This window comes from Notolepis coatsorum (assembly GCF_963971535.1).
Source record: "Notolepis coatsorum genome assembly, chromosome: 18".
NCBI classification, from domain to species: domain Eukaryota; kingdom Metazoa; phylum Chordata; class Actinopteri; order Aulopiformes; family Paralepididae; genus Notolepis; species Notolepis coatsorum.
In genome coordinates, this window is record NC_140182.1 from 27,765,584 (window position 1) to 27,909,762 (window position 144,179).

Below are 144,179 nucleotides of genomic sequence, written 5' to 3' on the forward strand. Positions count from 1 at the left end.
TATCGCACTTTACTGTTACATTTGCACTCTGGTTGGATGCCAAACCTCTTTTCGTTGTACTGTACAGTACTTGTGCTGTATAATGACAATACATTTGAATCAAATCCTAATTTCTGGAAAGAGGAATACATTGCCAGAGGAACTGTATTTCTGATAGATGACGTGAAAGGAACAGTAACTTGCATTACTGGCTCAGAGTAATCCCAATATAATCCATTATCAATGTTTAAACAGTAACACACACACTTGGAGTAATTCAAAGTGTTAACAATCCAATCTGTTAGAGATGTTTATTTATTAAACAGTGATGTGTAAAATATTACGTTTTTAAAAGTAACCCTCCTGACCCTGGACAAATAGCAGTCTCCACAGTAACTGCTCAGCCAGGGCAGGACCTGAAAGGGGGCGTCAAGCGGTTAAACGGTCCCGGGTCGGGAATGCTCACCGGCGTCTCTTATCCCTGAGGAGACAGGAGAAATAGCGGAGAAAGCCTACTCACTGACTGCATCACAGGCTGGTACAGACACCGCTCTGCCTCGGACTGGAAAGCACCGCAGAGCAGAAGGTCATAAAAACCGCCCCCAACGCATCACCAGTACGCCACTCTATGCAATTGAGACTTCTGAGGAAGGCATGAGGTATCATACACTGAACACTGATCTCTCCATACACACACACACACACACACACGCACGCACGCACGCACGCACGCACGCACGCACGCACGCACGCACGCACGCACGCACGCACGCACGCACGCACGCACGCACACACGCACACACACACACACACACACACACACACACACACACACACACACACACACACACACACACACACACACACACACACACACACACACACACATCCTGCACTCGCTCACACACAAACACACTACAGGTCACTTTAGGAAAAAGCAAAGGTCACTTAAAAAAAAAAACATAAATGTATGTTTTTGTTTAGTATAGTTAGTATAGTATAGTTACATATATCATAACTGTATATTATATAGTAGTGTATATAAGACTCATTACCTCTAATTCGTAAGCTTAGCATTGTATAGTGTTTTATCTTAGTAGGCCTACCTTTTATCTGTCTATGTCTATCTATTATCTATTCTATTTTATTCTATTATTATTTGTACCAAAGCACCTCAAAGGCACTAAAAACAAAATTACAAACATCTCAAAACTAACTGGTCAGACTACTGCTTGACCTTACTCCTAGAACCCACCTCACCCACTTTGACAACCTAGGATGGCTTAGAGTAGACGACAGAGTACAGCAACTTGCAATGGGCCTGGTCTACAAGATACACTACACGGCCAAGGTACCCATGTCAAAATACTTCCCAAAGGTCAGTGAATACCACGATCACAACACCAGAGGGAGCTCCACAAATCATGTTAAACCCAGATTCGGCTCAAACAAGGGACTAAACACGTTTCGCAATTATGCCACATCAATGTGGAACGCCCTACCCAAAGCTGTAAAGGAATGTGAATCACTACCCACTTTCAAAAACACTCTCAAAGAACACCTACGGGAGACTGCAATTCGAAACTGGCTCATGTAAATGTCCTAACCCAACCCCCTCCAATACAGTAAATTACCAAATATGGTTGTCAATATTCCAATGTACAGTTTTGCTTGTACAGTTGTACAGTGTCCCCCCCCCCCCCTCCTGCCCAACCACCCCCCCCCCCCCCCCCCCCCCCCCCCCCCCCCCCCCCCACCTCCCCAATGTACAGTATTTACGTCAAATTAATATACTCTTTTCTGGACTCTTTTTGTATCACAAACAGTACTGTATCTGTAAATCTGTTATGTCATAAATGTATATATGTAGCAGTACTGTCTATCTGTATGTCATGTATGTCATATCCCAGATAGCAAAAGGTGTTAATTCAATGTTGATTTATGGTCACAATGCTTGCTTTTTGGTTAAGGTCGACGATTGATGTTGAATCACCCATTAACCGCTAAAGCAATTGACTATTGTTGAAAACATATCATTGAATCAATATTGTTTTGTGGTTGCATTTTAATGATTGAAATGCCAATATCTAATAAATGTTGAATCAACGGATGCTGTTCAACGTATATGCTGTTTGTCGTCATTGTCTCATCACCCAGACTGCACTGCGCTTGTGCCCCGCCTCCCAGAATGCACCTGTGCGGCAGCAGCTTCCTGGCAGCTACGTACCTCATGTCTCTCTCTGCATCGTTAAGACTGGTGAGTATACTGCATGGCAATAATGTCGATTATGTTGTATGTTGTATGTATGCTTTCGATTGCAAACGCCAGCGGAGTAGTGGTGTGTTTGTTTTTTCATGGTAGAGAATGTTATATTAACCGCTATGCGTGCCTCCTAGCTGAAGCTAATAGCTAGGCTAGTAGGCTAGCTGGTCCCTACTGCTTCCAGCCCTTGTGCTAAGCTAGGCTAGCTGCTTCCTACTGCTTCCAGTCATTGTGCTAAGCTAGCTGCTCCCTACTGATGTTTTATATATTTACGTGCCGAGTATGTGTCCGGCGTGAATTCTGCGGCCACGTTCATAGTAGTGTGTGGTATACAGTGGACGTCGTTTCAATATATTGTAGCGGAAAAGAGTATTTTAGTATCATATTGAGCACATTGTCATGGAATACACCGCTTAGGAACAACAGGCTGGCTAGGCTAACTAGCTTGCACGGCGACGTTTTATATATTTACGTGCAGAGTATGTGTGCGGGGTGAATTCTGAGGCCACGTTCATAGTAGTGTGTGGTATACAGTGGACGTCGTTTCAATATATTGTGGCGGAAGAGAGTATTTTAGTGTCATATTTATTACATTGCCATGAGATATTCCGCTTGTCGGCTAACTTCTAACGTGCGCGGACTGATGACGACATCAACTCGACTCGAGACATTCGCAGCAGCATAATAAGACAACAGGCTGGCTAGGCTAACTAGCTTGCACGGCGACGTTTTATATATTTACGTGCAGAGTATGTGTGCGGGGTGAATTCTGAGGCCACGTTCATAGTAGTGTGTGGTATACAGTGGACGTCGTTTCAATATATTGTGGCGGAAGAGAGTATTTTAGTGTCATATTTATTACATTGCCATGAGATATTCCGCTTGTCGGCTAACTTCTAACGTGCGCGGACTGATGACGACATCAACTCGACTCGAGACATTCGCAGCAGCATAATAAGTTAATTAAACTTGACATACATTATATCTACGATAATTATCGATCATTTTTGGTCATATCGCCCAGCCCTAATGCAGGGCCTGTCTCTCTCCCTCCCTTCCTTATGTGTTCGTGCTTAAAACAGTGAATGATCTTGTCAGAGCATTTTCAGAGCACTGTTAAATGGTCATTTTAAAACTAATATAAGAAATGAATGTATATAGTGGTATATTTATGAGGGGAACAAATATTTGCAACAACCTTTATACAGGTAGGTTATTGATAACTAATTCTGTTATACAGTGACATTCATACAGTATCCTTTGATTTCACATAATTTAATTATTATTTCACAATAAAATACTGTAATCAAAATCAAAAGGTTAATTTGCATATTCTTGGTATCTAGGGACATCTATGGACCTCAGGGAATGTATTCACAGTGTCAGAAATATTGTGTCAGGCTTGCTTAAATTGTGATGAAACAAAGGAGAATATGAATTATGATTTTTCTTTGCATCTTTGACAGTGAATAACACCATGCTAATAATGACCAAACATTAAAAACTGCCACTGATCTCGTTCAGTCCCCTCTTGAGATCATGTGTAAAAAAAATCGAAGGAAATTAATAAAGGGAAGATGATTAAACCGAAGGTTCTGTAGATACAGTACTGAATTCTCCAATCCGTACCAATGCAATTTGAAATATTATTATAGAATATGATGCTTATAAATTACCTTATTATAGCTAATTTATAAGCATCATATTCTATAATAATATTTCAAATATTTCATATTTCATATTTCAAATCTTTCAAAATCTTTCAAATGCCTGAGTTCAATTTGGATTTAGTATCACCAGGCATGCATAATAACAGATAATAATCTACTGTAATCTACTGTACTTTTAAATTTTCCCCACAGTGCAACCGTTTTGAAACTAATTTCAGATCTAATTGTTCCTACATGTTAACAATAGTATAGGGAAGAGAAACTATACTGCGTTTTAAAATTTGTCAAACGTTACCTTTTGTGGCTTATTATCCCGAATAATAACAGTTATTGAAATAATTCATACAGAACTCTGAACCTTGAATCCCATTATAATCTTCCAGGAAGTGTAGTTCAGAAAAATTCCCACGGTTCAAAAGTTCCAAAATGGTCGCCCTCTTGGAATATACTTCAGCCAATCGAAAAGTTAAATCTATCTAATGGCACTTTTAACCTATTGCTAAACTAACGTATTGATGATAATATACATGCTTTTGTGACATGTTAGTGATGTTAATACTTGAATACGTTTGATATTAAAAACGCACATTTTATGCAACACTCGGGTGAAACAGGTTAACCTGCTGGTTGTGTGTCCCATTCACAGCTCAGTAAAAGAGAAGTGCTCCATCCATCTCGACTCCCGTGTCCGTTATTCACACAGGACAGAAACACAGTGGTCACATTTGCTTCACTGATTCTAATTTTCTTTTCTTTTCTTTAATAGGTTGAAGGTTCATCATCCTTACACAGCTTGCACAGGGAGAGATCTTATGTCCCATATGTGATGAACAGAAGTAAGCTCAACACTGCAGTGATGAGTGAAATTATTGGTTCTGTGTTTCAGGTTCATGGTAGAGGGGTCTACAGTCAAATTGTGAACTTATCATTTAACAGCATCATACATTTTTTTTGCTGTTTAGTGTTAGTCTCCTTGTATTTAAAGAAGGCTAGACGCCGCAGAGAGGGAAGACGACACACTGGAGTGGCAGGAGAGTCCAGGCTGATGAGAAGTCCTGTCAACCAATACGGGTATGTGTACGGGTGGCAAAACAGCGCCAGTGTCCTCTTCATTCACACTCCATTGGGAGCAATTCGGGGTTACAGGGGCACTGCCATGCTAGACTAACTTAGGTTATTTGGATTGAATGTTTAAATTATGTATCCGATTTGTAAAATATAATTTAATAATAATTTCCCCCAATAGTATTGAGTTAACCTATGATTCCTTCCTAAACCTAGGTGTGTGAGGTGGGGCCCAGCAGACATACCGGACGGGGAGACAGGAAGCCTTGGGGGCTTTGAAAAGGGATCTGCGGAACATCTACTCAGGCATGCAATCTACTTTACTTTTGGTCAATTGACACATGAATAAACAGCCCACATTAAGCAAAAAGGCCACCTTAATATTCAGAATGAGTAATGATGAGATAGCATGAAATTAAAGGTTTGCCACTCAATTTCCCAGAGGTGGCGACATCAAATTTAATTGTTGTTACTTGGGTACTCATTACATGTATTTGTATGTCTGTACACAGAGGAAGGGATGGGTGGGGCAGAGAGCAGAACTTCTGATGGAGAGGACCTACGTCATCCTGCAGCGGTACTTGAACAAAATGCCTGCACCAACGATGGTGGAGCTCAAAGAGGAATGGCCTTTTCTCTTCGCTCAGACGGGGCTTTTCTCCCACTTTGGCCTCCTGACAGACACCGATGCCCTTCAAAAGATCCAAGATGCCCTGGGTCAGAGAGGACGGACCATCCTGCAGTTCTGCCAGAAACTGGACAACCCAGATCAGGGAAGTTCTGGCCAGATATGATCCAGAGGCTTTGGAGAAGACTCCTTATGGTGTACTTCAAGGAGCCTACGGAGAAACTGCTGATGTAAGTTTTATTTATTTAAATATTAAAATATTTGAAATGCTAAACGAGTGATTTACAAACCCTACAAACACTGTGATAGACCCTCTAAACCAGTGGTGCCCAACCAGTCGATCGCGATCGACGGGTAGATCGCGGGCTGATTTCAAGTAGATCTTGATTAATAAAATTAGATTATAATTTCTTTTTTATTTCTTTTTTTTTGCAAAATCAACTCTGCCTCTCCTTGTTAACTACAACAAGCAATGCTGTTTGTTATTTAAGATGAGGTCGGACTCGGCACTGACAGATTTGTATTCATTATGCTGCTTTTATAAAGCCTTAAATGACGGCTTACAATATACAATTTTGGCTGGTAGCTCTCGGCTAGGTGGTAAATTAAAAAGTAGATCTTGGTTCAAAAATGGTTGGGCACCCCTGCTCTAAACACTGACAGACCCTCTAAACACTGTGATAGACCCGACAAACACTGTGATAGACCCGACAAACACTGTGATAGACCCGACAAACACTGTGATGGACCCTCTAAACACTGTGATAGACCCGACAAACACTGTGATAGATCTATCACAGTGTTTAGAGGGTCTATCACAGTGTTTGGAGGGTCTATCACAGTGTTTAGAGGGTCTATCACACCCTCTAAACACTGATAGACCCTCTAAACACTGTGACAGACACTCTAAACACTGTGATAGACCCGACAAACACTGTGATAGACCCTCTAAACACTGTGATAGACCCGACAAACACTGTGATGGACCCTCTAAACACTGTGATAGACCCTCTAAACACTGTGATAGATCTATCACAGTGTTTAGAGGGTCTATCACAGTGTTTGGAGGGTCTATCACAGTGTTTAGAGGGTCTATCACACCCTCTAAACACTGACAGACCCTCTAAACACTGTGATAGACCCTCTAAACACTGTGACAGACCCTCTAAACACTGTGATAGACCCGACAAACACTGTGATAGACCCTCTAAACACTGTGATAGACCCGACAAACACTGTGATAGACCCTCTAAACACTGTGATAGACCCGACAAACACTGTGATAGACCCTCTAAACACTGATAGACCCTTTAAACACTGTGACAGATCTATCACAGTGTTTAGAGGGTCTATCACAGTGTTTAGAGGGTCTATCACACCCTCTAAACACTGATAGACCCTCTAAACACTGTATCAGACCCTCTAAACACTGTATCAGACCCTCTAAACACTGTGACAGACCCTCTAAACACTGTGATAGACCCTCTAAACACTGATAGACCCTCTAAACACTGTGACAGACTCTCTAAACACTGTGATAGACCCGACAAACACTGTGATAGACCCGACAAACACTGTGACTATCACAGTGTTTAGAGGGTCTGTCACAGTGTTTAGACGGTCTGATACAGTGTTTAGAGGGTCTGTCACAGTGTTTAGAGGGTCTATCAGTGTTTAGAGGGTGTGATAGACCCTCTAAACACTGTGATAGACCCTCTAAACACTGTGATAGACCCTCTAAACACTGTGATAGACCCTCTAAACACTGTGACAGACCCTCTAAACACTGATAGACCCTCTAAAGACTGTGATAGACCCGACAAACACTGCGATAGACCCTCTAAACACTGTGATAGACCCTCTAAACACTGATAGACCCTCAAAACACTGTGATAGACCCGACAAACACTGTGATAGATCTATCACAGTGTTTAGAGGGCCCTCTAAACACTGATAGACCCTCTAAAGACTGTGATAGACCCTCTAAACACTGATAGACCCTCTAAACACTGACAGACCCTCTAAACACTGTGATAGACCCGACAAACACTGTAAACACTGATAGATCTATCAGTGTTTAGAGGGTCTATCACAGTGTTTAGAGGGTCTATCAGTGTTTAGAGGGTCTATCACAGTGTTTAGAGGGTATATCACACCCTCTAAACACTGGGACAGACCCTCTAAACACTGACAGACCCTCTAAACACTGTGATAGACCCGACAAACACTGTGATAGACCCGACAAACACTGTGATAGACCCTCTAAACACTGTGATAGATCTATCACAGTGTTTGTCGGGTCTATCACAGTGTTTTGAGGGTCTATCACAGTGTTTAGAGGGTCTATCACAGTGTTTAGAGGGTCTATCACAGTGTTTGTCGGGTCTATCACAGTCTTTAGAGGGTCTATCAGTGTTTAGAGGGTCTGTCACAGTGTTTAGAGGGTCTAGCAGTGTTTAGAGGGTCTATCACAGTGTTTAGAGGGTCTAGCAGTGTTTAGAGGGTCTATCACAGTGTTTGTCGGGTCTATCACAGTCTTTAGAGGGTCTATCAGTGTTTAGAGGGTCTGTCACAGTGTTTAGAGGGTCTAGCAGTGTTTAGAGGGTGTGATAGACCCTCTAAACACTGTGATAGATCTAGAAGTGCATGGATACACATTGTATTGCCTAGATGGTGTCAGGCTAGGCGATTGCTTAATTCTCTTTCCTGTCCAGTCTAACTGGATGCTGACTGTAGCTTGTTACTGTAGACCTACAGAGTGAGTAATTGAGTGATTAAAAAAAATCGCACTTGTGTGAAGTGAGGGCCGGGTGCTCTTATCATCGTACATCATCTCACCCACCTCTCTTCCTCCCTTTTTTATTTTTGTGTCTATCAGCTGCTGCTCGACAGTTTGACCCCAAGCTGACCGACCAGGACTACAGCGAAACTGTCAATAAGTGGCTTCGTTATGCGCCAGACCGGGAGGGAGGCATCTCAAGGAACCGAAGTGACCCAAACTTAAGTCAAGCGAACCAGAGTCAAACTTAGGGTACCCCAGCACAGCACAGCACACACACACTGTTTCCCTGGTTCATACAGTACAAGGAATTACCCTGGCATCTACTTGAATGACTTATGCTGCTTCAGCCTGTTCTTGGAACCGAAGTGACCCAAACTTAATTGTCAAGCGAACCAGAGTCAAACTTAGGGTACCCCAGCACAGCACAGCTACCCCAGCACAGCACAGCACACACTGTTTCCCTGGTTCATACAGTACAAGGAATTACCCTGATGGACACTGTTCTTCCATGGACGGCATCTACTTGAATATGCTGCTTCAGCCTGTTCTTGGAACCGAAGTGACCCAAACTTAATTGTCAAGCGAACCAGAGTCAAACTTGGGCTACCCCAGCACACTGTTTCCCTGGTTCATACAGTACAAGGAATTACCCTGGACACTGTTCTTCCATGGACGGCATCTACTTGAATGACTTATGCTTCAGCCTGTTCTTGCAGTGTTTATTTTTTGTATTTTAAATTTTAACCTTTATTTACCCAGGGTAGGTTCGCTGAGCACAGATGCTCTTTTTCAGCTACGCCCTGCTTCACATTCACAGAGTTCCATTCACACCTGGGAGCTGCCCAGGCCTAACCAAATTAATAGTTGGTTTCAGGTTGCCGACCGACCCTGCCGATTTAGGTGCGACCCAATATATTTTATGAGTTTTTAGAAAAAATTATATAAAAAAAAAAAAAAAACGTTTTTTTTTTTTTTTTTTAATAAAGTTTCATAGAAATCTTAGTCAAACATTTAGTATTATGGATATTAAACATGCTGGCAGAGTACATGCATCCATGTTGTTGTGAACATTTTAATTAAATAAAGAAATTCCCTATCCATAGTCGCCGTGGGAAAGAATAAAATAAAAAAATAAAATAAAATAAATTCCCTACCTACCCATGGCCAAACTGACAACCAACCTGAAACCAACTATTAATTTTGTTAGGCCCCAGTACAACCACAGTCTGACACTGTTGGCCACTGAGCAACTCCACTGGAGCAGTTGGGGGTTTAGTGCCTTGCTCAAGGGCACTTCAGCGGTTGGTGTTAAGGGTATGGGAGAGAGTTATATGGGAGAGAGTTATAGAAACATTAGGGGTGTAACGGTACACAAAATCCACGGTTCGGTACATACCTCGGTTTTGAAGACACGGTTCGGTATTATTTTCGGTAAAAAATTGCTTTTCATTTATCTATTTATTTAACTGTATTAAACAATATAAAACGAATTGGCCATAATTGACTGAGCAAACTAATGCTTACTGCTGTAACCTACTAATAACACTTAAGTAAATCTGAAGATTATTATATAGCAGATGCCTTGGAGGATAAGTCGTGGACAACTGTAGATCATCTAAGCTCCACTGTGTTTAAATTCAAATCCTATGCCATTGTTTATATTTAACCCTTGTGTCTGAAAACTAAAATATTATACTCTTATTAGGGGACTAAATTGAAAAACTCCATAAAAAGATTATGTTGAAATAATTTCCCACTTTCTTTTCCATAAATATTTTATTCAACTTCAGCCCTGATCATAACAATTTTTTATATTATTTTTGTAATGAAATACTCCCACTTTTCTGAAAAGAGTTGTTAAATATGACAAAAAAAATAATATGTGGTGGTTATGATCGGGCTGAAGTGGAATAAACAATTTATGAAGAGTAAAAAAATAAATACAAGATAATTAAAAGATTATGCCACATATTATGTTGGCTCATCACTGCAAAGTTATCAAACAAATACGAATCTGATCAGACACAAGGGTTAAGTTGTTGTTCCCTTTCTAATTTCCTCAAACATCTAGTCTAGTTAATGTTAATGTGTCTAGTTATTTGACAATTGATGCTTTTTGTTGGACATTTCAGTCAGTAGTGAGCTCATACTTTGAGCTCATAAGTTTATAGTTAAAATGATTGCAATCTTGTCTTCGTTGTGCATGAATGCGTGTGCTCACCACACACAATATGTGTGTCACTATTCTGGCAGTGGCTATATTGTTAATGAAAGCCTGTTATAAGGTCTGTTATTTGTTTTTTGTAAAGTTTTAGTCACTAAGTTCTGATACCCTAGAAAAAAAAATTTTTTCATATTAAAGCCATGTTGTCATTTTTGTTCACACATTTTTGGAAATATGGTCATATAAGAATTTTATTATTATTTATTTAACAATAGTGTGTTTAACAGCAGGAAAAAAACATGTAATGTTATGATGTATACATATCAGCAGCAATATTTTAATGTAAAATGTACATTAATCAGTATTGATTCCTTAACTTTACAAGTTACAAGTAGATGTACAAGTTACAAATGTACAAGTAGAGTACCATTTAGATTATGGTTGAATAAACATTGATGTCTAACATTGATTCAATATAAAATCAACTAAAATGTGCATGTAGATTACCATTTAGATTATGGTTGAATAAACATTGATGTCTAACATTGATTCAATATAAAATCAACTAAAATGTGCATGTATATTACCATTTAGATGATGGTTGAATCAACATTGATATAGTATCAGCTATGGTTGATACCTAACGTTGATTCAACGTTAGGGTCATAGACAACGATCTATATAATTTAGATGTCAGGCTTCAACATAGATTCAATATTTCTGCTGAACCCTATTTCAACGTTGATTCACTCATTTTTTGCTATCTGGGATATGTCCTGATGAATTGAAAATGGGGGACCCTGATGTAAACAAGACGAAAGTCTTTCTCTGGTCTGCATCCCCTTAACAATTGTGTGTATTGAGCTGTACTGTATTGTACCCATTCTGCAATCTGTTAATAAAGTTTTCAATCAATCAATCAAACCTCACTGCCTCTGGGAGGTGCTACAGGAATCTCAGTTCCAGGACCAGCAGGCTCAGCTACAGCTTCTTTCCCTCAGCCGTCATCTCGCTGAACTCTACACGACGGTGACAGCAGTCATTTTACCAGTCAGTAGTAGCCAGTGTGCTCTGTTTCACTGTGGCATACTGGTGGGACGAACCCTTTCACTACCACACTACAGACGCTTAACCCTTTCACTACCAATATACAGGAGGTTAACGCTAGGTTATGACTATAACCAAGTTCTGTTAGTTAGAGGTGACGCTTGGCATCACACTGCACTATCTCGCGTACGTGCACGCGTACTGAATAAATTCCACAAATGTACCTCTAATACCAGTATTAGTCTGACCACACCCCTCATCAGCTTACCTTCATAAGCAGGTGTGTGGTCACCTGCTCTCCTCCTTCCCAAGCTTTCACCACAAGGTGAGGTCAAGGGCTGCAGTGGCCGTCTGATGCCAAGCGTCACCTCTAACTAACAGAACTTGGTTATAGTCATAACCTAGCGTTCTGTGCCGTTAGAGGCTCTGCTTGGCATCACACTGCACAATGGGAGGCCAAGCGGAGCCGCTGGCTGACAAATACACCCCGCTGACAGCCCCCCAAAACCATCAGAACAGGGAGGGCCGAGCCCCCCCGACCCCCCCTAATGGAGGGTATCCCCCCTATTAGGGGCTTCACGGGAAGGCGACGGACCCGACCGTGCGAAGAGGCACTCAAGCAACTCAACGCACAGGGTGAGCAGACCGTGGCTTGACCCCACGACTACACACACGCACAACCCGCATGCCACCCGGGAACGAACGGAGGAACAACCTCGTTACCGCCCCCAGAATCACGGGGTCAAGGGCAAACCCAACCCCGTGGCAAGGCCGTAGCAGCGGAGCGCGAAGGAAGACCCAGACCCACCAAAAGGACTGGACTCCCTGGAATGGGGGCCCGGAGAAGTCCATGATGCCAGCATCAAGACCCCACCAGGTGGGCACGTAGTGCCCCGCCCCCCACATCGCCAGTGTATTCGGACAAAGGCCCCCCAGTTACTGCACCTGGTAATCCCAGGCGGTATCCCAACCAAGTACTAACCAGGCCAGAACCTGCTTAGCTACCGAGATCGGACGAGATCGGGCGTGTTCAGGTCGGTATGGCCGTAAGCCGAGCGGGCCCCGTCCCCCCAATAGTACACCGCCTGGCACACTGACCCTGCAGAACAGGCAGTCAGCATGGCCGTAAGCAAAAAAAAAAAAAAAAAAAAAGGTTAACCAACGGAAGCAGGCAGCGCACCGGGGAAAAACCAGGCAACAGGCTGTTAACCCTAGCCTGGAGACTGCGGACGAGACAGGCGCCAGAGGGGACAGCTGAACACAGCTGCCCCGGCGGAAGGGGCGTATGCTGGCGTTGTTGCATGACCAAGCCTCCATTTAAAAACCCCCACCCAGAGGGGTCGAGGCAGAGAAGGCTGACACGATTGGCAGACGTCATGAACGTGCAGGGGCACCCTCAACCGGTGAACCCGGGAGTTGACACTGCTCCAACACACCAGGGAATCAACCACCTCGGTGTTACCCAATGCGGTGGTTGTTCCTATAACCCCTCAAGAAAAAACTCCAAAACACACCTGCGGGTATACACCGGCTATACCGCAGTACAAGTGTTTCAGTTTTCAAAAAAGGGTTAACCCAGGCCTACGGGTCGCAAACATCACTTCGGACCGGGCCTGGCGGTACGGGAAGCACAGGGTCACCAGAGGAGGTCAAAAAACCACCCCCACAGGCCCCTCTTCGCCATGCGTGAGAGAGGAGCGAAAAATAATAGAGAACCAGCCCCTAAGCACACCGTACTTGGTATTCCCAGGCGGTCTCCCAACCAACTACTAACCAGGACCCACCTGTGTAGCGGCCGAGATCCGACGAGATCGAGCGTGTACAGAATGGCATGGCTGTAAGCCATTACGACAGTGCTGAGTAAAAACATACCCAACCAGGGTCTCCATAGCGCTTAACCCTGTGACACCCAGACCGACCTGGCATTTTTCCCCCTGAAAAAAGCCCAAGTCCCTCAGGGTACCAGAACAGCAGATCTGCATCCCCGGCGGACAACGGGTTCAACTGACCTGGACCAGCGTGACCAGAACCAGTCCCGTGCCCTAACCACGCCGACATGCCTACTCCAGGAGAAGGGCAGATATGCGTGTCGATCTTAACATGAAAAGAAGGCGCCACCCAGACGTTCGGGCGAACCGCGCCTGGTGGCCCACCCCAAGGGCGTGAGACCCCTCCACATATGTTCAGATCCATTCCGTCATCATCCCCCAGACATGAACGAGAATCCGTCGACAACCCACCCAGGTCATGGGATGTGGTCGTCGGAAGAGGAAAAACCCCCATCTCAGTTGCTTTATAAAAACGCTGTTTCAACCACAAGCAACCAAGGCGTGCCAGTCAATCGCCTGTTTACAGCGAGCTAGCACTATACGTGCGTCGGGACACACCCCCATCAATGAACAGGCTATTTAGACCTGTCATTGAATCCCCAAGGCGCCCAGGGGAACGACAAGAGGGGTGTGACACTCCCTAACTCCAACACTTCTGGAATAGAAAAGAAGGAAGCATCAACAGTATGTATCCCAGTCTACACAGCCGGGGTAAAAAATTTTCACATTTTTACATCCCACCACCCTCCCATAGGAAGGAGACGGGGATCCCCAGAGAGACTTCCCACGCGAGCTGTACAGATTGAAAAGAATATATTGCACCTTGAGCCATGTAAAAAACTGGTTTTAGGGCTCTCCGGGGAAGAGGCACTGAACCCATACACACTCAATAAACGAATTGAATCGAATACACACACAATAGAAAAGGACCCTTCTAGAGGGTCCACTCACTTTGACAATCTGAGGAGGAAGGCTCTGTACTCTGATGGAGGCTTCCTCACATGGAAGAAGGAGTCCGAACTCACAGAAGGCCTGAATAGGCGCTTGGTGAGGAGGAGCCCTGACCACCCCCCCTGAAAACAGATCCATCACATGGACCTGAACAGCACACGGAAGTCCTACCAACAGAGACGCGCACGGTGACATACTCTATGGCGGGGGAATTCCTGCGGTGCACACGCCCAATATACCAGGCCGTGGGACCAGGAACTCCCCCCCCCCCCCCCCCCCCCCGTAACGTGCCGAACCGCCACGTGACGGGAACCTTGAAGGACAGGGGGTGTACCCCTGACCGACAGAAACAATGGGGAGAGGAAAGGTTACCAGTTCACCCCTTTACGAAATCACACCCATGATACGATGTAATGACAAAAAGAGAATATGACACAGTCATAGTCAACTCTATGAAGCGTTTTACAGCTCCACACAGCGCATGAGCTAACCTGCTATCTGATTTTTACTAAGGAAAAACACAGAATAGAGAGGGCTCTAAGAGCCCCGGTCCAACATACACATGTGCTTCTGTGGCCAGTCCAACCCAGTTGTAGGTCACATGACACACACAACCCATCATCACCTACAAAAAATGGCAAAAACACTCAACAGAGGAACGCCGTTTTTTTCACAATGAGAGAATACATCATTCTCGATTAGTATCGGCCACAGGCCTTGCTAAGCACACATGACAGCAACCAAACCATTTTCTTTTTTTAGGAAAATAAGTCTCTCCAGCAGATTTAGCACAACCTCAGCAATCAAGCTAAGAGTTACATCGCATCCCTACCACACAAAAGACACAAATAGTGCACAAACATGTCTGATAGGAGGATGAAAAAGTCCCCAGGGAACCGGGGGGGAAAACACAATCCTCCTATTTTACCCTCAATACGGCCAGTTAAAACAGGAAAACCTGTTAATATGTGAACACACTGTTCATTGTCATCACAGTCTGAGAAAGAACATTCTTTTACTCACTTGTCACCAAGCATAGCTTCATAGGTTAGTTACCTTAGTTGTGAGTACACGGTACATATAAACACCATGATGTTTCTCACACAACAACCAGATCATTACATCCCGATTTGCACGGAGAAGCTAACTGCCAGTGACAAAAACAGCTCACACATAACCCGCAACGTATCCTAAATGCATTGTAGCAACACACGTTTTGGGAAAAACACCGTTATTCACAATACATTTAGCAAAGTAAAACCAGAAGACGTGTTATGAGGTCTGGTCAACCCCGTTCCTACCCGGAACGCAGATCAGCGAAGTGCAGTCACAGACACCGTAGGAACACAGCCGCTCCTGTGTTGTCCGAACTGGGCAGCGTCACCGCCCCAACCCGCACTACAGTCCCCTGTTGATGCAACCTCGCCGTCCTGGCTCAGGGCAGGGTCGACGAAACATCCCCTGTCAAGGATGACGTCGTGGTCAAGAGTGTAAAACATGTTAAAATCAAAGCACGTTCAACAGAATAGCATCAAGCTAACGGCCGCTCCAACCTTTCGGGTGCTACTGCTTCTGCTCGCGAGACGCCGAGCTAACGACGCACGCGATCAGAAGCGAGCTCACGGCGGCGCGCGAGAAGCTAAGCTACCCCGCGCCAGGCCATGGCCTATAGCAGCAAGCTAACGTTACCTAGCGACCACGGCACGGTGGTGTAGTGGTTAACACTGTCGCCTCACAGCAAGAAGGTCCAGGGTTCGAATCCCGCTTGGGGACCAGGTTTCCATGATGCCAGTTACCCAGGTGGGGTATCTCCCAGGCCTTTCTGTGTGGAGTTTGCATGTTCTCCCCGTGCTCGCAAGGGTTTCCCCCCCCGATAAGATAAACCCAATGGAAAAACATGCACAACAACAAGATCGCTAACGCTGTGGCGTCCTTGACGAAGACGGACAGGAGCACTTGGATTGGTCCCCTGGCGCGGCTCACGTGGCGCCTGTCTGCTCCCGGCTGCCCTTGGGGGGGAAGGACGACGGGATGGGTTAATCGCAGATACGCATTGTATGCATGGTTCGCATGTGTGCCAAATGATGACCTCGGAGCAGGTCCTAAATTATTATTATGACATGCTAGCCCCGCAGCTAACAGCTGACTGGCTAATAGTAGGCCCAACCTAAGCAGGCCATGCAGCGATCCAGCAGGCTAACGCAGCAGTTAACAGCTGACTGGCTAACCGCAAGCTATGAACATGTAAACAATGACATAACACTCACCCAGACAGGCCGCCGTTCTGAACCTCTCCTCACTTTTTAAGAGAAAAGAGAAAACAAGATGTCAACACCGCTTCACAACGGTGATTTTACCACACCCGACGGAATCAGCACAATACCAACTGGCCTGTGTAGCTGACTTTGAACATGAATCTGCCGCTACCGCACACTCATGCACATATCCCCTCGTGAAGGAATACTCTCATTTGGATATGAAAGATGGGGCCTTAACACGGTGACAGAGAGAATCCACTCGTCCAAAACACACAGGGATCACCAGTGTCAATGGTCGCGGCCCACTAGTTAAACTATAATGGTCTTCAGACCAAGGTCTCCTGTCGCCTAGGTGGCTGAACAAAGGACCCTAGCCTGGGGCCGGTTTCCATAAACATTGTCAAGTAGCCCCCATAGCACTAACAGACAAGTGGAGCCTGCCAGCAAACACTACTCACCCAACCTGGAACGCACCGCTTCTCACAACAGCGGCATGTCCGACAGTTCAGCTGTGGCCTGACAGGTTTCACCCCAACAAACACAGCAAGGAACTGCAGTTGAGAAGCATGCAGCGGCGTGCTCCCAATACGAAAAACCGGTGGAGGGTTTTTAGAATGATCATCATCTTCTAGACACTCCAGTACGAAGACAATATCGCCGTATTTTCTCGAAAAATAGTGAGAGAGAAAATAAAGATATGATGTCAACGTATCCTTGTTTCCCAAAGCTGTTCCTAATCCAATTTCTTCCATCATGGTGTCAAGTGTGGGGATCTACCGAGGCACTTATTCCTTGTGGTGAAAGCGAGAAGGAGGAGAGCAGGTGACCACACACCTGCTTATGAAGGTAAGCTGATGAGGGGTGTGGTCAGACTAATACTGGTATTAGAGGTACATTTGTGGAATTTATTCAGTACGCGTGCACGTACGCGAGATAGTGCAGTGTGATGCCAAGCAGAGCCTCTAACGGCACAGAACCCTTTCACTACCACACTACAGACAGTTAACCCTTTCACTACCAATATACAGGAGGTTAACCCTTTCACTACCACACTATTATGGTTAACCCTTTCACTACCACATTACAGAAGGTTAACCCTTTTCACTGCCACTACATAAGGTTAACCCTTTCACGACCACACTACAGACAGTTAACCCTTTCACTACCACACTTCAGAAGGTTAACCATTTCACTACCACACTACAGACGGTTAACCCTTTCACTACCACACTACAGACGGTTAACCCTTTCACTACCTTTCACACCGGCAAAAAACCCTGGATTATTATTTTCTTAATCAGACCACCCCTGACGCGTGATTTTTTTCCATAGCCTCTGTTTGCGAAGACGCTCTCTGATTGGTTTAGCTCCGAAGGGCTCTGGGATAGAAATGTCCGCCTTGTACATATATATTCTCTGCTTCGAAGTGGTTATGCTTTGGCCCTCTTTCGAAGTGGGTTATGCTTAGAGTTATGGTTAGGCCTAACCCTAACTCTCAGCATAACCTTCGAAAGAGGGCCAAAGCATAACCACTTCGAAGCAGAGAATATATATGTACAATGCGGAAGAGACCCTTCGGAGCTAAACCAGCTTCGCTCAACCAATCAAAGAGGGTCTTTTCTTCTTTGCTGTACGCGGGCTAGCCAATCAGAACCCCTGACGGCTACTCCTACTCCAGAGGCGTGGAGGTGGAATAGCCACATTCCACAAAAGAAGCATTGGCACAAGCAGTATTACCATCCCGGCCGCGTATTTTCTTACCCCAAACGGTTCATGCGTTTTGCGAATCTGATTGGCCACTGATGTTTCTGGTCATGTGACATGTGCGCCCAATTGTGTGACGCGCCCATTTCCGTCTCGACCAGCAGCAAACCCTAACCCTAACCCTAACCCTAACCATTCTATCGCCATGCTCTAAGACAAACTCTAACCTTAACCAACTTCGAAAGAGTGCCTAAGCTTAACCGGGGAAAGAACTTGCCGTCACACAATTGGTGCGACCAGAAACATCAGTGGCCAATCAGAGCGCAAAACGGGAACGCAGAAGCATGCACCGTTTGGGTTAAGAATACAGGCATCCCGGCCGCCTCCTCATTCGAACACCTTGCTTTTAAACTGTCTGGTCCCAAACCCCTAGTCACTGCAGTCATTTACCGGCCCCCCAAACCAAACCCAACCTTCCCGTCCGACCTGTCTGAATTCCTGACACAACTCTGTGCCATCTCTCCATCCATCCTTTTAATCTGTGATTTCAACATTCATGTTGATACTTCGGACTCCAAAACCTCCACAGAATTCCTGGACATTTTAAACTTTTTCAATCTCACCCAACATGTTGATTTTCCCACTCACAAGAAAGGTCATACACTGGATCTGGTCTGCACATCTAGGCATCTCCATCAGTAATCTCACCTGCTCCGACCTCACCATCTCTGATCATCTGGGCCCAGGAATTCAAAACTTGATTGGATCACTTTGATATCCGATCAGATCAGGAAATCAAATCCAAGCTTTAATCTGGATCAAATCTTCAAAATGGGTAGTTCAAACCGACAACACAGGATTGGGATCAGTTTGATCCCAAAAAACTGGATTATCTTGATCCCACCAGAGGGGTGGATTTCCAGTGGATTACCAGAGCAAAATGTACTATACAATTTATTTAAAAATAAATGTCAATATAAATAAAATGGCAAAGTTTGTTAACTAAAATAATACAAAATGTTACCCTTCATGGCAAATCAATTACATTTTTTATCTTTTGGTCACATTTGTGGTGGCCTATTTTGTTTTCAACCAAATGCTGATGACATACATGTTTATGCTCATAAAAGTATCACAACAAAGATTGTCAATCATAAATGTAATTTAAATTAAAGAATAAATATCTTTAAAAAAATATATATTTAAAGTCCATCATCTGTCATCACTCATCACCTTCAGCAAACTGAAACCTCAGCCCCTCAAAGCACGCCTGGATGATCAGCTGCCTTTGAATGAATGTTTTTTTGTTGTTACCCTAGTGGGAGTATTTTCTTTTTATTACAATTCCATTGTGATTTTATGTCCTTTATGTATTTAACAATATAATTAGACATTATAGATGTCTCTGCAATGTGGTCCTTGTCATCCTTTTTTTCATATCCACTAGATGGAGATCGGTATGATTAAACACTGATATCAGATAGGGATTAAAAGTGTTGAACTCCTGGGCCCTGGCTATCACCATGGACATTCTCATCCCTACTCCCCCAATCAAGCAGATGCGTTCCATAACATTCCGTAATCTCAAATCCATCCACCCCTCCTCTCTCTCCTCCCTACTGACTGACACCATCCCTGATGCCTCCCTCTTACAGCATGGCTCCCCTACAGACCTGGTCAACATCTACAACAACACTCTCTCCTCCTGTCTCAATCAGCTCGCCCCAATCAAAACCAAGTCTGTCTCATTCACTCACTCCGCCCCCTGGTACACCGATCACCTACATCACCTTAAATCCAAGGGCCACAAGCTCGAACGGCTATCCAATAAAACCGGTCTCACTGTCCATAAAGATGCCTACAAACAACATCAACAGCTCTACAAAGACGCCCTCAACTCTGCACGCTCCTCCCACTACTCCGCTATCATACAGTCTGGCAGCAACAACCCCAGGACTCTGTTTTCCACCATCAACACACTTCTTAAACCCTCTGACACAATCTCCTATTCCTTCACTGTCAGTAAATGCGTCTCCTATCTGTCACATCTCCAAACAAAAATTTACAAAATCCACACCCAACTAACAAATGCCTCCACCAACACTGTCTCCCCTCCGGATTCAACCCCCCCTCCACCGCCCAACCCCCCTTTTACATCCTTCACTGAAATCACCGCATCGGACCTATCCTCCATTCGATCTACAATGAAAACTTCAACCTGCATCCTGGACCCTATCCCCTCCATCCTAGTCAAGGCTTGTCTCCCTGCCCTTTCTCTCCTAATCACCTCCAACAGGTCCACAGAGGACGCCATAGACCATGTGCTGCACATAGCAGCATCACACCTGGACAAGAGGCAGGGGAACTATGTGAGAATGCTATTCATCGACTACAGCTCAGCATTCAATACCATAGTCCCCTCCAAACTCATAGCCAAGCTCAGGGACCTGGGCTTGAACTATGACCTCTGCCAGTGGGTCTTGGACTTCCTGACGGGCAGACCCCAGGTGGTAAGAGCAGGCAACTCCTCATCCATCACTCTCAACATAGGGGCCCCCCAGGGCTGTGTCCTAAGTCCCCTCCTCTACTCCCTGTACACACATGACTGTGTGGCACAGCGGAACAACAACACAATCATCAAATTTGCTGATGACACAGTAGTGGTGGCTGGTGGGGTCTGATCTCTGCAAACGACGAGAGGGCCTACCTGGAGGAGGTTAAGGTTCTAGCGGGATGGTGTCAAGAGAACAGCCTCTCCCTGAACGTCAGCAAAACAAAGGAGATGATTGTGGACTTTAGGAGGTCGGGGGTCAGGGACTACAGCCCCCTCAGCATCGACGGGCCACCGGTTGAGAGAGTGAACAGTTTTAAGTACCTCGGAGTCCACATATCCGAGGACTTGACATGGACCACACACATTGACAGTGTTATCAAGAAGGCACGACAACACCTCTACTTCCTTAGGCGCTTAAGGAAGTTCAACGTGAGTCAGAAGATCCTCAAGAACTTCTACTCATGCACAATAGAGAGCATCCTGACTGGCAATATCACCTCCTGGTTTGGGAATAGCACTGCACAAGACCGCAGCAGAATACAGAGAGTGGCCCGTTCAGCCGAACGCACAATTGGAGGGGGGCTTCCCACTCTCCAAGGCATTTACAACAAGCGGTGCATGGGCAAGGCTAAGAGAATAATCAAAGACTCCAGCCACCCAAACAACTGCCTCTTTGAACTGCTGCGGTCAGGCAAGCGATACCGGAGTCTCATGGCAAGCACAGAGAGACTCAGAAGGAGCTTCTATCCCCAGGCCATCAGGATGCTCAATGAACAATGAACAATAAGCAAACCAGCACATACACTCACTTAAATAAACAACACACTGTAGCACCCACTTTACCACTTTAGACACACTTAATAATAATAATAATAATAATTTAGGACCTGCTCAGAGGTCATCAATTCGTCTCTGCGATTAACCCATCCCATCGTTCTTCCCCCCAAGGGCAGCCGGGAGCAGACAGGCGTCAACGTGAGCCGCGCCAGGGGACCAATCCAAGTGCTCCTGTCCGTCTTCGTCAAGGACGCCACAGCGTTAGCGATCTTGTTGTTACAAGACTTTATACTTATACTTTACACTTTATATTTATATTATTGGTAAGGAAATTGCACATCATTCTCATTCCTTATTGCACCTCCTTATTGCACCTCACCACTACAAGGTGGCACCACAAGCTAAGCTATACCTCACCATTTTTGTACCAGCTGTACATACTGTATATATAGATACACTGAACAATTTTGTTGTTTACACTTGTTTACGTACTTGACTTCTTGACTTTCTATTTTATACTTATTATACTTATTTTATACTATCTTGTTATTATCTAGCACACTCTCAGGAGCAACACAGAAAGAAACATTTCATGCAAAGTATTCTGTATTCTGTATGACAACTAATAAAGAAACTTGAACTTGAAACTTGATCTTAAACTCCTCCCCCCGCCCTCAAAATTGCTTCTGTCACCCCCTTACTAAAAAAAACCCGGATTCAACCCTGAAACCCTTGATAATTTCCGCCCCATTTCCAACCTCCCCTTCCTCAAAAATCCTTGAGCGAGCCATTGCCTCCCAATTAAAATCCTACCTCGAGAACAATAACCTTTATGATACCTTTCAATCCGGATTCCGCACCAGACACAGCACCGAAACCGCACTTCTAAAGGTCACCAAAGACATACTCCTCTCTGCCGACTCTGGTTCCCTCTTCATCCTCATCCTCCTAGACCTCAGCGCTGCATTTGACACCATCAGTCACCCCATCCTCATCACTCGTCTCCAGTCCTCCGTTGGCATCTCCGGAATCCCCCTCACCTTGCTCCAATCATACCTCTCACACAGGCACCAATTCATCTCCATCAACAATTGCAAATCCCCCACTGCCCCCATCACTCATGGTGTCCCCCAAGGCTCAGTACTTGGTCCCCTGCTCTTCATCCTCTACATCCTTCCACTTGGTCTGATTCTCCGCCAACATGGCCTCTGCTTCCATTGTTATGCAGACGACACTCAGCTCTACCTCTCCACCAAGACTATCACTCCAGCCACTCTTTCCATGCTCACCTCCTGCCTCACAGATATCAAAACATGGATGCAAAATAACTTTCTCAAACTAAACTGCAATAAATCAGAAATCATCATTATCGGTCCAAACTCTCTCACCAGCCACACCCAGGATTTCTCCCTAAATATTGATGGTTCCATTGTCACCCCCTCCACTCACGTCCGTAACCGTGGCATCATCCTGGACTCCACCCTTTCTTTCCTCCCCCATGTGAACCACATAACAAAAACGGCTTTCTACCACCTCCGGAACATTACTCGTCTCCGCCCCTCCCTATCACTCTCCGCTGCTGAAACACTGGTTCATGCATTAATTTCATCAAGACTGAATTACTGTAACAGCATCCTCTACGGCTCACCAAACACTATCCTCAATAAACTCCAATATGTCCAAAACTCTGCTGCCCGTATGCTTACCTCCACCCGTCGCTCTGATCACATCACCCCTGTCCTCCACGACCTCCATTGGCTTCCGATCAAATACAGGATACAATTCAAAATACTTTTCATCACATTTAAAGCTACGACCAGGCTCCGGACCTGGGGCGACAGGGCCTTTGCTGCTGTTGCCCCCTCCCTCTGGAATGCCCTCCCCAGCCATATCCATGATGCAAACACCCTGACATCTTTTAAATCAGCCCTCAAAACCCACCTTTTCAATCTTGCTTTTGACCTCTAATTCTGTCAGTTTTATTTTATTTTGTCATGTATTATTTTTGTTTTGCTATAGTTTTGTTTCTTCTACCCATGTAAAGCGTATTTGAGCATGGAAAAGAGCTATATAAAATAGATGTATTATTATTATTATTATTACTACCAAACTACAGAATGTTAACCCTTTCACTACCACACTACATACGGTTAACCCTTTCACTACCACACTACAGAAGGTTAATGCCTTCACTGCCCACTACATATGGTTAACCATTTCAATACCACACTACATAAGGTTAACCCGTTCACTACCACACTGCAGAAGTTTAACCCTTTCACTACCACACTACAGACGATTAACCGTTCACTGCCACACTACAGGCGGTTAACCCTTTGACTACCACAATACAGACGGTTAACCCTTTCACTACCACACTACAGCATGTTAACCCTTTCACTACCACACTACATACGGTTAACCCTTTCACTACCACACTACAGATGGTTAACCTTTTCACTACCACACTATAGAAGGTTAACCCTTTCTCTACCACACTAGATGGTTAACCCTTTCACTTCCACAATACAGACGGCTAACCCTTTCACTACCACACTACAGAAGGTTAACCCTTTCACTACCACACTACAGCATGTTAACCCTTTCACTACCACACTACATACGGTTAACCCTTTCACTACCACACTACAGATGGTTAACCTTTTCACTACCACACTATAGAAGGTTAACCCTTTCTCTACCACACTAGATGGTTAACCCTTTCACTTCCACACTACAGATGGTTAACCCTTTCACTGCCACAATACAGACGGCTAACCCTTTCACTACCACACTACAGAAGGTTAACCCTTTCACTACCACACATCAGACAGTTAACCTCTTAACACATTGAGTGCCAGGGACGAGATTTAGCGTTAGTTCATGCCGACCGCTGAGTGCCAGCGACGATAAATCTTGCTTTTTTTTTTATTTATTAGCGATTTGAATTCATATTTCATCAATCTAGTATCACGTTAGTGCTGCAAACTCTCTCTGAGCTCCAATGGGAAAATACCGCCCCCTATCGTCTCTCGCTGTTGTACTGCACCCCATTGGATTATACTGAATGAAACACATGGGGGGGGGGTGAAATACAGCTTCCTCATTTTACTTCTCGGGCAAGCCACCCGAGGGGATCCAAGTCATTGCCGAGCCGCAAAACAGCGTGGAATACATATTTCCAGTACCCAGCACTGGATCAATAAACGTGATCGATATTTGGAATGGCGATCAGGAATTGGAATAATCTTTTTGGAGAACATCTGATCTGAGGTAAGGAATCTATTTTACCAGTCTTGGGATAATCAGAGCTATTTTCACAGCATGTGCCATATTTACATTTACATTTACATTTAGTCATTTAGCTGACGCTTTTATCCAAAGCGACTTACAAGTTCTGTACGACAAGTCATCAGGAAGAGCACAACTCTATCAGCTGAGTAACAATGTACTGATTGGTAGCGGAGCTTTAGACTTAATTATTTTGCAAGAAGAAAGCGCCTGTAACACAGATTATTAACACGATCTTCTGTTTCTCTTCTTGCCCGGGTGAGAACCACCGCTCTACAACACCACGTCACATTATACTAACGCTAACAGTCACTGTTCACAGCGCCACAGTTCTTCATTAGTACCACGCCAATCCGCATAGAAATAACTGGAAGTACACACGTGTGTGTGTGTGTGTGTGTGTGTGTGTGTGTGTGTGTGTGTGTGTGTGTGTGTGTGTGTGTGTGTGTGTGCGATCAGGAAATAAGAGATTCGATTTTTCAGCCCGCTTATTATAGCGTGCATAAGTACACATACTATCGATAATCTAGCGTTTATTTGAAAACTATTCATAAATAGGCCGAAAAATTACAACGTTTTTTGTGTATTCCAGAATATTCCAGTAAAGGGTGTTTATCACAGAATCTTTATATTTTCCTGAAACTTTAAAAAAAACTAGAGTTTTTCAAAATGGTATAAAACGGAAATGAACCGATTAAAATTTAGACAATGTTGACTGCAAACAAGTCATTGATAAGCGACGGCCAGATTAGACACATAATTTAAGACATAGTTTATGCGTTTGCAAATATGAGAGCTCTATCATTGAAGTGGACGCTGGCATACGGAGCCCTTTAGCGCCCCTGCATGGCTGGCACTGAATGTGTTAACGTTCGGTGTACCATATACGGTATGTCACCGCTACAAATTTACCACCGTTGTAGCCAAGGAGCGTCTGCTCCGAAAGCGATCCCAGACGAGCGCTGATTGCAATGAGAAGGGGGCAGAAGAAGACGAACAAGTTCTATGTTTTGACTCGCGCGTCTGAATGAATGGAAGTGTGGGCCATTTTGGATAATCACGCTGAATTATTTCACTCACACACTACAGAAGGTTAACCCTTTCACTACCACACTACAGAAGGTTAACCCTTTCACTACCACACTACAGAAGGTTAACCCTTTCACTACCACACTACAGACGGTTAACGCTTTCACTAACACACTACAGAAGGTTAACCATTTCACTACCACATTGCATGTTAACCCTTTCACTACCACACTACAGAAGGTTAACCTTTCACTACCACACCAAAGAACGTTAACCCTTTCACTACCACACTACAGCAGGTTAACCCTTTCACTACCACACTGCAGACAGTTAACCGTATGTAGTGTGGTAGTGAAAGGTTAACCTTTGGTAGTGTGGTAGTGAAAGAGTTAAAGGTCAAGTGACCCATATATTTTAACATTATATATATATATATCCATACCTAGTTTTATTAGTTACAGTATACCACTGGCTAGTAGGGTTTATTGCCATAGTGTATGATACTTGTACCACTGTATATCAGAATCAGAATCAGAAAGGTCTGAACTAGGCGGCTAGGTGGTGCAGTGGGCAAGGCGCTCACCACCAATGCCGGAGACGCTGGGTTCGAGCCCAGCTCTCCGCATTGCTATCAGCTTGGCTGGTCGTTCATACTAATACAATTGGCAGTATTAGGGGGTGGGAAGCTGAGGGGGGCGATCGGACGTTGTGGACAGCGACTCCTACAGGTCGGTTGGTGCGCCTGCGCAGCAGAATCAGGAAGCGACGGGGGCGGCGTGCCCTCCAAACGCAGACCCCCGATGCTGAGAGATCGCGCTGTGCAGGTGAAAAGATGCGACTGCTGCTTCCTCGAGTACCGGAGGGGACACGTGATGTAAGGCTTAGTCCACATTGCAGCCGGCTTGTGGGAGGCATGGCCTAACAACGTTCGAGACAGGGGAGGGTAGAATTGGACGATACGAAATTGGGATGGGAGAAAAATAGAAAATGGGAGAAAAAAGTAGATACAAAAAAATAAAAGGGTCTGAACTAGGGTGGCTGGGTGGAGCAGCAGACTAAGCGCTCGTCACCAACGCGAGAGACACTGGTATCGAATTCGGCTGTCAGCCTTGCCTCCGGCTTGGCCGGCCGTCATACTGGCTCAATTGGCAGAGTCAGTGGGAGGGAAGCCGGTGGGGTGGTATTCTGGTTGTTGTAAACAGCGACTCCTACAGGTCGGTCAGGGCGCCTGCACAGCGGGGAAGGGAGATGGTGAGGGTAGTGTGAGCCTCCCACACGTTACACCTCACCAATGAGAGTGTGCGCTGGCAGGTGAAAAGAAGTGGCTGGCTGACTCCATATGTATCGGAGGGGACATGTGATAGTATCTATCAACCCTCCCTAAACCGACCAGTGGGGGGCACATGCAAGCAACAACCAGGAAGGGGAGGGGGGGATTGGCATAATGACTAAATTGGGATGGGAGAAAAACACAGAAAAACAGGAGGAGAAAAAGTGAAAAAAAAAGGTCTGAACTAAATTAAATTGAAGCAGAATAGAATATAGTATAATTATGAGTAAAATAGGCCAGGGCTGTATGTATATAATAATACTGTACATACATTAGCTTAGCATATTTACTCCATAGCTTCGTCATTATGTGCTCCACATATTCACATGGCATACTGTACACTACGATGCACTTTACTGCTACTTTGCACTCTGGATAGATTTCGTTGTACTTATACTTGTGAAATGACAATAAAGTGAATCTAATCTAATCTAACGCAGGCCTTTTCATGAGAGGAGCATTGCAGTCAGACGGTGTTCTGGAGATGGACGTGGGTTTTAAGCTGCTCAGTTGGCCTGGAAGAATATAAATGATTCTGTCAGCCATGCAGTGTGTGTAAAAGAGCACCCATTATTTCTGATAATATAAGAGATGAAATGCACATATTCAGCGGTGGTGTGAAAGGGCCTTCAAATAACTGCCGTCAGCAGAAAACCTCACATCTCCACAATGTCAGCTATTCAGAAATGAAAATCGGTAGAGCTTTAGATTAGATTAGATTAGATTCTAATGTATTGTCATCACACAGCACAAATACAGTACAACGGAAATAAATTGGGATGGGTAGAAAGGCACATGTAACTGTAACAGTGTAACAGTAAAGTGCATTACCATTATACACTGTACACGTGATTAAATTAAATAGTGATAGTATTTAACAAGCTACTGGTAATATATGCTAAACTGATGTATGTACAGTACGATTATGTACAGTGATACAGGTTTAAATATACTATGGTAGTAAGTAGGGGTGTAAAGGTACACGTATCCGTACCGAACCGTTTCAGTACTGGACCTTCGGTTCAGTACGGCTGGGTACCGAACGAATACAACGGTACGTTAACCACTAACGAACGCACGTGCAGAACTTTTTTTGTGTGCAGAACCATTACACCCCTAGTTACTACAGTTTAAAGTAGTTTCTCTAACACTGTCGATTAGGGGTGTAAGTGTTAGGGTTGCGGTAGCTGAACCCAATAGCAGAGACACAGGGAGAGAGAGAGTGGAGCGTTTTATGATATTTATTCCAGTAGACACCAAGCGTCAATAGTACAACAAGGAATGTGCAGAATGTGCGATTAGAGCGCTCTTCGTCTCCCACGGGAACGTCCGGGCGGGCGGTGTCTCGTTAGACAGTGTTGGCCGGCAGCGGATTGTCCTGGGCACAGGGAGAACAAAGGTTAGAGAAGGATAGGCAATAACAGGCGAGAGCAGCAAGGTAGGATACGTCCTCGTACCTAGGTTGGCTAGTTAACACTCCGACGAAGGACGACAGGATCCGTGGGGTGTATATCGGGGCTGCTGATGAGCTGATCCCTCTCAGCTGCGCCGATTGACGGCAGTTGACAGTGTGTGAAGGCTGCGGATCAGAAGAAAAGCCATTGGCGAGACTACGTCAAACCTCTAGTACACGCCTACAACTGTACTAAGAACGACACTACTGGTTTCACACCGTATGAGCTGATGTTCGGGCGACAGCCAAGATTGCCTGTGGACATAGCCTTCAACTTACCTGTCAACTACCAGTCAGGCTCACATTCGCAGTACGTCCCCAGTCTGAGATCCCACCTTGAAGCAAGTTACAGAGTAGCTACAGAAAATGCAAAGAAGACGGCGGACCGTAACAAAGCAAGATTCGACAAACGAGTTGTTGAGTCTACCCTGCAGGAAGGTGACAGGGTTCTCGTCAGAAACGTCCGCATCAGAGGCAAACACAAGCTAGCAGACCGGTGGGAAGCAGATATCTACATTGTAGTGAAACAAACTGGAAATGTCCCAGTCTATGTAGTGAGACCTGAAACCAGAGATGGTCCACTACGAACACTCCACTGAGACCTACTGCTACCTTGCGGATTCCTTCCAACGATCCCTGTGGAAGATGGACCTACTGTAAAAGACAAACCTGAGCGACCAAGAACTCGACAGAGCCCGAGAGAAGAAAGCTTGAATGAATCAGAGGGAGAAGACCCAGATGATGACTATCTTGATCTCACTTATCACTATGACCATGGAGGTCTAGTGGTGGAAACACAACCCCTTCCAGTGCCCACTGTCGAGCAAGACCCCTCAGATGCAGTCATTCTTCCTGAGGGAGCTCCAGGGACAACTGATGACCCGACGACACCGAACAAGAATATCCCATCCGCAGTGAGACCTACTGAAGGCAGTTTACCTGACCCAGATACAGCGGATCGGGAAACGACTTACCTGACATGGATCAGGAAGAGAGAACTCTACTAGGAGGAGACGCAGACGAGAACAACCTACCTGAAAAGACCTTACCAGTTATGAGTTCAGAGGAGAACAATACTAACATGAATGAACCGGAAACCGAACCAGATGGACAGGAGAATGTCCAAGACAATGTGGAAAGAGAAGAGGAAAGAGATGACAGAGATGGACATGAGAATGTCCAAGACAATGTGGAAAAAGAAAAGGAAAGAGATGTCAGAGATGAACACCCAAGAAGGTCGACAAGACATAGAGAACCTCCAAAAGTTCTGATTTATCCCCAACTAGGAAACCCACTAGTAACGATAATCCAGTCATTATTCCAGAGTCTAAGCTCAGTAATCGCAGACTCTTTAGATGACTCCAACTCCCAAGAACCCCATAGGTTTGTGATAATGTAGTCCTGGGACAACATGCACAGGGATGTGCATTAGGATAGAAGGGGAGGATGTAACCCAGGTTTCAGTTTCATAACAATTTAGTCATAGGGACATAAATAGTTAATGCCATTGAATAAGAACATAAATAGTTAATGCTATTATGTAAGAACATAAGTAGTTATTGGGTCATATGTATATTCGTATGAGATTAGCAACTTTGACCCAATCCTTTGAATTGCTGCACTTCCCTTTAAATTACTTCATGACGTGAGATAGATGTCACGACAGCCACGCCTTGCTTTACGGCAGGTGAGTCTTGCACTACACCAGATGAGATTCCAGATTGACGGACGGAGATAGCCGCAGCTAAATGTTGCTGGATACCGAGATGAAATACCACCACAAAACAGTTGTCAAACAGTTATAAAAGATTCCCCCAGTTACAAAACCGAAGAAGCGTTGCAGTTAAAGTAGCCTGCGGTTTTGGTGAGTTTCATCAATATTGTGCTGTCCATTTGTCGAATGTACAAAATCGTTAGCTCAATGCTATAAGCTAATAATGTAGCTTCATCCTGAGTCATGCTAGCGGAGCTTCAAGCTCAATTTGGTTAAATGAAAACTAGAAAGAAACCATTCAGAAGTACTTATATTTGTATTGATATGCTGTACGATAAGAACATGGTCTATATACATTTTGACTGTTTTGAGAGTTTAATATGGAACGTGAGGAATGTTCCATATGCTAGCGCACTTTAGTCTAACTTAGCTTGGGACAGACGGACATTCCCACGTGCTGTGATAAGGTAGCCTACTTTAGCTTAGCATAGCTAAAAGTAGCCTGATTGATTATTCATTCTGAAAGCAATGAAAAGATGATGCAGCGATAAAAGATGGTAAATAGCTTTTATTTTCTGAATGCCTGCTTGACGCAGGCCAGGTTTTTCTAGCACGCCGTTCCACCCTGGGAGCAGTTCCAGGAGTCCCGGCCCACCACCATTCACCACGTGTGCCCATGCGGGACGAGGCAGTGTGCCGGACCGATACAAGATGGCGAGCCAACCCACTGAACCTCTGATATAGATCAAGGCTAATGCCGGCCTGATTCGAATACCCCTGTTGCTCAACTCCTGTTGCCTCAACAGTCCGGTAGGTTTGAACTGATTGAACTTGAGTCATACGAACTTCCAAGGACCATATCCTTTTCTATGACACGAACTGATTGAACGAGAATACAAGGACTTCCAAGGGCTTCGACCCCGTTCACCTTTTGTTATTTTGATATTGTATTTTGTATTTGATTTGATATATGGGTACTGATATTTCTCCTATAAGAAGGGAGAATTAAAGGCTAAATACACCCAGTAAGATACCTGAACCACTGATATTTCTCCTATAAGAAGGGAGAATTAAAGGGTAAATACACCCAGTAAGATACTTGAACCACTGATAATTCTCCATTAAGAAAGGAGAATTAAAGGGTAAATACGCCCAGTAAGATACCTGAACTACTGATGTTCTCCATTATAGAGGACGAGTTAAAGGGTCTGTGTACCCAGTAAGATACTTGAATCTTATTGATGACATATTGATTATAGTTGAATCACTGATGGTTCTCCTGTAAAGAAAGATGGTTTAAAGGGTAAATTCACCTAATAAGGTATTTGCATTCCTATAACCTGGAATATTTCTATTGGTACTTAAGAGTTTAAAGGGGCATTTCACCTAATAAGGTACTTGCATTCCCTGCACATTTAAAGGTTTAAATTAATATGTTTAAACACTTACCTATTGAAATGATAAACTGATATAGAGTTTACTGATCTGCAATTGCAGAAGAAAAGATAACGGGTTACTCATGATAAAGGGATACATCCAATATCCAACCTTGGACCTAGCTTTAGCTAGAGATAACCTCAGAGACGTCTGAACCAAGCCTAATGTGTTGATCCAATCAACCTAGGACTTGATACCGAACTAACCCTCCCGAAAGAAGGAGTGGTTTATGAAAGAACCTAAAAGGGATACTTCACACTACTACTGTTTACTTCACGTCTGTATGTCTGTATGTCTAGCTAGCGCACTTAGAAATAAAACACCGGTCATTGTTATAACTCTGTCTCTGGTCTACTATTCCTTTAATTGTGTATATTACTCCTCTCCTCATTCGAATCTAGAACTGTGCCCTTGGCGAACAGCTGTTACTGTTAGTGATACAAGTGCTACACAAGGCCTGTGTTTTAGCACTTAGCCAGGGGCTTATGTCCTTTCTCTCTACCTAAGCCAGTGTTTTTTCTTACGTGGTAAGAGTGAACTTGACGGCTTCATTGTATGATGAGGGTTGTGTGTGTTTCATGAAATACTTTTTTAAAGGGGCTATGTATTGCTATTCCTAGCACTATTTGGGCAACTTTACACAATTCCTGTTAGTCTATTGAAGACATTTGTAAGGTTTTTTTCAAAAAAATGCATTGTTTTATATTTCTAATCAAGTACTCAAAACCATCATTTTTCAGCCTCAAGAAATCAGGCTGAGAGAGAGAGAGAGAGAGAGAGAGAGAGAGAGAGAGAGAGCGACAGAGCGAGAGAGGGAGGGGGTGGGAGAGAGAGAGAGAGACAGAGAGAAAAAAAAAGACAGTCCGCCGGCAGCTTGTGGTTTTTTTTTTTTTTCTTTCAATCTCCCGTTTGCGTGTGTGAGGCGCGCTGCAGGTCCCCCCCCCCCAAGTGCTCTCTATCTCTCTCCCTCTCTCTTCCTTTCTCTCCCTCTCGGCTCTCAGCTTGTGGTTTTTTTTCTTCTTTCTTTCAATCTCCCGTTTGCGTGTGTGGCGCGCTGCAGGTCCCCCCCCCCCCCCCAAGTGCTCTCTATCTCTCTCCCTCTCTCTTCCTTTCTCTCCCTCTCGGCTCTCAGCTTGTGGTTTTTTTTTTCTTTCTTTCAATCTCCCGTTTGCGTGTGTGGCGCGCTGCAGGTCCCCCCCCCCCCCCCCCAAGTGCTCTCTATCTCTCTCCCTCTCTCTTCCTTTCTCTCCCTCTCGAGTATGAGGAAATGGTTTCGCTGTGTACAGTCAGTCTAGGTAGAATGGGGGCGGGCATTAGCTCCAACCACAGAGCCAATCGCATCACTGTGCGCTACCCAGCGGCCGTATGACGCGTATTGGCCGTTCACAAAAAATATGACCTGATTTACTAGACGAGGAAAGGGGCTGGGCTGAATCTGAGCAATCCGCCAATATGGTATTTAGACCCTAAAACACATTGATACGAACTCCTATTACTATAATACAATGCTAGAGACTGAAAAATTACATTTATAATACATAGCCCCTTTAAGTTAAAATGTAGCATTTGAGTCCGCAACTGGTGTGCTATTTTTAGCTTACAGAGTTGTACATATGTAGCATGTGAACCAAGGACTTTTTTGAGTCCCTCTCTTCAGTCTGTTATTTTTTCTTTGTTTAAGGGTAAAGGTAAAAAATAGCAGGTGGCAAGTTTTTTCGCAAATAAGCCAGAGCCGGGGGTAAAACCCCTTTTTTACACAAACGAGGTTATCGGCTGAGGTTGGCGATGATGTAAAGCTTTTACTCTACAGGTAAGTATGTGCTTTCATGTAGCGCGCTATGCAACTGGTGTCACGGCTCTGCTTTTTTATGGCGTCGTATCAGGGGTGAAGTGTTGAGGGGGGTGGACAGAATAAACCTCCCCCCGGATATAGTTATATCCTTTACGAAACTGATTGGCCGAGAGGTTGTGCCTTTCTACCTATCAGTTTCCCTGACGAGGGTGTTCTCTCTCTCGTCACAGGGGGGGGGGGGGGATTTCCCTGTCTCCCACACCAAATTAGGATAGGTGGGACACGGGATTCCCCCGGCCATTTGAAGACGTCATAGGCGTGTTTTCTTATTGGCCAAGAGACATGTCCGTCAGTTACAGGGCCTGTGCTACAGACCGCTGTCATTGTAAAGGATAGGTGATGCAATGCAGTCGAGACTATTGGTTCTTCTGCTCTGCTCCCTACCAGTAGTGTATATTGGGCCGTTTTGAGTTTTCAGAGCCTCCTCAGAGAGTTTCAGAGTCTCCTCAGAGAGTTTTAGAGCCTCCACCTCAGAGAGTTTCAGAGCCGCCTCCTCCTCAGGGAGTTTCAGAGCCTCCTCAGAGAGTTTCAGAGTCTCCTCAGAGAGTTTCAGAGCCTCCCTCTCAGTGAGAGAGCCTCCTCAGCGGAGCCTTCTCCTCAGAGAGTCTTAGTCTACTTTGTCCAATTGTTACATGAACCTTTTTCAATTGTTTTACTCACGTTGAGGTCTCTTTGGGAAAACTGTTGTCTTCCCCTCTTACATAAAGAGCAGAATTGACGCAGTTGTTATTCCCAGGCTCGTCGTATAAGAGCCTGTGTCTGTGTCTCTAGTACCGGCTTCCTGCTGCTCGTCCCAGACAGCGAGGGGAAACATTGTGGGGCTCTTTCTTGTTAGAAATTCGCCGTCACTGTTCTCGGGTTCTTTACAAGCATACACGCTGTTTCATAAATCAGCGTTTGGTCTTACGAGGCCGATCAGCGCTGGCCCAGGGTGTTTTTCAATGATTTAATCCGCTTTTTGGGACCAGCGCGCCTTGGTTTTTTTATGCGTCGGCTGGGAAGGAGATTTTTGTCGCTACCGAGCACCAGTGCACTAGGTTAGAGTCAAGGACTCGCGTACATCTCCGGGGGGAGATGACGGAGTAGATCAAACATTGGCAGGGGGGTTTCACACCTGTTAGGTGGGCCACCGGGAGCGGTGCGTTCGCGTACTGACCATCTTGGTGGCACCCTCTGTGATGTTTTGGATCGACACGCGTACCTACCCCCCTCTTAGGACTGGGGGCGGCGGTGTGACAAGGGCACAGGACTTGTCCTGGTCGCGCCGGACCGGATCAGTTTAACCCGTTGTCCGCCAGGGCGCAGACAAGTTCTGGTACCCCGAAGGACCCTGAGCTTTTCCGGGGAGAAAATGCCTGGGCGGGCCGGACGTCACAGGAGTTAATGTCATGAATGTGTGTGTCATATAGATGCCACTACGAGTTGCCCTTAACAGTGGTGTGCATTGGTCCATACTATGTTGTACCTTTTTGCACAATGTTAGGTGGGTTGGTCCTTCTCCATTTGTTTCACCCCTCCCTCCCTTCTAAACCGGAGATGGGAGGGGGCTGTCGCGGAGGCTGCTTCTGTCAACTACTCTATGCATCCCTGTGTAGGTCCTGGTCCTCCAGGCCCAGGTCGGGCCTTGCCCTCGTTGACCTGTTGGCCTGGGTTAACCCTTTTTAAACCTGAAACGCCTTGAACTGCATTGTATAGCCTGTGTATATGCGCAGTTATGTTTCCGGGGTTTCTTAATGGGTTAAGGGAGCAACCATTTTCTGTTAATAAACATAGGGGGGTGGTTGTCTCCCCGGTGTGTTGGTAGCAGAGTCGACTCTCCGGTTGAGCCCGGGTCTGACCCCGCCTGCCCGAGAGTATGCCCTGCATGTTTTGTGACGTCTGCCAATTGTGTCAAACTCTTTCTCTGAACCTCGACCCCGCGGGATTAATAAATTGGCAGGGTCAGGGTTTGTGGTGGAATCTGTTCGCTGGCGGAGTTGGCTAACTCTGACTCTGCGAGGTTCGTGGCCCCATGAGATTGTGACATGGTGCATGGCATACCGAACACCCTTTCCGCCGGGATACTGTTCTTACAGTAAGCCCCTTAGGCGCCTGTCTAGTCCGCAGTGCTCCGGGCGCAGGTCGAGTTCTGCTCTTAAGACCTGTCGACCTGGATTGAGGGATCAACCTCCTTGGAGGGTTGGATTCCCGGTGCGCCAGCTGGCCCCACGACATTGTGGGGGGGAAGCCTCCTTGGAGCGCTTCGGAGCGGCGTGCCAGGGGGAGAAGGGCCTTCACCTATTTTAGGCCCTGTCCGATACGCTGGCAATGTGGGGGGTGGTGTCACCAGTGACCGTCTGGTGGGGTCTCGATGCCGTGGCCTCGTTGACCTCGCCAGGCCCCTTTTTCAGGGGGTCCTGGCCCCCGGATATGGCCTGGGGCTGGGCCCTCTTCCACGCCCCGCTGCTACGGCCTTACCACAGGGTTGGGGCTTTTTGACCCCGACCCCGCGATGTTGGGGGCTGTGACAGTTTTTTTTGTTTCACATCCGTTCCCTGGTTGCGTGCGGGATGCGCGTCCGAGTAGTCGCGGGCCCTTCTATGCGAAGTTAAGTCCCACGGTCTGCTCACCCTGTGCGTTTGAGGTACTGTTCCCTCTTCGCACAGTTCGGGTCCAGTCTCCCTCCCGCCCCTCACTAGGGGGGGCGGGGGGGTCCGGATCTTCCCCGGTATTCTGATGGTTGTATGGGACCTCAGCGGGTACATCTGTTGGGCTTTCCGCTCTGCTCCACTCTTGTGTTCCAATAGAGCAGAGTGCAAAGCTATAACGAAATATAACGAAGGTTATCCTATAACCCTATATATTTAGTATAGCCAGCGCTCTGCTCTGACTCACTGAGGACCCCATGTGTCATCCGTTTCGGCGGTGAAAGACTGTGGAAGGAGCTGGTAGTATGGCTATGGCCCCGCTTATGTGTGAGCGGATGTGGGCGTGGCCAGGCAGGTGAGGAGCGTGCATGTGGTTGATAGTTTTCATGATAGCATATGATTAAAGGGACAGTTCCAATAGATAAAAGCGCTTGCTATACTCATATAACTAGGGTTATAGGATAACCTTCGTTTCTAATACTGGCAATACGTTACTACAGTTTAAAGTAGTTTCTCTAACACTGGCGATATGTTACTACAGTTTAAAGTAGTTTATCTTACACTGGTGGTGATACGTTACCCCCTCTACGGGCATGGATTCAAATAGATACTGTAATTATTACCTCTTTCTTGGCATAACCTTATAAGCCCTCTAAAACGTCCCTTAGCTTACCCTTCTGTTCATTGTTGTTTCTGTCTCCCGTTTGCGTGGGGTTTGGCTGCCAACCGGGAGGGCCTCAGTTTTGGAGCTGCTTAGTTGAAGGAAGTTGTATTTAATCCAGGCCGTTATCTCCTCAAGGCAGGTGGATAATAGTGGGGGAGCTGCAGAGCAGCTTGGTCTGGTCTTTAGGTACCAGCTGTGAGTCATCAGTATAGCAGTGAAATTACATTCATGGCGGCTGATGACATGGCCAGGGGGGCGGGGCATGAAGAGGGTGAATAGAATGGGGCCAAGAACTGACACTTGAGGGACATCTTTTGATTGCACACACAATACACATGCACATGCACAGGTACACGCGCGCGCACACACACACACACACACACACACACATAACATTCACTGTATGCCCTGGTATTTATGTGATGAATAAACCTTCTTGAATCTTGAACCACGCACAGAAACACAGAAACACACACACACACACACACATGCACCTGGTTATTAACCAATCAAACATGTGATCACTTTTAATCAGTTCATTGTGTATTTTGTTATTGCTTTTACTATTATGTTGGATTGTGTTGTAAATACTGTGTTTTACTTTTAATGCTTCTGTTCTAGGTGTATGGTGGTCAGTCTTATAACATATTGCCAAAAGGACTACAGTTGTGAATTAGCCAGCTGGCTAAAACTGACACATTTACAGAAATGTTGATTAATGTGTACTGTCCTTATTTAAATAAGATGAAACTGAAACTGAAACCCACCCACATACACTCATGCACACATACGTATACTGTATATATTATCAGGGGGTGTGTCTTTGATGTGTGGGGGTGTTTGGGGGACTGGCTGTTACGGGGGGGGTTCACGTGCCTTCGATCAACACTGTACTTATTGTACTTATTTGATGCCTATTCTTATGTCTGCACTTTCTACATTGCATTACTTTTATTGTCTTTTTATACCTATTCTTATGTCTGCTGTATGCTAATGTTATGCCCATGTTCATTTGATGCTATTTGCTGTGAAGCTATTCTGCTGCAATCTATGTATGGAGGTTCTATATAAATAAAGTTATTAATTATTATTATTATTATTATTATTATTATTATTATTATTATTATTATTATTATTATTATTATTATTATTATTATTATTATTATTATTATTATTATTATTATTATTATTATTATTATTATTATTATTATTATTATTATTATTATTATTATTATTATTATTATTATTATTATTATTATTATTATTATTATTATTATATAGCCACCTACACACAACTGTCAAATATTAGTGGCACATTAATAACTCTTTTGCATGATGATATTTGTCCAGCAGCGACCAAGCGGTGTGGAGGGTAGGAATAAAACACCAAAACCATTTTCCTGCCATGATATAGATTATAGACTGATCCCATCCATTAATGTTACTGTACAACAGGTAACATAACCATCCATCACTGTACAACATAGAGGTAACATAACCATCCATCATTGTAACTGAACAACATAGATCATTAGGGTAATTCAATGGACAAAATTAATTGAAATTAGTTGAATGAAAAACCTTTTTTCCCTCCAGTAGAGATATCTGACGTGCTGTCATGTGCCAAAAACAGAGAAGATCATGTCGCTATACTTAGATTTATTTTGCACATGGTCCTTGGGTGTTGGATTAAAGTATGGTGGAAATTCTCTGATGTCAATATAGAATGGAGTAGGAGTCAAATCAAATCAAATCAAATTTATTTGTAAGGCCCGACAACACACTTTAATGTCCCCATGGGCCGGACACGTCTTCTTTAAACAAGTCAAGAAGAAAACATCACAATAAGTCAAGAACAAAACAAGAACACCATAAAGTCCAAAACATGTAAAATAAATGCAAAATAAATAAATGCAACACTCCCAGACATACCCCATGCGAAGGTAAGGAAGAACTCACTAAAACCTAGCAATAGGAAAAAATGCACCACAGGCAGTGTGGAGGAGAGAAACCTTAGAAGGGCCATTCAAGGGGGGATCTCCCTTCTTAGATGTCGGTGATAGTAGTGTTGCAATAAAATAGGCGGACAGTTGGTAGGCATGAGAAGTCGGTTAAACTCAGTCCTCATCATTAATTCCCTTTGGTCAAATCAAGGGTACGCTTTTCATCAGTAGCACTGGTGACCTTCATACTCTCTGGAACATTCTGCCCCTCCAGCCTGGCGATGGACGCCCTCTCTCTACCCCCCCCCCCCCCCCCCCCCCCACTGTCTCTGTGTCCCTACTGTATGTGTCCCCTGTTCTCTTTCCTTGTGTCTGCCTCTCTCTACTCCCCCCTGTCTCTGTGTCCCCTGTTCTCTCTCCTTGTGTCTGCCTCTCTCTACTCCCTCTGTCCCTCAGGCTATGACGTGTTGACATGAAGTCACAACACTGTCCCTCAGACTATGACATGCAGTCACAACACTGTCTCTCAGGCTATGACATGAAGTCACAACACTGTCCCTCAGACTATGACATGCAGTCACAACACTGTCCCTCAGGCTATGACATGAAGTCACAACACTGTCCCTCAGACTATGACATGAAGTCACAACACTGTCTCTCAGACTATGACATGAAGTCACAACACTGTCTCTCAGACTATGACATGAAGTCACAACACTGTCTCTCAGACTATGACATGAAGTCACAACACTGTCCCTCAGACTATGACATGAAGTCACAACACTGTCTCTCAGACTATGACATGAAGTCACAACACTGTCTCTCAGGCTATGACATGAAGTCACTCACAACACTGTCTCTCAGGCTATGACATGAAGTCACAACACTGTCCCTCAGGCTATGACATGAAGCAAAAGGCCACACCTCCAGTTTCTGTCAGCTGGGTGAAACTAATTACAAACTATTTCCACAACACAATTTAGTCACACACTTCAAAATGATGTACACAGTATTATTCAGTTAAAAGATCCTACCCTCTCTGCTGCTGTCATCAGAATGATTCCAACAGAGAAAAAGCTGGTTTTTAACCCAAAAAAAAACTGTCACAAGTGCCCACTTAACTACAAAAGCCACATGCACAAAGGCCACACCTCCAGTTTCTGTCAGCTGGGTGAAACTAATTACAAACTATTTCCACAACACAATTTAGTCACACACTTCAAAATGATGTACACAGTATTATTCAGTTAAAAGATCCTACCCTCTCTGCTGCTGTCATCAGAATGATTCCAACAGAGAAAAAGCTGGTTTTTAACAAAAAAAAAAAAAAAAAATGTCACAAGTGCCCACTTAACTACAAAAGCCACATGCACAAAGGCCACACCTCCAGTTTCTGTCAGCTGGGTGAAACTAATTACAAACTATTTCCACAACACAATTTAGTCACACACTTCAAAATGATGTACACTGTATTATTCAGTTAAAAGATCCTACCCTCTCTGCTGCTGTCATCAGAATGATTCCAACAGAGAAAAAGCTGGTGTTTAACCAAAAAAAAACTGTCACAAGTGCCCACTTAACTACAAAAGCCACATGCACAAAGGCCACACCTCCAGTTTCTGTCAGCTGGGTTAAACTAATTACAAACTATTTCCACAACACAATTTAGTCACACACTTCAAAATGATGTACACAGTATTATTCAGTTAAAAGATCCTACCCTCTCTGCTGCTGTCATCAGAATGATTCCAACAGAGAAAAAGCTGGTTTTTAACCAAAAAAATAAACTGTCACAAGTGCCCACTTTACTACAAAAGCCACATGCACAAAGGCCACACCTCCTGTTTCTGTCAGCTGGGTGAAACTAATTACAAACTATTTCCACAACACAATTTAGTCACACACTTCAAAATGATGTACACAGTATTATTCAGTTAAAAGATCCTACCCTCTCTGCTGCTGTCATCAGAATGATTCCAACAGAGAAAAAGCTGGTTTTTAACCAAAAAAAAACGGTCACAAGTGCCCACTTAACTACAAAAGCCACATGCACAAAGGCCACACCTCCAGTTTCTGTCAGCTGGGTGAAACTAATTACAAACTATTTCCACAACACAATTTAGTCACACACTTCAAAATGATGTACACAGTATTATTCAGTTAAAAGATCCTACCCTCTCTGCTGCTGTCATCAGAATGACATGAAGTCACAACAATGTCTCTCAGGCTATGACATGAAGTCACAACACTGTCCCTCAGGCTATGACATGAAGTCACAACACTGTCCCTCAGGCTATGGCATGAAGTCACTACACTATAGACATGTTCGCATGAAGTCACAACACTGTCCCTCAGGCTATGGCATGTTGACACATACTGGGCAGCTAGTCCTCCCCAATGAGGACTTGGATGCACAATGTAGGGGGGGCCGGGGGAAATGCACTTTGTTCTCAACCTCATCTGCCGTACAGTGACCACAGTGACCACATGTTCTCTGGTCTCTCTGTAACCATGCTGTTCTATATCTGCCTTTCTCAGTGGCTAGACTGTGGTCTCTGAGCCTGTACCTGGTGAGGGTTAGACTGTGGTCTCTGAGCCTGTACCTGGTGGGGGTTAGACTGTGGTCTCTGAGCCTGTACCTGGTGAGGGTTAGACTGTGGTCTCTGAGCCTGTACCTGGTGAGGGTTAGACTGTGGTCTATGAGCCTGTACCTGGTGAGGGTTAGACTGTGGTCTCTGAGCCTGTACCTGGTGAGGGTTAGACTGTGGTCTCTGAGCCTGTACCTGGTGAGGGTTAGACTGTGGTCTCTGAGCCTGTACCTGGTGAGAGTTAGAGCTAGACTGTGGTCAGTACCTGGTGAGTACCTGGTGAGGGTTAGACTGTGGTCTCTGAGCCTGTACCTGGTGAGAGTTAGACTGTGGTCAGTTAGAGTTAGACTGTGGTATCTGAGCCTGTACCTGGTGAGAGTTAGAGCTAGACTGTGGTCAGTGAGCCTGTACCTGGTGAGGGTTAGAGCTAGACTGTGGTCTCTGAGCCTGTACCTGGTGAGAGTTAGAGCTAGACTGTGGTCTCTGAGCCTGTACCTGGTGAGGGTTAGAGCTAGACTGTGGTCAGTGAGCCTGTACCTGGTGAGAGTTAGAGCTAGACTGTGGTCAGTACCTGGTGAGTACCTGGTGAGGGTTAGACTGTGGTCTCTGAGCCTGTACCTGGTGAGAGTTAGACTGTGGTATCTGAGCCTGTACCTGGTGAGAGTTAGAGCTAGACTGTGGCCAATGAGCCTGTACCTGGTGAGAGTTAGAGCTAGACTGTGGTCAGTGAGCCTGTACCTGGTGAGAGTTAGGGCCCTTTCTCACTCAGGTATTCGGTTCCATTCCGTTTCGTTCTAGCCCGTTCCGAGATCTGATGCGAACTCCCCCCCCCCCCTCTCCCCCCTCTAGTTTGCGTACACACTGCAGTCTTGTTTTGTTCCGGGTTCTGTTTTGCGGTTTGCCTTTTGAGCGTTTACGTTAGCTTAGCCTAGTCTAGTATAGCCTGTAGCACTTTTTCTTTTCAGCAAAGAACGTGCAATAAACAAAACGGATACATTCACTGTGTGTTCTGCCTCTTTTCTCACGAATGGAACTCTGTTTCTCCGCTTTTGAGCGTTTTGCAGGGTTAACGTTAACGCTAAGCTAACGGCTAACGCTAGTTAGCTTAGCCTGTCCAGCAGCTAACATTATCCCATCGTTCGTGGCAATTATATTACATGTCATTGATCTACTGGTCGACCACGGCCGACTGGTTGGGCACCACTGGTCTAATAGAAATAAATGCATTCAAACAAGAAACTAATGTATAGAAAATAGCATGGCAAACAAAAATTGCCAGGCCTAATGCGAGCCAGGGAAGTGCTGTGCGTTTGTAACGTGGCTTCATGTTTTCATCCACTTGTTTTTGGTTGAGGTCTGAACTCTCAAATTGCCCATAAATATAGTTTTTGTGGGTATTCTCCAGTTGTTGCTGTGTGGTGTTATCTGCCCAAAAATTCAAGCAAGCATGACAGTAACAACGTTGTGTGTGAGAGTTAGAGTGTGGTCTCTGAGCCTGTACCTGGTGAGGGTTAGAGCTAGACTGTGGTCTCTGAGCCTGTACCTGGTGAGGCTTAGAGCTAGACTGTGGTCTCTGAGCCTGTACCTGGTGAGAGTTAGAGCTAGACTGTGGTCAGTGAGCCTGTACCTGGTGAGGGTTAGAGCTAGACTGTGGTCTCTGAGCCTGTACCTGGTGAGAGTTAGAGCTAGACTGTGGTCTCTGAGCCTGTACCTGGTGAGAGTTAGAGCTAGACTGTGGTCAGTGAGCCTGTACCTGGTGAGAGTTAGAGCTAGACTGTGGTCAGTGAGCCTGTACCTGGTGAGAGTTAGAGCTAGACTGTGGTCTCTGAGCCTGTACCTGGTGAGTGAATGAATGAATGAATGAATGAATGAATGAAAACTTTATTTAACAGATTGCAGAATGGGTACAATACAGTACGGCTCAATACATACAATTGTTAAGGGGATGCAGACCTGAGAAAGACGTTTGTCTTGTTTCCATCAGGGTCCCCCAAAGGGTTAGAGTCTGGTCTCTGAACCTGTACCTGGTGAGAGTTAGAGCTAGACTGTGGTCAGTGACAGTAAATTATAGAGTGAAATAAAGTAGGGGTGTAAAGGTACACGTATCCGTACCAAACCGTTTCAGTGTGTACCGTACCGTACCGAACGGCTGTGTACCGAACGAATACAACGGTATGTTAACCACTAACGTCCGCCCACCGGGGGCTGTTTTTTTCACAATCTAATATAAATATTAAAAAAAATGTCAAGTCGATTATTAATTTCAATATAGAATATTCGTTGACAGCCCTACAAGTACAATTAGTTACTGCACACACTACATCACCCCCGAGTGGAACTTTCCCCCACTGTACCGAAAACCCGTACTGAACCGTGACTTCAAAACCGAGGTACGTACCGAACCGTGGTTTTTGTGTACCGTTACACCGCTAGAATAAAGTGATCTAACACTTGAGAGTTACAATACATTAATTGTAGAGATATGATGGTGAATTAAACAATTATGCTGCGTAACAAAATAGACATTGCGCATAGCCCAAATGAATGTCATTACCAAAGAAACGAGAACAAACTCACCGAGTTCAATTGAGTCATATGACCACCAAGCAAGTAGAAATCCTGTAAAACACAACACAAACAGGATTCAACAGCCTTCCCCACAGATTACAGCCAAGCAGCTGGGCTTAAACACACACACATGCCTCCATGAATATTCAAATGCACAACCAGGCCACTGAATCTGAACATCAGTCATATACCATAGGACAAAATGGTAATCTTTAATATTACTTAATATTTAATATGTCTGAAACCCTAGTACGCACTTTTGTCTCATCAAACTTGATTACCGTAACATTACCTACCAAATTCTAGCATGAAAAGTATTCAACATTCAACATGCCCCCTATTTTCTATTTCATATTTATCTTGTTAAAAGTGAGTGGTAACTCTGTGGACATTGTTGACGTTGTTATGCCCTGTTGTCTCTGCATACCTGTTGTGCCTTTTTATGATAGTCCTTGTATCGTCTATTATCACTATTATTTGTATTATTATTATTACTATTATTACTCCCTTATTGTATTAATTAATTAATACTTAGGCGGGGTGGGGTAACTGTACATAGGATTATCGACAAAACCTTATTTGGTCCTAAGAAGAGGGTCTTGTGTATTACTGGGTTAGGACATTTACTGTACATTGGAGGGGGTTGGGTTTGGACATTTACAGGGGCCAGTTTCGAATTGCAGTCCCGTAGGTGCTCTTTGAGAGTGGTTTTGAAAGTGGGTAGTGATTCACATTCCTTTACAGCTGTGGGTAGGGGCGTCCCACATTGATGTGGCATAATTGCGAAACGTGTTTTGTCCCTTGTTAGAGCCGAATCTGGGTTTCACATGATTTGTGGAGCTCCCTCTGGTGTTGTGGTCGTGGTATTCACTGACCTTTGGGAAGTAATTTGACATGTACATGGGTACCTTAGTGGTGTAGTGTATCTTGTAGACCAGGCCCATTGCAAGTTGCTGTACTCTGTCGTCTACTCTAAGCCATCCTAAGTTGTCAAAGTGGGCAGGGGTGAGGTGGGTTCTAGGAGTCAGGTCAAGCAGTAGTCTGACTAGTTTGTTTTGTGATGTTTGTAATTTTGTTTTTTAGCGCCTTTGAGGTGCTTTGGTACCATGAGGTGCAAGCTTAGTCGTAGTACCCTTGAATGAGTGCTCCTGTTAGAGTCTTCAGGGTATTCTTGTTTACCAGAGAGGAGATCCGGTACAAGAATTTAGTTCGTTGGTTGACTTTTTTTATTACATTGAATGTCATTTTGTCACAGGAAAGATTTGCCTCTAGGATGGAACCTAGGTATGTAATTTCATCTTTCCTTGTGACAATATTGTCACCCACTGTAACAGAGAAGCCGTCGGCCTTGCTGAGGGTGTGTTTTACCTTTGTGTGCCCCATGAAAAAAAAGCCTATTGAGACACGTACATTTTGGGCTCTACAAATATACTTGTTGTCGATCGCTGTGCCAAGCAGCACGGAGAGTTCGTTCCCTGGGATAACCGCTGGTGAACGAGCCGCCCCGCGGCACCGAGCCCCGGCCCGTGACTCCGCTACAGAGGACCCCCGCTGCTCTCACCCAATTAGAGGCCCAGAGCTAGCGTGGCCACCCGCTGGACCCGAGACAAACATCACGTCTGCTGCACTCCGTCTCTAATCCGGCCAGTGGAAGATGGGGACGGTGGTCATTTGAAGCAGAAAGCTGTCAGAACAGGAGGTTGCGCTTCTCCATCACAGGAGTAACCAAGCGCATTATCCACCCGAATAAGGAATAAAAGTCTGTTGTGGAGGGTAAATGGATGAATGAATGAATTAATGAATGTGTGAGTGAATGGGTCTAATGTGAGGAACAAATTGTAAAGAGCTTTGGATAAAAGAGCTATATAAATGCAGCCATTTACCATTTACTCAGAATCCTCTGTGTGACATCAGAAATACTCAGGGTACTCTGTGTAACATCAGTAATACTCAGAGTACTTTGTGTAACATCAGTAATACTCAGAGTACTTTGTGTAACATCAGTAATACTCAAGACTACTCTGTGTAACATCAGTAATACTCAAGAGTAATTTGTGTAACATCAGTAATACTCAGAGTACTCTGTGAAACATCAGAAATACTCAGAGTGTGTTGTGTAACATCAGTAATACTCAGACTACTCTGTGTAACATCAGTAATACTCAGAGTACTTTGTGTAACATCAGTAATTCTCAGAATACTCTGTAACATCAGTAATACTTAGAGTACTCTTTGTAACATCAGTAATACTCAGAGTACTCTGTAACATCAGTAATACTCAGAGTACTCTGTAACATCAGTAATACTCAGAGTACTCAGACCTCATGGTGACAGACCTCATGGTGACAGACCTCATGGTGACCTCGTGGCCTCAGACCTCATGGTGACAGACCTCATGGTGACCTCATGGCCTCAGACCTCATGGTGACAGACCTCATGGCAGCAGACCTCATGGTGACAGACCTCATGGTGACAGACCTCATGGTGACCTCATGGCCTCAGACCTCATGGTGACAGACCTCATGGCAGCAGACCTCATGGTGACATCATGGTGACAGACCTCATGGTGACCTCATGGTGACAGACCTCATGGTGACAGACCTCATGGTGACAGACCTCATGGTGACCTCATGGCAGCAGACCTCATGGTGACAGACCTCATGGTGACAGACCTCACGGTGACCTCATGGCAGCAGACCTCATGGTGACAGACCTCATGGTGACAGACCTCATGGTGACAGACCTCATGGTGACCTCATGGTCTCAGACCTCATGGTGACAGACCTCATGGCAGCAGACCTCATGGTGACCTCATGGTGACAGACCTCATGGTGACCTCATGGTGACAGACCTCATGGCAGCAGACCTCATGGTGACCTCATGGCAGCAGACCTCATGGTGACCTCATGGTGACAGACCTCATGGTGACCTCATGGTGACAGACCTCATGGTGACAGACCTCATGGCAGCAGACCTCATGGTGACCTCATGGTGACAGACCTCATGGTGACCTCATGGTGACAGACCTCATGGTGACAGACCTCATGGCAGCAGACCTCATGGTGACAGACCTCATGGTGACAGACCTCATGGTGACAGACCTCATGGTGACAGACCTCATGGTGACAGACCTCACGGTGACAGATGGTGACAGACCTCATGGTGACAGACCTCACGGTGACAGACCTCACGGTGACAGACCTCACAGTGACAGATGGTGACAGACCTCATGGTGACAGACCTCATGGCAGCAGACCTCATGGTGACAGACCTCATGGTGACCTCATGGCAGCAGACCTCACAGCAGCAGACCTCATGGTGACCTCATGGCAGCAGACCTCACAGCAGCAGACCTCACGGTGACAGACCTCATGGCAGCAGACCTCACAGTGACAGACCTCACGGTGACAGACCTCACGGTGACAGACCTCATGGTGACAGACCTCGCGGCCCACGTCCTGCGCCGCTGTTGCATGATGCAACGCCAGTAATGGCTTTCAAATTCAGAGAGCGAGGGTGGAGCCGCTGCGTTCTTCTATCTGAAGGCATCATTAAGCACCTACGAGCCGCTGCTGCCACGTGCCTGATATAGACCCGTGCGTCTCTGTAACAAGGAAACCCTTTCAAACTAGAGAAAGAAAGACGAGCGGGAGAAACTCAGAGGCACTTGTTTTCCATCAGAGACTGATTAGTTGCCATGGCGGCGCATTGTGCTCCCTCTCTTTCCATTCTCGGAGCTTCAGAATTCCTCATTCGTTGAGTCGGCGGGGTCGCGGTGTTCATCAACATGGCTAATGGTTTGCAAGGGGATTATATCAGCCCGGAGATAATACTCTGTGTACAAGCAGGGAGCGTTATCTTTAGGAACATCAGAGATATCTTGTTATGATTACTTAGGAGTTTGATTGATTGATTGAAAATGTTATTAACAGATGGGCAGAATGGGTACAATACAGTACAGCTCAATACACACAATTGTTAAGGGGATGCAGACCAGAGAAAGACTTTCGTCTTGTTTACATCAGGGTCCCCCATTTTCAATTCATCATAAAATACAGTATATGACATACATGACATACAGATAGACAGTACTGCTACATCTATACATTTATGACATACCAGATTTACAAATACAGTACTGTTTGTGATACAAAAAGAGTCTAAAAAAGAGAGTATATACATTTGACGAAGAAACTGTACATTGGAGGAGGTTGGGTAGGTGGGGTGGGGGGTTGGGTAGGTTGGGTGGGGTGGGGGGGGGGTTGGGTAGGTGGGGGGGGGGGCACTGTACATTGGAGGTGGGTGGGGGGGGGGGGTGGGTAGGCGGGGTCGGGGGGGGGGGTAACTGTACATTAGAGGGGGTTGGGTTAGGACATTTAGGGCTAGATCCACAAAGAATGGATTGCACGGTGCTAGTTGCACCCTACTTACAATTCATTATGAATTGAGAATGGGGGACCCTGGTGTTAACAAGACGAAAGTCTTTCTCCGGTCTGCATCCCCTTAACAATTGTGTGTATTGAGCCATACTGTATTGTACGCATTCTGCAATCTGTTAATAAAATGTTCAGTCAATCAGAATGGAGTGATTGACAGTGTCGAAGGCCTTTTGTAGGTCCAGCATGACCATGCCGCAGTATTTGCCCGCGTCCACCTCTTGTTTGATGTGGTCGTTCAAATAGAGAAGGCATGTGTTAGTGGAGTGGGATGTTCTGAAGCCAAATTGGGATTCGTAGATTAGATTTTTTTCCGCGAGGTACTTTTCGACCTGTTCGTAAACAATTTTTCCATGACTTTCAAGATGGAGGTAAGAATAGAAACAGGACGGTAGTTGCCTGGGTCTAATTTGCTGCCCTTTTTGTGCAGGAGGGTTACTCTCGCAATTTTGAAGTCTTTGGGTACGTGTCCCTGTTTTATGGAGAGGTTTATTATGTGTGTGATGACTGGAGTGATGGCGGCTGCTGAGTGTCTGAGGAATTTGGAGGGGATATTGTCATGGTCAGTGGCCTTATTAGGCTGGAGGGCGCTCAGTTTTTTGTGCACCTCAGCTGTTGTTATATATCGTAGAGCTTACGCTCTGCTCTATTGGAACTATCCCTTTATCCAATCTAATAATGAATAATTTTCTCCACATGCACACACCCATCCGCCTGACCACACCCACATCCGCTCCTCTACATAAGCGGGGTCATGGCCACACCATCAGCTCCTTCCCTATTTTCACCACCGAAAAAGTGCCTGTATACACCACTTTAAAGTTTAGTGCCAAAATAGTTTGTTGACAATGTTTTTGCGACGCGAGCTTCAGGTGTGTCAGTTGTGAGGGGACAACTGCACAGCTTGCGAAGGTCGGCGCCAGGCTAGAATCCTTTTCGCTGCCCCTTAGCGGCGTGGAGGGGGTTCTAGTCTGATGCCCCACGATAACATAGGCTCCTCCTCAGTGAAGTTGTAGCTTTGTTTTCCTGGGATCGTGATTCAGAATCTGCTGCTCAATTCCCCGGGTCTCTGGACAAACGGATACCCTCTGCCGCCGCGCTGGTCCCGCTTTTCAAGACGAAAAACACCCGGCGCGAGGGGGGTGAGCTTGGTGTTTCATTATGAGAATATCTCCGAGCTCAGGTCGGCTGCAGCTCGCGTACAACGAGGGGCTTGCTGTCGATGTCGCTGTGTCTGGTAAACACCGTTCTGTGAGAGGGGCGTGTGTTGCCTTTTTTCCTTTTTTCTTCTGACAAGAAGAGGAAAAGACAGCGGCTGTCTGAAGTGTATTGCTATTCTCACGTTGTACAGCTTCAGTAGTAGCCGCTTAGCTTGCCACTGCGTTAGATGGCGGCTACGCTTGGCTAGAAACGTTAGCTTGATGCTATCAGTTAGCCTGGAGTTATCTGTTAGCTTATGCTACAACCATTGGCGCTAGCCGTGAGGATAGCGGGCCCTGGCACTCTGACTACGACGTCATCTCTGGCAGAAGATGTCGTCGGGCCTGCGCCATGACCGGCTGCAGGAGGGGGGGTGTCACACCGGAGCAAGGCTCCGGCCATCGCCTCTTCTGGCCTTGCCAGCGAGAGGCCTCGTCAACGTGGTAGACCAACCTGTGTTGCGGCCTTTCGTCCTGCGTACGTAGGTGCAGGTAAGATGTCCGTAGGACATTGCTCCACTCTTCCTTCCTCCCCCTCCCGAATGTTTTTGGTTAATAACGATGTCTTTGTTTAAACATATGTTACTTCACTACATTTGGAGATACGACGTGTGGTGTGAAAATTGTCTTGGTCGCTTTTGTATAGCTTAGGTTAGCATTGGCCAAGGCTTATGTCTTCTCTCTACCTAAAAACAGTGTTGTTTTTTACGTGAGTAAAAATGAACTGTTTTTTTTGTTGTATGATGAGGAGTTGTGTGTGTTCATGTAACGTCTAGACAACGTGGCTGAGTCCACAACTGGCTGGGTGTTACCCTACAACGCTGTACATAGTGGCATATGATCGAGGGCCTGAGTCCCTCTCTTAGCTTGTTATTCTTTACTTAAGGGTAATGATAAAAATAACGAGTGGGACTTCCGGTTTAGCGTAATATGTAGCAGACGCATTTGGCAACTGCTCCGCTCCCACCAACGGTAATTTCGTTTAAAAACATTATTTGGACAATATCAAAAGAGATTAGACCACATCGTATGTATTGATAAGACCTTCTACTGGCTATATCAAAAGACAACATGACTAAGAATAGAGGAAATCAGGGAAAGAAACAAGATACGGTAACTCCAGGGCCGCAGAAAGATACTCGCTCAAGAAGACACGTACCAGCCGACGCGGGTAAACTGCCGTCGGAGACAAGCTCCGACGTGGAGGACGAAGAGGAAAATACACCGGGACCATCGACTACGGTCCCCGACAGAGAGTTAATAGATGCCAACATAACAGAAGAGACAGAATCAAGCTCCGTGAAAGAGAGAGCAGCCAATCTGGATAAGAGAATACAAATAGCAAAAAATTCCAACGTCACCGTCACTGCATCTATGTCGCCAATTGAAACAAGCAGTACTACCACTCCACCCGATTTCAACACACTGACTAACCTGATGATAGAACAGTCTAACCTGATGAAAGAACAGATTACACACATCAAGGCGCTCGAAGCAAACGTCGATGCTAAATTCGATCGCATCGATGAGAAATTAGAAGAAGTCAAGAAAGCGATCGATGCACAGTCAAAGCGAATCACGTCAGTGGAGAATACGGTGACAGATATTACACGGGCAGTCAAGGCGAACGAAGGTGGCATGACAGAGATGGAAAAAGAGATAGAAAGTGTGAAAGAAGAATACCGGAGGGAAATACAAGTGGTTAAAAACGAAGCGACGGAGAGGCTACTAGAATCCCAACGCTACCACAGGCGGAATAACATCCGCATTGTGGGGCTTGATGAAGCAGTAAACTGCGAAGATGCCAACTTTCCAACAGTGCTATCAACGATTTTGGGTAACAACGATCCAAACACAGTGACAGAAGTGGACCATGTTTACAGAATCGGTTCTCGGGGGCAAAGAAACATCGGGCCAAGAGTCATCATTGTTACTCTGCGGAAGACTACAACAAGGGATGACATCATCAAATTTGCTCGCATCCAACGTGGGAATCTGATTTATGGTGATAAATCAATATTTATCTACGAAGATTTGAGCAAAGAAGCCATCATTCGACGTCTACCATACAAGGAGGTGATGCAAAAGCTGTTCAAATCTGGTCACAAGCCAAGGTTATCATACCCGGCGCTGTTATCATTCGTGGGCAGTGACGGCCACAGGTCTGGTGTATACACACCTAAAGAAGCTGAGGATTTTCTGAATCGAAATGGAGCAAATAACCCAAGGCAGGACGACAATGCCGGAAACAGATAAGCCTCTTTCTCAATGTATACCAGTGTTAGAATGACTTTATTGTGTTCATCAAGGTAGCAGACGATATGCAAGCCGTCTATAACAATGTGTACTGTGTATAATACGATTCGTAATACATTATAATTTCAGACTCTGGTCTCTGGGGAGACAAATACATATCATTGCAAAAAGATCTATCTGGAATATTCTGGGTTTATCGCTCAAATGCCCTGGGTCTCTTAGATCATTCTGGAACATAAAAATAGTCTATTGCACTAGTATACTCTACAACCTTCTAGAATATAAGGCACCATGACAACGAAGGCCTACAACTCTAACAATAAACATCCGGTGTGTATACACATAGCAGATAATCAATTGAATGAAGTTCAATCAGTCCTTAATAATACTTAAAAAATTAACCACACCTAAACGTATGAACACTACAAGGTTATTCTAACAATTTAAGTAATCACTCCATTGATGGTGACTGGCACATTGAAGCTCTAAAAGGCTCTGCTTTTCTATATTATCTAATCTGTTAATTCGGTTCTAGTGGCTTCTCCACGTTGATAATTATTCTATCTCTCATTCCTTATCTATATCTTTCCTTTAATTTTAATTTTATTTTATTTTTTCTTCTCATTACTCTATTTTTTATATATATTTTAACTTACATTGTTCTTTTCCACTGTTCTTCACATTAAGGTGTCAATATTGCTCTACAATCTTTTCCTTTTTTCCTTTTTTCCCACACGTTAGTAGAGGGTTCAAATGAATATGTCGATGAAAGTTTATTCTCTTTTTTTATTTTTTGTCATTTATCACAATACTTCATTACAGTAAGGGAAGGTGCAAGACCAAAAGCGACATTCTATTGCAATAGAATGGAAATGTTAGATCCTATGGCAATTAGCATAGGAAGATTAAGATTACAATGCTCAGTTTGGGCAATCCGGTGGACTATGGGAGAAAGTCAATCGCGGAGGATGTGTTTTTGGAACACAGGCCTGTACGACTTTCTGGGTGAGGGGAAAATAGGGGATTTTTATTTGTATATATATATGTTTTTAAGCTCAGCTCTCAACGGGACCTCATTAATTGGATGTACATCTATTGTAGCTTCGCACTCCAGAAGCATTACCAAAAACTACACAAAAACATGCATAGATTATGGCTAGTTTGAATATAATGGTATGGAACACCGGTGGGATAAACAAACAACACAAACGCAAAAGCGTGCTCATGTAGCGTGATGGATTCTGCGTTGTGTCTGGTGTGTGTCTGCTACACTCACGCTGATGAAAAAAGAACATGTGGACGTGGCTCTATTAAGCGAAACGCACATTTTAGAGGAAGACATAAATACGTTAGCGGATAACATATACCATAATATTAGTCACTCTTCTTTTGTTACGAGAACTAGAGGGGTAGCCATAGTCGTCAGACGCAAATTAAATATCGAATTGAAAGGGGTATGGTCGGATGCTGAGGGGCGCATAACTATAGCTAGGATTATACACAATAACAGGAAAATTGCGTTGGCAGCGGTATATGCCCCAAATTTGTACGAAGTGGGTTTCTTCACTTCACTAACCGGAGAAATGTTAAACCATCCCGAGTACTCATATATAATAGGTGCGGATTTTAATGCCATTTGGAACCCAAGGATGGACAAAACTTACCTTGTCTTTTCCAGCGAACAAAAAAATTCATCTAAAGCATTAAAAGATTGGTCAAAATCAACAGGGGTAATTGATTTATGGCGTTCACTTAATCCCATGACCCGTAAGTACTCCTGTCGTTCGGCGAGACACAACACACTATCCAGAATTGATTACGTCTTTGCATCCCCGAGAATATTTGATAAATATGAAGTGGAAATTACACCCAATGCGCTATCAGATCACTGCTACTTAATCCTGAAAGCAACATTTGGTACACTATCTTCCCGGGCCCCAAGATGGCGTTTTAATTCTATGCTGCTTAACAACAAGGAATTCATTACACAAATTAAAGAAGCTCTCACAGTATTCCTACGGGATAATGCAAACTCGGTGCAAGATCCCAGAATATTATGGATGTCGGTAAAGAGTATGATCAAGGATTTCACGGATAGATTTTCCTCCATATTGCGCAAAAATCAATGCACAAAACTGTCTGAAATGGAAACGCTTTACTCAACGCTTTTTAATTCTTTAAAATACAACAACTCTACTAGACTAGAAAACCAAGTTAACATTCTAAAGACAGAGATCAAAGCAATATACAGACAAAAATCGGAATTGCAAATACGCAGCACAAGACAACAGCAGTACTTCCAAGGATCTAAACCTAGTCACCTATTAGCCATGCGACTAAGAATTAATGCAAAATTTGCAGATATAACTGCCATTAGGAAACAACAAGCTCTAGTAACAGAACCCAAAATAATAAACGATACATTCAAAGAATTCTACTCCGATTTGTATAATTCAGAAACGACCTTTGATCAAGACAAATTAGACACATATCTTAATCAAATTACTCTCCCTAAACTTTCGGAGGACGACGCTAAACAGTTAGAAGCACCGATCACATTAGAAGAACTCAAGAAGGCCATATCCGGAATGAAAAACGGCAAGGCTCCGGGAATTGACGGTATCCCATCAGAAATGTACATTTCTTGCTGGGACATATTTGGACCCTTATTACTAAATATGATCTTATACTCAGTCAAAGAGGGAAGCTTCCATAAACACCAAAATATCGCACTCATTTCAGTTCTTCACAAAAAAGACAAAGACCCCACTGAGTGCGGTAGTTACCGACCTTTAAGCCTCCTCGGAACCGATGTCAAACTGTACTCTAAGATATTAGCCATCAGATTGCAAAAGCATATGACGTCTTTAGTTCATCCGGACCAAACAGGCTTCATAAAAGGTCGCCTGATCAATGATAACATAAGGCGAATACTGCACGTACTAGATGCAGACAAAGAGGACACCACACCTAAGGCGATGCTATCCCTGGATGCTATGAAAGCATTTGACAGGTTGGAATGGTCGTTTCTATGGGCAGTATTAGAAAGGATGGGGTTAGGAAAAGGATTCATTGATATGATTAAAGTACTATACAAGGACCCATCGGCCAGGATTACAACAGGCACATTCATCTCCGATATCTTTCCGGTATCACGCTCAGCCAGACAGGGTTGCCCTCTTAGTCCCGGACTATTCGATCTATCATTAGAACCTTTAGCACAATTTATAAGACAATCCCAACACATAGAACCAATAGTAATCAAGGGCACACAACATAAAATTAGTTTATATGCGGACGACGTAATATTGTTCATGCAAAACCCCAACAACACATTGCCGCATATACTCAAGTTGATAGAGAACTTTGGTGATTTATCGGGATTTAAAATAAATTGGCGTAAGTCGGCTTTTCTTCCTCTTAACATCAGTGCAAAAAAAGACACAACCCTCCCAGGTGCGATACCCATGGTCAAACATTTTAGATGCTTGGGTGTGGAAATATTTCCCACCATAAGACAAACGGTGAAGCACAATTACACAAAAATACAGAACAAAATCAAAGACGACCTGGACAGGTGGGCAAAACTTAAAAACTCAGTACAGGCAAGGGTATCAATAGTTAAGATGGATGTATTATCAAGAATCAATTTCTTCAGCTCAATGCTTCCGTTACCTCCTCCAGAGGGCTACTGGAAAAGATTACAAACCTCCACATACAAATTTATTTGGAATAACAAACCACCTCGCATAAAAAGATCCACCGCACAGAGAAATAAAGCAGACGGTGGCATGGCAGTTCCAGATTTTTTACAATATTTTAAGGCTTTCACATTAAGACCATTGAAGATATGGTTTGACCCCCAGGCTTTGGTATCTTGGAGAGAATTAGAAGAAAACATAGTAGCCCCACAGAGACTGAAAGACATAGCACACACTAAACTTTCAATCAAGCATTGTGAGCGAGAATTTGGCCCAATAATTACCCATGCAATCAGAACATGGCGGGAAACACAAAAGAAATATCCTAACCCTCAAGAATGGCATAATCACACTCCCATATTCAATAACAATGCACTCTTAATGGGAAAACGCCCTATAAGATTCCCTATATGGGAAGAGCAAGGCATACACTCACTAGGGGATATTTTTAATAACCAGGGCCTCTGTAGTTATGTCGAAATATGCACAAAGTTTAACCTCACCGAGTCCACATGGCTTTTTTACATACAGTTACGACTTTGTCTGAGGTCTCACGGTGTTCCATTACTCATACCAATTGAACACCACAGATACCACAAATTTTTCTATGAAAGAGAAACATTGGGAGGTTTTGTATCAGGTTTTTATTATCAATTACTAACGTCCTCGTATGAAACCCTTCAACTAGACACTGTCTGGAGGAGGGATATACCAGACCTGGAAAATGACTTTGATTGGCAAGGAGCCTGGGCAAATGTCCGACTTACATCAAGGAACCCGGATCATCAACAAATCAATCTGAACTATATTCACAGGACATACTTGACTCCTATAAGGCTGTGCAAAATGGGGCTTAAACAAGACTCCAAATGCTCCCAATGTACAAATGGGGACGAAGGAACATTTATGCACATGTATTGGGACTGCCCACCAGTTAAGACATTCTGGAAAGATGTGTCCCAACAATTATCAATACTCGTATCTTGGAATATACCTGTACACCCCTCGGTATTACTATTGAATGATGTTTTTGAGTTTGCAGTGAATCCACAACTAAAGAGATTGGTTTTATCGGGTATCACAGTAGCTAAAAAACTGATCGCATCACGTTGGTTTCAACCGGAAAAAATTTGCCGAAAAGTGTGGTTTCTTACATATCTCGATGTGATATATCAAGAAATATCTACAGCAAGAATTCTGGGTCTCAATGAATCCAAAATGTCAATGTGGTTAGAAGTGGTGGAGAGAATAAAAGCTAGCTTATAATGGTAGTGTCTGGTTAGGAGTGAGGGATAATGGAGGTACTATCCAAGAGGGGGTCCGGGAGGGGGGGGTTCGAGCTGGAGCATATGTGTGTAGGGTTTTAGAAAATAGGTATTAGGGGTATATTATATACTAACATTTATATAATTGTAATTTCGCTGGATATACACTGTATACGGTTAAAATGTTATTATAGACTATTTTTGTTTTATCTTGTTTCTGTACTTGCATGTATTTTAACCACCTTTACTGAAAGTTTCATTATGCATTGTGTGTTGAGTACTGACTTTTAATAATTTTTGTTTTGCAATAATAAAAAAATATATAAAAAAAATAAAATAACGAGTGGCAAGTTTTCACACATAAGGTCGTGCTGTGGCTGGCGTACATGATGTAAAGCTTTTACTCTACAGGTAGAAGTATGTGCTTCATCTGGCGCGCCATGCGCCTGGTATCACGGCTCTGTTTTTTCATTTGGCGTCGTATCAGGGGTGAGGTGGTGAGGGGGTGGGTAAAATTATTCCCCGGTTTGCCCCTGCAAAATGTGTGTTGATTCACTATATTTTTGGGGATACGGTGTAATCCCTCAGCTACTGCTGGGGTTGTGCTCTTGCTTAGAGAGAGGCAGTTTCCTATTATGTAGACTTAGCAAGGCCTGTAACCAGCACTTGATCGAGGACTTATGTCTTCTCTCATCATAAAAAACAGCGTTCCTCTTGCAGTAGTGAGAGTGAACTTTTTGCCCTTTTTTATTGTGATAGAGGGTTGTGTGTATCGTGTTTTCACGTTTAAGTAAACGTGGCATTGAGTCCACAACTGGGTTAGGTGCTGGCCTACAGAAGTTTACATGTGTAGCTCTTGTGCCAAGGCCTTTGGCCCCTCTCTTTGGTCTGTGTTTTTCTTACTTTAGGGTAAAGGTGTAAAAATTCAGGTGGCAAGTTCGCACATGAGCCTGAAGCCGTGTATAAAGCCAGTTTTTGCACAAACGAGGTTATCGTCTGTGGCTGGCGTGCAGAATGTGAAGCTGTTACCCTAACAGGTATAATGCGCTTTCATGTAGCGCGCTACGACTGGTGTCATGGCTCTGCTTTGTTGTTGCATCCAGAGCCATCTAAAAGAGAGTTGCGACACTTCCATTGAGTTTCATCGTTATCGTGGAATGCGGAAGTAAAGCGCCTCATGGCCCGTACGTAGTTCCAAGCTCAGAAAGCTTCCAGCTGAACGCCATTCATTTTCATTGTTTCCGAGGAGACCAGGACACTCGCTCGCTGGTAAGTTTACTTTACTTTACTTACTTACTGCATTTTTTTAACATTTTTAACGCATTAGCAGACCACTCATGGATTTAGTCAATAGTGGTATTTTATGTAGCCAGCTTTAGTTAATGTTTATCGTAAGTTAATAGCCTGTTAGATTCAAAATGGAGTTAGCTAATGTTACCATACGTTCGTCAAATGTATATACTCTCTTTTTTAGAAATGTTTTGTATCACAAACAATACTGTATTTGTAAATCTGGTATGTCATAAATGTATAGTATGATGAATTGAAAATGGGGGACCCTGATGAAAGTCTTTCTCTGGTCTGCCTCCCCTTAACAATTGTGTATTGAGCTGTACTGTACTGTACCCATTCTGCCCTTAATTTGTCCCTCAATATCTGAAATGATGACATGGCATTGTCAGTGTTACAGCGAGGGTTTTCTTCTTGGGGCTTACGGCCATGCCAACCTGGACACGCCCGATCTCGTCAGATCTTGGAAACTAAGCAGGTTCGGCCCTGGTTAGTTCTTGGATGCAGGTGCAGTAAGCTAGAGTGCTTCAGAGTGGCATGCCAAGGGGGGAAGGGCCTGCTCTTGATTTGGGCCTTGTCCGATACGCTGGCGATGTGGGGGGTGGTGTCACCAGTGACCGTCTGGTGGGGTCCCGATGCTGCGGCATCGTTGGCCTCACCAGGCCCCCTTTTTCGGGGGGTCCTGGCCCTCAGATTGTTCCTAGGGCTGTGTCCTCCTCCGCGCTCCACTGCCTTGCCACGGGGTTGGGTTCTTAACCTTCGACCCCGTGATGTTGGGGGCTGTGACGGGGGTGTTTTGCTTCCCGTCCATTCCCTGGTGGCATGTGGGATGCGTGCCTGAGTGGTCGCAGGTCCTTCTGTGTGAAGGTAAGTCCCACGGTCTGCTCACCCTGTGCGTTTTGAGGTGCTAAACCCTCTTCGCACAGTCGGATCCGATTCCCTTCTGTCCTCCTCTAGGGGGGTCCAGGGGGCTCGGGTCCTCCCCGGTTTTGATGGTTGTGGGGGGCCTCAGCGGGTACATTTGTCGAGCTTCCGCTCTGCTCAGCTCCTGTGTTCCAATAGAGCAGAGTGTAAGCTATACGATATATAACGTAAGGTTACTTATGAGTATAGCGAGCGATCTGCTCTGACTCACTGAGGACCCCGTGGTCTTCGCCTTCGGTGGTGAAAGACTTGGGAAGGAGCTGATGGTGTGGCCACGACTCCGCTTATGTAGAGGAGAGGATGTGGGTGTGGCCAGGCGGATGGGTGTGTGCATGTGGAGAAAATTATTCATTATTAGATTGGATAAAGGGATAGTTCCAATAGAGCAGAGCGCTCGCTATACTCATATAACTAGGGTTATAGAATAACCTTACATTACCATTTCTAGTTTGAAATCGTCTTTGCGGACCCCTAGGTTATTGTAGTAGGCTAGGATGTGTTCTACCCCAAAATGCCCTGAGTGGGTGGGTAGTTTATTTACCAGTGTTGTGGCTATGTTTGTGAAGAAAATGTTTTTTAGTAATTGGCCACATCCAGCTTGTCTGTGATGAGCGTGTTATCTGTCTTTATGTTTATGTTTGAAAATCTGGTTTTAAGTTTTTTACTGCAGCCTAGTTGATTATTGAGTAATTATTGAGTAAAGTTCACAGGGTTTATTATAGTTTTGTCATTGTTGAAATTCTTTTTTGCAGTTTTGATCATGGAGTTCACGTAATTTCTTAGTCTGTTTCTCTCCAGTTTGAGTTCTGTCACGTGGGCTTGGAGTTCACTGCTCGAGCTTTTGTATCTACGGCTCAGCGCGATTTTTTACTCTGGTGGTTCTTGGGGGCCATGTCGTTTATTGTTGAAAATTTGGTTTTGTTTCTTCAACCAGTGTACCACTGAGCTCATCTGACCAGTCCAGGCTCTCCAGTTCTAGGTTAAAGGCCTCGCTAGAGTAGGTTTTGAGGTCTCTAGATGTGATTGTTTTGTGACAGCCGGGAAGGTTGGAGATGGGCCTATAGTGGTTCAAGTCAGCTGGGTCAGCACCAAGTTTTTTGAGGATGGGAGTGATTGCAGCCAGTTTGAGAGTGGGGGGTACAGTTCCAGAGGCGAGGGAGGAATTAATTATGTCCGTGATCATGGGTGAAATTGGTGGCAGACAGGCTTTGACGAGGGTGGTGGGAAGAGGATTAAGCTGACAGGTGGTGGCTTTGGCTTTACGGATGAATTCTGAGATGGTGTATTCTGATGCTGGGGTGAAGTTGGAGAGGGAGCTGATAGGATGTTGGCCGGTGGTAGCCATCCAGGGTGGATCACATGGGGAGGTGCATGATGAGGCCAGCTGTAGGTGAATGGTGTTGATTTTGGAATAAAAGAAATTGCAGAAATGCAGTGCACTGATCAGTGGAGATATCTGGAGGGGGGGGTTGAGGGGGTGGAGTAGGTGGCTGACTGTGGAGAAGAGGACTCTATTGTTCCCTTTACCAGTGCTGATGAGGTTGGAGTAGTAGGAGGATTTGGGAGTGGAGAGCGCATTCTTGTAAATCTCTTTCACTGCAGTCAATTTAACTATTTAAGGGATTATGTGCACCCTTAAGTAAGACCCTAAACCAGTGGTTCTCAAACTATGGGTCGCGACTAGGGATGTCCGATATTATCGGCCTACCGATATTATCGGCCGATATTGGCATAAAAATGTGATATCGGAAAATATCTGTATTGGTTTTCAAAAAAATAAAAGATATATATATATATATATATATATATATATATATATATATATATATATATATATATATGTTTTTGTGTGCATTTATTTAACCTTTATTTACCCAGGCAAGCAAGTAAGAACAAATTATTATTTTATTTATTGTCAAAGTATGCATAATGTTGTGGTAATTACACGACAAGAGATATGTAATGTTAATTACCTGAAATTATTCAGTTTTTTGGGGGGGGGGGAACCCTGCATATATCGGTATCGGTTGATATCGGTTGATATCGGTATCGGAAATTAAGAGTTGGACAATATCGGTATATTGGTATCGGTAAAAATGCCAATATCGAGCATCCCTAGTCATGACCCAAATTGGGGTCGCAGGTAGGTGACAATATATAAAAAATAATATTTCAAATACATTATGGCAACATATTTTGACTAAATATGCATAGTTTTATAAATGTGTATCGATAATAAAATAATAATAAAATTTTCGAATAAATATGCATGATCAAGTTCAATAACGTGTGCTTTTATTTTGATATTCCTTAATTCCACGTTTGAAATTACACGATACATTAAGTGTGGGGTCCCCAAAAAAAATCCTAAATAAAATGGGGTCGCAGTATGAAAAAGTTTGAGAACCCCTGCCCTAAACTAAGGTGAAATCTTAAGTGCCATACTTAAGGAGAACACTTAAGGAGTTTTATGCACATGGCCCCTGATTTTCACAGGGGTATTTGAGTGGTGTTGCCCCAGTGCTGTGTGGGTGAGGTGTCAGAGACATGGCGCCAGAGTCATCCCCCTCAAGGAAACTCACACGTATATCACTCACACAAAGGGCTGGAACAATGGGCAACGGCAGGTGCAGTTGCTATGGTAACACAAACTGTATGCGTTGAATGCGTGCTAATTATCACACTCCTACGCAAAGAGTTGGAGGACGTTTTCTGCCCCAAGAGGGAGTAAACATCCCGGTGCTACTTAGACTTGTTTCATTTTCATATGGAATCAACTTTAGAAATTTGAAGTGAAAATTTGTCGGATGATTAAATATTTCACTTCATGGTGTCTGTGCTGCCATCTTTAGTAGAGTATAATAATGTATAATAATATTTGTGATACTATGTATAGGTATTGATATTATTATTATAGTTATTATATTATTACTATTATTATAGTTATTTTCTTTCAAACTACCAGTAATCTGGGCGTGAAGGTTAGTGTTATATAATAATAATAATAATAATAATAATAATAATAATAATAATAATAATAATAATAATAATAATAATAATAATAATAATAATAATAATAATAATAATAATAATAATAATAATAATAATAATAATAATAATAATAATAATAATAATAATAATAATAATAATAATAATAATAATAATAATAATAATAATAATAATAATAATAATAATAATAATAATAATAATAATAATAATAATAATAATAATAATTATTATTATTATTATTATTATTATAGTTCTTATTATTATAGTTGTTTTATTATTATCATTGTTATTGTTATTATTGTTATTATTATAGTTATTGTTATTTTCAGAAGTTGGTGATATTGTTACAGTTCTACAGCACTTGACACACCTCTAACTGGTAAATGGTAAATGGTGTATTTATATAGTGCTTTTATCCAAAGCACTTTACAATTTGTTCCTCACATCCACTCACACATTCAAACACTGATGGCGGAGGCAACCATGCAAGGTGCCAACCTGCTCATCGGGAGCAATTATGGGTTAAGTGTCTTGCTCAAGGACTGATTGTAAAGATAGGATCACACGGTATGGAACACAGAATGCTGCTCATTGGAATGTTCAGTGTTGACAACCTTATCAATGAGGCAGGCACGGGGCGAGAGTGGATATCAATACCGTCTTCGCTTCTTAATGAGATGAAAAGTGATTTGATAGCAGGCACTAAGAGCTAATTCATCTAAACTAATAATGTATTCTCTCTGAGACAAGTTTGGACTGTTTTCATGCAGCCAGTGAGAGTCTAGCCTACACGAGACAATAACATTTTGACAACTGTTCACTGAACGCACTCAAGGTCACAGCTAAAACCTTTCAGTTTAGTTTTAAGAATAATTATAAAACCAAAAACGAGTTGGTTCCAGTTCACTGCCCTGGGAAAAGACCTCACAGGTCCAGTCCAAACAACCTCTCCATGTCTTTTAAAAATGAACGTTATTCTCTGATATATTCATCTAATAAGTATTCTTATCAATGCAACCTCCTGACAGCTGAGTCATACTGATGGACTAAAAGTCCCAGACGTCTATAGGTGAATTACCCAGATGAATGATGTATTTATGACCGGTATGGCTGATGTGATGGAGGTATAATGACACCAGTATCACTCTTCCACTCAACACCACGAAAGTCTCTTGAAGTTTTATAATTACACATTTTATATTACAGTCAATATTATGATCTCACACACTTTTTCTTCTCATTACCTCTACAGTCAGTGTGCAGAAGGCTCTCGCATAATATGATTTACTGAGGGTAGTATGGTTAGTAGTTTCTGTCTGATTGTGTAGGTACTGAAGGTAGTAGCAGTAGGGTTAGTGGTTTCTGTCTGATTGTGTAGGTACTGAGGGTAGTAGGGTTAGTAGTTTCTGTCTGATTGTGTAGGTACTGAAGGTAGTAGCAGTAGGGTTAGTGGTTTCTGTCTGATTGTATAGGTACTGAGGGTAGTAGGGTTAGTGGTTTCTGTCTGATTGTGTAGGTACTGAGGGTAGTAGGGTTAGTGGTTTCTGTCTGATTGTGTAGGTACTGAGGGTAGTAGGGTTAGTAGCTTCTGTCTGATTGTGTAGGTTTTTGATTGATTGATTGAAAAGTTTATTAACAGATTGCAGAATGGGTACAGTACAGTACAGCTCAATACATACAATTGTTAAGGGGATGCAGACCAGAGAAAGACTTTCGTCTTGTTTACATCAGGGTCCCCCATTTTCAATTCATCATAACATGATGACATACATGACATACAGATAGACAGTACTGCTACATCTATACATTTATGACATATCAGATTTGCAAATACAGTACTGTTTGTGATACAAAAGTGTCCAGAAAAAGAGTGTATATACATTTGGCGTAGAAACTGTACATTGGAGGAGGTTGGGTGGGTGGGGTGGGGTTGGGTGGGGTGGGTGTTTGAGGGCTGTACATTGGACGTGGGGGGGGGGGGATGGGGTTGGGTAGGGGACACACACACATTTTACACTGTACATTGGAATACTGACAAAGCCTTACTTGGTCATTTACTGTACAACTAGGTTAGGACATTTGTAGGGGCCAGTTTCGAATTGCAGTCTCACGTAGGTGTTTTTTGAGTGTTTTTGAAAGTGGGTAGTGATTCACATTCCTTTACAGCTTTAGGTAGGGCGTTTGATGTGGCATAATTGCGAAACGTGTTTAGTCCCTTGTTGGAGTCGAATCTGGGTTTTACATGATTTGTGGAGCTCCCTCTGGTGTTGTGATCGTGGTATTCACTGACCTTTGGGAAGTATTTTGACATGTACATGGGTACCTTGGTCGCGTAGTGTATCTTGTAGACCAGGCCCATTGCAAGTTGCTGTACTCTGTCGTCTACTCTAAGCCATCCTAGGTTGTCAAAGTGGGCAGGGGTGAGGTGGGTTCTAGGAGTCAGGTCAAGCAGTAGTCTGACTAGCTTGTTTTGAGATGTTTGTAATTTGTTTTTTAGTGCCTTTGAGGTGCTTTGGTACCATGAGGTGCAAGCATAGTCGTAGTACCCTTGAATGAGTGCTCCTGCTAGAGTCTTCAGGGTATTCTTGTTTACCAGAGAGGAGATCCGGTACAAGAATCGCGTTCGTTGGTTGACTTTTTTTATTACATTGGATGCCATTTTGTCACAGGAAAGATTAGCCTCTAGGATGGAACCCAGGTAGGTAATTTCATCTTTCCTTGTGATAATATTGTCACCCACTGTAACCGAGAAGCCGTCGGTCTTGCTGAGTTTGTTATTTGAACCGAAGAGAATGGACTCTGTTTTGCCCATGTGTAATGATAGTTTGTTGTCCGCGAGCCATATGCAGATTTTGCCTAGTTCCGAGCTGAGGGCTTTTTCAACCTGTAACTTGTTCTTGTCAGAGACCAGCAGGGCTGAGTCGTCCGCAAACAGGAACAAGTTGCAGTCACAAGCTGACGACATGTCATTTGCATAAATTAGGAATAGTAGCGGTCCTAGTATTTTTATTTTTATTTTTTTATTTATCCTTTATTTATCCAGGAATGCTCCAGTATGCTTCCTTGTGGAACACCACAGCTCACTGTAAAGGGGGGGGGATAGGGTACCGTTTACCTCCACCATCTGTTCCCTCCCCTCCAGGTAGGATTGTATCCAGCTCACTGATAAACTATCAAAACCAATTGCTTTTAGCCTGTCAATCAGAATGGTGTGATTGACAGTGTCGAAGGCCTTTTGTAGGTCCAGCATGACCATGCCGCAGTATTTGCCCGCGTCCACCTCTTGTTTGATGTGGTCGTTCAATTAGAGAAGGCATGTGTCAGCCTGAAGCCAGATTGGAATTCGTAGATTAGATTTTTTTCCGCGAGGTACTTTTCGATCTGTTCGTATACTATTTTTTCCATGACTTTCGAGATGGATGTAAGGATAGAAACAGGGCGGTAGTTGCCCGGGTCTAATTTGCTGCCCTTTTTGTGCAGGGGTGTTACTCTCGCAATTTTGAAGTCCTTGGGGACGTGTCCCTGTTTTATGGAGAGGTTTATTATGTGTGTGATGACTGGGGTGATGGCTGCTGCTGAGTCTCTGAGGAATTTGGAGGGGATGTTGTCATGGCCAGTGGCCTTGTTTGGTTGGAGGGCGCTCAGTTTTTTGAGTACCTCATCTGTAGTTACCATTTCCAGTTTGAAGTCGTCTTTGTGGACGCCTAGGTTCTTGTAGTATGCTACTATGTGTTCTACCCCATACTGCCCTGAGTGGGAGGGTAGTTTGTTTACCAGTGTTGTGGCTATGTTTGTACTGAGGGTAGTAAGGTTAGTAGCTTATGCCTGGTTGTGTAGGTACTGAGGGTAGTAAGGTTAGTAGCTTCTGTCTGGTTGTGTAGGTAGGTGCTGAGGGTAGTAGTGTTAGTAGCTTCTGTCTGATTGTGTAGGTGCTGTGGATAGTAGTGTTAGTAGCTTCTGTATGTACTGTATGTATGTGTCTATGACAGTGTGTCCTTGTTCTTTGACCTCAGGATCTTCATCTCTGCACTGAGCTGCTGAGTCCAAGAAACCCCCTCCACAGTCTCTTCTCTTTTGTTGTTTTGTTTTTCTAATCATATATTTCTGCTCAGATTAAAGGGGGTGACAGTGGGATCTGAGGGGGTGACAGTGGCTCAGGAGGCAGAGCCTGTTGTCTGGTACTCTGAAGGTTCCCCGGTTTTATCCCAGATCCTTTGTTAGCTCATCAAAGTGTCCCTGAGCAAGACAACAGATTGGCCCCTTGCAAGTGTGGGAGTGAGTGATTGAAAATCACTTTGGATAAAAGCTCTATATACACTCAGTGGCCACTTCATTGGCATACACATGCACCCAACAGTGGAGAGGCAGTTAAATCATTTTGTGTCCTGTACTGTGCAGGACAGTGATGCAACAGTAGCAGGACAGTGGATCACAGTGATGTAGCAGGACAGTGATGTAGCATCACAGTGATGTAGCAGGACAGTACATCACAGTGATGTAGCAGGACAGTGATGTAGCAGGACAGTACATCACAGTGATGTAGCAGGACAGTACATCACAGTGATGTAGCAGGACAGTGATGTAGCAGGACAGTACATCACAGTGATGTAGCAGGACAGTACATCACAGTGATGTAGCAGGACAGTACATCACAGTGATGTAGCAGGACAGTGATGTAGCAGGACAGTGATGTAGCATCACAGTGATGTAGCAGGACAGTGATGTAGCAGGACAGTACATCACAGTGATGTAGCAGGACAGTGATGTAGCAGGACAGTGATGTAGCAGGACAGTACATCACAGTGATGTAGCAGGACAGTGATGTAGCAGGACAGTGATGTAGCAGGACAGTACATCACAGTGATGTAGCAGGACAGTGATGTAGCAGGACAGTACATCACAGTGATGTAGCAGGACAGTGATGTAGCAGGACAGTACATTACAGTGATGTAGCAGGACAGTACATCACAGTGATGTAGCAGGACAGTTAAAGGTGTATTCCACCCAAATGGTTAGCAGGACAGTGATGTAGCAGGACTGTACAGTACAGTACAGTGGACAGTGGTAAAATGGCTGCAGGACAGTTAAAGGTGTATTCCACCCAAATAGTGTTAAAGGTTATAACCCAAATCGAATGATTTAAAGGTGTATTCCACCCAAATTGTTTTAAAGGTTATAATACAGTAGCAGTACAGTGGATCACAGTGATGCAACAGTAGCAGGACAGTTAAAGGTGTATTCCACCCAAATGGTTAGCAGGACAGTGATGTAGCAGGACTGTACAGTACAGTGGACAGTGGTAAAATGGCTGCAGGACAGTTAAAGGTGTATTCCACCCAAATAGTGTTAAAGGTTATAACCCAAATCGAATGATTTAAAGGTGTATTCCACCCAAATTGTTTTAAAGGTTATAATACAATAGCAGTACAGTGGATCACAGTGATGCAACAGTAGCAGGACAGTTAAAGGTGTATTCCACCCAAATGGTTAGCAGGACAGTGATGTAGCAGGACTGTACAGTACAGTGGACAGTGGTAAAATGGCTGCAGGACAGTTAAAGGTGTATTCCACCCAAATAGTGTTAAAGGTTATAACCCAAATCGAATGATTTAAAGGTGTATTCCACCCAAATTGTTTTAAAGGTTATAATACAATAGCAGTACAGTGGATCACAGTGATGCAACAGTAGCAGGACAGTTAAAGGTGTATTCCACCCAAATGGTTAGCAGGACAGTGATGTAGCAGGACTGTACAGTACAGTACAGTGGACAGTGGTAAAATGGCTGCAGGACAGTTAAAGGTGTATTCCACCCAAATAGTGTTAAAGGTTATAACCCAAATCGAATGATTTAAAGGTGTATTCCACCCAAATTGTTTTAAAGGTTATAATACAATAGCAGTACAGTGGATCACAGTGATGCAACAGTAGCAGGACAGTTAAAGGTGTATTCCACCCAAATGGTTAGCAGGACCGTGATGTAGCAGGACTGTACAGTACAGTGGACAGTGGTAAAATGGCTGCAGGACAGTTAAAGGTGTATTCCACCCAAATAGTGTTAAAGGTTATAACCCAAATCGAATGATTTTAAAGGTGTATTCCACCCAAATTGTTTTAAAGGTTTTAATACAGTAGCAGTACAGTGGATCACAGTGATGCAACAGTAGCAGGACAGTTAAAAAGGTGTATTCCACCCAAATTCTATATGAATTGAAAATGGGGGACCCTGATGGAAACAAGACAAACGTCTTTCTCAGGTCTGCATCCCCTTAACAATTGTATGTATTGAGCCGTACTGTATTGTACCCATTCTGCAATCTGTTAAATAAAGTTTTCATTCATTCATTCATTCATTCATGGTTAGCAGGACAGCCCCATCACAATGTGCAGGAGGTGTGTACAGTAGCAGTACAGTAGCAGTACAGTAGGTGTACAGTAGCAGTACAGTAGGTGTACAGTAGCAGTACAGTAGGTGTACAGTAGCAGTACAGTAGGTGTACAGTAGCAGTACAGTAGCAGTACAGTATGTGTACAGTATCAGTACAGTATGTGTACAGTATCAGTAGGTGTACAGTAGCAGTGCAGTAGGTGTACAGTAGCAGTACAGTAGGTGTACAGTCGCAGGACAGTTAAAGGTGTATTCCACCCAAATGGTTAGCAGGACAGCCCCATCACAATGTGCAGGAGGTGTGTACAGTAGCAGTACAGTATGTGTACAGTATCAGTACAGTATGTGTACAGTATCAGTACAGTATGTGTACAGTCGCAGGACAGTTAAAGGTGTATTCCACCCAAATGGTTAGCAGGACAGTACATCACAGTGATGCAACAGTAGCAGGACAGTTAAAGGTGTATTCCACCCAAATGGTTTTAAAGGTTCTAATACCCAATTGTGTTATGGTGTCTTCCCCAAATCCTTTTAAAGCTTATAACCCCAAATAGTTTGAATGAATAAATGAATGAAATGGGACTATGAAGTCTTTATTTGTAACACATGTGAGATGGGCAGCACACACGCATTCCTTTGGGGGGGTTGCCATTGAAATGTCATCTGCGCTTGACCCATCCTGTCATCCTTCATCCTGTCGTGGGTCCGCTCCAATACAATACCTTGCCAATCCAAGTGCTCCTGTTCATCTTCATCAGGGACGTGACAGCATTAGCGATCAGTTCTGCATGTTTTTCCATTCTTTCGTTTTTATTTTTGTATGTGTATTCCCACAAATAGCTTTAAAGGTGTATTCATCCCAAATGTTTCTAAAACTTTATTCCACCCAAAGTTAAAATACTACTTCATGTTCAACTCCTAAAGGTATATATGCTTGAATTACATTCAAGTAATCTCATGACTTCCAGCTGGCTATAATGGAGGCGGTGAGCCCTCTAGTGTTCAAACATAAATAAGACACTATTCTAGACAAAATTAATTCTAATATTCTACACACCGGCGCCTAATTGTGCCTTAAACTAAACACAATTACAAAATATATATATATATATCGGAGAAGCTACCGACATAATCAAAACACTCATATGGCCCTTACACTGTGTCTACGTACGTGACTTCTATTTTTACTTCTATTTTTTTTACATGCTATACTATTTTATTTCACTTATCTTTTGTCTAGCAGTCTCTGGAGCGTAACAGAAAGAAGCATTTTGTATAAAAGTATTCTGTACTTCTGTATGACAACTATTAAAGAAACTTGAACTTGAAACTTGATACATGACATACAGATAGACAGTACTGCTACATCTATACATTTATGACATACCAGATTTGCAAATACAGTACTGTTTGTGATACATGGCAGGCATGTTAGACATCGTTTTGCCTCCTGAGCACAGTGATGTACAGGTGCAGCTCAATAAATTAGAATATCGTGGAAAAGTATATATTTAGCTGTATTGATGCAGTAATTTGTGCAAAAGGAGCCCCAACCGCGTGAATACTTTCGGTAAGCAACAAGCCCTTCCGCGTTGCTCTGATTGGCCGAGCGTGCGCATGCACATGAGCCGCAACAAGCCCCTCAGCCAGGCAGCAATACTAAGGTCCGCTTAATGCAATTTATACAAATGGAAGTATTGATTTCGCCGTAACGAATCATTAAAAAAATATACCGTTAACTGGAATATGTTGTTTCTTTACACATATGTTGGATTATGTAATTGGTTTGTCATGACAAACCAATAAAAAAGACAAACCAATTACATAATCCAACATATGTGTAAAGAAACAACATATTCCAGTAACTTTTTCTGATCAGTTAGGAGTTGTTTAGAAACAGTGTAAATAATAACAATCAAATAGCACACAAGCTAACACTACTACTACAAGCACAACACATAAACAAGCACATCATTTGTGATCAACTGTAATCCTCATTGTGCAGGTGTTCTCAGTGAGCATGGTGAGGTTATGTGCACACATTCAGATTGTCTTGTCCTTTCATGGTGCTGGTCCTCAAAAAAATTGCAGTTACTTTGTTGGGCAAAAAGAGCAATAGACTTAAGCTAAATTCAGGCAGCCAACCACGTCCAATGGCTGCCGATATCCTCCACCCTAAAAAGGTGCAGGATCACAGAGCCTGAAGAAGAGTGGAGCAGGAGACCAAACACACCCAGGACAGGATGACCACAGTCAGCAGATGAGGGATGGAGCAGGAGAGATGAGGAATGAGATAGGACTAAACAGACCAGTAAGTAGTGATTCCGGGCCCCCTGGGAGACATGCCAAGGAAAGAGAAAAAGTAAAGCATTGTTAGTTAGTATTGTGGCTATATGATGCTAATTATGTGAGTTAGTCAACTGGCCTACTAGAAGGCCTTTTATATGAGATCAAGTCAAGTCAAGTCAAGAGTTTTATTTGTCACGGCATACGGATATACAATGAAATGCGGGTGGTCTTGCCCGCAACGATGTGCAATTGGTACAACATATAATAGAATCCAATACAAAAAAATGTGTGCAATAAAATTGTGCAATAACAGGTAGCAGGTAACAATACATTTGTGCAATAACGGGTAACAGTTAACAGTTAACAGTAGTAGTAATAGTAGTGCAATACACTGTTACTGTTGCTAATACTAATTTAAATTGGCCTTTCCTTTTGGCAATATATTTGGTATTTGGTATGGTCAAATATTCAGTATACTCAAGTCCCATTATGGAATATGGGTTTATTTCTGTGGCCACTACTGATGACCATTTTGTATAATGCGTCATTGACAGCAACATCATGTGAAAATGTGCCCCATTGCATTGGAGCCTGGTGAGAGGATACAACATAGTGCTATGTGTCTAAGTACTAAAGCGATCAGTGAAATCTTGGCCTGTACAGCAATATCAGAACCTGAACCAATCCCAGCTACTTACATAACCTAGTTTTAGGTAGAAGCATAAATGTCATAACCTGGCAGATCTCAAAACAAACTGGTCAGACTACTGCTTGACCTTACTCCTAGAACCCACCTCACCCCTGCCCACTTTGACAACCTAGGATGGCTTAGAGTAGACGACAGAGTACAGCAACTTGCAATGGGCCTGGTCAACAAGATACACTATACGACTAAGGTACCCATGTACATGTCAAAATACTTCCCAAAGGTCAGTGAATACCACGATCACAACACCAGAGGGAGCTCCACAAATCATGTTAAACCCAGATTCGGCTCAAACAAGGGACTAAACACGGTTCGCAATTATGCCACATCGATGTGGAACGCCCTACCCAAAGCTGTAAAGCAGGGGTCAGCAACCTTAGGCACGAGTGCCACCATTGGTACACATTATCTAAACCAACATGGCACACTAGCAAATGTGTAAGAGGAACCTTTTTGGAAATGTTGAGTTACCTCCCCATGCAGTTACCTCTTTCACAGCCATTGGCAGTTGCACAGCCTGTTATTTATGGTACTGTAGGTTGACTGATATACCAGGGATATTTCATGGTCAGAGCCAATGAGAAGGGTCAGTCTGTTGTTGTTTGCCGAACATTGAGTGTTAAACGCCATTTTGAGACCAAACATGAGAACTTTAAAGGATGAGGCAGACAAGGCTGAATGTGTCCAGGTATGGCAAGCAAGCATCTCATAAAGACGGCAGCATTCTCTTATATATTTATGAGAGGAAAATGGTTATTAAAACTATTGCTATGCACGTTGCCTATATGGATGGAATAGAATTACAGATCTGTTGGAGATTTACATTGTGATGTGGTGTCATAATTAACCTTAACATTGATATGGCACACTGGTTAACAAGAACATTTTAAAATGGCACTTTGTATCAAAAAGGTTGCTGATCCCTGCTGTAAAGGAATGTGAATCACTACCCACTTTCAAAACCACTCTCAAAGAGCAACTACGGGAGACTGCAATTCGAAACTGGACCCTGTAAATGTCCTAACCCAACCCCCTCCAATGTACAGTAAATGACCAAGTATGGTTTCGTCAATATTCCAATGTACAGTTTTGCTTGTACAGTTGTACAGTGTACTTAGTATAATAGTAGTAGTAAAGTATAATTTCTGGGTACTTTTTACACCCCTGTTTATGATGAATTGAAAATGGGGGACCCTGATGTAAACAAGACAAACGTCTTTCTCTGGTCTGCATCCCCTTAACAATTGTATGTATTGAGCTGTTTTGATTGATTGATTGAAAACTTTATTAACAGATTGCAGAATGGGTACAATATAGTACAGCTCAATACACACAATTGTTAAGGGGATGCAGACCAGAGAAAGACTTTCGTCTTGTTTACATCAGGGTCCCCCATTTTCAATTCATCAGGACAGACATACATGACATACAGATAGACAGTACTGCTACATCTATGTACTGTACTGTACCCATTCTGCAATCTGTTAATAAAGCTTTCAATCAATCAAACACAACTACTGTACATAACGTTAAATAGACCGTGGACGACGTACCCCCCCCCCCCCCCCCCCCGCACACAACCTACAGCATAACTTCCCACAGTAACGTTAACCAAATACTGTGGGCGACGCAGCCCCCCGCCCCCCTCCCACATACAACCTACAGCATAACTTTTATATCAGTATAATACAACTCTCAAAGCCAACGTAGAGTTTGTGCACTACTGTACCTTTTAACTAGCACTTACCAGCCTCGGGACTCGGCAGCTCTGTTGTACAATGTGGTAGAAAAGATCGCTCCTGTGAATTGAAAAGCAAGCCCCGTCCCCAGCCTAGTGAATGAGAAAAGCCTGCCCCTAGTGGAGCAGGACAGTCCCTACACAGTACACTACACAAAATGATCACATCACTGTGATCCAATGTCCTGACTCCTGCTACATCACTGTCCTGCTACAGTACATCACTGTGATCCAATGTCCTGACTCCTGCTACATCACTGTCCTGCTACAGTACATCACTGTGATCCACTGTCCTGCTACTGTTGCATCACTGTCCTGCACAGTATGATGAATTGAAAATGGGGGACCCTGATGTAAACAAGACAAACGTCTTTCTCTGGTCTGCATCCCCTTAACAATTGTATGTATTGAGCTGTTTTGATTGATTGATTGAAAACTTTATTAACAGATTGCAGAATGGGTACAATACAGTACAGCTCAATACACACAATTGTTAAGGGGATGCAGACCAGAGAAAGACTTTCGTCTTGTTTACATCAGGGTCCCCATACATGACATACAGATAGACAGTAGGCCTACTGCTACATCTATGTACTGTACTGTACCCATTCTGCAATCTGTTAATAAAGTTTTCAATCAATTCAATCAATCAAACATGTATATATTCCCTCCCCGCCGTATGTATATTTCTCTCCCACCCACCCACCCCCTCCTAATGTACAGTCCCCTCCCCATCATATGTATATACTCTGTCAGGATCTAGGGGTAACAGTACTGTATATTTGAATACCGGTTATGTCACAATTTACAAATGTATCAGTACTAAATACCTATATGTCCCTAATACCCTATGCCATAAATGTCATGTATGTTGTGTATGTCATAAATGTCTATATGAATTGAAAATGGGGGACCCTGATGGAAACAAGACAAACGTCTTTCTCAGGTCTGCATCCCCTTAACAATTGTATGTATTGAGCCGTACTGTATTGTACCCATTCTGCAATCTGTTAAATAAAGTTTTCATTCATTCATTCATTCATTCACAACTCTCAAAGCCAACGTAGAGTAGAAAAGATCACTCCTGTGAATTAGAAAAGCCAGCCCCGCCCCCAGCCTAGTGAATGAGAAAAGCCTGCCCCTAGTGGAGCAGGACAGTCCCTACACAGTACAGTACACAAAATGATCTAACTCCTACTGCAACAGTGGCCCAATGCCAGTCAACCTCTGCACCCTGCTGCTGTAACACAATCTTGAATTGGCTGGAATAGAAAATCATCTTTTTGAGAGACATTTGTAAATGTACTGTTCAAAAAGCTAAGAAAGGGATTAAAAGGAGGTGTATTTCTATTGTTGCGGTTAACTTGTGGAACAATGTTGATATACAGTACAATAATTCGCTTTTGGTTTTTAAGAAAATGGTTTGTATAGCTATTTTTGAAGATTACAAATGTGAATAATTTCTAAAATCTAAAATCCAGTTCACTCACACATTCACACACGGCGGGGGGCAACCATGCAAGGTGCCGACCTGCTCATCGGGAGCAGAAGGGGTTAAGTGTCTTGTGCTCAAGGACACTTCGACACGCTGCCCGGGAGGAGCGGCAATCGAACAGGGAAACCAGACGACTGCTCTACCTCCTGAGCCACTAAACACAGAGCAGCCTGGTGGAACCAGAGCAGCCTCTACTCTGAGAAACTCTGACGCAACTAAAACACGCTGCTCACATCATGTTGTTTCCAGTCTAGTTTCAGACTCTCAACCATCATGTTGTTTTCAGTCAAGTTTCAGACACAACCCTCTCCCTCTCCTCGTTCTCTATATATACCTCCCCCTCTCTCTATATATATATTATATATATACCCCTCTCTCTCTCTCTCTCTCTCTCTCTCTCTCTCTCTCTCTCTCTCTCTCTCTCTCTCTCTCTCTCTCTCTCTCTCTCTCTCTCTCTCTCTCTCTCTCTCTCTCTCTCTTGGTATGGCCTCCCTGCCTCCCTCTTTTTCTTTTGCTGTCATTTGGACTCTGAACCACCTTCTCTCTCTTCCTCTTAGCAGAACATACAGCATCTTTTTCTCACCTCCCCATCCCCCTTCTCCTCCCCCTCCTCCACCCGGCCTGTGTCTCCAGCTCCGTTGCTCCATCTCTCTCGCCAGGCTGTGTGTCAGTGTGGGATGGCATTACAACGCAGCTCTTCTGGGACTGTGCCGCCATCTGACACACCACTACGTCTAATCTCCATCTGGAGCCATATAGTGTATAGTTGCACCATTGCTCTGAACACACAGAGACATGTGAAGCCATGTACCTCTGTCAAACATATACTGTTAGATCAGTGAGGACAGGAGAGGACAGGAGAGGACAGGAGGAGACAGGAGGAGACAGGAGGAGACATGAGAGGACAGGAGAGGACAGGAGGAGACAGGAGGAGACAAGAGAGGACAGGAGGAGACAGGAGAGGACAGAAGAGGACAGGAGGAGACAGGAGGAGACAGGAGAGCACAGGATGAGACAGGAGAGGACAGGAGGAGACAGGAGGAGACAGGAGAGGACAGGATGAGACATGAGAGGACAGGAGAGGACAGGATGAGACATGAGAGGACAGGATGAGACATGAGAGGACAGGAGAGGACAGGATGAGACATGAGAGGACAGGATGAGACATGAGAGGACAGGAGGAGATAGGAGAAGACAGGAGAGGACAGGAGGGGACAGGAGAGGACAGGATGAGACATGAGAAGACAGGAGAGGACAGGATGAGACATGAGAGGACAGGATGAGACATGAGAGGACAGGAGAGGACAGGATGAGACATGAGAGGACAGGATGAGACATGAGAGGACAGGAGGAGATAGGAGAGGACAGGAGAGGACATGAGGGGACAGGAGAGGACAGGATGAGACATGAGAGGACAGGAGAGGACAGGATGAGACATGAGAGGACAGGAGGAGATAGGAGGAGACAGGAGGAGACAGGAGGGGACAGGAGAGGACAGGAGAGGACAGGAGGAGACTGGAGGAGACAGGAGAGGACATGAGAGGACATGAGAGGACAGGAGAGGACAGGAGGAGACAGGAGGAGACTGGAGGAGACAGGAGAGGACATGAGAGGACATGAGAGGACAGGAGGAGACAGAAGAGGACAAGAGGAGACAGGAGAGGACAGGAGGAGACAGGAGAGGACAGGAGGAAACAGGAGAGGAGGAGACAAGAGGAGACAGGAGGACATGAGGAGACATGAGATGACAGGAGAGGACAGGAGAGGACAGGAGGAGACAGGAGAGGACAGGAGAGGACAGGAAAGGACAGGAGGAGACAGGAGGAGACAAGAGAAGACAGAAGGAGACAGGAGAGGACAGGAGGAGACAGGAGGAGAAAGGAGAGGACAGGAGGAGACAGGAGAGGAGGAGACAGTAGAGGAGGAGACAAGAGGAGACAGGAGGACATGAGGAGACAGGAGATGACAGGCGGGGACATGAGAGGACAGGATGAGATAGGAGAGGACAGGAGAGGACAGGAGGAGACAGGAGGAGACAGGAGAGGACATGAGAGGACAGGAGGAGACAGGAGAGGACTGGATGAGACAGGAGAGGACAGGATGCGATAGGAGAGGACATGAGAGGACAGGAGGAGACAGGATGAGACAGGAGAGGACTGGATGAGACAGGAGAGGACTGGATGAGACAGGAGAGGACAGGATGAGATAGGAGAGGACAGGAGAGGACAGGAGGAGACAGGATGAGACAGGAGAGGACAGGAGAGGACAGGAGGAGACAGGAGAGGACTGGATGAGACAGGAGAGGACAGGATGAGATAGGAGAGGACAGGAGAGGACAGGAGGAGACAGGAGAGGACAGGATGAGACAGGAGAGGACATGAGAGGACAGGAGAGGACATGAGGAGACAGGATGAGACAGGAGAGGACATGAGAGGACATGAGAGGACATGAGGAAACAGGATGAGACAGGAGAGGACAGGAGAGGACAGGATGAGACAGGAGGAGACAGGAGAGGAGGAGACAAGAGGAGACAGGAGGACATGAGGAGACAGGAGATGACAGGAGAGGACAGGAGAGGACAGGAGGAGAAAGGAGAGGACAGGAGGAGACAGGAGAGGACATGAGGAAACAGGAGAGGAGGAGACAGTAGAGGAGGAGACAAGAGGAGACAGGAGGACATGAGGAGACAGGAGATGACAGGAGAGGACAGGGGAGCAGCAGTCCTACTGTTAGTCTACAGTGATTCTGTGTGGATACAGCCTGGCAGTCCTACTGTTAGTCGAGGCTCATGAGACTTGATCTACAGGATCTTATAGGATCTTATACTAGAGATGTCCGATATTATCGGCCGATATTGGCATTAAAATGTAATATCGGAGATTATCGGTATTGGTTTAAATTAAGGCTGTCAAAGTTAACGCGGTATTAACGCGTTATCGCCCGATTCTATTAACGCCACAATTTTTTTTTTACTTTTTTTTTTTAACTAGACTTCACTCAGGTGTATTATTGATGCTCTCATTGATACTATGTATGTTAATGAAATGTGTGTGTGTGTGTGTGTGTGTGTGTGTGTGTGTGTGTGTGTGTGTGTGTGTGTGTGTGTGTGTGTGTGTGTGTGTGTGTGTGTGTGTGTGTGTGTGTGTGTGTGTGTGTGTGTGTGTGTGTGTGTGTGTGTGTGTGTGTGTGTGTGTGTGTGTGTGTGTGTGTGTGTGTGAGATATATATATAGAGAGAGGGGGGTGAGAGAGATGAGGAAGGGGCAAGAGAGAAAGAGAGCTGGGAGAGTGTATGTGTGAGAGAGAGAGGGGGGGGGTGTGAGTAGGGGGTATCTGCAGAGCCGCAGAGCCAGGCTGGACGGGTTGGAGGCGGTCTGGACAAGTATTAGTGGTCTGGACAAGTATTTGCACTACTGCGCACCATTTTCAACTTCACTTTCGTCTCGTTTACATAGGTACATAGACAGTAATGTTACATCTAGACATTTATGACATGTAATAATAGAGTAAACTTGTAAATAGACAGTAATGTTACATCTAGACATACCAGATCTAGTAATAATAATAATAATAGTCCCTCAAACTGCAGGACATGTAAACAGTCAAGTTGCAGAACAACTGTTTGCACAAATGAGAAAGAACAATTACTTTTTAACGCAGCAACTACCATCGACCCATCTGTTCCTGATGAGAAACATCCTAGAACACTTCAACAACAACAAAAACAAGAAGCGAATGGACAACATCAAAAAGTTATTTGGGACGACAGCGGTGGCAATAAACAGCTACCACCAGGCTGTATTGGGTACATTTTCTACTTGCACTTGCATTAAAGATATTTAATGCATTAATCCTGTTTTTAATTGATCTAGGAAATAATGTATAAATGTCTTCATTCATCAAGTTCACTGTTCCTTACTAAGCTGTGTTTGTCATCTGCTTACAGTGTCACAGGAAGCAGTCCTTGATCTATCACTGGAAGCAGCTCAAGGTGTGCTCCCTGAAGCGGGTTCAGGTCTGCCCCCAGCAATGACAAGTAAGTGGAATTGCATGCCTGGGTCCTTAGAAAGTCTTAAAATGTCTTAAATTCAAGTTTAGCCGCCTATTGACTGAAACCACGCATGATTTGTCCAATAATCTTATTAAACTGCCACCCACCGCCTTAAATAGTGAACTTCACTGTTCCTTGGTAAGCTGTGTTTGTCATCTGCTTACAGTGTCACAGGAAGCAGTCCTTGATCTATCACTGGAAGCAGCTCAAGGTGTGCTCCCTGAAGCTGGTTCAGGTCTGCCCCCAGCAATGACAAGTAAGTGGAATTGCATGCATGGGTCATTAGAAAGTCTTAAACTGTCTTAAATTCAAGTTTAGCCGCCTTGACTGAAACCATGCATGATTTGTCCAATAATCATATTAAACTGCCACCCACCACCTTAAATAGTGAACTCTTAATTGCTCCAAGTCAAGAGTGCTAACTATTACACCATAGAACCTGGCTTCTGCAGCAGAAGCAGGCCTATAAAAACCTATGCCTACCTACAGTAATTCTTACCTCTACACTATTAGTTTTATTAAACATTGTTACTATTTCTCTTATATTTTTGTGTATGTCCATCCCTGTAGAACTTGAGATTCCAGTGGACAATGACTACTCACCAGACCAACCCTGGGCGAAGTCCCGAAACCCTATCCAACAACAACTGGTAGGCAAATTTCTACAAATAATTACTTTCTATGTAAAACTACTCATCTGTATCACAACAATGGTTATTATCTTCAGCTCAGTTATGTCCTGGACCGAAAGAGGCCTTCGGAAGAAATAATTGTGAAGGAAGGACAAACTTGTTTGACACGGGATGAGTTTTGGAGCTTTGGGTTGAACAGCTATATGGATTCAACTGTGAGTAGTCACATGGTCTAACAGATTAACATTTATTACCGAAGGGAGAGTTTCAGTCATGTTCACTATAATGTCTTAATTGTGATTTCTTGCAGATTGGAAATGCATGCCTGAAGCTCATTGGTGAACTGGCTCTGAAACGTGTATGACCTCTTTTTTAATTACACATTTAAAAGTAACTTTTGGTACTGAAGGCAGACTATTAATAATCATGTTTGTTTTTTCCTCATCAGGACATGGACATTTATATAGAAGACATGTATGTTGTTCCTACCTGGAAGGACCGAAGTATCAACCCGTTAGCTTCATTTCCGGTAAGTGTAATTAATTGATGAAATAAATATAATTATTCAGTTAGTAAATTGAATAAGCATAATGGCACATCCCTACTCTAATGGCAAACTCATGTTTCATAAATATTAGGCTGACATGAAGATGAAACATGCAATAGTCTTTCCAGCCTGGACCGAAAACCACTTTGTGCTATGTGTAAGTGAAATTAGTAATGCGTGTCTTATAAACTTAATCATGTCTGCCGTTCTGGGAGAATAGCAGAATCCACATTCCCACAGAAACCTGACTGACATGCTGTGCTTATTTTTACATACCTGTAACTGAGGGGTACAATTCCCTGACTGTATTGAGAGTATGGTATCATTAAACCACTACTTAGTTATGTACTTTAATTACTGGCCATACAGTACACGGTATATAATGAACACCCACACAATAACACGGCTTAACAAAGAAAGTCCTGTTTAGAATATTTATTAGAAGAGCATCAATAGTAGATTACAGTATTGAGAATTAGAGTCGCGCTTGTATGGCGAAGAATGTGCATAAATAGGTCAAGAGCGTAAGTCCATGAGCATATTACGATGGGGATAATTAATACCACCTGTAGCATAAGAATTATATAAGGCACACTCGTAGGTCAGCTGGAGATACTAAGGGGGTTCCCTCCGGTTGTAAGCCAGCAGGGGAGAGGAATTGTCGGGAGCAAAAGTCTGGATCAACGAGGAATAAAGAGACTCCAGGTACAGGAGACGGTGCAATAATCCTTTGGTCCTTAGACAAAGCAACAGCTATACTCCGGTATGCATTGCAGCATGGATGAAAGCTAGCCAGCCTCTGGGTCCTAGAGGCGGGCTCGACGGGGCTCCTCACAGGGTAGATCCCACACGGTAGATCTGCTCCAGCAGCCACAGTACCAAAGTAATATAATCCAGCCGAAAAGGGCTCTGCATTCGTCGGTGTAGGTTATCCAGTGTACATATCCACACGGTTCTCGTCTAGGACTCCTCGGATGGCGGCACAAGGTTAGGCCGCCCAGCCTGGATAAGCACACTAGCTCGGTACGATGAACCGGTGGTAATGCTGGTCACTGTAGAACGGTAGCCGCACGATACACTATACATAATAGACTATTACTTTATAATAGAATAAGTCGAACTCGACGATACAGTGTTAAACTCTGACACTTTAGCTATCAATTCGCACGCGGTCTCAAGGCTCTATTTAGGGGCAAAACGGGCCCACTTCACAGCACGTTGTATCGTGGTGAAGGCTTCAGCTTTTAGTTACTAAGTCTAAGTGCTTCTGTATCCACCTGCGACGTATTTATACGTAAGGTGAATAATCTAGTGCCAACCTCATTCCTGTCTCGTATTACTGCGCAAACCTGGGCATGTTGAGACATGTCTTAGCGGTGACTTTGAACTAGACATTGGGGGTATGGCCGTTGGCGCCTAGGGGGTCGCTGTCCAATAGGAGAACGAATATTATGGTCTGGCCTGTACCTAGGTAAAGGGATATTCCGTGTATATGTACAAAGAATATACAAGGGATATCAGACGATATACAAATATTATACAATATATCTCAAGTAATAAATATATATATTCGGTTTAATCTGACCCTTTGTAACAGCCGCCTCCTAATTAGTCCGCACCTAATTAGATAAGCAGAGACAGATTAACCGCCTTGTCCACTACTCAATGTCCGTTGTGAGGAGTAGGGCAATTCACAAAGTCAGTGGGTCATGGTCGTCATTAAGAGAGTCAGGGAGCCTTGGCAACTCTATCAGCCTCGCCACGGGTCGGGTGTATGTCCGTCCCTGGACGAGCACTTCTGCCGCTCTGACCTTTCCGTCGGCACCAGTGATCACTTTGCTTACGCGGCCGGCCGGCCACATAGCTCGGGGTAGTGACTGGTCTATAATCATGACGACTGTGCCCTCCGTCAAATTGTCTCTTTCTTTTACCCATTTCTGGCGGGTCTGTAGAGACGGTAGATAGTGGAGGAGGAAACTGTTCCAAAACTTGTCAGCCAATACTTGACTGTACCTCCACATTCTTCGGCCGTTCGCTTCCTCAGGTCTGTACACTGTCTGTGGGAGCGCGGGGTCCAGCCGCCCCATCAAGAGAGTGTTGGGGGTGACTGGGTCGACATCTGCTACATCACTTGAGACGTAACCGAGGGGCTTTGAGTTCAATACTCCCTCGATCTCCGTGAGGACTGTCGTGAGGACTTCTTCCGCCACGGTCTGGGCCCCAAGCACGGCGTACAGGGCTGTCTTTATTGAACGTACTTCTCGTTCCCAAGTTCCCCCGAAGTGAGGGGCGTTCGGGGGGTTAAACTGGAAATCAATCTGAGAGGGAGCGAGGTGGGTCTTAAGTTCTGGGCCCATAGCTTGGAAGCTCTCTCTCAGCTCTCTTTCTCCGCCTTTGAAGTTTGTCCCGTGATCAGACAATAATATAGACGGTTTTCCTTTCCGCGCTGTGAATCTCCGGAAGGCCATAAGGAATGAGTCCGTACTCATGGTTGGAAGGAGTTCTATGTGTATCGCTCGGGTGGTCATGCATTTGAATACAATACCCCACCGCTTCTCCGTCCCTCTTCCTTTCTTCACACACAGCGGGCCGAAGCAGTCCTGTGGGATATTTGTAGATATCCTGATGAAGAATGTTCTCAGTCAACCGAGGCTTGGATAATAATGTGGGATATTTGTAGATATCCTGATGAAGAATGTTCTCAGTCAACCGAGGCTTGGATAATAACAAGGTTTATTAACCAAACAGATAGATTACATAGAGAGAATGGCTGAGGGCTTCCCCCCAGGTGATCAGCTGAAATCCCCCAGGTAAGAAGACCCCGGATAGATCTCGGGAGGAGATCTATATAGGTAACAGGGGGGGGGTGTGGTCCCATTTGATAGGTCAGATGGGGGGGGGGGGGGTACAGGTAAGGAGAAAGGGGAGGGGAATGTCTTATTCCACAGAGAGGGGGGGGCATAGGTAAGGGGATACAGGGGAGGGGGATATATTTACATGAGAACATTAGATATTATACCACAATACTCACTTTTCTTTCTTATAATGTGGGTGAGATTAATGTATAATATACCAGGGTTGTTTGGAACAGGTAAAAGTGGGGACCGATGTAATCCATCGGTTATCAGATAATGAATAAAATAGAAAATAATTAAAATAATGAAAATTTTGGCCAATGTGATCTGGTTATTGGCATAACAGTTTAAAATAGAATTATTTACATACATGATTCATGACATGATCGACTGGACTGCGGTCTGTGTTATTTTGATATCAGAGATGTGGGAATAGATATCACCCTTTTCTTTTATTAATCGCTCAAAATACCTATATCAATGAGTGGTCCTCAACTCTGATATCAAACAACAATTAACATAATCATTAGAAGCTATCGCTGTGCAAATATCTTGGCATACCTTCAGTCGTTCATGTCGTGACTCAGGGGAGCTAATGTGATGGTTGTGCAACTTGTGCATACAGGCATTGTAATAAACCAATTAAATACATGCACTGTCTCTGTGTGGTCAGAGTGCACAGGGTGAAAACACAAAATCGTGTGCATAATTATTAGGAATAGGATTTACACATAAGCATTAACTTAGTGGCTAATGTGTACAAAAACATTTGAACAACCGTTAACCTAGTGGTTAATAAAACTAACATGATTGATTATGGGAAACTGTTCAAAATTATATATATGCACTATTTATAATGATTTGGCGAAATTACTTAGGATCCAGTTGTATTTAACCTGAGTTTGAGTGTCACTTTCATCTGTGATTGAAAGATTGATCTTTACTTAGAATCAGGCAATTTTGTAACCTAAGTAATTCAAATGTGATGTAATGTGATCATGTGACCACTTCTTCCTTCAGCAATACATTTTAGCTCATTATTACTAACCATTGTTAATGCTTTCTCATTGATTTCTTTTCATCACATCCCTAGTTCATCGTTTTGCAGATACATACAATTGTGTGAAAAGTTTCCTGCTTGTGAAGGTATTAATCTGAATGATGTTGCTTCGTTGTTGACAAGGTGTTCTCTGTCGGTCGTGTGGCAGGGCCAAACAAAATTATATATATATGCACAATTTATAATGATTTGGCAAAATTACTTAGGATCCAGTTGTATTTAACCTGAGTTTGAGTGTCACTTTCATCTGTGATTGCCTCAGTTTTGTTGGTCTTTACTTAGAATCAGGCAATTTTCTCCATTTCTTCTCTATAAATGAGGAGATAAAACGTCTTATGCATCGCTTCTGTATGTAATTCTAGTGCATATACTATCAATGGTTCACCATACAGGTGCAAAACAACGTTACATGTCCTCTTCTATGAGAGAATAAAACAACTGATTCTTTCTTGTCTGACAATACAATTTTGTAACCTAAGTAATTCAAATGTGATGTAATACAGTAACACAGTAAAATTTAAATAAATACATAATAATGTGGACAATGTGGCGTTCAGAAGTCTCTTGGTCCACAGGTCTCTGATGTGTCTCTTCTTGACGATGCAGTCGGGAATATTCACTGGTCGCCGTTCATTCCCTGTCAAGGGTCACCTGTAGCAGTCAACTATAGTGGTCTTGCAGACTCTTTTCCTGGAGCCTGCGTTGTTCTCCATCACCACCACACATCCGCCACTGTGCTCACGCTTGGCCCCCATCAGGCCCAGAGACATGGCGGTAGGGTGGTCTTGAACGTGCTGTGTGGTGGTTGGTCCCCCGCTCCCCGTCATCGCGGTACCAGAGGGGCGAGGGTTTGCTGGTGTAGTGGCCTGTCTGTAGGACGCTCTCTCTCACACGGATGACAATCTTGTCATGGGAATCCACCTTGATGGTCGGGGCTTTGGTTCCCATCTGCAGGTGATGGGTTTGGTCTGCCGTGGTCTGCAGTGCCGGGGTGGAGGCCGTCAAAGGTTGATCTCCTCTTCGTCAGTGTCTCCTTGGTCAGTCTCCTTCGTGGTCCCCTGCTCCACTTTCTTGGGGATGTCTGTGGGCTGGGTTGGATGGCGGTTCTCCCACGGTTGCTGTCGTCGTTCTGGTTGTGTCCGCAGCTCCTTGGCGGCGTCCCTGGTGGTAGTATGCTGTCGTGGGTCGCTCAGGTCGCTGGGTTGTGTTCCTCCTTGCCTGGTCGCACCGTCGTTCGTGGTTCAGGTCACGCGTCGTCTCACTCGTCCTGTCCTCTCACCAATTTATGATCTGAGGATGATAAAATTTGCCTTAGAAAACCTCTTCACATAAATTATTCAACGCCTTTCTGCTAAAGTGGAAATTCATTTTTGGGGTTAATTTAATTCATTGTATAATACCATCATGCATTTGATATCGTTTGGATCCGATATTTGCATGGAATCAGAAACATTTCTTTTTATCTTTATAATCTGTGATTTCAAATTGAAGTTGACCTTACCTCAGGCCGCGTACGATGGTGTGCTTCTTCAAGATACTTACCTCGCCATGACTTCTCGGTTGTTCTTCACATCTCAGTGTGGCTCATCATAGCATAGGAAAAAAACATAAAACCTAGACAGCCAGTTAATTTTGCATGAAAAACAATCATTCGTTTTGTCATCTAACCCTAACTAACCTTACTGTCATGCACTCGTTCTAATAAAACTAACCTACACTGTAGCACTCAACACTCTGATGAACATTGTTACTCAGCTGATAGAGTTGTGCCCTGCCTGATGTCCTGTCGTACAGAACCTGTGAGTCGCTTTGGATAAAAGTGTCAGCTAAATGATCAATGTTGTTGATATCTTGTACATTTAGATAATTGTGTTTCAATTTTGGTGGTTGATAATTTGCAGTCATGGAAAGTACTTGAAATTGCAAGGAGTTAGTGGTTAAGCAGAGAATAGAAGGAGGGGATAGTATGTTAAATTGTTTTCATCATTGATCTTTCATCTCAGGCACTTCTACTTTGTTTGGTGTTATTCAGACATCATATCTCTAATTTGTGTGCCTTCTTGAAAAGAGAGAGATGAAAACAACTGGTTAGTTATTCTGTTAGTATGGGAAATATGGTAGCCTTTCATAACTGCAAATTCATCACCTGTGTCTAATTCATGTTAATTAAATGAAGGGGGCATGTTTGTTTTAAAACATTTCATTCAATGCATTTTGTGGTTCCCTGTTGTTATCCATTGTCAGGTGAGTCTCTGTGGTAACAAAGAGAAAATCTGCATCTAAAGCGATACTTCCTACTATACTAAGTATAGTGGAGATACTAAGTTGAGTCCCTAAAGGTGTGGTCAGAGTCCTCTCTAGGCATTTGCATTGTCTTTCAGCTCCACATCATCTTCGGTTGAACCTTGTGTTGACATGCAAATTGTTGAAATTTCTGTCTTTTGTGATACAATTTGGGTGTAGGTCTCTGCATCTCGCCTCAGAGCCTCACTGAAAATAAAAACACATGTTAATTGTCCACTCCTAAGACCATTTGAGTGGGTTCTTTGTTGATTGTCTGTGAGCTTAACAAAACATCAGCTATTTTTCATCCATCCCATCCTAGGATGTAATGATAGTGTTATAATTTATTAATCATATCGCATATGTACACAAGCATCATATGAATGTGGAACCACACATTTTGAATCATGTTTAAAAATGTCTTACAATGGAAAGGGCTAGTTATCTTTCATTGGTTCTTTAGATAAACACATTAACTCAAGTGAATATAACCTAAACATCTTACTTTTAAACATAATCTATGTTGTTTGTGTCCAAGTTTTCAACATTAAAAGCTTATAAAGTCTAATCTAACGCTGTTCCCTGTATTGGTCGGTATGACCGGTACGCCCACAGATGTATTATAATTCTGAAACAGACATTGTAATTAGCTTTATGTGACTTATAATGTGTAAATTAAAGCAACATAAACACTCAAGTGATCTGAGATAGTTGTAATTTGCTGTAACTGAGATGATAGTTGTGTATGTACAGTTTCTACGTCAAATGACTCCCTTTTCTTGACTCCTTTTGTATCACAAACTGTACTGAATTTGCAAATCTGGTATGTCATAAATGTATAGATGTAGCAGTACTGACTATCTGTCTGTCATGTATGTCCTAATATGTCCTGATGAATTGAAAATGGGGGACCCTGATGTAAACAAGACAAAAGTCTTTCTCTGGTCTGCATCCCCTTAACAATTTGTGTGTATTGAGCTGTACTGTATTGTACCCATTCTGCAATCTGTTAATAAAGTTTTCAATCAATCAATCAAAGCATCTATATTTATGATTTTCATACTCACCGGGGAAGGCTGTTGTGTTGACGTCGTATATTATAATCGAATAGTGGTTCCAGAGGCTGTAGCACGTTACGTGTCGTCAATGCAATGTTCGGCTCGTTTCTCCGGTGGTCTGGGATAATGCAACCCGCATCTTGCCACCGCAACTCAACATTTTCCAATAGCAGCGCGCACATACATATACAAATAAAACATATACTACACGTGGATTTCACGCACCCTTGGCATTGGGCACATTAAACTTTACATTCGCTTATGGATAGTTTCATATAAAATCATAACTTCACGGCGCGCATAGCGTGACGTCATCGCTCCATGCGACGTTCGTGCGTTCTCATTCGCCTCGGAAATAACGCTTTGCAATTCATACAGTATTTTTCCCACGAGCTCTCAATAGCCTGGAATTCCTAAACCAGCGTTTTGTTACCGAATGAACGCGCCTGTGCATATGTGAAAACGTAAACAAACTGAAACGATAAAACTATACTTCCCCAAATGGTCGTTCCCGTGGGCCGGTTTTGTTGATTCCGGAAATTACTATCCTAGTTTGTCGCGTGAACTGCACTTCAATGTTATTCTCTATATAACGGTACTAGTCTCTCAATGCTCGGCGCGATATCAGTCGGCATATTGTGCAAATACAAACGAGACTTTAAACAGACAAAACAACAATAATACATATAAGTTAACGTGTGTGTATATCTGACTGTATTGGATCGCTGCTCGTTTAGTCGGCCAGCATCTGCTGCGACAAGGCATTTATCCCTTGATATAACTACACATCGTTATTAAAGTCATAACGACCGAACCTGACTTCGAAATTTACCAGCGATATATTAGATTATATATACCTTTTAATCACACTCTCGGTCTCTTGAACTCGCGACTAATGTCCTGTTTAATGTACTTTCCGCGACTGATGTCCCGTTTAATGTACATTCACGTACTCCCGGGGCATCGCGTAATCATGTACTACTAGGACATCGCGTGATCATCTTCCCGCTATCTGTATTGATCAATTGGTTAATTTAATCCAAAATACATCGTTTTCAGGAATGGAAGAGATTGTGGGCTTAGTTTGAGGTTGAAACAATGAATATTATGACGCTACTCTGGTAATTTCTAATTATGATTCCATCAGCTTCTCGGTCCTAACTTCCCGCCTCTTTGCAAAGGAATCACAGAACGTTTTTAACAGAGTAGCGTTTTCAAGGATATCACATCATAATAAGCTCACGTATCTTCTTTTGTTGCCTATATTTTTAGTCTGAATTAGACTTGGGTTAGCAATCCGACAACCTTACTGTGTGCCTTAGCTTTTGGTCGGCTCCGACTCGACCTGGAATAGCACTTCAACCTTTGTGCCTAAACTTTTGGGAATAGCACATATAACCCATCCTCTCAGAACCGCCTGATAAGGACCCAGGTGCACGCGCGCCCTGGTAACGATTCTCAATACAGATCAGATATATTAATGCACATTATTCTTACTCAGCCATGATCTCAATATTTGACAACATTCTGTAATATTCACCTGGCACAGAGAAAAGCGGGAAGGTTTTAATTCCTTTCCATACATTTTTGGTCGACCATCTATTATACTCACTTTTCTCTGTATCGCTGAAACAATACAGCACGCCGGTAGGACGCAAGAGTCTGTCACAAGTTCGTAGACGCCAATTGTGGGATATTTGTAGATATCCTGATGAAGAATGTGCTCAGTCAACCGAGGCTTGGATAATAATGTGGGATATTTGTAGATATCCTGATGAAGAATGTTCTCAGTCAACCGAGGCTTGGATAATAACAAGGTTTATTAACCAAACAGATAGATTACATAGAGAGAATGGCTGAGGGCTTCCCCCCAGGTGATCAGCTGAAATCCCCCAGGTAAGAAGACCCCGGATAGATCTCGGGAGGAGATCTATATAGGTAACAGGGGGGGGGTGTGGTCCCATTTGATAGGTCAGATGGGGGGGGGGGTACAGGTAAGGAGAAAGGGGAGGGGAATGTCTTATTCCACAGAGAGGGGGGGCATAGGTAAGGGGATACAGGGGAGGGGGATATATTTACAGGAGAACATTAGATATTATACCACACAGTCCATACCGGTGGAGTGAAAGGGCTTGTCGCCGAGTCGGAGGCGACAGGGGGGTAGGTCAGCCATCCTGGGTATACTGGGCTGTGCTCGCCACTTGCGACAGTCTAGACAGGTCCGCTGGAAGCGTCGTACTGCTTCTCTTCCTTGCAGTATCCAATAGCGACGTCTGATCTCAGCGAAGACTCTCTCTGCCCCGGCGTGGTGCACGTCCTTGTCGTATTTCTTTATGATGAGCTCTGTGACCTAGTGTCGGCTGTTGAGAACTATCGGGAACTTGACGTCATCCGTTAAGTTTGGGGCCCTTCTCAGACGACCACCCACTCTGATGAGATTATGGGCGTCGCTCTCAGGGGCCAAGTGGAGCAGTCTGCTGTCTGACGGGACTGGCTTTGATCCCTGCAGACAGTCTAGCTCGTCGGGGAACGAGTCTCTTTGGGCTCGCTGTAGCAGAAGGAGTTCTGCTTCTTCGTAATTAGCTGCATTAATGTCAGTAGTGGAGGGAACCTTAGGGTGGTGCCACAGGAATGTCTTTAACTGCGCACTCTCAAGGGTAGGGCAGTCGTCTATGTTGGGATCTGTGGGGACTGGTGTGTGCGTCAACCCACAGAACATAGATTTCTTCATCTCTGCCTCCTCTTGACTAGCCTGGGGTGGGTGTAGGCCACTCTTCTTCCGGGAGCTTGAGGAACTCGGGACCGTCACTATAGAGATTGTGACGTGTGAGGTCATCCAGGGACATTCCCTGTGTGATGACGTCTGCTGGGTTCTGTTTTGTGTCCACGTACCTCCAGCATGCTGATTCTGTTAAATCTTGGATCTCTGTGATTCTGACTCCCACGAAGACCTTGTATCTACACGAATTGGACTGGATCCATGTGAGTACGGTCATGGAGTCTGACCACAGGATTGTTCTTTGCACCGGGATGGTGAGTTCACGTTGGATTAACGTGGCGAGTTGCGCTCCTACTAGGGCTGCGCAGAGCTCTAGACGCGGGATCGATTGTTGCTTGCGGGGGGCTATTCTTGAACGAGCCAGGATGAAGGCGGTATGTATTTCTCCTCCCTCCTCTCGGGCCCGCAAGTAGGCCACCGAACCGTAGGCTACTTCGGAGGCGTCGCTGAAGACGTGCAGGTCCATCTGACACGTCTCCAGCCACACTGTGGGTGGGAAGTAGCTGCGGCGTATGTTGACACCTGGGAGCAAGCTGAGTTCTGTTTCCCACTCTCTCCATGTGGAAGCAAGGTGGTCGGGTATGGCTGCTCTGTCTCTTCAAGAGAGTGATAGGCCCGATGGCCTTCAAGGTCCCCTGAACTTTATTAGATCACTATCTGGAATAAGTTTGTCTACTGAACCTTTGTAACGCTCTGCAACCCCCCCCCCCCCCCCCCCTCGCCCCTTGTTGTTATTGTTATTATTATCATTTCTTGTCTTGTTTTGTTGTGTATGTATTGTCTTGTTTGAGAAAAATAAAAAACTTTAAATATCAAAAAAAGGTGGTCGGGTATGGGGTCGTCCCAGCCCTGGTCCTTGTCCCACAGCTCTCGTACAATCATCTTTGCCCTGGTGGTGTAAGGTAGACAGTGTTGTGCTAGTTACTGAAAAATAGTAACTCAGTTACTTTACTAGTTACTTCATTTCAAAGTAACTTCGTTACTGTACTAGTTACTTACACCCAAAAGTAATGAGTTACTGTGAAAAGTAACTATTTAGTTATTTAAAAAAAAATTAAAAAAAAAATTGCTCAAGTCCCATGCCCCATATACTCAAAATCGGTTGATCAACTTGACAGTTTCCATTCACATCACCGAACTCTGCTAAGCAATGTGGTCTAGAGCGTTTCATTATATATTCCCTCCCCGCTGTATGTATATTTCTCTCCCACCCACCCACCCCCTCCTAATGTACAGTCCCCTCCCCATCATATGTATATACTCTGTCAGGATCTAGGGGTAACAGTACTGTATATTTGAATACCGCTTATGTCACAAATGTATCAGTACTAAATACCTATATGTCCCTATGCCATAAATGTCATGTATGTTGTGTATGTCATAAATGTCTATATGAATTGAAAATGGGGGACCCTGATGGAAACAAGACAAACGTCTTTCTCAGGTCTGCATCCCCTTAACAATTGTATGTATTGAGCCGTACTGTATTGTACCCATTCTGCAATCTGTTAAATAAAGTTTTCATTCATTCATTCATTCATCCATTCATTAATTCATTCATAACCATCTTGCAGCGTTGTTATCAAAGCATTGCAACGTTAGAATAGTTAGGATATCTGTTGTGAAGGGCCAGATTAAACCGAATATATATATTTATTTATATATATATATTTAATTGTATTTGTATATTCTCTAATATTCCCTGATATCCCTTGTATATTCCTTGTACAATATGCATTGAATATCCATTCTAGCCTACTGAACATCCCATAATAGTCTCCATTCTACTATTGGTCGAGACCTTGGTGCCAGGCTGCCATACCCCTCAGACCCAGTTCAAACGTACCGCTCCACATGTACGAACAAGTCCTAGTTCCGCGTAGGAATCTGGCTACCGCACCACTAATGGGACTATTTGTTCATAGTGCGTATATATACTGCGCTACTAAAGTAGGACTTCTTTTCAGTCCAGTTTCTTACCCTCCAATAGAGTCACAGACGTAAAGCCTCCCCGCGACGCCACGTGTGGGAGTAAGGCCAAGTTCGCCTACCATCGGTATTGAGACATCGTGTATATTAATATTTGAATAGTCATATTTGGCACTATATCGTCGAGTTGGACGTAGTCTATTAAGCTAATAATAGTCTGTTAATATATAGTGCTTCGTGCGGTGAGAATACTACCGTAGTCAGTACCCCATCGTTTCGGGCAGAGAACTGGCTGCTTACCCAGGGTGGTTGACCCCACGTGAAGCTGCACCCGAGGAGCCCCAGAGCCGACGAGCGAGTAGACCTGTATACCGGATTATTCTACCGACGACAGCCCGCCTTCCCAGGCACGGATTATGCTTTGTATACATTGATTATTCCATGGATAAAGACCCCCGACACTGCCGTGTGTTGGAACCCCCCCCCCCTGGAGAGGACGCAAGGTGAGGAGACGCTCTGCAAGACGAGGTCGCTTCACGTCTCTCCTCCGTGGACCGGATGACGCCGGCCCACAAAGAGTCCACCTGCTTTCATCTGTGGTCCAAGGATCGCCGGCGCATTGAACGGCACTACAGTGGGTTCACCTGGGATACCCTTGGCCGGATGAGGCAGCCGGATTCTACCCCCCCCTTTTCCTACTCCTGTCGGCTTACAAGCGACCGGATTAACCCCCTCTAGTGTATCCAGTATATAATCATTAAAGTATCATTGCTGTTATTCCTTAAACTATTCCAGGTCGTATATGTACCACCTGCGCCTTCAGAGATTGGACATTCTCTATTGATATACCGACGAATACTCTTGCCATAAAAGTGCATACTAATTCCATTCATAAATGTGATTGATTTGATTAAGTGCTTGCTCTACACACCATCGCTGTGTAGAAATAAAGACCTATTTCTAATTCGTACATTTGTGTTGGATCCGTTTCATCTACGTGACAGTGTTCATCATAATATATTTATGCCGTGTACTGGGTGGCCGAATATTAAGTACAAAGGTAGTGGTAGTAAGTATCATATCTAGTAATACAGTCAGGGAATTGTACCCCTCAGTTACAATTGGTCCTTCGAGCCGGAGGGTAATTAGTGTAATATTAATATAGTGTTATTAATATTGAAATGGCCTATGATGAACACTCCACGAAACGATCCTCCTAACCAACGCCCGCAGCGCGAACGACGGCTCCCTCAGTACTTAGAGGCTTACGCTGTCAGTCAACAACCTAGTCTTCTACTAACAGTAAACGCGGTAAAACTAGAAAGTAAAAGTATGTCTAACCCCAACGCCCAGACTACCCCGACCATAGAGGCCCCTACGGGCTCTAATGTAACTGACCAAGTTCACGGTGGGGACCAGTGGGAACCAGACATGACTTCACACCCCGCCAGTACTGAAGAAGTAGTCCCCGATGAGTCCCGGGAGGAATACAACGCTACCGAGAGAGAACTCGGCACGGAAGAAGACGGGGAGAGCACCGTGGAGATAGAGTTCCAAGGCTCCGCAAGGAGTACCCCGAGGGAAGGCTCCCCTATACAACCGCCTTCTCCCAGCGAGGCAGAGAGGACCCTACAGCAGGCCTTCCTCATCAGCCTGAACGCCGCTGCTGAACGCGACCGACTGCAGATCCAGCAGCGAAGCGAACACGAGCAGATACGTCTAGAAATAAGACGCATTCAGATGGAAGAGAATGTGGCCCGAGAACGAGCCGGTGCTCAACGGGACGCAGCGCGCGACAGACAGCAGTCGCAACTAATAGAACAGCTGATCAGACGGACAACACCCTCTCCCTCCGCCAGAGGCTCCAGGAACTCGTCTAGACACACCTCCAGGGCGGCATCCCCTAGCCGAGTAAACAACCCTGAACTTGACCAACAGACGAGGTCTATACCCCCCACAGACCACCTCCCCCCACCGGTCCAAGCGAGACCTAGCAACCGGGAAGGAGCAGCATATCCTGTGGAGAGGCTAAACCAGAGACTACAAGCACTGGATGACCTAACTGAAGACGAAGAGGAAGAGGAGGAGAACCACGCCCGAAGACAGCACAGTACTCTACCGGACCAGGAGGTCCGGTACAGCCCAGGCTATACTCCCGCGGAGCTGCGCTACAGACCCCCGACTCTATACACGGGTGAGCAGGACGCACGACCCGCACCGAGGAACAGCACCTGGACAAGCGGGCCATGGTACACTGCCGGTACCAGCCCATACCAAGGAGCGGGAGGAGACTCGCCTAGGAGGCCTCTCCCCCAACGCTCGCCGATGTATCCACAGTCAGCGTCATACATTGGCACGCCTATGGTACCCGACTTCACCCAAGAGAACCGGGCCCAGTATACAGAACTCCGCATGTGTCTGGAGACCATGTTGGTGGATGTATTGGATGAACGCCACAAATACGCCATCCTACTGAAGCACTTAAAGGTGCCCCGCGCACATAATATAGCGCTCGCCTACGCGACTTCCACCACCCCATACACAGCAGCGCTGGTAGCATTGGACCAGAGGTATGGGCGCATATGGGATTACGTGATCCAGGAGATCCGACACATCGACCGCTTACCCCCAGCAATAGACAATCGAGCACTGGACGACCTGTCCATCAGAGTGCAGTCCCTGGTAGGGATGTTGGGAGCGCAAAGAGAGAAGGGGAGGCATGAACTTTACGCCAACTCAAATGTGGAAAGGATTCTGGAGAAGCTGCCGCCCGCTCGTCAGGAGCGCTTTAGGCGGCAGAGGGACCACAGAGACCCGAATGGCCCCGAACCGAACCTCCTCGATCTAGCAGACTTCCTGGCGAGAGAAGTCAGCAGCCTACGGCTAGATACATTCGGACGGAGCACCCCTGGCTCCAGAGAAGGAACCAGACGACTAAATGATGGAAGAAGATCGGTGACTGTGATGCATCAATCGGAGTCAGTACCGAGCAGCAGGAGCCACAGTACCCCCTCCAGAACGGAGAAGTGGAAGATAGTGTGCCCCTACTGTGAGAAAGAACACTGGCTAGCGCAATGTGACTCCTTCCCCAAGCTGAACGCGGAGGAAGCAAGTCAATGGATAAAATCCAACAAGCGCTGTTTTCGCTGTGCGCGCTCACACATGGCAGCCGAATGCCGCTTAAAGAAAAGGTGCACCAAGTGCGATGGAGCCCATCTGGACATACTTCACGACAGTAACAGACGGCGCCCTTCACCCGCACCATCCAGCCGCAAAGCGAGCGTCATGTACATCGATCCCGCCAGCAGCAGTGGAGCCCGAGTACCCCTAAAAGTAGTGCGTGTGACACTAAGCTACCAGAATAAAGTCCTGGACACTTACGCCGTCCTCGATGACGGGTCAGAGAAGACCCTGCTGCTCGCCTCCGCTGCGGCCCAGCTAGGGCTGCGGGGAAGCGAAACCCAAATGACAATTCGGACAATAAGACGAGATTTGAAGACGATAAAGGGCGAGAATGTCTCATTCTCTATCGCAGCAAGCGGCCAGCCTGAGCGACGGTACCAGATTGCAGACGCTTTCACCAGCCAAGAAATAGGACTGTCGCGGTACACATACCCCGTCGCCAAGCTGATGGAGAAATATGTACAGCTGCGCAAGTTACCGATCCCGCTCATAGACAATGCTATGCCGACCCTGTTGATAGGCTCCGACCATGCAGACCTCATTGTCCCGATAGACCGGGTTCATACCGGACCCCGAGGCTGTCCTGCAGCAGTCGAGACCCGTTTGGGATGGACTCTCCAAGGCCCGCTCGCCAAATCTCTCAACCGAAGTACAGCCACTAGATGTCTCCACTCCCGAGTCACAGAGGGAGAAACCGCACTCCTGCAACACGTAGAGCGGCTATGGACCTTGGAACAAATGCCCTTTAAGAACGGAAAGAAAGACATTCGCTCTAAAGATGACATTTACGCCATTCACCTCCTCGAGACAGGGACCAAGAGAGTCCCGGTCAACGGCGTGTTGAGATACGCCACGCCACTCCTGCGGCGAGAAGGAATGCCTACTTTCCACGCCAAGACAGACGCCACAGAACGGTACCTGCTGAACACGGAGCGGCGCTTAGCCAAGAACCCCGCCCAAGAGAGTGTATACCGCGCTGAGATTGAGAAGCTCATCACAGCGGGACACGTCACAAAGATGGACATTAAAGAGGCTGACCAGACCACTGAATCGTGGTACGTGCCTCACCACAAGGTCCATCACAACGGTAAAGACCGCATAGTATTTAACTGCAGCTACCAGATCGGATCCCAAAATCTGAATAAAGAGTTACTGCCCGGTCCCACACTCGGCCCCTCCCTACTCGGCGTTCTACTCCGCTTCCACCAGGAAAAGGTGGCCATCAGCGGGGACATTAAAGGAATGTTCCTGCAGGTGAGATTAGTAGAGGCGGACAAGCCCCTGTTACGGTTCCTATGGAGAGAGAAGCCAGGAGATGAGCACCCAGCCATCTACCAATGGGAAGTCCTCCCCTTCGGAACGACGTGCAGCCCCTGCTGTGCTACATTTGCACTACAGAAACATGTAACAGAGGACCCAGCAGCGGACGAAGAGGTCCGACACAGCGTAAAGAACAGCTTCTACGTAGACAACTGTCTACAAAGCCTTTCAACCCAAGAATAAGCCGAGGCTCTCCTGATTAAACTCCGCGCCTCATTGATCAAAGGCGGCTTTGATCTCAGGCAGTGGGCCAGCAGCGATCCGCAAGTACTGCGCAGCCTCTCCTCCGAGGACAAGGCAGCCAGCAGCGAGACCTGGATGGCTACAATCCCGGGAGAAGCCCAGGAGATGACCCTGGGATTGGTGTGGCGATTCAAAACAGATTCGCTTCACTACAGACACAAGCCCCTGACTACGGAGCAGGGAAGGCCGGCGGCGGCGCCGACCACCAGACGGAGTGTGTACACAACACTCGCCCGACAATATGACCCGCTAGGATGTATTCTACCGTACACCACCAGGGCAAAAATGATTGTACGAGCATTGTGGGACAAGGACCAGGGCTGGGACGACCCCATTCCCGCACACCTTGCATCCACCTGGAGAGAGTGGGAGATGGAGCTCCACTCACTCCCAGGCGTTAATATGCGCCGAAGCTACTTCCCACCCACGGTGAGGCCAGAGACATGTAAAATGGACTTACACGTCTTCAGTGACGCCTCAGAGGTCGCATACGGATCAGTAGCCTACTTACGGGCCCAAGAGAAGGGGGGAGAGATCTACACAGCATTTGTCCTCGCCCGCTCGAGAATAGCCCCACGCAAGCAACAATCTATCCCACGTCTAGAGCTCTGCGCAGCCCTAGCCGGAGCGCACCTAGCCACGCTCATCCAACGTGAGCTCACCATACCGGTGTCTAGAACAATCCTGTGGTCAGATTCCACGACGGTACTCGCCTGGATCAAATCGGACTCATGCAAGTACAAAGTCTTCGTGGGAGTCAGAGTCACCGAGATTCAAGACTTAACCGAAGAGTTAACCGGAGAAACAGAGTGGCGCTACGTTGATACAAAACAGAACCCAGCTGACGTCATCACCCGGGGGATGCCCCTGGATGACCTCACCCGTCGCAATGTCTACAGTGACGGCCCCGCATTCCTAAGACTCCCGGAAGGACAGTGGCCCATGCCTATCCCGAGGGAAGCAAGTCCAGAGGAGGTGGAAAATAAGAAGTCTGTGTTCTGTGGATTGAGCACCGTAGCCTCCACCGACCCTAACATAGACGATTGCACGTCCATAGAGAGTGCACAACAAAGAACATTCCTGCGGTACCACCCGGAGTGCAAGTCCCCCGCTGATATGTCAGCAGCTAACTACGAGGAAGCAGAATTGCTTCTACTGCAGCGAGCACAGAGAGACTCGTTCCCCGATGAATTGGCCTGTCTACAGGGAGGAAAGCCCGTCCCATCCGACAGCAGATTAATTCATCTGGCCCCCGAGAGCGACGCTCATACCCTCATCAGAGTGGGTGGTCGCCTACGCAGAGCCCCCAATCTACCGGATGACATTAAATACCCGATCGTATTGAACAGCCGACACAAGGTCACAGAGCTGATTATAAAGAAATACGATGAGGATGTACATCACGCAGGAGCAGAAAGAGTCTTCGCGGAAATCAGACGTCGTTACTGGATCCTACAAGGAAGAGAGGCGGTACGACGCTTCCAGCGAACATGTCTAGACTGCCGCAAGTGGCGCGCGCAGCCCAGCATACCAAGGATGGCTGACCTTCCTCCATGTCGCCTCCGAATCGGTGACAAGCCATTCCACTCAACGGGTATGGACTGCTTTGGCCCGCTGCACATAAAGAAAGGAAGAGGAACCGAGAAGCGGTGGGGTATTGTATTCAAATGCATGACCACCAGAGCGATACACATCGAGCTTCTCCCGACCATGAGCACAGACTCATTCCTTATGGCCTTCCGTAGATTCACATCACGGAAAGGAAGACCGTCTACCCTATTGTCCGATCATGGGACAAACTTCAAAGGCGGCGAAAGAGAGCTGAGAGAGAGCTTCCAAGCTATGGGCCCAGAACTTAAGACCCACCTCGCTCCAGCACAGGTTGATTTCCAATTCAACCCCCCAAACGCACCCCACTTCGGTGGCACTTGGGAACGAGAAGTGCGCTCCATAAAGACAGCCCTGTACGCAGTACTTGGGGCCCAGACTGTGGCGGAAGAAGTCCTAATGACAGTCCTCACGGAGATTGAGGGAGTACTTAACTCGAAGCCCCTCGGATATGTCTCCAGTGATGTGGCGGATATCGACCCAGTTACCCCCAACACACTCCTGATGGGGCGGCTAGATCCTGCATTACCACAGACAATGTACCGGCCTGAAGAAGCGAACGGCCGACGAATGTGGAGGTACAGCCAAGTATTAGCCGACAAGTTTTGGAACAGTTTCCTACTGCACTACCTACCGTCTCTACAGACCCGCCAGAAGTGGGTAAAGGAGAGAGACAATTTGACAGAAGGAACAGTCGTCATGATTATTGATCAATCACTGCCCAGAGCTGTGTGGCCGGCCGGCCGCGTAAGCAAAGTGATCACCGGTGCCGACGGCAAGGTCCGAGCAGCTGAAGTGCTCGTCCAGGGTCGCACTTACACCCGTCCCGTGGCGAGGCTCATAGAACTGCCTCGACTCCCAGACACAATCGATGATGACCATGACCCTACAACCCTATGACTTTGTGAAGTTGACTGACCCCTACAGCAAACCCTTATGTGTAAATAGACAACGCGATTAATCTGTCTCTGTTTAACTGATTAGGTCTGGGACCTATTCAGGGGGTGGCTGTTGTGAAGGGCCAGATTAAACCGAATATATATATTTATTTATATATATATATTTAATTGTATTTGTATATTCTCTAATATTCCCTGATATCCCTTGTATATTCCTTGTACAATATGCATTGAATATCCATTCTAGCCTACTGAACATCCCATAATAGTCTCCATTCTACTATTGGTCGAGACCTTGGTGCCAGGCTGCCATACCCCTCAGACCCAGTTCAAACGTACCGCTCCACATGTACGAACAAGTCCTAGTTCCGCGTAGGAATCTGGCTACCGCACCACTAATGGGACTATTTGTTCATAGTGCGTATATATACTGCGCTACTAAAGTAGGACTTCTTTTCAGTCCAGTTTCTTACCCTCCAATAGAGTCACAGACGTAAAGCCTCCCCGCGACGCCACGTGTGGGAGTAAGGCCAAGTTCGCCTACCATCGGTATTGAGACATCGTGTATATTAATATTTGAATAGTCATATTTGGCACTATATCGTCGAGTTGGACGTAGTCTATTAAGCTAATAATAGTCTGTTAATATATAGTGCTTCGTGCGGTGAGAATACTACCGTAGTCAGTACCCCATCGTTTCGGGCAGAGAACTGGCTGCTTACCCAGGGTGGTTGACCCCACGTGAAGCTGCACCCGAGGAGCCCCAGAGCCGACGAGCGAGTGGACCTGTATACCGGATTATTCTACCGACGACAGCCCGCCTTCCCAGGCACGGATTATGCTTTGTATACATTGATTATTCCATGGATAAAGACCCCCGACACTGCCGTGTGTTGGAACCCCCCCCCCCCTGGAGAGGACGCAAGGTGAGGAGACGCTCTGCAAGACGAGGTCGCTTCACGTCTCTCCTCCGTGGACCGGATGACGCCGGCCCACAAAGAGTCCACCTGCTTTCATCTGTGGTCCAAGGATCGCCGGCGCATTGAACGGCACTACAGTGGGTTCACCTGGGATACCCTTGGCCGGATGAGGCAGCCGGATTCTACCCCCCCCTTTTCCTACTCCTGTCGGCTTACAAGCGACCGGATTAACCCCCTCTAGTGTATCCAGTATATAATCATTAAAGTATCATTGCTGTTATTCCTTAAACTATTCCAGGTCGTATATGTACCACCTGCGCCTTCAGAGATTGGACATTCTCTATTGATATACCGACGAATACTCTTGCCATAAAAGTGCATACTAATTCCATTCATAAATGTGATTGATTTGATTAAGTGCTTGCTCTACACACCATCGCTGTGTAGAAATAAAGACCTATTTCTAATTCGTACATTTGTGTTGGATCCGTTTCATCTACGTGACAGTGTTCATCATAATATATTTATGCCGTGTACTGGGTGGCCGAATATTAAGTACAAAGGTAGTGGTAGTAAGTATCATATCTAGTAATACAGTCAGGGAATTGTACCCCTCAGTTACAATATCAATTGTGCATGAAAGGACTATATTTATATTGTTTGATTAGTATTATGAGATTCCCTGGCAGATTTCGTACAGTCAAAATCCGTTGATCTTGAGTTTCAGTGAACACATTGCACTCACCGTCACCAGTCTGCGGTGGTCGAGATGTAACGTTAGTCCAGTTGACTCCAGCAGCCCTTCAAACATGTTCTTTATCTCGTTTCCATGTTGTATATTAATTATCTCTCCAAGTAGTTGCTAAATGGTTTGTTAGTTCGTTATTATTACTGCGTTCTTATTATGTAGATTCATAGCGAGCGTCCTCTTGTTGTTTACTGTAGAGAGCGCCTATTTCTTTCAGAACGTCAGTGGCCAATCAGAAGTGCGAAACCAGAATGAGGCTACGGAAAGAAATAATAATAATAATAATACTTCGTTTTATATAGCGCCTTTCAGTCTACAGTAAACAAAACAAACGCAGGCGAAATAAGGACGCTCGCTATGAATCTACATAAAAAGAACGCAGTAACGAACTAACAAACCATTCAGTAACGTAAGTAGCGTTACTGAATTTCAAAAGTAATGCGTTAGAGTACTAGTTGCGGCAAAAAGTAACTTCGTTTCTGTACTTTGTAACGCGTTAGTCCCAACACTGAAGGTAGAATACATCCCAACGGGTCATATTGTCTGGCGAGTGTTCTGTATACACTCCGTCTGGTGGTCGGTAGTGAAATCGACCTTCCCTGCTCCTTGGTCAGGGGTGTGTGTCTATAATGGAGCGAGTCTGTTTTGAAGCGCCAGACTAGTCCTAATGTCATTTCTTGGGCTTCACCTGGGATGGTCGCCATCCAGGTCTCGCTGCTTGCTGCCTTGTCCTCTGGGGAGAGGCTGCGCAGTACTTGAGGGTCGCTGCTGGCCCACTGCCGGAGATCAAAGCCGCCTTTGATCAGGGAGGCGCGGAGCTTGAGTAGGAGGGCCTCGGCCTCTTCTGGCGTCGAGACGCTTTGCAGACAGTTGTCCACGTAGAAACTCTTCTCTACACTTTGTCGGACCTCCTCGTCAGCTGCTGGGTCCTCTGCGACATGTTTTTGCAGTGCGAACGTAGCACAGCATGGGCTGCATGTGGTTCCGAAAGGGAGGACTTCCCATTGATAGATGGATGGTTGCTCATCCCCGATCCTCTCTCTCCATAAGAACCGCAGCAGGGGCTTGTCCTCTTCCACTAGTCGCACCTGCAGGAACATCCCTTTGATGTCGCCGCTGATGGCCACCTTGTTCTGGCGGAAACGTAGCAACACGCCTAGTAGAGAGGGGCCGAGTGTTGGGCCGGGCAAGAGCTCTTTATTCAGATTTTGTGATCCGATCTGGTAGCTGCAGTTAAACACAATACGATCCTTGCCGTTGTGGTGGACCTGGTGGTGGGGCATGTACCATGATTCGGTCGTCTGATCGGCCTCTTGAATGTCAATTCTCTTTATGTGTCCTGCTGTGATTAGCTTGTCAATCTCAGCGCGGTACACAGTGGCTTGAGTGGGGTCTCTGGCTAGGCGCCGCTCGGTGTTCAGTAGATATCGCTCCGTCGCTTCTTTTGAGGCGTGGAAGGTAGGCATACCCTCTCGCCTCAGGAGTGGAGTTGCGTATCTCATCACTCCATTGACTTTGACTCTCTTTGTCCCCTGCTCGAGGAGGGCTATGGCATAAATGTCTTCCTTGGAACGAATGTGTTTCTTTTCGTTCTTAAAGGGCATTGTCTCTAGTGTCCATAGCCTCTCGACGTGCTGTAAGAGGGTGGTGTCTTCTTCTGTCACTCTGGAGTGGAGGCAGCTAGTGGCTGCTGTTCGGTTGGGAGACCTGGAGAGGGGGCCTTGTAGTGTCCATCCTAGGCGGGTCTCGACTGCTGCTGGACAGCCTCTGGGCCCAATGTGGACCCGGTCCGTTGGGACGATGAGGTGTGCGTGGTCGGATCCTATGAGCAGGGTCGGGGTGGCGCCGTCGATGAGCGGTATAGGTAGTTGACGCAGGTGCACGTATTTATCCATCAGCTTGGCGATGGGGTAGGTGTACCGCGACAGGCCTATGTCTTGGCTGGTGAAAGCGTTAGTGATCCTATACCGCCTCTCTGGCTGCCCGCTTGCTGCGATAGTGAAGGAGACGTGCTCACCCTTTATCATCTTCAGGTCTCTTCTTATAGTACGAATCGTCATCGTTTCTTCGCTCCCCCGCAGACCCAGCTGGGCTGCAGCGGATGCGAGGAGGAGAATCTTTTCTGACCCGTCGTCAAGGACGGCGTAAGTGTCCATGACCTTGTCCTCGTAGCTTAATGTCACTCGGACCACCTTCAAGAGCACCTGGGAGCCCCCGCTGCTGGCGGGGTCAATATACATGACGCTTACTCTGGTGCTGCTTGAGGGTGCGGGTTTCTTCCTGTTGCTGTCATGCAAGACGTCCAAGTGGGCTCCGTCACACCGACTACACCTCTTCTTCAAGCGGCACTCGGCTGCCATATGGCTGCGCGCACAGCGGTAACAGCGGCGGTTGGACTTTATCCATTGACTCACCTCGTCGGCGGTCATCTTCTTGAACGTGTCACATTGTGACAGCCAATGTTCTTTCTCGCAGTACTGGCATACAATCTTCCACTTCTCTTTCGTCGAGGGGGTGCTGTGGTTCTTGTTACGCGGTACTGATTCGGCTTGGTGCATGACGGTCACCAGCCTGCGGTTATCGTTGGATCTCCAAGGTCCCTCTCTGGGGCTTGGTCCACTCCGCACGAACGTATCCAGTCGTAGGCTGCTGACTTCTCTCGCGAGGAAGTCGGCCAGGTCTAGGAGGGATGGCTCGGGACCGTTGGGATCACGGTGGTCTTCTTGCCGCCTGAAGCGCTCTTGTCGGGCGGGAGGAAGCTTCTCTAATATCCTTTCCACATTAGAGTTAGCGTACAGTTCGTGTCTACCCTTTTCCTTTTGTGCCCCCAGCATCCCTACCAGGGATTGTACCTTGATAGAGAGGTCATCCAATGAGCGATTGTCTGTGGCTGGGGGGAGACGGTCAATATTCCTTATCTCTTGTATCACGTAGTCCCATATGCGTCCATAACGTTGGTCGAGGGCTACTAGAGCCGCGGTGTATGGGGTACTTGAGTTGGAATATGCCAGCGCTATATTATGCGCTCTGGGCACCTTCAGGTGCTTGAGGAGGATAGCATATTTGTACGTCTCATCGGGGACATCGGACATCATAGTCTCTAAGCACATCCGTAGTTCCGTGTACTGTGCTCTGTCCTCGTGTGTGAAATCCGGGAACGTCGGTGTGCCAAGGTACGATGCCATGGATGGCTGGCACATCGGTGAGCGTTGGGGGAGAGGCCTCCTGGGCGAGTCTCCCCGTACGTGTCGTCGTGGGCTGGTACTTGGTGGGTACCAAAGCCCGGGTACCCAGGTGCTGTTCCTCGGGGCTGGCGGTGCATCAAACTCACCCTTGAGTTGAGTCGGGGGTCTGTAACGCAGGGCCTCGGGGGTAAAGTCTGGGCTGTACTGGACCTCCTGGTCCTGTGGAGTACGATGCTGCTGGTGGGCTTGACTTTCCTCCTCTTCCTCTTCCTCTTCCTCTGCTAGGTCTTCTAGATCTTGCAGTCGTCTATTCAGTCTCTCGGCGGCATAGGCCGGTTCTTCCCGGTTGCTGGGTCTCGCATGGACCGGTCGGGGAGGGGGTTCGGAGACGTGTATAGGCTCTTTCTGTTGGCCGGGCTCCGGGTCGCTTGGTCGGGTAGGGGAAGGTGCCCTAGACCCTTGTCTTGACGATGCCCTGGAGCTCCGTGCGGAGAGAGGGGGAGTCGCCCTGGCAATCAGTTGCTCCATTATCTGCGCTTGTAGTCGGTCGCGCTCGGCTTCGCGCTTGATGTGAGCGAGGTCGCGCTCTGCTTCGCGCTGGGCTTGGGCTGCGTCGCGCTGTGCATTGGCGGCGTCGCGCTGTGCATCGGCGGCGGCGCGCTGGGCATCGGCGCGGTCTCTTTCAATATTCTCTTCCGTCTGGAGGCGTCTGGTCTCCAGGCGTATGCGGTCGTCTTCACTCCTTTGCTGCGCCTGGAAGCGCTCTCGCTGGGTCGCAGAGTGTTCGCGTTCACTAAGGGCTTGCGCTTGGAGTTGCGCGTGAAGGCGCTCTCTTTGGTCTGCAGATTGTTCGCGCTCACTCAGTTGTTGAGCCTGCAGGCGTTCTCTTTCCATGGTAGAGTGTTCGCGCTCACTTACCTGTTGCGCCCGGAGGCGCTCTTGTTCCATGGAAGAACAACGTCTGTATAAAGCTAGGTAGTAGACTGGCAGCGTAGTCCTCTAGGTAAGGAGGTGGCTAACGTCTGGGCTGCTGCCGTTCTAGCTTAGGAGAGCCGTTTGTGGAGTGTTCACCGCTGGCCATGGTTAATATCAATATTATATTTAGATATTACACTGATATTCCTCCGGCTCGAAGGACCAATTGTAACTGAGGGGTACAAGTCCCTGACTGTATTGAGAGTATGGTATCATTAAACCACTACTTAGTTATGTACTTTAATTACTGGCCATACAGTACACGGTATATATGATGAACACCCACACAATAACACGGCTTAACAAAGAAAGTCCTGTTTAGAATATTTATTAGAAGAGCATCAATAGTAGATTACAGTATTGAGAATTAGAGTTGCGCTTGTATGGCGAAGAATGTGCATAAATAGGTCAAGAGCGTAAGTCCATGAGCATATTACGATGGGGATAATTAATACCACCTGTAGCATAAGAATTATATAAGGCACACTCGTAGGTCAGCTGGAGATACTAAGGGGGTTCCCTCCGGTTGTAAGTCAGCAGGGGAGAGGAATTGTCGGGAGCAAAAGTCTGGATCAACGAGGAATAAAGAGACTCCAGGTACAGGAGACGGTGCAATAATCCTTTGGTCCTTAGACAAAGCAACAGCTATACTCCGGTATGCATTGCAGCATGGATGAAAGCTAGCCAGCCTCTGGGTCCTAGAGGCGGGCTCGATGGGGCTCCTCACAGGGTAGATCCCACACGGTAGTGGGGTAGACGGTTCTCTGCTCCAGCAGCCACAGTACCAAAGTAATATAATCCAGCCGAAAAGGGCTCTGCATTTGTCGGTGTAGGTTATCCAGTGTACATATCCACACGGTTCTCGTCTAGGACTCCTCGGATGGCGGCACAAGGTTAGGCCGCCCAGCCTGGATAAGCACACTAGCTCGGTACGATGAACCGGTGGTAATGCTGGTCACTGTAGAACGGTAGCCGCATGATACACTATACATAATAGACTATTACTTTATAATAGAATAAGTCGAACTCGACGATACAGCGTTAAACTCTGACACTTTAGCTATCAATTCGCACGCAGTCTCAAGGCTCTATTTAGGGGCAAAACGGGCCCACTTCACAGCACGTTGTATCGTGGTGAAGGCTTCAGCTTTTAGTTACTAAGTCTGTATCCACCTGCGACGTATTTATACGTAAGGTGAATAATCTAGTGCCAACCTCATTCCTGTCTCGTATTACTGCGCAAACCTGGGCATGTTGAGACATGTCTTAGCGGTGACTTTGAACTAGACATTGGGGGTATGGCCGTTGGCGCCTAGGGGGTTGCTGTCCAATAGGAGAACGAATATTATGGTCTGGCCTGTACCTAGGTAAAGGGATATTCGCCACTTGCGACAGTCTAGACAGGTCCGCTGGAAGCGTCGTACTGCTTCTCTTCCTTGCAGTATCCAATAGCGACGTCTGATCTCAGCGAAGACTCTCTCTGCCCCGGCGTGGTGCACGTCCTCGTCGTATTTCTTTATGATGAGCTCTGTGACCTTGTGTCGGCTGTTGAGAACTATCGGGAACTTGACGTCATCCGTTAAGTTTGGGGCCCTTCTCAGACGACCACCCACTCTGATGAGATTATGGGCGTCGCTCTCAGGGGCCAAGTGGAGCAGTCTGCTGTCTGACGGGACTGGCTTTGATCCCTGCAGACAGTCTAGCTCGTCGGGGAACGAGTCTCTTTGGGCTCGCTGTAGCAGAAGGAGTTCTGCTTCTTTGTAATTAGCTGCATTAATGTCAGTAGTGGAGGGAACCTTAGGGTGGTGCCACAGGAATGTCTTTAACTGCGCACTCTCAAGGGTAGGGCAGTCGTCTATGTTGGGATCTGTGGGGACTGGTGTGTGCGTCAACCCACAGAACATAGATTTCTTCATCTCTGCCTCCTCTTGACTAGCCTGGGGTGGGTGTAGGCCACTCTTCTTCCGGGAGCTTGAGGAACTCGGGACCGTCACTATAGAGATTGTGACGTGTGAGGTCATCCAGGGACATTCCCCGTGTGATGACGTCTGCTGGGTTCTGTTTTGTGTCCACGTACCTCCAGCATGCTGATTCTGTTAAATCTTGGATCTCTGTGATTCTGACTCCCACGAAGACCTTGTATCTACACGAATTGGACTGGATCCATGTGAGTACGGTCATGGAGTCTGACCACAGGATTGTTCTTTGCACCGGGATGGTGAGTTCACGTTGGATTAACGTGGCGAGTTGCGCTCCTACTAGGGCTGCGCAGAGCTCTATATTTATCGTCTTCAGGTCTCTTCTTATAGTACGAATCGTCATCGTTTCTTCGCTCCCCCGCAGACCCAGCTGGGCTGCAGCGGATGCGAGGAGGAGAGTCTTTTCTGACCCGTCGTCAAGGACGGCGTAAGTGTCCATGACCTTGTCCTCGTAGCTTAATGTCACTCGGACCACCTTCAAGAGCACCTGGGAGCCCCCGCTGCTGGCGGGGTCAATATACATGACGCTTACTCTGGTGCTGCTTGAGGGTGCGGGTTTCTTCCTGTTGCTGTCATGCAAGACGTCCAAGTGGGCTCCGTCACACCGACTACACCTCTTCTTCAAGCGGCACTCGGCTGCCATATGGCTGCGCGCACAGCGGTAACAGCGGCGGTTGGACTTTATCCATTGACTCACCTCGTCGGCGGTCATCTTCTTGAACGTGTCACATTGTGACAGCCAATGTTCTTTCTCGCAGTACTGGCATACAATCTTCCACTTCTCTTTCGTCGAGGGGGTGCTGTGGTTCTTGTTACGCGGTACTGATTCGGCTTGGTGCATGACGGTCACCGGCCTGCGGTTATCGTTGGATCTCCAAGGTCCCTCTCTGGGGCTTGGTCCACTCCGCACGAACGTATCCAGTCGTAGGCTGCTGACTTCTCTCGCGAGGAAGTCGGCCAGGTCTAGGAGGGATGGCTCGGGACCGTTGGGATCACGGTGGTCTCTTTGCCGCCTGAAGCGCTCTTGTCGGGCGGGAGGAAGCTTCTCTAATATCCTTTCCACATTAGAGTTAGCATACAGTTCGTGTCTACCCTTTTCCTTTTGTGCCCCCAGCATCCCTACCAGGGATTGTACCTTGATAGAGAGGTCATCCAATGAGCGATTGTCTGTGGCTGGGGGGAGACGGTCAATATTCCTTATCTCTTGTATCACGTAGTCCCATATGCGTCCATAACGTTGGTCGAGGGCTACTAGAGCCGCGGTGTATGGGGTACTTGAGTTGGAATATGCCAGCGCTATATTATGCGCTCTGGGCACCTTCAGGTGCTTGAGGAGGATAGCATATTTGTACGTCTCATCGGGGACATCGGACATCATAGTCTCTAAGCACATCCGTAGTTCCGTGTACTGTGCTCTGTCCTCGTGTGTGAAATCCGGGAACGTCGGTGTGCCAAGGTACGATGCCATGGATGGCTGGCACATCGGTGAGCGTTGGGGGAGAGGCCTCCTGGGCGAGTCTCCCCGTACGTGTCGTCGTGGGCTGGTACTTGATGGGTACCAAAGCCCGGGTACCCAGGTGCTGTTCCTCGGGGCCGGCGGTGCGTCAAACTCACCCTTGAGTTGAGTCGGGGGTCTGTAACGCAGGGCCTCGGGGGTAAAGTCTGGGCTGTACTGGACCTCCTGGTCCTGTGGAGTACGATGCTGCTGGTGGGCTTGACTTTCCTCCTCTTCCTCTTCCTCTTCCTCTGCTAGGTCTTCTAGATCTTGCAGTCGTCTATTCAGTCTCTCGGCGGCATAGGCCGGTTCTTCCCGGTTGCTGGGTCTCGCATGGACCGGTCGGGGAGGGGGTTCGGAGACGTGTATAGGCTCTTTCTGTTGGCCGGGCTCCGGGTCGCTTGGTCGGGTAGGGGAAGGTGCCCTAGACCCTTGTCTTGACGATGCCCTGGAGCTCCGTGCGGAGAGAGGGGGAGTCGCCCTGGCAATCAGTTGCTCCATTATCTGCGCTTGTAGTCGGTCGCGCTCGGCTTCGCGCTTGATGTGAGCGAGGTCGCGCTCTGCTTCGCGCTGGGCTTGGGCTGCGTCGCGCTGTGCATTGGCGGCGTCGCGCTGTGCATCGGCGGCGGCGCGCTGGGCATCGGCGCGGTCTCTTTCAATATTCTCTTCCGTCTGGAGGCGTCTGGTCTCCAGGCGTATGCGGTCGTCTTCACTCCTTTGCTGCGCCTGGAAGCGCTCTCGCTGGGTCGCAGAGTGTTCGCGTTCACTAAGGGCTTGCGCTTGGAGTTGCGCGTGAAGGCGCTCTCTTTGGTCTGCAGATTGTTCGCGCTCACTCAGTTGTTGAGCCTGCAGGCGTTCTCTTTCCATGGTAGAGTGTTCGCGCTCACTTACCTGTTGCGCCCGGAGGCGCTCTTGTTCCATGGAAGAACAACGTCTGTATAAAGCTAGGTAGTAGACTGGCAGCGTAGTCCTCTAGGTAAGGAGGTGACTGCCGTCTGCGCTGCTGCCGTTCTAGCTTAGGAGAGCCGTTTGTGGAGTGTTCACCGCTGGCCATGGTTAATATCAATATTATATTTAGATATTACACTGATATTCCTCCGGCTCGAAGGACCAATTGTAACTGAGGGGTACAATTCCCTGACTGTATTGAGAGTATGGTATCATTAAACCACTACTTAGTTATGTACTTTAATTACTGGCCATACAGTACACGGTATATAATGAACACCCACACAATAACACGGCTTAACAAAGAAAGTCCTGTTTAGAATATTTATTAGAAGAGCATCAATAGTAGATTACAGTATTGAGAATTAGAGTCGCGCTTGTATGGCGAAGAATGTGCATAAATAGGTCAAGAGCGTAAGTCCATGAGCATATTACGATGGGGATAATTAATAACACCTGTAGCATAAGAATTATATAAGGCACACTCGTAGGTCAGCTGGAGATACTAAGGGGGTTCCCTCCGGTTGTAAGTCAGCAGGGGAGAGGAATTGTCGGGAGCAAAAGTCTGGATCAACGAGGAATAAAGAGACTCCAGGTACAGGAGACGGTGCAATAATCCTTTGGTCCTTAGACAAAGCAACAGCTATACTCCGGTATGCATTGCAGCATGGATGAAAGCTAGCCAGCCTCTGGGTCCTAGAGGCGGGCTCGACGGGGCTCCTCACAGGGTAGATCCCACACGGTAGTGGGGTAGACGGTTCTCTGCTCCAGCAGCCACAGTACCAAAGTAATATAATCCAGCCGAAAAGGGCTCTGCATTCGTCGGTGTAGGTTATCCAGTGTACATATCCACACGGTTCTCGTCTAGGACTCCTCGGATGGCGGCACAAGGTTAGGCCGCCCAGCCTGGATAAGCACACTAGCTCGGTACGATGAACCGGTGGTAATGCTGGTCACTGTAGAACGGTAGCCGCACGATACACTATACATAATAGACTATTACTTTATAATAGAATAAGTCGAACTCGACGATACAGCGTTAAACTCTGACACTTTAGCTATCAATTCGCACGCGGTCTCAAGGCTCTATTTAGGGGCAAAACGGGCCCACTTCACAGCACGTTGTATCGTGGTGAAGGCTTCAGCTTTTAGTTACTAAGTCTGTATCCACCTGCGACGTATTTATACGTAAGGTGAATAATCTAGTGCCAACCTCATTCCTGTCTCGTATTACTGCGCAAACCTGGGCATGTTGAGACATGTCTTAGCGGTGACTTTGAACTAGACATTGGGGGTATGGCCGTTGGCGCCTAGGGGGTCGCTGTCCAATAGGAGAACGAATATTATGGTCTGGCCTGTACCTAGGTAAAGGGATATTCCGTGTATATGTACAAAGAATATACTGTACAAGGGATATCAGACGATATACAAATATTATACAATATATCTCAAGTAATAAATATATATATTCGGTTTAATCTGACCCTTTGTAACAATACCCATTATAGGTCTTGAATCCACGCATACAGGAGATTCTATTATTGGACTCGAAATACATAGAGCATACCTCTGGCTTTGGCGATGAAGACTACAGAACTGTTTTTAGGTACACAGATGAGAGCTACTTTTTGTTGTGTTCATATGGCATTTAGATGTGATGGTTCACCGATGAGCGATGCTGCCCTTGGGGGGAGGGAGTGCAGAGACTCAAACGCATCAGCGACCCAACTAACTGTGTGTCTGTCTGCATGAATAAAGACTTCTCAAAGTCCAGTTATTATACTGATATCGAATAATTAATTCTGCTCCCTCCCTCCAACCTTGGTTGCTATGCCCACACAAAACCGCAAAACTTCACCCTGGACTCCGGTTTTCAAAGACCGGGGTTGCAGTGTAGCAAATCCCCGGTTGTGTGTGGCCGAACAGTGCAACTGCGCACATACAATCATGGTTATATTAAATCCAGCGCTCGTGTGGACTGGGCCTAACTTGCCTGCCATTACGTTGCGTTCTGAAAAGCGAAACTGACCCTGAAAACGAAACGAAAATGGCCCTGTGTGTAACTGCAGCCGTCTCTGTGCTAACAGTCACGTTTTTAGTACGAGAAGACAAGACAAAACTTCTTTCTCTGGTCTGCATCCCCTTAACAATTGCGTGTATTGAGCCGTACTGTATTGTACCCATTCTGCAATCTTGTTGAAATAAAGTTTTCATTCACACTCAAAATCTGTGTTCATTTTTTATTTTGCATACTAATGTTCTGTGTCTTGAGTCGTACTTGTATTGTAAAACTGATTTTATATGTCTGAGGAGAAGACCGGTACTCATCATCTTCGTCTCCACAAAAAGAAAAATGACATGTGAAGTATGTTGTGTGCCAGGTTCAAACAGTGCTGTATATGTACAGTTTATTCCTACTCCTATCCAAGCTCCGGGAGGGTCATCAAAGAGAAGTCGGGTCATCAAAGAGAAGTCGCCTATTCTTAGTCCTTGCCCCACAATGGTGGAATGAACTACCCACCCCAGTTAGGACAGCCGAATCCCGTCTAATCTTTCGCCGTCGACTAAAGACTCACTACTTCAACCATTATCTAAATAAAAAAAATCTAACACTAACTAACCTTACTGTCATGCACTTGTCCTAATAAACTAACCTACACTGTAGCACTCAACACTTTATGAACATTGTTACTGAGACGAAAGTTAATTGTTTACTCTATTATTACTAGATCTGGTATGTCATAAATGTCTAGATGTACACTTTATGAACATTGTTACTGAGACGAAAGTTAAGTTTACTCTATTATTACTAGATCTGGTATGTCTAGAGATGTAACATTACTGTCTATGTACACATCCCAGATAGCAAAAGGTGTTAATTCAATGTTGATTTATGGTCACAATGCTTGCTTTTTGGTTAAGGTCGACGATTGATGTTGAATCACCCATTAACCGCTAAAGCAATTGACTATTGTTGAAAACATATCATTGAATCAATATTGTTTTGTGGTTGCATTTTAATGATTGAAATGCCAATATCTAATAAATGTTGAATCAACGGATGCTGTTCAACGTATATGCTGTTTGTCGTCATTACGTTGGCCCGAATTCCCCCCCCCCCAATTTAAACAGACGTACGTCCCAGCATGCAGCTGAGCACTCGATCTCTCAATGTGAACTGCTGTTCAGAACAGCACGTCTGGTTCCCCCCGGATTTGATTCTACTGAGTGCTTTACAGTAAGTTTTGGCTATATTACTTTTATCTTAACTGTGTTCTGTGAAAAATAACGTTATTGTGAGTGTGCACCAGTGGATCTTGACGGCGTTGTGCATGTGATATGCTGCAGTTTGGTAGGTAAATATATATATACGTCAACTAAGATAAATATTCATGAATATTCGTAGCGTGTGCTTAATATAACTCTGGAGAGTGTGCAAGTGGAATCGTACGGTTGTTTAAGTTATTTCGATGTTAATATTACGGTTGTTTAAGTTATTTCGATGTTAATATTAAAGCGGCAACGATTATAAATTGCGTGGTCCAATTGCGTGCGTTGTTACTGAATGACGTTGTGCGACTCAGCCAATCAAAAGCATGCTTATTGGGTGAACAGGAAGTAGTCAAGGAAGCACGCGCTAGCTGGCCTAGTAAACACGTGGATCCGTAAATGCAACGTTGCCTACCAGACAACAACGGGACGCGTGTTTCTTTTTGTATGGCTGTTCAAACTAATTTTACAGTTCTGCTAGCTACATGCAGTATTTAGCGAGCTGGGTTAGCCGGTTAGTTGGCTTTGAATCCCGGCTGCGGCTAGGTAGCCAGCTAGCTAAATGCACCGCGACGGTGATGTCACCAAACAAAATGGCGGCGCCCATGGTGATAAAGCGCTTCACATAACAAATCGTTTTTTCTTAGAAACTGCTTATTTTTATAACGTGATTTTTTTCTGTGGCTTATCTAAATACTAATTTGATGCTATGACTATGTTTATATCGCTATATGCTTCATCTCCCCTTGCACTCTTTCTAAGTTGGTTAAGGTTAGAGTTTGTCTTAGAGCATGGCGATAGAACGCCAGGTAGTTTGCAGGCTGTTTGAGACTTAATTGTTCTAGCCAAGTAAATACCACAATTTATGTACCATTACATTGACTATATAGTTAGACGTTTGGTTATATACATGGTATTTTCTAATGAAAAATATAACAATAATATAATAATGGACTCTCTTGATATTGATCAAAATGTAGAATTATGCAAGCGTTTCACCCTGCACATTGCAATGCAGCACATTAATGTCGACCCTCCTCTCTTTTTTCTTTCTTTTTCCAGAATCACGTACCAGTTTCAAGAAGCCGCACGTTGCAGCAATTGAAGCAAAGACCTGTTCTAGCCAAGTAAATAGCACAATGTATGTACCATTACATTGACTACAGCACCTCATCACTATGTCATCTTATTCTCGGGCTAAAAGACGTAGAGTCAACAAATTAGTGAGAGAGACAGAGCAGGCTATCCTCACTGATTATAAGTTAATTGTTGCTGCTAATTCAAGGACAAACCATCACTCTTTAGAGAACATAGATCCTGTCACAGCCTATACTGAGTGCCTGCTCGATTTACCAAAGACAGACTTGCCACTAGATTTAACAACTAGATCAGACTTGCCACTAGATTTATCAACTTCAGACTTGCCACTAAACAGACCACTAACTATCAGTGATCAAAGTGAAAATATTGACTCACCAGGTGAGTCAAATGCACATTTTGAAAGTATAGCTGGGGATGACGAAATTGAACCTGAACATGTCTTTGACAGTGATGAGCATAATGAAGATTTCCTCATGACAAGTTTAAAATATTGGGCAACATCCTATTCAGTCTCTCTGGTTGCACTATCATCTTTGCTGTCCTTTTTGAAGATGTTTCACCCCACCCTTCCTAAAGATGGAAGAACATTGCTAGGAACACAAAAACATGTGCCTACCACTAAGATTGAAGGGGGAGAATACTATCATTTTGGTTTAGTCAAAGGGGTGCTTTCACGGTTGGCATGTTTGATTTTACCGGCAACTCTGACAACTCTTAATTTACAGTTTAATATAGATGGTTTACCTTTATTCAAAAGTTCTAAACTTCAGTTTTGGCCCATACTTGGAAGTCTCAAATGTGACTACACAAAGTCCCCATTTGTTGTTGGCATTTTTTGTGGTCTCAGCAAGCCAAATAGTGTTTTTGAGTACCTAGAGCAGTTTGTCAAAGATCTTCAGAATGTACTGTCTAATGGCATTATTTATAATGACAAGCAATTTGATGTACAGATTTCTTCTTTCATTTGTGATGCCCCGGCTAGAGCTTATATTAAGCAGACCAAGGCATTTAATGGCTATTCTGGTTGTGACAAGTGTTTTCAGGAGGGTGTATGGAGAAATAAAATGACATACCCTGAAACAAAAGTCAGACTTAGGACAGACTCCAGTTTCTCAGACATGGTTGATGAGGCACATCACAATGGGACGAGCCCTTTAACAGGTTTAGTTAAGATGGTTTCTATGTTTCCAACTGATTACATGCATCTCTGTTGTCTCGGAGTTACAAGGAAACTGCTTAATATATGGTTAAAGGGGAAGAATTTGGCAACAAGGGTCCCTTCCAAAACTGTACAAGCCATTTCAGGTAAACTGCTAAAGCTACGTCCCTACATGCCTTGTGAATTTAACCGTAAACCAAGGGAACTGTCAGAGTTAGATCGCTGGAAAGCTACTGAGTTGCGATCCTTCATGTTGTATTGGGGTCCTGTTGTTTTGAAGGATTCCCTCCCCAGTGAGCTGTATGACAACTTCATGTTGTTTTCTGTTGGAATGTACTTGTTGCTGTCCCCTAGTATTTCTGAGGAAATGTTGGCCTTTGCGCACAAGTTGATGGTTCTTTTTTGTTGAACACTTTGGGACAGTGTATGGAAGAGGTGAAATTGTGTACAATGTACACCAGCTTATTCATTTGGCTGAGGAATACAGGAAGTTTGGCACTCTAGATAATATCTCAGGATTCCCTTTTGAGAACTATCTTGGACAAATTAAGCATCTTCTACGCAAGCCACATCAGCCTCTACAACAGGTAGTGAAAAGGTTGTCTGAAATTCCACATGTTGGATCCCCATGTCCCACAGATGATCCAATTTTGCGTAATATTCACACTGATGGGCCTGTCCCCCCACAGTTTACTTCTTCACAACAGTACAGGAAGGTCTCCACTCATCGGTTTACTTTGTCCACAAAGAAAGGAGACAATTGTATTGAGGTTGGAGATGGATTTGCATTAGTAGAGAATATTCTTAAATCAGAGGAAGAGGTATATATAATTTACAGAAAGTACAGACACAAACAGCCATACTACATGTATCCCTGTGAATCATCATACATTGGTACATACAAGGTCAGTGGCTTGCAAGAAGATATAGGGATAGGTAAACTTCGCTATATCAAGCGCAAATGTCTTCTCTCTCCAGACGGAGATGGTGCCATTGCAATACCACTACTTCATTTAACAGCATAACCATACTGCCCTACAAAGCTAAAGTGCAGTAACTATATTGACACACTGACTCTAACGTCGGATTTCGGGGCATAACTTACCTCATTAATAAATACACAATTAGTACAATATTACATGTACACAGATAACATGTTTGGCTGGCCAATTGAAACGCTTAAAGGAAAACTCCAACATTTTGTGAAATTAGCTTATTTAACATCTTCCCTGGAGTTGGACAAGAAGATGCATACCTTTTTCGTCTCTCTGCATGCTTTGGGCTTAGGGAACGCCTGGACCGTTAGCCTAGCTTAACTTCATCACTGGAAGTGGGGCAGACATCTAACCTAGTTCACTACAGTCAGGAAATATACTCCAAATACAACTCCCAAACGTTCCTGTAAACATGTTGTGACCTGTGTGTTTACCCCGTCTCCCAGTCACACAAGTCACACGAGTCTCCCAGTCACATGAGTCTCGTGTGACTGGGAGACTTTTGTGACTTGGAGACTTGTGTGACTTGTGTGACTTGGAGACTTGTGTGACTTGTGTGACTTGTGTGACTTGTGTGACTTGGAGACTTGTGTGACTTGGAGACTTGTGTGACTTGTGTGACTTGGAGACTTGTGTGACTTGTGTGACTTGGAGACTTGTGTGACTTGTGTGACTTGTGTGACCTGGAGACTTGTGTGACTTGTGTGACTTGTGTGACTTGGAGACTTGTGTGACTTGTGTGACTTGGAGACTTGTGTGACTTGTGTGACTTGGACTTGTGTGACTTGTGTGACTTGTGTGACTTGTGTGACTTGTGTGACTTGGAGACTTGTGTGACTCGTGTGACTTGGAGACTCGGACTTGTGTGACTTGTGTGACTTGGACTTGTGTGACTTGTGTGACTTGGAGACTTGTGTGACTTGGAGACTTGGACTTGTGTGACTTGTGTGACTTGGAGACTTGTGTGACTTGTGTGACTTGGACTTGTGTGACTTGTGTGACTTGTGTGACTTGTGTGACTTGTGTGACTTGTGTGACTTGGAGACTTGTGTGACTCGTGTGACTTGGAGACTTGGACTTGTGTGACTTGTGTGACTTGGACTTGTGTGACTTGTGTGACTTGTGTGACTTGTGTGACTTGGAGACTTGGACTTGTGTGACTTGTGTGACTTGGAGACTTGTGTGACTCATGTGACTTGGAGACTTGTGTGACTGGGAGACTTGTGTGACTTGGAGACTTGTGTGACTTGTGTGACTGGGAGACGTGGTAAATACACAGGTCACAACATGTTTACGGGAACGTTTGGGAGTTGTATTTTGATTGTATTTGGAGTATATTTCCTGACTGTAGTGAACTAGGTTAGATGTCTGCCCCACTTCCAGTGATGAAGTTAAGCTAGGCTAACTGTCCAGGCGTTCCCTAAGCCCAATGCATGCAGAGAGATGAAAAAGGTATGTATCTTCTTATAACTCCAGGGAAGATGTCAAATAAGCAAATTTCACAAAATGTTGGAGTTTTCCTTTAAATGCTTCAAAAATGCAATGTGTGTAGTGCACTTTGGCTTTGTAGGACGGTATGGGAATGGCTTGTAAGGAGAGATCATTATGAGTACCGTAAATTCTCATTTCAGCCCTTTGAAGATGAATGGTGAGGTGGTGCTGTGGTCAGTTGTACAGTTCCCAAATGGTGGGACAGCAGTAGTTCTAGGGAGCTGGTTTAATGCTAAAGACCAGACTGTGTTATGGCCCCCTAAACACATAAAGCTCACAAAAGCCCTTCGAGATGGACTGCAACCAGATGATAAATGGATCACCTATAAGGATGTACGTGAGCTTACTACGTGTGGTGAGTATTTCGTGCAACACATACACAAAAAGTGAGGACGCAAATTGTGACGATGCACATATGATAAGAGGTACATATATTTTTTCGTTAAACACTGGACTGCAGATATGTTAATTGTCATTTTCTCTCTGCTCTTTCCAGAGACCCATGATGAGGCCAAAAAACGAGAGACCAAGTACACCTCAACTATGTGTCCAACCTCTGAAATTGAATCTGAGGACGAAGGAGATCTCCGCCAAAAAAGAAGATCCAGGTACAGTGTTCACTTTGTTAAAGGGACAACTCTCCCTAGGGTGTTGTAAATAATGGCACTGCTGTTGTAGTTGCAAGTAGTGCTAAAAGGATAACACACAGTGGCCTGAGGGCCTATGTATTCAGACTTTAGCCTTGACTAATAAACGTAGTATCATAACTACATTTATTTATATGTGTGTATATATATACTTTTTTTTAGGCCAAATCAGCAGTATGTGCACTCGGACTCTGACTCGAGTGGCGACGCCAAAAGAAAACGTTTTGCCAAAGCACCTGTGGGTTTCCCAGGTATTGATGCAATGCATTTATTTTATATAGGCACTTTGGAAATGGCTACAGTTAATAATAATAATAATAATAAACAGTTAAACAAATTAGTCTGACCATGTACCGACAAATTGAGCATTTTAATTTGATTGGACTTCTGCATTTCTTGCAGTTATTCTATAGTTGGCCCAAAATATATACATTTTGAATAACATGCCAACTAAAATATGTTGTAGGACAGACTCCAAAATCGAGCCGGTCTCGTAAGGCGCTAAGATCCGTCAACCCTCCAGTTGTTGGCCAAGACCCTACAATGAATGGTATGTTGCTATACATGTTAAAATGCCAACTAGACTGTTTAAACATGATTTGTAGCATCTTCAATTCTCACCCTGGCTTACCTTTTTTAGATTCTTTGGATGGTGGCATGATCTACAGCTATTTAGATTCGTTGCAGACTCCTGATCCAAATAACAGTAAGTGAACCCATATCTGTGTTCTTGTGAGGAGATGGCTGGCAGGTCGCTGGCATCATGCATGCAACAGAATACATGTTTACAATGTGCATGCCAGCCCACTACACAAATTCAAAGCCTTCACAACTTGCAAGCAATGTCACAATACAAATGTGTAGTTGTACATAATGCTTTTATATTGAGCACAATTTCCACCATGTTTGAGTCGCAACTTATTTTACATTTCCCCTTTGTAGATCTGGTTACTAGCAACTACCGGCAATCGCTAACTCAACATAATGGTGAGTTATCAAGCAATCTCATAACATAATATTCTGGCATGTTTAAAATATCTGTATTGTCTCGCATTGTCTTTGATATTTTTATTAAAGTAGTATTTGGCAGTGCACGTGAAATCAGCTGAATGGAAATCAAACATTTTCTCACATGGGGGATTACAATAGCGTCATTTGCTAATAACTGTGTATTTCCTACTGTGTTTCAGCCGAGATGCCAGGATTTGATATTGTTCAGTATCAGTAGTGGTATGATACTGTACTCTTTCAGTAACAGTGTTTTGAGAGACAGGGATACAACTCCTTACACCCCTTCCTGACATAGAGCGACGCGAGCGAGCGAGAAAAAGTGATTAAAATGTATTCGTTTCAATCAGACTATCCTGACCTGCCGCGAGCGACAGTGAACTGAGCAGCGATGTCGTTCACCCCTCAAATATTCGCTCGCTGTGTCTCTAGTTGAGCGATTACGCGGCCGAGTCCCGCCCCTAAACACTTTTTATTGGTCGAGAATCCAGGTAACACACACTCAGACACGCGCTGCGTCATATCAGGACAGTGTCGTGTGCGATTTCGTCTCCAGTTCGCTCGCTTGCTGCCTGTCAGGAACCGGTGTTAGTGATTATGACATGTATGTTAATTTGACTGACAAGTCAGATTTTGTATTTTTAAATATAATGATTTGTTTCTACAGGGATGTCGGGATGCAGCTCGGGGCAATACTACAGTCCCCCTGGTCTCTCACAACATGCACAAAATGGTATGCCATTTTAGAGGGAACTACCACCAGTTTGATCCAATGCAGTCAAACTAGTGAAATATATAACTATGATTTTGTTTCTACAGCGATGTCAGGACACAGCTCAGGGCAATCTGGTGTTTCACAGCGTAGACAGATGGCCGGCGATGACGGGCAGCTTCTGAAAGGCAAGTCTATTGGACATGGTGTAATTCCTCGTGTGATTTGCTGCTTATTTTTATTTCTCACTTAATGATTTTAACTCTTCTTCTGAAGACCTTACCATCCAGAAGAATAATTCAATGCTGGCTGAATTACTTGTCGTGGTGAAGGATCTATCGAGAGATGTGCAGTTCATCAAGACCGAGTTGGCTGAGGGCAACATATCTGGTGGGACCAGGGGACACGGCGTGGCCACCACAACCACTATGCTCCCCTTCCAGCTGCCAATCGCCAGTGAACAAGACTTCAATGAGGCAGAATCATTACTGATGGAGCAATCAGTCCATCAAAAGATGGTAATTTATTGAACTGCATTCATTTATCAAATGTAGATCGTTTCAGTGTGGTCTTGTTCAGGGGAAAAATGTGTTTAGCACTTTCTAGTTCAAAACGTGTTAGAGCTTGTATATCTGCTATTTATGAAACGTTTTGAAATTGTTCAAATATACCGTTTACATATGGACAGGAGGGTTAATGTGGTTAAACCTAATGACTGGCATGGGCTGGAATATCAGTGCATGCATAAAGTGTGTGTATAAACAAGTTGGTTGCTCTGTGTTCATAAAATAAACGTTATGCTGTTTCTAACGCAGGGCCTTCATTTTCTTCTCTCTGATTTAGATTTCTCGCCTGGCTTTGGTAGGAGGCACCAATTCAGAGAACCTGATCAGACTGATGTTGAAAACTGCTATGACCAACGCCCTGGCCAGTGGGTTCAACTGGGCTGGAAAGAAAGACAAGCGTTGTTCTGAAAGCAAGAAGCCATTCAAGCACACCACACTACAAGCCTGCATGTTTGGTGAGCTTCCTCCCCTGCAAACTACTTCATAGGTTAAGTTTAGGTAGTGAGGTGGTGATGCTGGTGATGCTGGTGATTCAGAATATAATTATGCTGTTGCAAAAACTTAAAAAAAAAGTGTTATGTTGGAATAAAGTGATGAAAAGTGCAACCTATAAGAAATGGACAACGTAATTGAGCTTTAGAGGTGCATGGATACACATTGTATTGCCTAGATGGTGTCAGGCTAGGCGATTGCTTAATTCTCTTTCCTGTCCAGTCTAACTGGATGCTGACTGTAGCTTGTTACTGTAGACCTACAGAGTGAGTAATTAAGTGATTAAAAAAAATCGCACTCGTGTGAAGTGAGGGCCGGGTGCTCTTATCATCGTACATCATCTCACCCACCTCTCTTCCTCCCTTTTTTATTTTTGTGTCTATCAGCTGCTGCTCGACAGTTTGACCCCAAGCTGACCGAACAGGACTACAGCGAAACTGTCAAGAAGTGGCTTCGTTATGCGCCAGACCGGGAGGGAGGCATCTCAAGGAACCGAAGTGACCCAAACTTAAGTCAAGCGAACCAGAGTCAAACTTAGGGTACCCCAGCACAGCACAGCACACCACACACTGTTTCCCTGGTTCATACAGTACAAGGAATTACCCTGGCATCTACTTGAATGACTTATGCTGCTTCAGCCTGTTCTTGGAACCGAAGTGACCCAAACTTAATTGTCAAGCGAACCAGAGTCAAACTTAGGGTACCCCAGCACAGCACAGCTACCCCAGCACAGCACAGCACACACTGTTTCCCTGGTTCATACAGTACAAGGAATTACCCTGATGGACACTGTTCTTCCATGGACGGCATCTACTTGAATATGCTGCTTCAGCCTGTTCTTGGAACCGAAGTGACCCAAACTTAATTGTCAAGCGAACCAGAGTCAAACTTGGGGTACCCCAGCACACTGTTTCCCTGGTTCATACAGTACAAGGAATTACCCTGGACACTGTTCTTCCATGGACGGCATCTACTTGAATGACTTATGCTTCAGCCTGTTCTTGCAGTGTTTTTTTTTTTTTTTTTTTTTTTTAACCTTTATTTACCCAGGGTAGGTTCGCTGAGCACAGATGCTCTTTTTCAGCTACGCCCTGCTTCACATTCACAGAGTTCCATTCACACCTGGGAGCTGCCCAGGCCTAACAAAATTAATAGTTGGTTTCAGGTTGCCGACCGACCCTGCCGATTTAGGTGCGACCCAATATATTTTATGAGTTTTTAGAAAAAATTATAAAAAAAAAAGAAAAACGTTTTTTTTTTTTTTTTTTTTAATAAAGTTTCATAGAAATCTTAGTCAAACATTTAGTATTATGGATATTAAACATGCTGGCAGAGTACATGCATCCATGTTGTTGTGAACATTTTAATTAAATAAAGAAATTCCCTATCCATAGTCGCCGTGGGAAAGAATAAAATAAAAAAATAAAATAAAATAAATTCCCTACCTACCCATGGCCAAACTGACAACCAACCTGAAACCAACTATTAATTTTGTTAGGCCCCAGTACAACCACAGTCTGACACTGTTGGCCACTGAGCAACTCCACTGGAGCAGTTGGGGGTTTAGTGCCTTGCTCAAGGGCACTTCAGCGGTTGGTGTTAAGGGTATGGGAGAGAGTTATATGGGAGAGAGTTATAGAAACATTAGGGGTGTAACGGTACACAAAATCCACGGTTCGGTACGTACCTCGGTTTTGAAGACACGGTTCGGTATTATTTTCGGTACAGTGGGGGGGGGGGGGGGGGTAATCAAAAAAAAATTGCTTTACATTTATCTATTTATTTAACTGTATTAAACAATATAAAACGAATTGGCCATAATTGACTGAGCAAACTAATGCTTACTGCTGTAACCTACTAATAACACTTAAGTAAATCTGAAGATTATTATATAGCAGATGCCTTGGAGGATAAATCGTGGACAACTGTAGATCATCTAAGCTCCACTGTGTTTAAATTCAAATCCTATGCCATTGTTTATATTTAACCCTTGTGTCTGAAAACTAAAATATTATACTCTTATTAGGGGACTAAATTGAAAAACTCCATAAAAAGATTATGTTGAAATAATTTCCCACTTTCTTTTCCATAAATATTTTATTCAACTTCAGCCCTGATCATAACCATTTTTTATATTATTTTTGTAATGAAATACTCCCACTTTTCTGAAAAGAGTTGTTAAATATGACAAAAAAAAGAATATGTGGTGGTTATGATCGGGCTGAAGTGGAATAAACAATTTATGAAGAGTAAAAAAAAAATACAAGATAATTAAAAGATTATGCCACATATTATGTTGGCTCATCACTGCAAAGTTATCAAACAAATACGAATCTGATCAGACACAAGGGTTAAGTTGTTGTTCCCTTTCTAATTTCCTCAAACATCTAGTCTAGTTAATGTTAATGTGTCTAGTTATTTGACAATTGATGCTTTTTGTTGGACATTTCAGTCAGTAGTGAGCTCGACTGGGTCTGGCACTACAGGATGCAACGATGGCTTCGGATGCCTACTTTCCACCCGAGGCCGGAGCAATCAACACGCACGGCGCCGCCGCAAAGGAACACACGGGAGGACGAGACGTCTCCACAGCAGGGAGCCGGCGGGATGGAATCAACACAGCCCCTGGATCATGCCCCCTCCCCACGGAATTCCACCACCAGGCGGCGCCAGCAGATGAACAGGACAAAGAATCTCACACCCCCCCCCCCCCCCACACACGGTCCAAATAATAACAACACAGCCCCACCCCCCTCCCGTCGCGGGACACCCACCTTGATCAAAGGATCCCCCACCCCCCCTCCTTTCACCAGCAGAGGACAAAGGATCATCCCCACCCCCCCTCCTAACATCAATGAACACAGGACCCCATCCCTACCGCCACAAGATCAACCACACGGACTAGGATCCCCCACCCCCCCTCCGGACATCACAGAGCCCCCCCCCCTTCCCACAGAAGAAGAATCCTACCTTCATCTCAATGATATAGACGACACAGCAGATAAAAACGGACTACATATCTTTCATCTTAATGTAAATAGCCTCAGGCACAAACTGGCAGAAATAAGAAATCATTTCAGTAGCGGAAAGGTAAACATACTATGTTTCTCAGAAACCAAACTGGACCCATCAGTAACAGACCCGGAAATTGAATTAGAGAACTATTCTTTAGTCCGCAATGACAGGAACAGGCATGGAGGAGGTGTCTGTATGTACATCCATCAAGACACCAAATTTATTAACCGTACAGACCTAGATCATGAGGCTATTGAAACTGTTTTTGTAGAAATTCTATTTGAAAGGGCTAAATCTGTTCTAGTCGGCACAATTTACAGACCGCCAGACCAAAATGGCTTTTATGACGTGTTGGATGAGTGCTTAGCTGGAGTTGAGGATACAGAAATGATTCTTATTGGGGATTGGAACACGGATATGCAACAAAAAGATGCACCCGTCTTCAAATCCTACAATAGGTTTTGTGATCTGCACGGCCTCAGCCAACTAATCACACAACCCACACGTGTGTGTGAGTCAACTCAGACTACCATTGACCTCATCCTGACCTCTGACAAGTCCAAGATCGCCAATAAAGGGGTTATAGCATGCGGGTTAAGTGATCATTATATGATATTCTGTACCCGCAAAAAGCTAAAACAAAAGGCTGGCTGTCACAAAACAGTCACATCTAGAGACCTAAAAACCTACTCTAGCGAGGCCTTTAACCTTGAACTGGAGGGTCTGGACTGGTCAGATGAGCTCAATGGTACACTGGTTGAAGAAACATGGCTTGGCTTCAAAACCAAATTTTCAACGATACTAAACAACATGGCCCCCCTAAGAACCACCAGGGTAAAAAATCGCGCTGAGCCGTGGATGCACGCTGAAATACTGACCGCTATGAAAACCAGAGACAAAAAATGCTCTGAGTTTCGTAAAAGTCAGTCAAAGCTTAACATAAGCACGAGCAGTGAACTCCAAGCCCACGTGACTGAACTCAAACTGCAAAGAAACAGACTAAGAAATGATGTAAACTCCATGATCAAAACAGCAAAGAAAAAATTCATCAATGACAAAACCGAGGAAAACAAAAACAAACCGCGTGAACTTTGGAAATTACTCAATAACCAACTAGGCTGCAGTAAAAAACTTAAAACCAGATTCTCAAACATAAACATAAAGACGGACAACACGCTCATCACAGAAAAGCTGGATGTAGCCAATTACTTAAATAGTTTCTTCACAAACATAGCCACAACACTGGTAAACAAACTACCCTCCCACTCAGGGCATTATGGGGTAGAACACATAGTAGCTTACTACAAAAACCTAGGGGTCCACAAAGACGACTTCAAACTGGAAATGGTAACAACAGATGAGGTACTCAAAAAACTGAGCGCCCTCCAACCTAACAAGGCCACTGGCCATGACAACATCCCCTCCAAATTCCTCAGAGACTCAGCAGCCGCCATCACCCCAGTCATCACACACATAATAAACCTCTCTATAAAACAGGGACACGTCCCCAAGGACTTCAAAATAGCGAGAGTGACCCCTCTGCACAAAAAAGGCAGTAAATTAGACCCAGGCAACTACCGCCCTGTTTCTATCCTTACCTCCATCTCGAAAGTCATGGAAAAAATTGTATACGAACAGGTCGAAAAATACCTTGCGGAAAAAAATCTAATCTACGAATTCCAATCTGGCTTCAGAACATCCCACTCCACTGACACATGCCTTCTCTATTTAAACGACCACATCAAACAAGAGGTGGACGCGGGCAAATACTGCGGCATGGTCATGCTGGACCTACAAAAGGCCTTCGACACTGTCAATCACACCATTCTGATTGACAAGCTAAAAGCAATTGGTTTTGATAGTCTATCAGTGAGCTGGATGCAATCCTACCTGGAGGGGAGAGAGCAGATGGTGGAGGTAAACGGTACCCTATCCCCCCCCCTCACAGTAAACTGTGGTGTTCCACAAGGAAGCATACTAGGTCCGCTACTGTTCCTAATTTATGCAAATGACATGTCGTCAGCTTGTGACTGCAACTTGTTCCTGTTTGCGGACGACTCAGCCCTGCTGGTCTCTGACAAGAACAAATTACAGGTTGAAAAAACCCTCAGCTCAGAACTAAGCAAAATCTGCATATGGCTCGCTGATAACAAACTATCATTACACATGGGCAAAACAGAGTCCATTCTCTTCGGTTCAAATAACAAACTCAGCAAGACCGACGGCTTCTCAGTTACAGTGGGTGACAATATTGTCACAAGGAAAGAAGATATTACCTACCTGGGTTCCATCCTAGAGGCAAATCTTTCCTGTGACAAAATGGCATCCAATGTAATAAAAAAAGTCAACCAACGAACTCGTTTCTTGTACCGGATCTCCTCACTGGTAAACAAGAATACCCTGAAGACTCTAGCAGGAGCACTCATTCAAGGGTACTACGACTATGCTTGCACCTCATGGTACCAAAGCACCTCAAAGGCGCTAAAAACAAAATTACAAACATCTCAAAACAAACTGGTCAGACTACTGCTTGACCTTACTCCTAGAACCCACCTCACCCCTGCCCACTTTGACAACCTAGGATGGCTTAGAGTAGACGACAGAGTACAGCAACTTGCAATGGGCCTGGTCTACAAGATACACTACACGACCAAGGTACCCATGTACATGACTAAATACTTCCCAAAGGTCAGTGAATACCACGATCACAACACCAGAGGGAGCTCCACAAATCATGTTAAACCCAGATTCGGCTCAAACAAGGGACTAAACACGTTTCGCAATTATGCCACATCAATGTGGAACGCCCTACCCAAAGCTGTAAAGGAATGTGAATCACTACCCACTTTCAAAAACACTCTCAAAAAACACCTAAGGGAGACTGCAACTCGAAACTGGCCCCTGTAAATGTCCGAACACAACCCCCGCCAACACCCCCCCCCCCCCCACTCCTACCCCCCCCCCCCCCCCCCCCCCCCCCCCCCCCCCAACCACCTCCAATGTACAGTCCCACCCCCACCTACCCAATCCAATGTACAGTTTCTACGCCTAATGTATATACTCTTTTCTTTCTGGACTCTTTTTGTATCACAAATACAGTACTGTAATTGCAAATCTGGTATGTCATAAATGTATAGATGTAGCAGTACTGTCTATCTGTATGTCATGTATGTCATATATGTTACGATGAATTGGAAATGGGGGACCCTGGTGGAAACAAGACGAAAGTCTTTCTCTGGTCTGCATCCCCTTAACAATTGTATGTATTGAGCTGTACTGCACTGTACCCATTCTGCAATCTGTTAATAAAGTTTTCATTCATTCATTCATTCATTCATTCATACTTTGAGCTCATAAGTTTATAGTTAAAATGATTGCAATCTTGTCTTCGTTGTGCATGAATGCGTGTGCTCACCACACACAATATGTGTGTCACTATTCTGGCAGTGGCTATATTGTTAATGAAAGCCTGTTATAAGGTCTGTTATTTGTTTTTTGTAAAAAGTTTTAGTCACTAAGTTCTGATACCCTAGAAAAAAATTTATTTTCATATTAAAGCCATGTTGTCATTTTTGTTCACACATTTTTGGAAATATGGTCATATAAGAATTTTATTATTATTTATTTAACAATAGTGTGTTTAACAGCAGGAAAAAAACATGTAATGTTATGATGTATACATATCAGCAGCAATATTTTAATGTAAAATGTACATTAATCAGTATTGATTCCTTAACTTTACAAGTTACAAGTAGATGTACAAGTTACAAATGTACAAGTAGAGTACCATTTAGATTATGGTTGAATAAACATTGATGTCTAACATTGATTCAATATAAAATCAACTAAAATGTGCATGTAGATTACCATTTAGATTATGGTTGAATAAACATTGATGTCTAACATTGATTCAATATAAAATCAACTAAAATGTGCATGTATATTACCATTTAGATGATGGTTGAATCAACATTGATATAGTATCAGCTATGGTTGACACCTAACGTTGATTCAACGTTAGGGTCATAGACAACGATCTATATAATTTAGATGTCAGGCTTCAACATAGATTCAATATTTCTGCTGAACCCTATTTCAACGTTGATTCACTCATTTTTTGCTATCTGGGATCATGTCTAGATGTACACTTTATGAACATTGTTACTGAGACGAAAGTTAAGTTTACTCTATTATTACTAGATCTGGTATGTCTAGATGTAAACGAGACAAAAGTGAAGTTGAAAATGGTGCGCAGTAGTGCAAATACTTGTCCAGACCACTACTTGTCCAGACTGCCTCCAACCCGTCCAGCCTGGCTCTGCGGCTCTGCAGATACCCCCTATTGGATTACTCAGCCCTTGTGTGGGTGAATGTAACAAGTTCCTAACGTTTTCTTTCCCCTATTATTTCATGCACACTTTATTCATTGTTTTAAATTATTATTTTCTTTTAAGTTATTTTGTGCATCACTCTGTTTTGAATTTGATGCAAATTTGCAATGCATGAGGGTCATCCTTTTGTGTTAAATGGCTGCATACAGCAAGCATTTGTTGACTCTCATGTTGATAAGAGTATTAAAACTTGGAACTTGAAAAAGATCCGTTTAACACTTTCTATGCCACTCACGAGTTTTCTCGGAATTATTAATATTACGTTGAAAGCCACTCACGAGATTTCTCGGAATTTTTTATTTTTTTATTTTTTTTAGCGATCTGAAATCATATTGCATCACGCGAGCCTACCCTAGTCTACCCGAGAGCCGCCGGCGATCAGATGTGGAAAAAAGCACCCCCTATCGTCTCCCAGATGACATAAGGGATTTTGGAATGGACTCAATGAAAATGGATGGGGAAAAAATCCTGTACTCCACATTTTCCAGTCCACTGATGCAGCCGGGGTTACCACAGTTCATTCTGGAGCCTCTGAGCCCCGCGGAATCATGTGTTCTACTGTACACACGTTAGATCTATACACTTATCGATTTTTTCGAATGGTGATCAGGAATTGGAATATACCAGTTGGATACCATCTGATGTCAGGTAAGGAATCTATGTTATCAGTGTTAGGATAATCAGACTCATTTTGATGAAGATATAAGCTGTTTTGTGAAATGTCCTCTATCGGTTTTACTGTAAAAATCCATGAGGAAATGAACAAGGCTAATATCAGCGCGCGGCTCGAATGGGCGTGCGTGTACGTATAATATTGATCATCTAGCGTTTATTTGAAAACGATTCATAAATAGGCCGACAAATATCAACGTTCTGGAATATTCCAGTAAAAGACAATTATTACAGAATGGCCCAGAATGGGCTGTTTTTTACGGGTGCTTTTCAAAATGCTCTTAAACGGAAATGAAGCGATAAAAAAACAATCTGCCTTGACAGCACTGACTGGAAAAGGATTCTTTGATAAGCGACGGGCAGATTAGACACATAGCCATCATTTAAAACATAGATTAGGCGATATTAAGATTAACATTGGCGCCGATGGTGGCATTCAAGCGCTAACTCTGGCGCCACCTGGTGGCACTGAAAGTGTTAAGGTAGATACAAAAAATTAGAAGAAAAAAAAGTGATTAATTTGCGATTAATCGCAAGTTAACTATGGACAATCATGCGATTAATCGCGATTAAATATTTTAATCGATTGACAGCACTAGTTTAAATACATTTTATTTAACCTTTATTTACCCAGGCAAGCAAGTAAGAACAAATTATTATACAAAAGCAGCCTGACCAAAAAGAAAAAGCCTTTTGAGTGAAGGGGGAGGCTGCAACAAAAACAAGGTTATCTACATGCATACAACAAGCAAATAAAATAAATAATTACAGTAGTAATAGTATACAAGGAAAATTACAATAAATAAGGGAGAGAAAAGGAACGAGAGAGAGGGGAAAAAGAGAAATGGAGAGTGAGAACCAGAGGGAGAGAGAGAAGAAAAGGGGAGATGCACAGATAATGTTTACATTTAGAATGCCTTATTGAATGCATCCAGTGAAATTAACACATCAATGCATACTTCTATTGTCAAAAGTATGCATAATGTTGTGTTAATTCCACGACAAGAGATATGTGATGTTAGTTGCCTGAAATTATTTCGTTTTTGGGGGGGGGGGAAACCCTGCTTATATCGGTATCGGTTGATATCGATATCTGAAATTAAGAGTTGGACAATATCGGTATATCGGATACCGGTAAAAAAGCCAATATCGAACATCCCTAGATAATACCAGTGTTTTTGACATGTGGGTTCCAAGTCATTCTTAATGTGATACAAAAATTAAAGTCATCCTGTAGCCCACATTGTTTTTCATAATCTGTGACCAGGGACTTCCTGACGGGCAGACCCCAGGTGGTAAGAGCAGGCAACTGCACCTCCTCATCCATCACGCTCAACATAGGGGCCCCCCAGGGCTGTGTTCTGAGCCCCCTCCTCTACTCCCTATACACACATGACTGCGTGGCACAGCGGAACAACAACACAATCATCAAATTTGCTGATGACACAGTAGTGGTGGGCCTGATCTCTGCCAACGACGAGAGGGCCTACCTGGAAGAGGTAGAAAATCTGTCACAGTGGTGTCAGGAGAACTGCCTCTCCCTGAACGTCAGCAAAACAAAAGAGATGATTGTGGACTTCAGGAGGTCGGGGGTCAAGGACTACAGCCCCCTCAGCATCGACGGGGCACCAGTTGAGAGAGTGAACAGTTTCAAGTACCTCGGAGCCCACATATCCGAGGACTTGACATGGACCACACACATTGACAGTGTTGTGAAGAAGGCACGACAACGCCTCTACTTCCTCAGGCGCCTAAGGAAGTTCCAAGTCAGTCAGAAGATCCTTAGGAACTTCTACTCATGTACAATAGAGAGCATCCTGACTGGCAACATCACCTCCTGGTTTGGGAATAGCACTGCACAAGACCGTAGCAGACTACAAAGAGTGACACGTTCAGCCGAACGCACAATTGGAGGGGGGCTTCCCACCCTCCAGAACATTTACAACAAGCGGTGCAGGGGGAAGGCTAAGATAATTATTAAGGACTCGAGCCACCCGAACAACTGCCTCTTTGAACTGCTGCGGTCAGGCAAGCAATACCGGAGTCTTAAGGCGAGCACAGAAAGACTCAGAAGAAGCTTCTATCCCCAGGCCATCAGGCTGCTAAACGAACAATAAACAATATGCAACAACCATCAAATGCACACAGCACACACACCCACACGCACACACTCACTTAAACAAACAACACACTGCAGCACCCACTCTCCACACTTTAGATCACACAAACACACTTTATATTTATTGATAAAGGATTTGCACTACAACTCGTACACCTACTGTAAATTGTACCTAAATTGCACCTCATCCCATTTCTGCCTTGCACTATATAGTATTGTATATTAGTACACTGCATAGTATTGTGTATTGTATATTATATGGTAACTCAGTTACGTCTATTCTGCATCGAACATTGTACATATGTCTATACTGAACACTGTGACCTCATTTTTTTACCTCATTTTTTTTACTTCTAATTTACATACTATACTATGTTATTTTATTTCATACTTATCTTATCTTGTCTTGCACAGTCTCTGGAGCGTAACAGTAAGAAGCATTTTGTATAAAAGTATTCTGTACTTCTGTATGACAACTATTAAAGAAACTTGAACATGGCTTTCTGTGTATCTGAAACATGTCTGTTCACACTTTACTTTATTTTTTTATGTATTTATTTTTTACCCAGGGACAGTGCACATTAATCAACATCTTCAGTTTCCACATCAATGTAAATGTGCCAGAATTAGCTAATGAGCTAGTTTTCGTCTTTCTGGCACCAACCAGGAGCAGCAGAGGAAGACACACACAAACACAGCTTCACATGTACGCAGTATGCACACGGACACACACACGCACGCATACACACGCACGCATGCCCGCACGCACGCACGCACACACACACGCACACACACACACACACACACACACACACACACACACACACACACACACACACGCACACGCACACGCACACACAGACACACACAGGCCCATAATAATGGCAAAACTAATTTAAATCAACTAAATCTCAACAGCTGCTGGGCCCATATGCCTGTAATCCTCATTGGCTGTAAAGCCAAACATCAAGATCATTAGCCTACAGTTATAGCCAAGGCCACGCACACACACACACACATGCACACACGCACGCACACACACACACACACATACTGTTATGGTTTGTAACCGACCCCAATCGCACAACACAAGACAGGTATGATGGTTTGCCAAGAAACAGATATTTATTTAGAACAGGGAAAAAGGGCACTGTCCCTTTAAGGGAGAAAACACAAAACACTGGAATAACACAAGAGGGGAAGGTAAAGTGCCTTGAAGAGGTGGGCAGGTAAAGGGAACACTATGGGAAGGTAAAGGGAACGCCTAAGGGAAGGTTAAGGGAACGCCTTGGGAAGGTTAAGGGAACGCCTTGGGAAGGTTAAGGGAACGCCTTGGGAAGGTTAAGGGAACGCCTTGGGACAGAGGACTAGGGACTAGGAGAGCTAGGGATAGAGGACTAGGGACTAGGAGAGCTAGGGATAGAGGACTAGGGACTATGAGAACTAGGGATAGAGGACTAGGGACTAGGAGAAACTAGGGAACAGGTTCTGGGGAACAGAGGGCCAGGTTCTGGTGACAGAGGGAACAGAGGCCCGCGGAGGCGGGCTGGGGACAGGGAGGAACTGGGGACTGGTGGGAAAACATCTGGGCCGCTCTGCAGAACAGAGGAGAGGGTTAATATGCAAAGGGAAAAAACAGAGCAGATGCAGAACAGTCCAAATAACAAAGTAACAAAGTAAATACTATCTTCGTGTGAACAAACACACAGTGGGAGATGGAATGTCCAAAATAATATCTAAGTGAGAACTAAAGGAGGCAATACGCTGGGGAACAGCAACGGGACGAGGGCAAGGGGCATTACGCTGAGTGAGTGACATCACAATCAAAACTCACCCAGGCGTATGCGTAAAGGTACAGGGACAGCAGCGGGAACGGGGGCAAAAAGCATTACGCTGAGTGAGTGACATCACAATCAAAACTCACCCAGGCGTATGCGTAAAGGTACAGGGACAGCAACGGGAACGGGGGCAAAAAGCATTACGCTGAGTGAGTGACATCACAATCAAAACTCACCCAGGCGTATGCGTAAAGGTACAGGGACAGCAACGGGGCGAGGGCATCGCCACCGGGTGGCTGGCTGTCCGAGCCGAGGAACAGAGCGCTGGAACAGCGGCGGTGGCGAGGATGTCGTCCACCGGGTAGCCGCTGTCGGAGCCGAGGAACAGAGTGCTGGAACAGTGGCGGTGACGAGGGCATCGTCCACCGGGTAGCCGCTGTCGGAGCCGAGGAACAGAGTGCGCGCCACACCTTGGTGTGCGCGTCGGAACAGGGAGCTGGAACAGTGGCGGTGGCGAGGATGTCGTCCACCGGGTAGCCACTGTCGGAGCCGAGGAACAGAGTGCGCGCCACACCTTGGTGTGCGCGTCGGAACAGGGAGCTAGAACAGTGGCGGTGGCGAGGATGTCGTCCACCGGGTAGCCACTGTCGGAGCCGAGGAACAGAGTGCGCGCCACACCTTGGTGTGCGCGTCGGAACAGGGAGCTGGAACAGTGGCGGTGGCGAGGATGTTGTCCACCGGGTAGCCACTGTCGGAGCCGAGGAACAGAGTGGCGCGCCACACCTTGGTGTGCGCGTCGGAACAGAGAGACGCATCGGGGTGCGTCTGCGAGGAGGAGTGTGCCAAGCACGAAGGTCTGGAAGATGCGCGTCGGCGCGCTGAGGTCTGGAGAGCGTGCCAAGCTCGAAGGTCTGGAAGATGCGCGTCTGTGCGCTGGTACGGAGGAGCGTGCCAAGCTCGAAGGTCTGGAAGATGCGCGTCTGTGCGCTGGTACGGAGGAGCGTGCCAAGCTCGAAGGTCTGGAAGATGCGCGTCAGTGCGCTGGTACGGAGGAGCGTGCCAAGCTCGAAGGTCTGGAAGATGCGCGTCTGTGCGCTGGTACGGAGGAGCGTGCCAAGCTCGAAGGTCTGAAGTGGAACACTGGAATACCTCCCGTAGAGGATTAGAGAGCGCAGTACAGTGTCTCCCTCCAGGCAAACGGCGGCAGGTGGCGAAGGCTTGAGCGCATCTGGCGCGCTGGTCTGGAGTGGAACACTGGGATACCTCCCGTAGAGAATTAGAGAGCGCAGTACAATGTCTCCCTCCAGGCAAACGGCGACAGGTGGCCAAGCCCTTGAAGATGCGCGTTGCGCGCTGGTGACTGGAGAGCGTGCCAAGCTCGAGGGTCCGGGAGATGCGCGTTGGTCTAGATGTGCGTCAGGACGAACAGCTGCGCTGGGGTCTGCAGTGGAACGCTGGGGTGCCTCCCATGGAAGTTACAGGGAGCGCAGAACAGTCTCCTCCACAGGCTACGGCGACAGCAGACGAAGGCTGGAGCAAACATCTCAAGGCTGGAGAGATCCATCTTACAGCATTGGTAGACCAGAGGATCTCCCGAAAGAGTCTAGATGTTAGAGAATATGACTCGGCATGAATACAACACGACCCCACGCCAAAACGAGGGGAAGCGCCCTGGTATTTAAAGCCCACAGGGGGACTAATTAGCCTGCCACCACAGGTGCGAGAGATAATAGAATATCAAACAGGTGTGGCCACTAAGGGTAAGGAACGAGAGGGTGGGGGCTAGAGAGAGTGAGTAGGGAATTCCTAACAGTAGGCTTAAAGAAGACAGAGAATAGGGAATTCCTAACAGTAGGCTTAAAGAAGACAGAGAAAAGGTAGTGAGCAGCGGGCAAAACCTCACAGTACCCCCCCCTCAACGGGAGCCACCCGGCGACCCAAAACAAATACAGACAGAGTGGCAGGGGGCAAAACAAGAGGTACTGGCCAAGCCAGCAGGGGAAGCCACCACAAGAGTGGGGCTAGCAAAAGAAACAGGGTCGCCGAGGGGTAACTAGGGTAGCAGAGGGGCAACTGGTCTAGAGGAACTGGGTCTAGAGAACTAGTCTAGCGAACTGGGCAAGAGAACTGGTCTAGAGAACTGGTTTAGGGAACTGGTCTAGAGAACTGGTCTAGAGGAACTGGCCTAGAGGAACTGGGTCTAGAGAACTGGTCTAGAGCAACTGGTCTAGAGGAACTGAGGGGCAAGCAGGGTAGCTAAGGGGTAACCATGGAAGCACCGGGAAAGGGCTAGCAGAGGGAAGGTTAGCTGCCAGGGCACTGATAGCTACAGGGCCTATGCTAGCTGTACTGCTACATCAACATAGAGGCTGCGCAAGCTGCCGGAGCCAGGCTAGCAGAGGGAAAGGGTAGCTGCCAGGGCACTGATAGCTACAGGGCCTATGCTAGCTGTACTGCTACATCAACATAGAGGCTGCGCTAGCTGCCGGAGCTAGGCTGGCAGACAGGGCTGGACCAGCATGAGAGCACAAGCTAGCTGGAAGGACAGTCCTAGCTGTGTGAGAAAAACTGACCTTGCTAGCTGAAAGGGCAGTCCTAGCAGTGGGATAAACTACACAAAAAAGTGGAGGCCATGCAGAGGGACCGGGTTAGCTGCTTGGGCCTGGCTAGCTACAGGGCCTATGCCAGCTGCAAGGCTGCATTAACATAGAGGCTGTGCTAACAGCCGGGGCCAAGCTAGCAGACCGGGGCCATGCAGAGGGAAACTGGGTTAGCCGCCAGGGCATGGCTAGCTACAGGGCCTATGCCAGCAGCAAGGGCTGCATAAACATAGAGGCTGTGCTAGCAGCCGGGGCTAAGCTAGCAGACAGGGGCTCTGCTGAGGGACTGGGTTTAGCTGCCAGGGCATGGCTAGCTACAGGGGGGTCAAACAGGGCAAAACGGGAAGCAAACAGGGGAGCTAACCGGGGAGACTAACAAGCTAAACAGGGGAGTAACAGGCTAACAAGGGAGCTAAACAGGACTAACAAGGAAGCTAAACTGGGCTAACAGGGGAGCTAGAGGGGACAAGAAAAAAAAAGGCAAACTCAACATACACAGTCTGTGCTGGCTGGGGTCGTAGACTTGGTGGGGTCGTACTGTTATGGTTTGTAACCGACCCCAATCGCACAACACAAGACAGGTATGATGGTTTGCCAAGAAACAGATATTTATTTAGAACAGGGAAAAAGGGCACTGTCCCTTTAAGGGAGAAAACACAAAACACTGGAATAACACAAGAGGGGAAGGTAAAGTGCCTTGAAGAGGTGGGCAGGTAAAGGGAACACTATGGGAAGGTAAAGGGAACGCCTAAGGGAAGGTTAAGGGAACGCCTTGGGAAGGTTAAGGGAACGCCTTGGGAAGGTTAAGGGAACGCCTTGGGACAGAGGACTAGGGACTAGGAGAGCTAGGGATAGAGGACTAGGGACTAGGAGAGCTAGGGATAGAGGACTAGGGACTATGAGAACTAGGGATAGAGGACTAGGGACTAGGAGAAACTAGGGAACAGGTTCTAGGGAACAGAGGGCCAGGTTCTGGTGACAGAGGGAACAGAGGCCCGCGGAGGCGGGCTGGGGACAGGGAGGAACTGGGGACTGGTGGGAAAACATCTGGGCCGCTCTGCAGAACAGAGGAGAGGGTTAATATGCAAAGGGAAAAAACAGAGCAGATGCAGAACAGTCCAAATAACAAAGTAACAAAGTAAATACTATCTTCGTGTGAACAAACACACAGTGGGAGATGGAATGTCCAAAATAATATCTAAGTGAGAACTAAAGGAGGCAATACGCTGGGGAACAGCAATGGGACGAGGGCAAGGGGCATTACGCTGAGTGAGTGACATCACAATCAAAACTCACCCAGGCGTATGCGTAAAGGTACAGGGACAGCAACGGGAACGGGGGCAAAAAGCATTACGCTGAGTGAGTGACATCACAATCAAAACTCACCCAGGCGTATGCGTAAAGGTACAGGGACAGCAACGGGGCGAGGGCATCGCCACCGGGTGGCTGGCTGTCCGAGCCGAGGAACAGAGCGCTGGAACAGCGGCGGTGGCGAGGATGTCGTCCACCGGGTAGCCGCTGTCGGAGCCGAGGAACAGAGTGCTGGAACAGTGGCGGTGACGAGGGCATCGTCCACCGGGTAGCCGCTGTCGGAGCCGAGGAACAGAGTGCGCGCCACACCTTGGTGTGCGCGTCGGAACAGGGAGCTGGAACAGTGGCGGTGGCGAGGATGTCGTCCACCGGGTAGCCACTGTCGGAGCCGAGGAACAGAGTGCGCGCCACACCTTGGTGTGCGTGTCGGAACAGGGAGCTAGAACAGTGGCGGTGGCGAGGATGTCGTCCACCGGGTAGCCACTGTCGGAGCCGAGGAACAGAGTGCGCGCCACACCTTGGTGTGCGCGTCGGAACAGGGAGCTGGAACAGTGGCGGTGGCGAGGATGTCGTCCACCGGGTAGCCACTGTCGGAGCCGAGGAACAGAGTGGCGCGCCACACCTTGGTGTGCGCGTCGGAACAGAGAGACGCATCGGGGTGCGTCTGCGAGGAGGAGTGTGCCAAGCACGAAGGTCTGGAAGATGCGCGTCGGCGCGCTGAGGTCTGGAGAGCGTGCCAAGCTCGAAGGTCTGGAAGATGCGCGTCTGTGCGCTGGTACGGAGGAGCGTGCCAAGCTCGAAGGTCTGGAAGATGCGCGTCTGTGCGCTGGTACGGAGGAGCGTGCCAAGCTCGAAGGTCTGGAAGATGCGCGTCAGTGCGCTGGTACGGAGGAGCGTGCCAAGCTCGAAGGTCTGGAAGATGCGCGTCTGTGCGCTGGTACGGAGGAGCGTGCCAAGCTCGAAGGTCTGAAGTGGAACACTGGAATACCTCCCGTAGAGGATTAGAGAGCGCAGTACAGTGTCTCCCTCCAGGCAAACGGCGGCAGGTGGCGAAGGCTTGAGCGCATCTGGCGCGCTGGTCTGGAGTGGAACACTGGGATACCTCCCGTAGAGAATTAGAGAGCGCAGTACAATGTCTCCCTCCAGGCAAACGGCGACAGGTGGCCAAGCCCTTGAAGATGCGCGTTGCGCGCTGGTGACTGGAGAGCGTGCCAAGCTCGAGGGTCCGGGAGATGCGCGTTGGTCTAGATGTGCGTCAGGACGAACAGCTGCGCTGGGGTCTGCAGTGGAACGCTGGGGTGCCTCCCATGGAAGTTACAGGGAGCGCAGAACAGTCTCCTCCACAGGCTACGGCGACAGCAGACGAAGGCTGGAGCAAACATCTCAAGGCTGGAGAGATCCATCTTACAGCATTGGTAGACCAGAGGATCTCCCGAAAGAGTCTAGATGTTAGAGAATATGACTCGGCATGAATACAACACGACCCCACGCCAAAACGAGGGGAAGCGCCCTGGTATTTAAAGCCCACAGGGGGACTAATTAGCCTGCCACCACAGGTGCGAGAGATAATAGAATATCAAACAGGTGTGGCCACTAAGGGTAAGGAACGAGAGGGTGGGGGCTAGAGAGAGTGAGTAGGGAATTCCTAACAGTAGGCTTAAAGAAGACAGAGAATAGGGAATTCCTAACAGTAGGCTTAAAGAAGACAGAGAAAAGGTAGTGAGCAGCGGGCAAAACCTCACACATACTGTACACACACACACACACACACACACACAAACACCCACACAAACAAACCTGTGATACTAGTGTGGTGAGCTCTAGTTTCTCCTGCTCAGGTCTGCTGGACTCAAACAAACAATTCTAAATATAGTGAGCAAGTACATCTGACTTTGTATGGAACCTTTATATTACTGCATTTAAATAGGGAGGTGTAGTCTGACGTCACTTTGGACCGCCCGCGAGGTCCACCCGTATAGGGATTTATCATTGGGAAAATGGATTATCGGCTATTGTAACAATTCTGCCTCATGAACATTGGAAAGCTTTCCATTTTTGCACAAAATGAGTTCCATTTTATCACTAACATTATTGTTTAAGCATTTTTGGTTGAAATAAAATTTGGCGATTTTATTTTACGATTGCGAATATTTTCATGTTGAGCTATAGATTGTGGATGAATACACCATGCAAATGTTCATGCTTTATTTGTTTTAAACGAGACGATTTAGAAATGGGCAATGGGGAAATACGTTGCAATTTTGCGAGGGGGACCGGCCGGAAACAGCAATGACGTAACCACTACACCTCCCTATAACCAAGTGTTTACCCAGCTATTACTCAGCACAGCATCCCCTCTAGGTGTGGTATCTATCACTAACCAGGACCACGTCCTCTCTAGGTGTGGTATCTATCACTCAGGACCACATCTTCTCTAGGTGTGGTATCTATCACTAGCCAGGACCACATCCTCTCTAGGTGTGGTATCTATCACTCAGGACCACATCCTCTCTAGGTGTGGTATCTGTTAAATATAGAGGGTGTATATATGGTTGTAACTGACTGTAATTGCTCTCTACTGCCCTCATGACTGCATGTATATCTGTGTCCACTGGAGGGCGCTGTAGGCGGAGCGTCTACTGTCTACACCAGGTTGGGACTATATAAACCTTGGTTCCCTCCTACTGTTCCTTCTTCTCACTTATGCCCCTCCAGGAGAGGAGATCATATGTGCTGCTGTATTATGAGACAACATGATAAATAAATCACTACCAGAAGAGCTAGGCCAAAGATAGAATACCATGCCTCTTGTATACATTATTGTCGCCCCATTGCCAAATCTGTTAACAGGTTATGGGCCCAGATCTCGCAGGGGCAAAATAATAAAGGTAGTTAGCTTAGCTGACGTGTAGGCCAGAGCAGCACCGGGAGTACCGCGTGGCTAGATACTAGGCCAACGGAGCTTAAGCTACACCAACCACCTACCACCAAGAAAGAGGATGGCGACCAAGGGAAGAAGCAAGTGGCCCACATTTAACGGGAAAGCGGAAGGATATGAGCTCTGGGAAGAGCGCATGCTATGTTGCATGCACAGCGCGGGACTCAAGGCGGTGATCCTGGCGGCCCCCGCGGGGCCACTGACGGCGGAGGACCAAGCACAAGACGACAAACTAAACGCGGACGCATACTGTGAGTTGGCGCCGCTGCTCGACGATACGAGCTTGGGACTAATATTCCGCGACACGAAGGACAAAGGCCAAGAAAGCCTGGGAGTGTTGAGGGAGCATTACATCGGACGGGGAAGGCCCTGAGTAGTGTCCCTCTACGTAACGTTAACGGCCCTGAAGAAGGGGCACACAGAGACAATGACAGAATACATCATCCGAGCTGAGCAGATCATGACGGCGCTCAAGAGTGCTGGAGAGGCACCAGGAGAGGGGCTAATGATGGCAATGGTGATGAGAGGACTGCCAGAGTTATACAGGCCGTTCGCGCTACTGGTTACCCACGGTTCAACGGACATGACATTGGGGCAGTTCAAAGCCAAGCTGCGGAACTTTGAGGCCTCAGAGGATATCCACCCAGACGTCGCAGAAGCGGGGGGGATAGCACTGAAAGCCCGAGCGACACAGAGGGAAAGGGCCAGGCCCACGACGGAGCTGACGTGTTGGCGATGCGGAGAGCACGGGCATCGGAGAGATAACTGCAACAGGACAGTCTGGTGCAACTTCTGCAGATCATCGGGGCACACAGACAAAGAGTGCCGAAAGAAACGAGACCAATACGCACATGGGCAAGATGTCGGCCAGAGACGAGGCGGCGCACATGGACAAGATGGCGGCGACGGACAAGACCGCAACTACAAACAGGATGGCGGCGATGGACGAGATTGCGGCCGCGGCCAAGATGGCGACTTTGGACGAGATGGCGACTACAGACAAGATGGCGGCAACAGAGATCGTGTGACGGGTCGAGATGACGCACGAAGAGCGGCGGGACGAGAGGATTTTGTTTTCGGGGGGCGCGGACTACAGGCGTCACCCGGCCAACACAGCACCGGCAGCTCCCGAGGAGGGGGTTGATCGTAGACACAGGTGCGTCGTCCCACATCATCAACGACAGGAGCAGTTTCAAGAACTTCGATAAATCCTTCGAGCCGGAGGGACACAGCATGGAGCTGGCAGACGGGAAGCGCACCTACGGGTTGGCGCAAGGGAGAGGAGACGCACAGGTACGCCGGTGTACAGTGACATTAAAGAATGCTTTATATATACCCTCATTCCCACAAGAACTATTCTCAGTCAAATCTGCTACTGCTAACGGCGCTGAAGTGTTCTTGAGTGAAGGTAAAGATGTTCTTGTAGAACAAGATGGTACGTGGTTTAATATCGACGTATATGGGAAAATGTATTACTTACAAACGGAGTGCAATAATAATGACAAATGTAATGTGACTGTTAGCCATGACATCCAGACGTGGCATGAAATTATGGGTCATTGTAATCACGAGGATTTGCTAAAGCTACAAGCAGTGACAGACGGTATGCACATTAAAGGTGAGAGGCATAGACCTGACAAAGAATGTGAAGTTTGCATAAGAGGGAAGTTTACCCAAACAGGGAACAGGGGCCCCACGGGGAAAGTAAAGAGACCGCTGGAGCTAGTTAACACCGACCTAGCCGGTCCAGTAAGGAACGAGTCCATAGGTAGCTTTAACTACGTACAGTCCTTTACAGATGTGGGTACAGGCATAGTGTTCGTCTATTTCCTCAAAGCAAAGAGTGATGCGCTCCACACCACGGAAAAGTTCCTTGCCGATGTAGCCCCCTATGGGGAAGTAAAATGTTTGAGATCAGACAACGGGACCAAGTTTACGAACAGAGAGTTCCAATCACTGCTAAGAAAGAACAGGATCAGACACGAGACGTCATGTCCCTACTCCCCACATCAGAACGGGGTAGCAGAGAGGGAATGGCGCACCCTTTTTGAAATGGCCGGGTGTAAGCTAGACGATAGTAACATACCGAAGAGCCTGTGGCATTATGCGGTACAAGAAGCTGCTTACACCAGAAACAGGTGTTTTAATAAACACACGGGCACCACCCCATATACAGCAATGACTGGGAAAAGATGTAATCTAGCCAGAATGCACAAATTCGGATCAGTGTGCTATACTTACCAGCAGGACAGAGGCAAGCTTGAGTACAGATGTGAAAAAGGGTTCTTTGTAGGACACGACAGAGGGAGCCCAGCACTCCTAGTCTATTATCCCGGTAAAGGGAATGTGCAAAAGCACAGACTAGTGAAATTTGTCACCAAGACAACGTGCGAAATCGAGACACAGACAGAGGAGCCATGGCTGGACTCCGGGGTAAGGTATGGGGGGACAGAGACACCCCCGCCTAGCGTACTGAGCACAGGCGTGCAAGCAGACAGCCAGCCACCCCCAGAGGGCGATGACGAGGAGCACCCGAGGGTGACGTCAAGTGCCCCAAGCAGTGGGAGGTATCCCTCAAGGGAACACAAACCCCCAAAATATCTGATAGATTATGCCCGGAGAGGGAGTGACGAGGATGACAGTACACTCGCCGATATTGACTACTGCTACAGAGTGGTATGTGGCGTGCCTCAGTCCTTTAAGGAAGCCATAGTGTCCCCAGAGTCGAGTAAGTGGGAGAGAGCGATGGACGAGGAGATGAGGTCCTTAGAGGACAACCACACTTTTACTCTCACACAATTGCCAGAGGGCAGACAGACAGTGGGAGGAAAATGGGTGTACTCGATCAAGGAAGGGATCGAAGGCCAAGAAAAGTACAAAGCGAGATTTGTAGCTAAAGGTTTCAGCCAGAGGGAGGGGATAGACTATGGTGAAACATTTCCCCCCACCGCCAACCTGACCAGTGTAAGGGTAGTGGTTCAGAAAGCAGCTGAGGACAATCTGATTCTACATCAGATGGATGTGAAGACAGCCTATCTGCACGCACCCATAGATAGGGAGATATATATGGAACAACCTGAAGGTTATGAAAAGAAAGGGGAAAAGCTAGTGTGCAGGCTAGAAAAATCCATTTACGGCCTGAAACAGTCTGGGCGAAATTGGAACGAGATGCTCCACACATGCCTCATCAAGGATCACTTCCTACAAAATCCAGTAGACCCCTGTGTTTACTCAAGGGAGTCAAAAGAGTCAGGGAAAGTGATAATCGTCATTTGGGTGGATGATTTGATCATCGCAGCAGACAACACCAGGAACCTAGATCAGGTGAAAGGTATGCTCTCCACCAGATTCAAAATGAAAGACCTTGGCAGGTTAAAGCATTTCCTAGGTATGGACTTTGAGCAGTCGGAAAATTGTGTAACAGTATCCCAGAAGAGATATGTGGAAAAGATCCTGAAACGTTTTGACATGCAGGAATGTAGAACAAGGGAAACACCATGTGATCAGAAACTTGCTTACCAAGAGGATGCTCAGAAACTGACAGGTGTAAAAATGTACAGGGAAGCCGTGGGTAGCCTCATCTACTTAACAACATGTACCCGCCCTGACCTGTGTTTTGTAGTGAGTAAGTTGTCACAGCATTTCGCTGATCCCACAGAGGAACACTGGATCACAGTAAAACATGTTTTTCGTTATCTAAAAGGTACAGTAGATAAACTACTTTGTTTCAGAAAGAGCAGCGAAGGCCTAGGGCTTAAAGCCTACAGTGATGCAGATTGGGCTGCTGACACCACAGATAGAAGGAGTACAACTGGATACTGTGTTAGTTTAAACACAAACAGCTCACTGGTTTCATGGAAAACAAAGAAGCAGCCCACAGTAGCACTGTCAACTTGTGAAGCCGAGTACATGGCTCTGGCCATGACGATACAGGAGTGTATTTACCTAGAACAATGCTCGGGGGGATGGATAACTATGTATATAAGAAAACTGTTGTTTATGAGGACAACCAAGGTACTATTGCCATTGGGAGAAACCCTGTGTGCCGACAGAGGTGTAAGCATATGGACATAAAGTACCATTTCATCAGATCTGTCATCAGAGAAGAAAGAATGACACTGATTTATTGTCCAACAGATGACATGGTAGCAGACGCTATGACGAAACCTGCTTCCAAACTGAAATTGAAAAGATTTGCAGAGGTTATGTTTGGTGTGTAAATATTGAATGCCATACTCTTTTTGATGTTCTAAGACTGTGTTATTTCCTTTGTAAATTGTTTTGAAGAGTCCATACAGAATGTTAAGCAACCATAAGTGGAAGTGTTGAATATAGAGGGTGTATGTATGGTTGTAACT